Here is a 143,647-nt window from a genome sequence, read left to right as displayed (position 1 = left end):
AAAGGAACAAGAGAGATAGGGAGAGAGACATAAAAGGCAAAGAGACAGGGAGAGACGAGCATGAGTAGGGGGTCAGGTCACTGTTGATCTCAGTTCCCAGTGATAACTGTAGCTCGCCGTCACCTCACTGCGCATGCAATGAAGTCTTCTGCCTGCTGCTTATAGCCCGAGAACCCCTTCTCCGGGAGAATAAAATCTTTGACCCTTGCCCTTTCTCACTGGAGTTTGCTTGTGTCTTCTGATGAACTGTGATGTCTCACCTATCGCCTTCCTGGGCTCAAGGATCCAGGAAAAGCTGACACCTCTTTTAGGGAGGCTGTGCAGCGCCTTCATCTCACGAGGCTCCCCAGGAAGCTTGCGAACTTGGCTTGAGCCCTAAGCAGCCGAGTATGTGCCGGGCCTCTGCTTCTGTCTTTCAGTAAGAGGGAGAACCAAGAAAGACACCGAAGCATGGTCTGCAGAGAAGGCACTTGTGCAAACACCAGGAGAATGAGGGGCCTGAGTTGTCTTCATTTCTCCTAAAAACACGCATTCCCTCCCTGGCCACCCTAGTGAGGGCATGAAGCACAGCGTGTGTGTGTGTGTGTGTGTGTGTGTGTGTGTGTGTGTGTGTGTGTGTGCATGCAGGTATATGCATGTGTATGTATGTATGTTCGTGTGTGTGTGTGCAGGTATGTACATGTGAATATACTTATGTCTGTGCACCTGTGTGTGTGCGTGCATGTGTGTGCCTGTGTGTGCGTGTGTGTGTGCAGGTATGTATATGTGAATGTACTTATGTATGTACATCTGTGTGTGTGCGTGTGTGTGTGCAGGTACGTACATTTGAATGTATTTATGTATGTGCATCTGTGTGCATATGTGTGGGGGGCACGTGTGTGTGTGTTGCAGGGCTTTACAGTGGACAGGATGTGGGAGGACAGCTGCAGCTCCAAGCAGCAAGTCTTTCTGATAGAATGGTTAAGATTCCCTGGACCACAGAAAGAGTGTTTTCATTTGCACCCATTTTTATTAGTATTTAAACGTGTATTTTTTGTAGCATGTAAAGCTTAAGTTGCTTAACTATTCTTAGAAACATTTACACCAGTGGTCCCGAAACTTTTTGGCACCAGAGACCAGTTATCTTGAAGACAACTCTTCCACGGACCTGGGAGAAGGGGAAGGGATAATGCGGAGGTGATTCAAGCCCATTATATTTATTGTGTGCTTTATTTCTATTATTATTTCACTGTAATATATAATGAAATAATTACACGACTCGCCATAATATAGAATCAGTGGGAGCCCTGAGCTTGTTTTCCTTTAACTGCATGGTCCCATCTGGGGGTGATGGGAGACAGTCACAGATCATCAGGCATTAGGTTCTCATAAGGAGCACGCAGTCTAGATCCCTGGCATGCGCAGTTCACAGTAGGGTTCATGCTCCTATGAGAATATAACGGCACTGATCATCTCACGCGAGGCAGAGCTCGTGGGGTAATGTGAGGGATGGGAAGCAGCTGTTTCTACAGATGAAGCTTTGCTCACTGGCTGACTGCTCACCTCCTGCTATGTAGCCTGGTTCCTAACAGGTCAGGACCCCTGATTTACCCAGCAAGACACACACATTTTTATGTCAATTGAAATTATTCATCCTGCACCACCCAAAATTATCTTGCATACCTACACCCACCTGAGGGTCCCATAGTGCACTTTGGAAGCTGTAGACAGTAAGCCTGGAGCTCCGTTGCACGTTCCATCCCTTCACCGTCTGTGGGCTAACAGGCTGTGTTAGTTTCCTAGGGCTGTTTTACAGGACCACAGACTAGGCACTCTCAACAACAGAATCTTATCGTCTCACAGTCCTGGAGGCCATGAGTCTGAGATCAGCAGGATGGGTCCCTCTGAGGCTGTGCAGGAAGGCTCTGTTCCAGGCCTGTCTCTTGGCATGTGGGTGGCCGTCTTCTCCCTGTGACTCTTGGTTAAGGGTGACTCTGGCCAGGGCTCAGAAGAGAAGAGCTGGAGAGAATGTCGGTAGCATATGGAGGGGTTCGTGCGTAATGTCTCATGCCTGGAATCTTAGCACTTTGGGAGGCCAAGATGGGAGGATCGCTTGAGGATGAGGCTTCACGACCAACCTGGCCAACATAGGGAGACTCAGTCTCTTAAAAAAATAAAAATATGAAAGGGAAAAGTCATTCAGATGAAGTCTCAGATGGCAATGAAGAACATGTTATTGGAAACTGGAGGAAAGGTGATGCTTGTCATAAAGTGACAACTTGGCTGCATTGTGCTCCTAGTGTTTTCTGGAAGGCAGAGCTTGCGAACAGTGAACCTGAAATTTGGCAGAAGAAATATCTAAGCAAAGTATTGAAGGAGTACCTTCATTCTCTTGAATGTTTCTAGGAAAATGAAAGAAAAGAGGAATGATTTAGAGACAGAACTTATAATCAAAAGGGAAGCAGAACTTAAACATTTGGGAAATTTTTAGCCTTCTCAGCTTGTCCATATTGAACAGATAAGAAAGTGTGTTTGGGAGAGAACACGAGGGTGTGGGTCAGGAGGCCTGCATGGATCAGAGCTGTGCTCTTCACCAGGACAATGGAAGAGAGACCCTGAAGCCAGTTTGTAGATCGCTCAGGCTGCACTCTCATCACAGGCCCGTGGTGCCAGGGCACTGACGGCAGTACGGTTTCCAAGGAAGGACCTGGGGCGCCCTGAGGACCTTGGGACTTGCTGCCCAGCACTCCCTGATGTCACTGGTCCCCACATTCTGGTGTGGCACTCCTTGACTGCTCCAAGTGTTGCTTAATGGGCTCCTGTCCAGGGGAGACATGATGTCACCCCTGCAGAGGACACAGGCAGAAAACCCTTTGGCAGCATCCATGTGGTGCTAATTCTGCAGGTGTACAGATTTTGCTTCTCCCTTATAGAAATGGTGGAGTCAATGAAGAAAGTAGCAGGGATGGATGTGGAGCTGACAGCTGAAGAAAGAAACCTCCTCTCTGTTACATGTAAGAATGTGATTGGAGCTAGAAGAGCCTCCTGGAGAAGAATCAGCAGCCTTGAACAGAAAGAGGGAAACAAGGGAAGAGAAGACAAGCTAAAAATTATTCGGAAATACCGGCAAATGGTAAGACTGTTGTACAATAGTCCCCCCTCATCCTCAGTTTTAGTTACCAGTGGTACAGCACAATAAGATATTTTGAGAGAAAAAGAGACTACGTTCATATAACTTCTATTAGAGTATGTTATAATTGTTCTGGTATTCATCTTTCACTGTGCCTAATTCATAAATTAAACTTTACCATGAGTATGTATGTATAGAACAGAATATAGTATATATAAGGTTTGCTATTATCCATGGTTTCAGCATATTTACTCGGGGTCTCAGAATGGATCCCTCTCAGGTAAAAGGGAACTATTGTATTTTCAAGAAAAATGATGAGTGTTTTTGGTTAAATTTGTCTCGTTCTTTTTTGATTGAAAGACTCAAGTTTCTTTAATCCAATGTCATAGTTTTTAATCTTTGGGTTTTATGCAACAGAAATTATCTGGGGGAAGGAGGTTGTTGATTCCTGAATATGTCCTAATTTTTGCCTTTTATTTTTATGGTTCTAGCAAATGTCTCTGAAAAGGGAGGCTTGTTGAGTGTCTGGCTTAGTTCTCAGGCTTATGTCTGTTAGTAATTTGGCCATAGTCGTTGGCTTTTGAGGTCACAGTCTAGTGCTCAGATGACTGTATATATAGTACACATTTTACATCTTGGTAGATTTTTGTCTTTTGCTCACGTGGATTAGGCTATAGAATATTTCAGGGCAGAGATGAGTAACTTTTTCTCCTGGAAGCTGCAGTAGTGGGCAAAAAAGTGAGACCCTGTCTCTAAAAGTAAAGTTGTAAGCTGGGATTGATGTTACCACTACCATGAAATATGTTGGGTCAAAGAATTTCGATGACCAATAGACAAGTTTTGTGTCCCAGTGGAATGAGGAAGTGAGAAAGTTGAAAAAGCTGAAGAAAGAAGTCCATGAGTTACACTGTGGGACTTGGGCTAGCTAGGAAAGGGAAGCAGGAAGCAAAGACAGCAACTGATACATTGGGAGAAGATGTGAAAAGTTCGAGTCTGGATGTGTTACATGAGATACATGCATAAAGAAGGAAGGAAGGAAGGAAGGAAGCAAGGAAAAGGAAAAGATAAAGAAAAAGGAAGGGAGAGAGAAAGAAAAAGAAAGAGAGAAAGAAAGAAAAAAGCAAAAAAGAAAGAAAGAGTGTAGATGTCTTGATCAGTTCCTAAATAGAAACAACAAGAGAAAAGGAACTAAAAGAGGAAGCCATGGCCAAGAGTGGAGCATTACAATGTAAGACTTCTAGTATGGAGCAGCACAGTTAGGGATACGGACAAGTGCAAGTCTTGGAGTAGAAAGCAAAGAACTCTGTTGACGGGAACGTGGCCACACCATACTTTGGTGTGATCTCAGGTATAGGATAGTTTGCCTGTAGATAGTCAATGAATGTGGGAGAAGGGCCTAGAGATCTATTGATGACAGAAACGGAGAAGTGGAATGTAGAATATCGGCTTTTGAGGAAGAAGGGTTTGGAGAAACAGGAGAGCAGTCATTGAGTATGTGAGGAGCTAGGAGAACATGGAAACCTTTCGTCTCCTACAGCAGTCTCTATTTGAAAAGCTATCAGGGAGATAGTTGATTCAGAAAACAGTTTTGCTTAGCTAAGGATGCAATTACGGAAAAAAGACTGAGAGAATGTTTTACAGTGGAAAGGAGGTGCCAGGGACATGAGAGGAACCTAGAAAGGTTCAACAGTGGTGCCATGAGTTCATAGAAAATAGAAAGCAAGTGGCCGGGGCATGGTGGCTCATGCCTGTAATCCCAGGACTTTGGGAGGCTGAGGCGGGCAGATCACAGGGACAGGAGATCGAGACAATCCTGGCTAACATGGTGAAACCCTGTCTCTGCTAAAAATACAAAAAAAAAAAAAAAAAAAAAAAAAAAGGGGGGGGGGAAAAGCCGGGCATGCTGGTGGGCGCCTGTAGTCCTGGGTCCAGAATTGGTGGGTTCTTGGTCTCGCTGACTTCAAGAACGAAGCCGCAGACCCTCGCAGTGAGTGTTACAGTTCTTAAAGATGGTGTGTCCAGAGTTTGTGCCTTCCGATGTTTGGACGTGTTCAGAGTTTCTTCCTTCCGGTGGGTTCGTGGTCTCGCTGGCTTCAGGAGTGAAGCTAAGCTGCAGACCTTCCTGGTGACTGTTACAGCTCTTAAGGTGGCACATCTGGAGTTGTTCATTCCTTCTGGTGGGTTTGTAGTCTCGCTAGCCTCAGGAGTGAAGCTGCAGACCTTCAAGGTGAGTGTTACAGCTCATAGTGGACCCAGAATGAGCAGCAGCAACATTTATTATAAAGAGCTAAATACAAAACTCGCACACTGCGAAAGAGCACCCAAGAGGATTGCCACTGCTGGCGCTGGCAGCCTGCGTTTATTCCTGTATCTGGCCCCACCCGCATTCTGCTGATTGGTCTATTTTACAGAGAGCGGATGGACCATTTTGAGAGTGCTGATTGGTGCGTTCACAATCCTTTAGCTAGACACACAGTGCTAGACAGAAGTGTTCTCCAGTACCTATTGGTGTATTTACAAACCTTGAGCTAGACAGAGTACTGAACAGTGTATTTACAAACCCTGAGCTAGACACAGAGTACTGATTGGTGCATTTACAATCCCTCAGTTAGACATAAAAGTTCCATGTCCCCACTAGACTCAGGAGCCCAGCTGGTTTCACCTAGTGCATCCCTCACTGGGGCTGCAAGCAGAGCGGCCTGCCAGTCCCGCGGTGCACCTGCACTCCTCAGTCCTTGGGCGGTCCATGGGACCAAGCGGCGCGGCGCAGCGGGCAGCGCTCCTCTGGGAGGCTCGGGTCGCGCAGAAGCCCACGGAGGGATGCAGGGAGGCTCCCGCATGGCAGGCTGCAGGTCCTGAGCCCCTGCCCCATGGGGAGGCAGCTGAGGCCCAGAGAGAATTCAAGGGCAGCGCCGGCAGTCCCGCACTGCGGGGACCTGGCGCACCCTCTGCAGCTGTTGGCCCAGGTTACTAAGCCCCTCACTGCCCGGTGCCGAGTGTGGGCACCGCCGAACCCACGCCCACAGGGAACTCGCGCTGGCCCGCGAGTGCCGGGCACAGCCCCGGTTCCCGCCCGCGCGTGTCCCTCCACACCTCCCGGGAAGCAGAGGGAGCCGGCTCTGGCCTCGACCAGCCCAGAGTGGCTCCCACAGTGCAGTGGCAGGCTGAAGGGCTTCTCAAGCGCCACCAGAGTGGACGCCGAGGCCGAGGAGGCGCAGAGAGCGAGGGCTGCTAGCAGGTTGTCACCTCTCAGTCCTAGCTACTCGGGAGGCTGAGGCAGGAGAATGGCGTGAACCCTGGAGGTGGAGGTTGCAGTGAGCTGAGATTGCGCCATTGCACTCCAGCCTGAGGGACAAAGTGAGGCTCTGTCTCAAAAAAAAAAAAAAAAAAAAAAAAGAAAGAAAAAGAAAAAAATAGGAAGCACGCTGAGAATGTGCGTTTAGAGGCGGTGTACATTTTCAGCATTATAAATGAATTGAGATGAGTAGCAATAGTTTTTTTGGTCCATAGATTTTTGGTATCTTAACTAGTTTTGGATCTCTTCCACTAAAGAGATTGCCTGTTGAACGTTGTTAGGAATGTAAGTACTGAAGGCAAATTGCTTGGGTTTGAATTTTGTTCTGTCCCTTGCACCCTGCCTGGATTCAAATCCTAGCTCTGCTTAGTAAGTTCTTTTAAGGAGGTGATCTTCCAGCAAATGTCTTAGCTCCTGTTTTCCCAAGTAAATGGACACAGTAGTTGCTACCTTGTGAAAGATTCACGTAATTGACCAGCATTTACCAAGTAGCATCAGTGTTTAGTTTTAGTCATTGGTGATTCTGGATTTGGAGTGTGAGGCGGTGCTGGGGTGGGGGGTGGTGTGTGTGTGTGTAGCACTTAATTGCATGCGGAAAGGAAAAGATACTTTTGATGACCGAGAGGCAGCTTTTCTCTGCTTTTGTATCAAAAGGGAGGGAGTTTGGAGAGGGAAAGGAATTCTGTTCAATACTAAGCTCTCTTCCTCAAAATCAGAGGTACATAGAATGTGTAATAATTTACAGAATTTCTAGACTTCAGCAATCTGAGTTTTTAAAATTTGTTTTTATTTTTTCAGGTCGGGACTGAGCTGAAGTTAATCTGTGGCGACGTGCTGGACGTACGAGACAAACACCTCATTCCAGCAGCTACCACTGGCAAGTCCAAGGTTTTCTATTATGAAATATAGGTTCTATACTAGAAAGGAAAATGTAAGATTAAAAGTTGGCCTTTTTAGAATCATGACTTTCTTTTATGTAGGTTTCCAATTTTTATTTAAAAATAATTGTTTAATGTTAGAAGGATAGTTGATGTTGGAATAAAAAGATGGTCAGGCTATTATCAAAATGCATTAGCTTTTGCTTTAGTTATTTATATTCTTTTGCTTTCATGGGACCTATCTCATTTCCCTCCCCCAAACGGCCACACATTGCACAGTCCTGGCTGAATGTTTCGTGTAGAAATTTTATGTTATGATTCATACACTTGTGGCATTTCTTGGAACCACTTGCTTGTTTAATTCTAGTCTATCGAGTGATAATTTTGTTGATACTTAGAGCTCCTCAGTTAATTTCTGTGGGAATTTTGGTTATATTTAATAAGAAAAATAATAGGAAATATCTAAGAAAAAAGAAACAAAGCCAATTATTCTTGAGAGTGTTTAAAATTATTGAAGTACACTTGCTAGTTTTTAGTATAGAACCTACATTTCATAATAGAAAACCTTGGACTTGCCAGTGGTAGCTGCTGGAATGAGGTGTTTGTCCAGTGCATCCAGAACGTCGCCACAGATTAACTGTAGCTCAGTCTAAACCTAAAAAAAAAAAATAAATTTAAAAAAATCAAATTGTTGAAGTCAAGAAATTCTGCAAATTATTACACATTGTATGTACCTCTGATTTTGAGGAAGAGAGCTTAGTATTGAACAGAATTCGTATGCCTTTCCAAAACTTCCTTCTTCCCTTTTGACACAAAAGCAGAGAAAAGTGGCCTCTCCCTTATCAAAAGTATCTTTTCCTTTCTGCATGCAATTAAGTGCTACACACACACACACCACCCCCCACCCCAACCCTCTCACAGTCCAAATACAGAATCACCAATGACTAAAACTGAACACTGATGCTACTTGGTAAACACTGGTCAATTACATGAATCCTTCCACAAGGTAGCAACTATTGTGTCCATTTCCTTGGGAAAACAGGAGCTAAGACATTTTCTCAAAGATCATCACCTTAAAAGAACTTACTAAGCAGAGCTAGGATGTGAACCCAGGTAGGGTGCAAGGGACAGAACAAAATTCAAACCCAGGCAGTTTGCCTTCAGTGCTTCCATTCCTAACAACGTTCAACAGGCAATCTCTTCAGTGGAAGAGATCTAAAACTAGTTAAGATACCAAAAATCTAGGGACCAAAGTAACTATTGCCACTCATTTCTATTCATTTATAATGCTGGAAATGTACACACCACTTCTAAAGGCATATACCCAGTTTGTTGCTTTTTTTTTTTTTTTTTTTTTTTTTGAGAGGGAGTCTCACTCTATTGCCCAGGCTGGAGTGCAGTGGCAGGACCTCGGCTCACTGCAAGCTCCACCTCCCGGGTTCACGCCATTCTCCTGCCTCAGCCTCCAGAATAGCTGGGACTACGGGCACCCGCCACCATGCCCTGCTCATTTTTTGTTTTTTTAGTAGAGATGGGGTTTCAACGTGTTAGCCAGAATCATCTCGATATCCTGACTTCATGATATCGGCCTCCCAAAGTGATGGGATTACAGGTGTGAACCACCGCGGCCTGCCTTTGTTTTGTTTTGTTTTTGTTTTGTTTCGTTTCCCCCATTTTTTTTTTTTTTTGTTTTTTTTTTTTGTTTTTTGAGACGGATTCTTGCACTGTCGCCCAGGCTGGAGTGCACCATCCCCGCTCACTGCAAGCTCCACCTCCCGGGTTGAGGCTACTATCTTGCCTCAGCCTCTATAGTAGTTGGGACTACAGGCACCTGCCACCAAGTCCGGCTAATTTTTTTTTTTTTTTTTTTTTTTTGTATTTTTAGTACAGACAGGGTTTCTCTTCACCTCGTGATCCGCCCGCCTCGACCGCCAAAAGTACTGGAATTACAGGCATGCGCCACCACACCTTGCCAATAGACTCTATTTTTTAAAAAAATTATTTTTTGTAGAGATGAGGTCTCACTTCGTTGCTTAGGCTGGTCTTGAACTCCTGACCTTAAGTGGTCCTTCCATTTTGGCCTCCCAAAGTGCTATGATTATATGTGTGAGGCACTGCACCTGGCCTCAGTAGGCTTTTATGGCTTATGCCTTCTGTCCTTTTAAAACTATTTCAACTTAATTTTCTACTCTAATTGTTTGTTGTAGTTTTTATATATATATGTAAGTGTATATATATTTGTAGGGTGTGTAAATATAGTGTGTGCATATATATAGTATCTGTGTGTGTATGTGTGTGTGTATATAATGTGTGTGTCTGTGTGTGTGTGTATATATATATAGGTATATATATATACACACACACACATTTTTTGTTTTTTCGAGATAGGGTTCATTCTGTCACCCAGGCTGGAGTGCAGTGGTGCAGTCATGGCTCACTGCAGCCTTGACCTTCTGGGCTCAATTGATCTGCCCGACTCAGCCTGCTGAACAGCTGGGACAACAGGTGTACCACCACCACATCCAACTAAATTTTTTTTTTTTTTTTGTAGAGGTGGGATTTTGCCGTGTTTCCCAGGCTAGTCTTGAACCCCTGGGCTCAAGCGATCTGCCTACCTCAGCCTCCCAAAGTGTTGGGATTACAGGTGTGATCTGCTGTGCCCGGCCTATATTACTATGTCGTATGCTGCAGAACCTCTTTTGGAAACAAACCGGGATGTAAATAATACTCAAATGCGACTTTCAGGAACTTATTCTTCACAGTAAGACAATGCCATTGAAACTTACTGTGTTTCATAAGAAGGGGTAGTACTGGCTCTACATTCATTTTTGCTTTTCCGTTCTGAGGATGGGAGGAGAGGGATCCACAATAAATTTTGAGTACCATTGTGTTTGAACAATAATAGCTGATTAGCCTAATTCCTTTCAAAAGGGAAGTCAGCATGCGTGACATCATTTCTTGCCACTTAAATTAAAATTCTAAATTCGTGAGTTTGGCTCTTTAAGAGAAACCAGACCTACTTGACTGCAGTCATCCTATCTGGCCATAAGACAGGAAGTAAAGGGCCAGGCGCAGTGGCTCACGCCTCTAATCCCAGCACTCTGGGAGGCTGAGGTGGGCGGATCACCAGGTCAGGAGAACGAGACCATCCTGGCTAACACGGTGAAACCCCGTCTCTACTAAAAATCCAAAAGACTTAGCCGGGCGTGATGGCGGGCACCTGTAATCCCAGCTACTCAGGAGAGTGAGGCAGGAGAATGAACCCAGGAGGCGGAGCTTGCAGTGAGCCGAGATCGCCCCACTGTGCTCCAGCCTGGGCAACAAAGCGAGACTCCATCTCAAAAAAAAAAAAAAAAAAAGGACAGGAAGTAAACAGGTAACAGGCAGATGTTAAAAGCTTTGCTTCATTCTTGTGTTGAGAGGACCTTTTTGATTTTTTCTCCCTCTCCCCAGGTAAATAATCCCAGCATCCTTGTGTTTTCATTCATGTAAGATTTAAAAAATTGTGGCAGGAGTTTTTTGTTTTGTTTTGTTTTGTTTCTTTTAGGTGGAGTTTCGTTCTTGTTGCCCAGACTGGAGTGCAATGGCACGATCTTGGTTCACCGCAACCTCTGCCTCCCGGGTTCAAGCAATTCTCCTGCCTCAGCCTCCCCAGTAGCTGGGATTACAGGCATGCACCGCCACTCCTGGCTAATTTTTTATTTTTAGTAGAGACGGGGTTTCCCCATGTTGGTCAGGCTGGTCTCAAACTCCTGACCTAAAGTAATCCACCCGCCTTGGCCTCCCAGAGTTCTGGGATTACAGGCATGAGCCACCACGCCTGGCCCGTGGCAGGAGTTTAAAAGTTAAAATGTACTTTATTTATTTGTTTATTTTATTTTATTTTTTTTGAGATGGAGTCTGGCTCTGTTGCCCAATCTCAACTCACTGCAAGCTCCGCCTCCCGGGTTGTCACCGTTCTCCCGCCTCAGCCTCCCGAGGAGCTGGGACTACAGTTGCCCGCCACCATGCTCGGCTAATTTTTTGTATTATTTTAGTAGAGACGGGGTTTCACCATATTAGCCGGGAGGGTCTTGATCTCCTGACCTCGTTATCCGCCTGCTTTGGCCTCCCAAAGTGCTGGGATTACAGGTGTGAGCCACTGTGCCCGGCCACAAGTATCTATTTCTACCAAACACAGTTCAGTTCTCTGAGAAAGATTTCACAGTAACATGTAACATGGAACAGAAAGGTGCAGAACGTAGCCACTTTTTTGTGACTATTGCCATTGGAAAAACTTTTTTTTTTGAAGATGGAGTTTCGCTCTTCTCGCCCAGGCTGGAGTACAGAGGTGTAATCTCAGCTCACCGCAACCTCTGCCTCCCAGGTTCAAGCGATTCTCCTGCCTTAGCCTCCCATTTAGCTGGGACTACAGGTATGCACCACCACACCGGGGTATTGTTTTGTATTTTTAGTAGAGCTGGGCTTTCAACGTGTTGGCCAGGCTGGTCTTGAACTCCTGACCTCAGGTGATCTGCCCGCCTTGGCCTTCTAAAGTGCTGGTATTACAGTTGTGAGCCACTGTGCCTGCCCGGAAAAACTTTATTTTGATATAATTTCATACTTAAACAGTTTCAAGAGTAGTATAAAGAATTCCTATGCCAGGCTCAGTGACTCATGCCTATAATCTCAGCACTTTGGGAGACCTATGTGGGTGGATCATGAGGTCAGGAGTTTGAGACCAGTCTGGCCAACATAGTGAAACCCCGTCTCTACTAAAAATAGAAAAATTAGCCAAGCATGGTGGTGTGCTCCTGTAATCCCAGCTACTTGGGAGTCCTTATTTTATAAATGGAGAAACTGAAGCATAAAATCACATAGCTCACTTATTATCACACAACAAGTTAATGGTGGAAACACAGGCTTCCTTCCAGGACACTGCTACTTCCTCTGTCCTGTTGCTTAAAAACTGCACTTCTGCCGGGCACAGTGGTGCGTGCCTGTAGCCCAAACTACTCAGGAGGCTGAGGCAGGAGGATCACTGGAGCCAAGGATTATTAATAGAATCTAGCCTTGACAACATAGCGAGACCCTGTCTCTAAAACAAAATAAAGGTCTTTAGCAGTTAGCCCATTTCACAGCATACATTTGTGATCTCCATGCATAACTAATTCAGGAAATGGATAATATTGTTATTTAAAATTTGTTTCTTACATGCTAATATTTTTCACTCCCTGCTAATATTTTTCACTTGTCTTCTACTCTTAGCCCCCATTCACTGGGGAGAATAGAAAGAAAACAACTGACAACATCCTCAAATGTAAACTCAATTTGCCTCCCTACCTCACACAAGAAGCCAGAGATCTGCTTAAAAAGGTGAAGTTCTTAAATGGTCACAAATACTATAAGATTCAATGACTAGGATTTAACTAGATATAATTTAATGTATATTTTGAATAATACATATTGAACAAAAAAAGTCTTCAGTTTTTGAAGGCGAAGTACAGATTTATCTAACGACTTTCTTTTCATATTGGTTTTTATAATTCTTTTTTTTTTTTTTTTTTTTGAGACAGAGTCTCGCTCTGTAACCCAGACTGGAGTGCAGTGGCGCGATCTTGGCTCACTGCAACCTCAGCCCCCCAGGTTCAAGTGATTCTCCTGCCTCAGCCTCTCGAGTAGCCGGGATTACAGGCGCCTGCCAGCACGCCTGGCTAATTTTTGTATTTTTAATAGAGACAGGGTTCCACCATGTTGGTCAGGCTGGTCTGGAATTCCTGACCACAGGTGATCCACCTGCCTTGGCCTCCCAAAGTGCTGGGATTACAGACCCTTAAACAATTATTCAGTAGTAATTAGTAAACTCTATTTTCTTTTCTTTCTGAGATGGAGTCTTGCCCTGTCATCCAGGCTGGAGTACAATGGCATGATCTTGGCTCACTGCAACCTCCGCCTCCCAGGTTCCAGTGATTGTCCTGCCTCAGTCTCCCTAGTAACTGGGATTACAGGTGTGCAGCACCATGCCGGGCTAATTTTTGTATTTTTAGTAGAGAAGGGGTTTCACCATGTTGGCCAGGCTGGTCTCGAACTCCCAACCTCAGGTGAACCACCTGCCTCAGCCTCCCAAAGTGCTGGGATTACAGGCATGAGCCACCGTGCCCGGCCAGTAAACTATATTTTGTCAAGGCAAAGTAGACAAGCAAAGTCTAAAAAGGAAAAAAATCAGTTTGACTAAGATTCTTTATCCAGGCTTTTTTTCCTCTTTCAAGCTGCTTCTCGTCTGGGAGCTGGTCCTGGGGACGCTGGAGAAGTTCAAGTAGGGATTGGCATGTTTGGTGTTTTGTGGGGAAGATAGTGCTAGTTTTATGTATTTTTCAGGGTTATATGTAGTTGCTTCTAAGTTTAGCTTATTTTGTGACTTGTAACTTCAAAAAGGTGATTAATTTCTCAATCCAGCAAAGTCTATTCCCCTCAACTTTTCTTTCTGCTTTTTTTTCCCCTAGGCTCATCCATTCTTTAGACACATTAACTGGGAAGAACTTCTGGCTGGAAAGGTGGAGCCCCCCCTTTAAACCTCTGTTGGTAAGTACACATGAAAGCATATAATTGGGTGCCCGGACTCATACCTGTAATCCCAAAACTTTAAAGGGCCGAGGTGGGAGAATTGTTTGAAGCCAGGCGTTCAAGACCAGCATGGGCAACATAACAAGACTCCATCTCTACAAAACATTTAAAAGTTAGCTGGGCCGGGCGCGGTGGCTCTCGCCTGTAATCCCAGCACTTTGGGAGGCCAAGGCGGGTAGATCACGAGGTCAGGAGATCAAGACCATCCTGGCAAACACTGTGAAACCCAGTCTCTATTAAAAATACAAAAAATTAGCCAGGCGTGGTGGCAGGCGCCTGTAATCCCAGCTACTCGGGAGACTGAGGCAGGAGAATGGCGCGAACCCACGAGGCGGAGCTTGTAGTGAGTGGAGATCGGGCCACTGCACTCCAGCCTGGGCGACAGAGCGAGACTCTGTCTCAAAAAAAAAAAAAGTTAGCTGGGTGTGGTGGCATGTGCCTGTGAGTCCCAGCTACTTGAGAGGCTGAGGCAGGAGGATCGCTTGAGACTTTTCTGGAATAAGAAAAATCGTGGCCGGGCGCGGTGGCTCACGCCTGTAATTCCGGCACTTTGGGAGGCCGAGGCAGGCGGATCACGAGGTGAGGAGATCGAGACCATCCTGGCTAACACGGTGAAACCCCGAATCTACTAAAAATACAAAAAATTAGCCGGGTGTGTTGGCGGGCACCTGTAGTCCCAGCTACTTGGGAGACTGAGGCAGGAGATTGGCATAAACCCAGGAGGCGGAGCTTGCAGTGAGGGGAGATCGGGCCACCGCACTCCAGCCTGGGCGACAGAGCGAGACTCTGTCTCAAAAAAAAAAAAAGAAAAAAAAAGGAAAAATCTCAGAGCAGACAGAAACATTATTTTCATTAGCAGTTCAGAGATCTCTGGTTTATCCTCTTTTCAGCATCTTTGTTTTTATTTTTTATTTATTTTATTTTATTTTGAGACGGGGTCTCACTCTGTCACCCAGGAACCCAGCTTGGAGTACAGTAGCACGATCACAGTTCAACGCAGCCTTGACCTCCCCAGAATCAGGGGATTCTCTCACCTTAGCTTCCGGAATAGCTGCGACTACAGACACGTGTCACCATGCCTGGCTAATTTTTTGCAGAAACAGGGTTTCACCATGTCACCCAGGCTGGTCTCGAACTCCTGGACTCAAGTGATCCACCCACCTCAGCCTCTCAAAGTGCTGGGATTACAGGTGTGAGCTTCTGCACCCAGCCAAGCATCTTTTATTTTTGTACTGTTTTTTTTAAAGAACTAAAGCCAGTGGCAGTTGACTGTATGAGCTATTTTTAAGTCAGTTTCCTAAGACAATTAAATATTTCAGGTAGTTGAGACTTTTCTTTTTTTTGGTTTATTTTATTTTGCTTAATTTAACCATTTTAAATATGATTTTCCGGGAATTTTTTCTTCAAACTATAGAATATATGTGCATTCGTTTGCTAGGCTTGCTGCAATGAAGTACCACAAACCGGGTGGCTGAGACAACAGAAATTCATTATCTCATAGATCTGGAGAGTAGAAGTTCTACATCATGTTGTTAGAGTTGGTTTCTTTGACGACTGTGAGGAACTGTATGTTCCCTGCCTCTCCCCTGGCTTCTGGTGGTTTGCTGGTAATCTCTGTCATTGTTTGACCTGTAGGTACATCTCCCGGATCTCTGTCTTCATGTTCACATGGTGTTCTACCTGTGTGCATATCTGTGGCCAAATTTCCCCTTTTTATAAGGATACCAGGTGTATTGCATTAGGGTTCCTCTCTACTCCAGTAGGACCTCATCATACTAATTCCATCTGCAATAACCCTTTCCAAATAAGGTCACATTCTGAGGAACTAGAGGTTAGAATTTCAACATATGAATTTTTTGGGGGAGTGGGTAAGGCACACGCTTCACCCCATAGCAATATGTTTATGAGTAAATGAGTTAGTATGTTATTGTCTTTCTCCCACCTCAGAATCTGAGAAAATACAGTTTCTTTTTCCATTCCTTGGGATGTAGGTGGAGAAGGAGGAGGAGAATGATGGTGATTATTTTTTGGTCATGGAGCTAATGTGACCCACTTTAAAAAGCAACAGACAATTGTAAGGAGGAGAACTGTCATACACCTACCGCCCAGCTTAAAACATGATGAGGTCATCTTGTTTAAACATAACTGCCGTCCCAGCATCGCACCTCAGGAGTTGACAGTTTGCCCGGTTTTTTTTTTTTTTCTTTTTCTTTTTTTGAGATAGGATATTTCTCTGTTGCCCAGGCTGGAGTGCAGTGGCATGATCATGGCTCATGGCCGCCTCAACCTCCCAGGCTCAAGGGATCCTCCCGTATAGCTGGGACCACCGGGGTGTATCACCACACCCAGCTAGTGTTTTGAATTTTTCTAGAGATGAGGTTTCCCTGTGTTGCCCCACCTAATTTTGTTGTTGTTGTTCCATTCTTTTTTTCCCTCGTCCTGTTTGTAAGGATTTAATCAAGGTCTGTATATAACTTGGTTACTATGTCTCTTAGGTCTCTTGTCATTTACAGATTCCCCTTGTGATTTACTGACGAAATCGGGTCATTTGTCCTGTAGAATTCTCAAATTTTGATTTTGCTGATATTATCCCCATAGTTTCACTGACCATGTTCATCTGTTCCCTGAACTTCCAAAAACTGGTAGTTACATTTAGGTGGTTGATCTGATTCAGATTAAACTCTCAGTATTGCATGCTTTGATCAGGAGGCATAATGTGTAGTTGTGTGTGTGTGTGTCTGTGTGTGTGTGATGTTAGTGGTCACTGATCATTGCCTGTGTCAGCATTTCACTACCAGGGTAATTTGGCATTGTCTGGAGACACACTGATTGTCACAGTGTGGGGGAGTGAACGCCATAGGTACCTTCAGGGGTAAGAGTTGGCACAGCACAGCCCCCTACAGCAAAGTATTAATAGGCCTGAAATGTCAGTAGCACTGAGGTTGAGAAACTCTAGCCTACTTTTATAATTTCATCAGGTGTTCGTGAAATGGTCTTATTCTAACTGTTATTTCTTCTTTCTTTGTTAGCTGGAATTCTTTCATAAAGAGAAAGTCTTTGATCAGTTAGTTACTCAAGGTATGGTTCATACAGGAAAGACAGGATGTATGTTTGATTCTTTCCTAGTTTTCAAAATAATGAATTAGTTCCCTAGCATCTCCCAAAATTGACCAATGAACTTTGTGTGTGTGATTTTTTCTTTTTTAGTACATTATAAACTTACACGTTTTAACATATTTGTGTTTCATTTCATTGCAGTTGTTTTTATTTTATTTTTATTTATTCATTTATTGTTTTGAGGCAGGGTCTTACTCTGTCACCCAAGCCGTAGTGCAGTGGTATAATCTCTGCTCACTGCAGCCTTGATTCCTGGCCTCCAGCAATCCTCCCACCTCAGCCTCTTAGTAGCGGGGACCACAGGTACACCACCATGCCCAGCTAATTTTTGTGTTTCTGGGAGAGACTGGGTTTTGCCATGTTCACCAGGCTGGTCTTCAACTCCTGGGCTCAAAAGCAGTCCGCCTGCCTCTGCCTCCCAAAGTGCTGGGATGATGGGCGTGAGCCCCCACGCCTGGCAGTTGTCTTTATTGATGCTCAATTTTCCCCTTCGTTGAATGCTGGCTGCAGTGAACGCTGGGTGCGTCTTCATGTTGGTTTCTGAGTCCTTTTGACATGAGCACATGGGCCGGTGTTGTACCAGAGAGCAGAATAAGGAAACTGGTGTTCTACGCTTATCTTGTGCATTTCCCCACACCTGGAATCAGCTGCTCCTCCAGGGAGTGAGGTTCACAGTCTGGGCTCTGGGAGAATTATAAGGTCAGTGTGGTCACCTTTTAGTATGAAGTCAGATATTCCAAATTATTATTCACTTCCTACATTTGGCTCAAGAGTCTAACCAGATATTTTGGGAAAGAGAGAAGGAATTAAATAAATCAATCTCATGGTTAGCACTGAAGTGATAACTACACTTTCACAGAGAAATATAACTTATAACCCATGCAGAATAGAGAATTATTTTTGCTCCTTTAGATTTCTAAAGGAATGAGATAATCTGTGGGAAGAAACTTTAACTGGAGCATCTTACCAGTTAAACACATGAATTTAAAAAATTGTGTTTTAACTCTGCTTCAGTAGTTTTTCAGGTTTATTACAAACCTGCAGTAGCCAACTGAACTCATTATCTCTACCCAGGGATTTAGCCAGTGGACTAGGCACACTGAAGCTTTGTGAGAGGGGAAATTGGTATTCACATTTTTTCCAGCTTGTTTTGAGTTCCATATATTCACTTTTTTTTTTAATTGAGACAGACTCTCACACTGTCGCCTGGGCTGGTGTGCAGTGGCACAATCTGTGCTTGCTGCAACCTCTGCCTCTCAGGTTCAGGCAATTCTCCTGCCTCAGCCTGCCGAGTAGCTAGAATTACAGGCGCCCACCACCACACCTGGCTAATATTTTGTATTTTTAGTAGAGATGGGGTTTCGCTATATAGGCCAGGCTGGTCTCGAACTCCTGACCTTGTGATCTGCCTGCCTCAGCCTCCCAGAGTGCTGGGATTACAGGCATGAGCACCATGTCCAGTCGATATATTCACATTTTTAATAGGAATAACTGTATACTAAAATCTATTCGAGTGCATGTTTAAGATTTGAAGATGTAATTTGACTCAGTACTTTCCACCTGCATTGTTTTCTTCATTCTGTGCCTGCTAAGACTATTCTAATACTTCATTGTAGTTAACCCCTGCAAAAAGAGCTCCCAGAGCTTACGGTGCATTTGATTGATGTCATATGGACTATTTATTATTTTCTAAATTATTTTGTTTGTATAAAGCAATCTGAAGAGGATGTAAGTCAGTTTGATTCCGAGTCTACACATCAGACACCTGTCGACAGCCCAGATGACTCAACTCTCAGTGAAAGTGCCAATCAGGTCTTTCTGGTAAGTGAAAAAATTTCCACGTAGTCATGGGAAATTTTAAGGATGAGGATGGGCTCTTGGATAAGAAAATTCAGTTTGCTTGCTTTGCACTTCATGTAGGTAACCTGGCCCACTATTTTTTTTTTTTTTAAATAAGCCGTGCTTTTGTAACACATTGATACCTACAGAATTGATTTTCATAAGGCAACATTTTATTTTAGCAATTAGAGTGGAAGGTACAATTTTTGGAGAGTATGATTCCCTTTTTAGGTTGGGCCACAGACTTAAAATGGTGTGTGGCTTAGCATCTCAACCAAAAATTAGTCATAGCAGTGGGGGAGAAAAACCTCACTAACTGCATGTATTTTATTCCTGAAACAGCTGTAGATTTTTGGTACTTCTTTTTTTTTTTGAGACAGGGTCTCACCTTGTAGCCCAGGCTGTGTGTAAGGTGTAGTGGTGTGATCACAGTTCTCTGCAGCCTTGACCTCCCAGGCTCAAGTGACCCACCCATTTCAGCCTCGTGAGTACCTGGACTACAGGTGTGTGCCACATCCAGCTAAGTTTTTATTATTTTGTAGAGACAGAGTCTCACTATTTTACTCCTGGACTCAAGCTATCTTCCCGCCTCGGCTTCCCAAAGTGCCAAAATTATAGGGATGAGCCATCATTCCTGGCCCTAGTTTTGGTACTCTTAACATAAGTGGGGGATTTTTTTTTTTTTTTGATACGGAGTCTCGCTCTGTCACCAGGCTGGAGTGCAGTGGCATGATCTCAGCCCACTGCAACCTCCGCCTCCTGGATTCAAGTGATTCTCCTGCCTCAGCCTCCTGAGTAGCTGGGACTACAGGCACGCGCCACCACGCCTAGTTAATTTTTGTATTTTTCGTAGAGGCGGGGTTTTACTGTGTTGGCCAGGATGGTCTCCATATCTTGACCTCGTGATCCTCCCACCTTGGCCTCCCAAAGTGCTGGGATTACAGGCATAAGCCACCACACCCAGCCTATAGATTATTGTCTTTTAAGACTCTAGGTTTGGGGCAATTGGTTTCATAACAAGATTAACTGATAGCCTAACTGACCAAGTATATGGGGCAGGTAAGAGGAATAGTCTAAGACAAACCTTCATTTTTCAGCATGGATAGATGGATAAATCAACATTGGGAAGCTATATTAGAATAAGTAAATTGATGGCATTACCAGAGGAATAGAGAATTTTTTTGAAAGACCAAGTTTAGACAGATATCAATAATTTGGGCTTGGAAATACTGAGTCTTAGGAGTTCCTGGGAAACATACAGGTGAAGATATCCAGTTGGCAATTTGATATAAGGATCTGGAGATAGAAGATTTGATGTAAAAGCTGTGGCTTTGAATAACATTGCTCATTTATGCATTTTCAGAACCTTTTTTTGTAGATTCTTTGTAGACAGTGTTGTCTACAAATAGAAACAGCTTCTTCCTTTCTGCTGCCTATGCCTTTTATTTCTTGCTTGATTGTATTAACTGTAACCGCCAATATGATGTTATTAATAAATTAAATGGGAATGGTGACAGTAGACATCTGTGCCGTGCTCCTGATTTTAAGGGGAATACATTCAACCGTTTACCATTAAGTATGTCAGCTCATTTGTTTGTTTCCTTTTTTTTTTTTTTTTTTTTTTGGTGAGATGGAGTCTGACTCTTGTCGTCCAGGCTGGAGTGCAGTGGTACCATCTCAGCTCAATGCAACCTTTGCAGCCTTCGTCCCCAGGGTTCTAGCAATTCTCCTGCCTCAGCCTCCCGAGTAGCTGGGATTACAGGCAGCTGCCACCATGCCCTGCTAATTTTTTTGTATTTTTAGTAGAGACGGGTTTCTGCATGTTGGCCAGGCTGGTCTCGAACTCCTGAGCTCAGGTGATCCACCCGCCTTGGCCTCCCAAAGTGCTGGGGTTACAGGCGTGAGCCATTGTACCTGGGCTGTTTGTTTCTTTTTTTTTTTTTTTTTTTTTTTTTTTTGAGATGGAATCTCACTCTGTCATCCAGGCTAGAGTGCATTGGTGTGATCTTGGCTCACTGCAATTTCCACATCCCAGTTTCAAGCGATTCTCCTGCCTCAGCCTCCCCAGTAGCTGGGATTACAGGTGTCTGCAAGCACACCTGGCTAATTTTGTATTTTTAGTAGAGATGGGGTTTCGCCCTGTTGGCCAGGCTGGCTGGTCTCGAACTCCTGAACTTGTGATCTGCCTGCTTTGGCCTACCAAAGTGCTGGAATTACAGGCATGAGCCCCGCGCCCAGCCACGCCTGAGTTTTTAAAAAGACCCGGGTGTTTATCTGGGATGTGAGCCCCTGTTTCCTTTTACTGTTTTTAACGTGACTGCTAAAAATTTTAAACTACACATATGGCTCACGTTATATTTCCACTGGACCTCGCTGCTCTGAACTAACAGATGAGGACCATAACACTGGCTTTAAAAATTATGCAATATGGCCTGGCACAAGCCTATAAACCCAGGAATTTAGGGGAACTTGGCTGGGCACTGTGGCTCATGCCTGTAATCCCAGTACTTTGGAAGGCCGAGGCAGGCGGATCACTTGAGGTCAAGACTTTGAAACCAGCCTGGCTAACATAGTGAAACCCCGTCTCTACTAAAAATGCAAAACAATTAGCCAGAGCTGGTGGTGGACGCCTGTAATCCCAGCTACTTGGGAGGCCGAGGCAGGAGAATCGCCTGAACGTGGGAGGTGGAGATTGCAGGGATCCGAGATCGCGCCACTGCACTCCAGCCTAGGCAACAGAGCAAGACACTCCATCTCAAAATATAGATAGATAGGTAGATAGATAGATAGATAGATAGATAGATAGATAGATAGATAGATAAAAAGGGGAACTTGGAATGGGAGCCATACGGGAGTAGTGCTGGGTATGAGGCCTGTGTATCTTGTTCCAGGGCTGTCTTGAGTCATGGTCCACCCACATGGGCTGCTGTCATCTCATCAATGGCCAGGTTGTAGATTAACACTCTTGAGGTAATCTCTGGACCTTAGCAGTTGGGTCTTCATGCCTCATGTGTTCCAAAATTAGCCCCATGAATTTCTAAATAAGTGCATAATTATCTAAGCGAGCACTGTGCACAAGAATGTCTATCTGGTGGGAAGGGAAACAAAGAGCTTTATTTATTTATTTATTTATTTATTTATTTATTTATTTATTTATTTTCGAGACAGAGTCTCACTCTGTTGCCCAGGCTGGATTGCAGCAGCGTGATCTCTGCTAATTTTTGTATATTTAGTAGAGATGGGGTTTCACCATGTTGGCCAGGCTGGTCTCGAACTCCTGGCCTCAAGTGATCCACCTGCCTCGGTCTCCCAAAGTGCTGGGATCACAGGCATGAGCCACCAGGCCCAGCCAACAAATAATTTTAAAGTTTGCTTCAAGGCTAAATGTAAGAAAGGAAAAAAGTTTCAAAATGCATTTTGAAGCTGAGCTACTTGGTTACAAATTGATGCTTTTATTTCTGTAGGATAGATTTCCCAAACAGACTGCTAGCTCAAATGCTATTTTCCAAATTGGCTTTAGCAATTTATATTCCCACCAGCATGTATGAGTGTCCTTTATTCATGCTTTCAGTATGAGGTATGATTACTCTTTTTATTTGTTTGTTTGAGACAGGGTTTCTTTCACTCTGTTACCCAGGCTGGAATGCAGTGGCGTGATCTCAGCTGACTGCAACCTCCACTTCCTGGCTCAAGTGATCCTCCAGCCTCAGCCTCCCAAGTAGCAGGGACCACAGGCATGAGCCACCATGGCCAGCCAATTTTTGTATTTCTTGTAGAGACAGGTTTTCACCATGTTGTCCAGGCTGGTCTCGAGCTCCTGAGCTCAAAGTTCTCTGCCTCCCTTGGCCTCCCAAAGTGCTGAGATTACAGGCATGAGCCACCGTGCCTGGCGCAGATATGGTTACTCTTTATAACTTTTGCCAGTCATTGAAAAGTGGCATCTCTTTCTTGTTTTAATGTGCTTTTTGCTGAATAGTGAGACTGAGCAGTGTCTTTTTATATTTTTATTGTCTATTTGAATTTCCTCTTCTGCAATTTGCCTATTTGCAGCCTTTGTCCATTTTTCTATTAGTCATTAGTTTCTTTCTAATTAATTTGTAGAAACTGTTTATATGTTACAGACTTTCATTCTTATGTATTACAAATATTTTCCCAATCTATTGTTTTTTTCTTAATTTTGTTTATGCTTTCACCATGGAAAAAACTTAACTTTCATATAGTCACTTTGCTTTATGATTCGTCTTAATCAAGTTGTCTTCACACACACTTCTTCACTTCTGTTTTTATTATTTTATACTTAGATATCTAATGCATTTCAAGTTATATTATCTTACGTTATATGACATAGTGGCTGATTGACCCAAATTTGCAATCAACTCTGTAAAATAGAATCTCTACTACAATGCCTTAATCAAATAGGGGTCGGGTGTGGTGGCTTACGCCTGTAATCCCAGCACTTTGGGAAGCTGAGGTGGGCGGATTACCTGAGGTCAGGGGTTAAAGCCCAGCCTGACCAACATGGAGAAACCCCATCTCTACTAAAAATACAAAATTGGCCGGGCATGGTGGCTCACGCCTGTAATCCCAGCATTTTGGGAGGCCGAGGCGAATGGATCACGAGGTCAGGAGATGGAAACCATCCTGGCTAACACGGTGAAACCCCATCTCTACTAAAAAATAGAAAAAATTAGCCAGGCGTGGTGGTGGGCGCCTGTGGTCCCAGCTACTTGGGAGGCTGAGGCAGGAGAATCACTTGAACCCAGGAGGCAGAGGTTGCAGTGAGCTGAGGTCACACCATTGCACTCCAGCCTGGACAATAACAGCGAAAGTCTGTCTCAAAAAAACAAACATGCAACCAAACAAATAATAGCCATTCTGACAGGTGTGAGATGGTATCTCATCACGGTTTTGCTTTGCATTTCTCTAATGACCAGTGATGTTGAGCTCTTTCTCATGTTTGTTGGCCGCATGTATGCCTTCTTGTGAAGTGTCTCTTCATGTCTTTTGCCCACTTTTTAATGGGGCTGTTTGTTTTTTTCTTGTAAATTTGTGTAAGTACCTTATAGATGCTTGATGTTAGACCTTTGTCAGAAGAATAGATTGCAAAAATCTTCTCCCATTCTGTAGGTTGTCTGTTCACTCTGATGATAGTTTCTTTTGCTGTGCGGAAGCTCTTTAATTAGATCCCATCTGTCAATGTTTGCTTTTGTTGCAATTGCCTTTGGTGTCTTCGTCATGAAATCTTTGCTTGTGCCTATGTCCTGAGCAGTATTGCCTAGATTTTCTTCTAGGGATTTTTTGTTTGTTTTTGAGAGGGAGTTTCACTCTTGTCACCCAGCTTTGAGTGCAGTGGCGCCATCTTGGCTTACTGCAACCTCCACCTCCTGGTTTCAAGCAATTCTCCTGCCTCAGCCTCCTGAGTAGCTGAGATTACAGGCACACGCCACTATGCCCAGCTAATTTTGTATTTTTAGTAGAGACAGGGTTTCACCATGTTGGCCAGGCTGGTCTAGAACTCCCAACCTCAGGTGATCTGCCCTCTTTAACATTCTAAAGTGCTGAGATTATAGGCGTGAGCCATCGCGCCTGGCCCTTTTCTAGGGTATTTGTAGTTTGGGGTTTAACATTTAAGTCTTTAATCTATAATTTTTTTTGTTTTGTTTTTATGGGTTCTTTTGTTTTGTTTTGTTTTGAGTCAGGATCTTACTCTGTTACCCAGATTGGAGTGCAGTGGCACAATCTCAGTTTACTGCAACCTCTACTTCACAGGCTCAGGTGATTCTCCTGCCTTAGCCTCCTGAGTAGCTGGGATTACAGGTACCTGCCACCACACCAAGCTAATTTCTATATTCTTAGAAGACACAGGGTTTTACCATGTTGGCCAGGCTGGTCTCGAACTCCTGACCTCAAATGATCCACCTGTCTCAGCCTCCCAAAGTTCTGGGATTACAGCCACCATGCCCCACCTAATATATCTTGAGTTGATTTTTGTATATGGTATGAGGAAGGGTTCCAGTTTCAGTTTTCTTTACATGGCTAGCCAGTTCTCCCAGCACCACTTATTAAATAGAGAATACTCTCCTCATTGCTTGTTTTGGTCAGGTTTGTCAAAAATCAGATAGTTGGCTGGGCATGGTGGTTTATGCCTGTAATCCCAGCACTTTGGGAGGCCGAAGGGGGTGGATCACGAGTTCAGGAGATCAAGACCATCCTGGCTAACACGGTGAAACCCCATCTCCTGGGTTCAAATGATTCTCCTGCCTCAGCCTCCTGAGTAGCTGGAACTACAGGCGCCCACCACCATGCCCAGCTAATTTTTGTATTTGTAGTAGAGACGGGGTTTCGCCATGTTGGCCAGGCTGGTCTTGGACTTCTGACATCAGGTGGTCTGTCACCTCGGCCTCCCAATGTGCTGGGATTGCATATGTGAACCACCGTGCCTGGCCCAGGGCAGCTCTGAAGGACTCTCCAACCTATAGACGGTGCCATAGACTCAGTGGAAGCCTCTCCTCCAACTGCTTATAAACGTCTCCCTTCACGAGCTTGCCTTCCTCGCTTCTCATAGGTGTTGTTCTTTAGACAGAAGTTGCCAGATCTGACAAATATAAACACCAAACGCCCAGTGAAATTTGAATTTCAGATAAGTAAGAATAACTTTTAATATAAACATGTCCCATATATTGCACTCTTCGTTTATCTGAAGTGCAAACTTAACTGGGCATGCTATATTTTGTCTGGCAACCCTGTTCCTAAAGCACTCCCAAAGACATTTCCTACATGACTCAGAGTAAATCTCAGTCTCAGAGTCTGTTTCCCAGGGAACCTAATTTATGACAGTTGGTATCAGGAGTTCTCATGAGAAGCAGATGATGGGATTGTGGAGCTGTTTCACCCAACAGCAGGCTTACAATAAACACCTGATCAAACCCGTGGCAAGAGGTTGTGGTGTGATTATTAAAACCTCCAGCCAGGTGCAGTAGCCCATGCCTGTAATCCCAGCACTTTAGGCGGCCAAGGCGGGTGGATTGCTTGTGCTCAGGAGTTCAAGACCAGCCTGGGCAACATAGCAAAAACCCATGTCTACCAAAAAAAAAAAAAAATTGCCAGGCACAGTGGCTCATGCCCAGCATGATTATTAAAACCTCCAGCCGGGTGCAGTAGCCCATGCCTGTAATCCCAGCACTTTGGAAGGTCGAGGAGGGTGGATCACAAGGTCGGGAGTTCGAGAGCAGACTGACCAACATAGTGAAACCCCGTCTCTACTAAAACTATAAAAATTAGCCAGGTATGGTGGCACATACCTATAATGTCAGCTACTCGGGAGGCTGAGGCAGGAGAATCACTTGAATCCGGCGGGTGGAGGTTGCAGTGAGCCAAGATCACACCCCTTCACTCCAGCCTGGGCAAAAGAACAAGATTTCATCTCAAAAAAAAAAAAAAAAAAAAAGAAAGAAAGAAAAGAAAAGAAAAAAAAAAGAAATGCGTTGGCCAGATTAATGGCTAATAATAGCTACACAGCTAAAGCCATGTTAATCTGCTCTAACAAAAATACCATCGGATGAAACCGGAAGGTGGAGGTTGCAGTGAGCCAAGATCGCGCCACTGCACTCCAATCTGGGCAACAAGAGCAAAACTCTGTCTCAAAAAAAAAAAAAAAAAAAAAAAAATTAGCCAGACATGGTGGCACACACCTGTAGTCCCAGCTACTCGGGAGGCTGAGGTGGGTCACTTGAGCTTGGGAAGCAGAGGTTGCAGTGAGCCGAGATGGTGCCACTGTACTCCAGCCTGGACAACAGAGCGAGACTGTCTCAGAGAAACAAGAAAACCAAACCAAACCAAAACAACAACAAACCTCCCAGCAGCAGGGAACTGCAATGGGAAACTGATGAGAGAGAATAGACTGGAGAGGAATTTGAGAGTTTCAAGGGCAAGAGTAATTATATTAATATAAAGACTTGAGAATTGGATGACTGTTTCTTCTGGCTCTTGCTGCATTGGAGGAAGACATGAAAGGCTGAGGGTGATTAATCGCCTGTAAGCTGAAGTGTGAAAACCAGAGGCCATCGTTGGCAGCATATAAAGAGACTCATCGCCTGCAACGGGAGAGCAGAAAAGGCTGAGGAACAGGACCAGGCCTTCATTATAAGAGCAGCAAAGTTCCAAAGAAGGCTGTGTTCTCTATCATGTTGAGGTCCAGTATATGCCAAAGGAGCTGCAGAACCCAGATCACAGATTCCAGCAGAAGCCAGGAAAGTACATCTGGCACTGTATCTTGAGGGTGGTGGATCAAGGAGCACTGAATAAATTTGGATAACAGAGTTTATCAATGTGGGACCAATAGCCCGTGATACAAAATGTAACAACTATTGAAGATCCCAGGAGATGGTACTATTAAGCTGCTCGGTTGCCTCTCAAAGTTTGGGAAAAGCAACGGTCTATTGTAAGTGAGGTAGAAATGCTAGAACTATCATGGACCATGGTGGAGGAAGGGATAAAAGACTGAGTGCGGTGGGCACATTAAAGTGGATATTCTGCATAATGCCAGCCTACCATGGCATGGGAGGGTCTAGAGGGCACTCTGTTTACAAAGCAATAAGGAATGCACTGACTGAGGGGCACTGGCATTGTTGGGAAACTCACTGAGGCTGTTACATATGGGTCAGTGTTCATGGTAGCAAATGCTGCCACAGAACGGGCAGGATCCTGTCAGGGACTAGCATTTAACCCTCAGATGCAAGCTGGGCACACTTAGCACAATGAGTGACACCAGGGAGGATCAGATTCAAGGAGAGCTATGGAGAAAATTAATAAGAATATGAATTTTTGGCTGGGCATGGTGGCTCACGCCTGTAATCCCAGCACTCTGGGAGACCAAAGTGGGCAGATCATGAGGTCAGGAGATCGAGAGCATCCAGGCCAACATGGTGAAACCCTGTGTCTACTAAAAATACAGAAATTAGCTGGGTGTGGTGGCGCATGCCTGTAATCCAGCTACTCAAGGGGCTACGGTAGGAGAATCACTTGAACCCGGGAGGCAGAGGCTGCAGTGAGTTGAGATTGCGTCACTGCACTCCATCCTGGCAACAGAGTGAGAATCCATCTCAAAAAAAAATAAATTAATTAATTTTTAGCATTTAACAAAAATGCCATCTCAAATCAGTGGGGAAAAGATGTACTATTCAATAAAAGAATAAATCCAGCGATGGAATCAGGTGGTGGTGGAGCAATTGGAATGCCATCAGGATGTAAACTGGAGCCATGGTTCATATCACACTCCCAAATCACTCCAATGAATCAAACAGAAAAAGTGAAACAATAAAAGTGCCAGATGGAAACAAAAAAGAACATTACGTTCCCAGGGTAAGATCGATGGAGCAGCCAAAAAGCCAATTGTTCAATCTGCACAACCAGAAGAAATCAAAGATGGGTGATTAGAAGTTTGAGGGTAGTCATCCCAATAACCCAGAACCCAGAACCTGACTGAAGGAGAGAGTAGGTTTCCAGGAAGAAGTGCCACAGCAAATGTATATGATCGTGATTCCCCCAATCCTTCTCCAAAGAAACCAATGGCCATCTCCTCAGGAAAGGGTAATTCCCAGTCTTTTTGAGGGCTATTGGATATAAGGCCTGAGTTCACACTGATGCCTGGAGACTCAAAGCTTCATTGTGGTCTCCCTGTTAAAGTGGGAGTATATTGGGGCTAGGTAATAAATGGAGCTTTTGACCCAGGTCTAGTTCACAGGGAGTCCAAAGACCCACCTCATTTTCTGTCTCCAGATGTATAATGCCAATGTAATATGACATGGAAATACTTGGGCGTTGGGAGAACCACCTCTGCTCCCCATCATTGCTGTCAGGGACTAGGATTTTGCCCTCCTTAAAAGCCATTAGTCTGTTATTGTTTCATGTTTGCTGGTTGAATACAAGACTCTTGCGTCAGAGAGAAAGGACTTTATCAGACCACAGCAAGCAGTATCAGGGTCATGTCTGTATCTGTTCACCTTGCCCCCAGTTCCCACAGAGGCGATGCAGAGGATCCAGATTGATGTCTATACATAAAGTGGGTTGTGTTACAGGGGAAAAATCACTGAGTTTAGGGAATCCACTTTTTTTTTTTCTTCAACTTTTGTTTTAAGTTCCAGGGTACATGTGCAGGATGTGCAGGTTTGTTACAAGGGGAAACGCGTGCCATGGTGGTTTGCTGCCCAGATCAACCTATCACCTGGGTATGAAACCCACCATCCATTAGTTGTTTTTCCTGATACTCTCCCTCCCCAAAACCTCTCCAACAGGCCCCAGTGTGTGTTGTTCCCCACCATGTTTCCTGTGTTCTCATTCTTCAACTCCCACTTAGAAATGAGAGCATGCTATGTTTGGTTTTCTGTTCCCGTGTTAGTTTTCTGAGGACAGCGGTTTCCAGCTCCATCCATGTCCCTGCAAAGGACATGATTGCATTCCTTTTTATGGGAATCCACTGTTTCTTTTTCTTTCCCCTCCCTCCCTCCCTTCCTTCTCTCTCTCTCTCTCTCTCTCTCTCTCTCTCTCTCTCTCTCTCTCTTTCTTTTCTTTCTTTCTTTTGAGACAGAGTCTCACTCTGTCACCCAGGTTGGAGTGCAGTGGCTCAATCTCAGCTCGCTGCAACCTCTGCCTCCCTGGTTCAAGCGATTCTCCTGCCTCAGCCTCCTGAGTAGCTGGGATTACAGACACCCACCACCACACCCAGCTAATTTTTGTATTTTCAGTAGAGACGGGGTTTCACCATGTTGGTCAGGCTGGTCTCAAATTGCTAACCTCATGATCCGCCTGCCTCGGCCTCCCAAAGTGCTGAGATTACAGGCATGAGCCACCGTGCCTGGCCGGAAATCTACTATTTTTATAAGCAGTATGCAAGTCTACTCTTTGTCCTGGAAGGAGATGTTAGCTCATCTCTCAAGGTTCATTGCTGTGTGTACAACCCTGAGAAATCTCCTAAGTAGAGAGAAACAAGGTCTTGTCTTCCCAGCATATTAGTAAGAATGTGCAGGGATACTCAGAATCCAGGGTAGATGGCTTCTCCCAATAATTTCTTCTTTAGACTGTAAAATTAGGGCCATCATAGTGGAGAAGGCCAAGTAGAAACCTCTGAAACTACTCCCTCCTCCTCTATCCAAGACAGTAAATAAAAGACAGTATTACACTCCAGGGAACACAGCAGAGACTAAAGCCACCTTTGAAGACTTCACGAATGCAGGAGTAATGTTTTCCCCACTTAATTCTGACCTTAACCAGAAGCAATGGTCCGTTGTAAGTTAAGTAGAAATGGTAGAAATGCAGGAACTTCAGTTCCTGAAGGATGTGGCAAACTCATCCAAGGAATAGCCCCAGTTGTGCTTGCTGGATTACAAATGGTATTTTTGTTACAGCAGATTAACATGGCTTTAGGTGTGTGCTATTGTTAGCTATTAATCTGGCCAATGCTTTTTTTTTTTTTTTTTTTAGATGGAGTCTTTCTCTTTTGCCCAGACTGGAGTGAAGGGATGTGATCTTGGCTCACTGCAACCTCTACCCCCCAGGTTCAAGTGATTCTCCTGCCTCAGCCTCCTGAGTAGGTGGGATTATAGGTGCCTGCTACCATGCCGGGTCAATTTCTGTATTTTTACTAGAGACAGGGTGTTGCAGGAAGTCAGAGACCCCGAACAGAGGGACCTGCTGAAGCCGTGACAGTAGGACATAAATTGTGATGATTTCATGGACATTTATCACTTTCCCAATCAATACTCTTATAATGTCCTATGCCTGTCTTTAATCTCTTAATCCCATCATCTTCATAAGCTGAGGATGTACGCCACTTCAGGACCCTGTGATGATTGTGTTAACTGCACAAATTGTTCATAAAGCATGTGTGTTTGAACAATATGAAATCTGGGCCCCTTGCAAAAAGAACAGGGAACAAGGGAGATAACCATTAGGTCTGACTGCCTGGGAGCCGGACAGAACAGAGCCATGTTTCTGTTATTACCAATAACAGGTAAGAGAAATATTGCTGAATTCTTTTCCCAGTAAGGAATATTAATAATTAGCAGACCTGGGAAAAGAATGCATTCCCAGGGCGGGTCTCTAAAATGGCCACCGTAGGAGTGTCTGCCTTATGCAGATGTAGATAGGGATGAAACATGCCCTAGTCTCCTGCAGCGCCTCCAGGCTTGCTAGGATTAGGAAATTCCAGCCTGGCGAATTCTATTCAGACCGGTTCTTTGCTCTTGAACCCTGTTAAGATGTTTATCAATGACAGTGCGTGCACAGCGGGATATGGAAGTTCATTAGTGATTCTAGTTTCGCCTTGAACTTGTGATCTCGCCCTGACCTTCTGCCTTGTGATCTTTTGTTGCCCTTGAAGCGTATGATCTCTGTGACCCACACCCTATTCGTACACTTCCTCCCCTTTGAAAATTGCTAATAAAAACTTGCTGGTTTTACAGTTCAGGGGGCATCACGGAACCTGCCGACATGTGATGTCTCCCCCGGACAGCCAGCTTTAAAATTTCTCTCTTTTGTACTCTTTTCCTTTATTTCTCAGACCAGGTGGCACTTAGGGAAAATAGAAAGGAACTTACGTTGAAATATTGGAGGCTGGTTTCCCCTGATAATGGGGTTTTGTCATGTTGGCCAGGTTGGTCTTGAACTCCTGACCTCAGGCGATCGACCCACCTCAGCCTCCCAAAATGCTAGGATTACAGGCATGAGCCACCGCACCTGGCTGCATTCTTATCCATTCCTAACTGGAAGAAGTTTACATTCATGTGGGATGCACAACAGTACAGATTTACAGTCCTGCCCTGGGGTTGTGTTAACTCTCTTGCATTCTGTAGAAATACATTCTGAAAGGACCTTGACCATCTGAACACCCTGGAATATGACACTGGCCCACTATATCAATGACATGATGTTATTTGGACCAGATGAGCAAGAAACACAAATACTTGTTGGAGGCCTGGGTAAGACATGTGTTCCAGAGGGTTCTACAAAGATTCCCGGGCCTGCCACACTAGTGAAGTTTTAGTGGCTTCAGGCATAGTGGGGATATCTCCTTCCAAAGGAAAGGTCAAATTATTCCATCTTGCACTTCCCACCACAAAGAAGCAAGCATAATGCCTACCAGGCCTCTTTGGGCTCTGGTGGCAGCATATTCCCCACTTAGGAACACTGCTTTAAACCTTACCAAGTGACAAGGAAATCTACCAGCATTGTGTGAGGCCTAGGACAGGAAAGGGCTACATAGTGGTTTCAGGTTACAGTAGAAGCAGTCCTGCTTCTTGGGCCGTGCGACCCATTCTATCATATGGTTTTAGAGGCGAGATCAGCGTGGCCAACATAGCGAAACCTCGTCTGTACTGAAAATACAAATTAGCTGGGTTTAGTGGCACACACCTGTAATCTCAGCTACTTGGGAGGCTGAGACAGAACGGTTTGAACCCTGGAGGCGGAGGTTGCAGTGAGCTGAGATGGTGCCCTGCACTCCAGCCTGGGTGACAGAGCAAGACTGTCTCAAAAAAAAAAAAAAGAAAAAAAAAAAGAAAATGCATTGACCAGGCACAGTGGCTCACACCTGTAATCCCAGCACTTTGGGAGGCTGAGGCAGGTGGATCACAAGGTCAGGAGGTCGAGACCATCCTTGCTAACACTGTGAAACCCCGTCTCTACTAAATATGCAAAAAAATAAGCCAGATTTGGTGGTGGGCGCCTGTAGTCCCAGCTGCTTGGGAAGCTGAGGCAGGAGAATGCTGTGAACCCAGGAGGCGGAGCTTGCAGTGAGCCAAGATCACGCCACTGCACTCCAGCCTGGGCAGCAGAGCAAGACTCCATCTCAAAACAAAACAAAAAAAGGAAGCAAACTGGGTATGTGCCTTTAGAGGTGGTGTGTACGTTTTCAGCATTATAAATGAATAGAGATGAATGGCAAGAGTTTCTTTGGTCCATGGATTTGTGGTATCTTACCTAGTTTTGGATCTCTTCCACTAAAGGGATTGCCTGTTAAACGTTGTTAGGAATCTAAGCACTGAAAGCAAACTGCATGGGTTTGAATTTTGTTCTGTCCCTTGCACCCTGCCTGGGTTCAAATCCCAGCTCCTAGTAAGTGCTTTTAAGGGGATGATCTTTGAGAAAATGTCTTAGCTCCTGTTTTCCCAAGTAAATGGACACAATAGTTGCTACCTTGCGAAGGATTCATGTAATTGACCAGCGTTTACCAAGTAGCATCAGTGTTCAGTTTTAGTCATTGGTGATTCTGGATTTGGACTGTGAGGGGGTGTTGGGGTGGGGGGTGGTGTGTGTGTGTTTAGCACATAATTGCATGCGGAAAGGAAAAATACTTTTGAAAACCAAGAGGCAGCTTTTCTCTGCTTTTGTGTCAAAAGGGAAGAAGGGAGTTGGGAGAGGGAAAGGAATTCTGTTCAATACTAAGCTCCCTTCCTCAAAATCAGAGGTAGATAGAATGTGTAATAATTTACAGAATTTCTAGACTTCAATAATCTGATTTTTTAAGTTTATTTTTTATGTTTTCAGGTTGAGACTGAGGTAAAGTTAATCTGAGGCGACGTTCTGGATGTACTGAACAGACACCTCACTCCAGCAGCTACCACTGGCAAGTCCAAGTTTTCTATTATGAAATGTAGGTTCTACACTAACAATTAACAAATGTACTTCAATAATTTTAGAAACTCTCAGGAATAATTGACTTTGTTTCTTTTTTATTTCTGAGACATTTCATATTATTTTCCTTATTAAATATGACCAAAAATCCCACTGAAATTGTGAGGAGCCTCTAAATATCGACAAAATTATCACTTGATAGACTAGAATTAAACAAGCAGGTGGTTCCAAGAAATGCCACAAGTGCATTAATCGTAAAATAAACTTTCTACATGAAACATTCAGCCAGCACTGTGCAATGTGTGGCCATTTGGGGGAGGGAAATGAGATAGGTCCCATGAAAGCAAAAGAATATAAGTAAAGTAAAAGCTAATGCATTTTTATAATAGCCTGACCATCTTTTTATTCCAACATCAATTATCCTTCAAACATTAAACAATTATTTTTAAATAAAAGTTGGAAACTTACATAGAAGAAAGTCATGATTCTAAAAAGGCCAACTTTTAATCTTACATTTTCCTTTCTAGTATAGAACCTACATTTTGCAATAGAAAACCTTGCTGCTGGAATGAGGTGTCTGGCCAGTGCATCCAAAACGTCGCCACAGATTTACTTTAGCTGTCTCAACCTGAAAAAACAAAAAATAAATTGTAAAAAATCAGAGTGTTTCAGTCTAGAAATTCTGTGAATTATTACATATTCTATGTACCTCTGGTTTTGTGGAAGAGAGCTTAGAATTCAAGAGAATTCCTATCCCTCTCCAAACTCCCTTTTGCTCTTTTGACACAAAAGCAGAGAAAAGCTGCCTCTGGGTTATCAAAAGTATCTTTTCTTTTCTGCCTGCAATTAAGTGCTACAGGCACACACCACCTCCCACCCCAGCACCGCCTCACAGTCCAACCACAGAATCACCAACGACTAAAACTGAACACTGCTGCTACTTGGTAAATGCTGGTCAATTACATGAATCCTTCACAAGGTAGCAACTATTGTGTCCATTGACTTGGGAAAACAGGAGCTCAACATTTGCTCAAAGATCATCCCCTTAAAAGAACTTAATAAGCAGAGCTAGGATTAGAACTCAGGTAGGCTGAGAAGGCTAAAAATTTCCCAAAGTTTTAAAGTTCTGCTTCCCTTTTAATTATAAGTTCTGTCTCTAAATCATTCCTCTTTTCTTTCATTTTCCTAGAAACATTCAAGAGAATGAAGGTACTCCTTCAATACTTTGCTTAGATATTTCTTCTGCTAAATTTCAGGTTCATCGCTCGCAAGCTCTGCCTTCCAGAAAACACTAGGAGCACAATGCAGTCAAGTTCTTTATCACTTTATGGCAAGCATCACCTTTCCTCCAGTTTTCAATAGCATGTTGTTCATTGCCATCTGAGACTTCATCTGAATGATTTTTCCCTTCCATATTTTTATTTTTTTAAGAGACTGAGTCTCCCTATGTTGGCCAGGTTGGTCGTGAAGTCTCATCCTTAAGCGATCTTCCTGTCTTGGCCTCCCAAAGTGCTAAGATTCCAGGCATGAGACACCAAGCCCGACCCCCTCCATACGCTACCGACATTCTGTCCGGCTCTCCTGAGCCCTCACCAGAGTCACCCTTAACCCAGAGTCACAGGGAGAAGACAGCCACCCACATGCCAAGAGACAGGCCTGGAACAGAGCCTTCCTGCACCGCCTCAGAGGGACCCACCCTGCTGACACCTTGATGGTGGACTCATGGCCTCCAGGATTGTGAGACAGTAAGATTCTGTTGTTGAGGGTGCCCAGTCTGTGGTCCTGTAAAACAGCCCTGGGAAACTAGCGCAGCCTGTTAGCCCACAGATAGTGGAGAGATGGAATGAAATAATAATAGAAATATATGTGAAATAATAATAGAAATAAAGCACACAATAAATGTAACGGGCTTGAATCATCTCTGCATCATCGCTTCCCCTTCTCCTGGTCCATGGAGGAGTTGTCTTCAAGAAACCTGGTCTCTGGTGCCAAAAAGTTTGGGGACCGCTGGTGTAAATGTTTCTAAAAATAGTTAAGCAACATAAGGTTTATCTGCTACAAATAATGCAGATTTAAATGCTAACAAAAATGGGTGCAAATGAAAACACTCTTTCTGTGGTCCAGGGAATCTTAACCATTCTATCAGAAGGACTTGCAGCTTGGAACTGCAGCTGCCTTCCCACATCCTGTCCACTGTAAAGCCCTGCAACACACACACGCACACATGCGCACACACATGTACACACACACACATGCACACACACGCACACAGATACACATAAATACATTCACATGCACAAACCTGCGCACACACATGCACATACATACATATGCATGCATATACCTACACACACCCACACACAGACACACAGACACACACACACCCTGTGCTTCATGCCCTCACCAGGGTGTCCTGGGAGAGAATGCATGTTTTTAGGAGAAATGAAGACAACTCAGGCCCCTTATTCTCCTTGTGATTGCACAAGTGCCTTCTCTGCAGACCATGCTTCAGTGCCTTTCTTGGTTCTCCCTCTTACTGAAACAGAGAAGCAGAGACCCCTACCCCTGTCACCCACCACCTCCACCCCTAGGCTGCCCCAGAACCAGGTTCCAGAAGTCTCCCAGGATCCAGGAACTAGGACAACCAATGGGTTCCACAGCCGCTAGTCCATGGGTCAGGCGCCTCTCTGCGAGCTGACAAACCTTGGCTCTCATGCCCCACACCAAGCCAGCCACACCGCCGTCCCCCCACCAGCATTATTACTGCCTCCTGATGTTAGCCCTGACAACCCTACTTGCTGATAATCTTGCCCCTCACACGCTGGTCCAGGCAAGCCCAAAGGCCAGCACCCTCCACCCACCCTTCCTGGGGGCCACTCTACTTTTTACTTGCCCAGATGTCTTCACCTGGCTTTCCCAAGCTAGAAGAAATAACAGGAATGAGCCCCCCGGCCTCTACCGGGAAGATTTGCCAAAATGCTCTCCATTTAGAAGGAGGAGCAGTGATGGAGCGTACGAATGACCCCAGGATGGTCACCCAAGCAACAAGAAGGGCAAGGAGCCCAGTTTCCTGCCCTTACCCTGGGAGGATGTGGCCAGGGCACCACAAGGCCCTGGAGAGGGGTGGGTAGGAGAGCAGATCCAACCTCTTCTTGAGGAAGCAGCCACCACCCCAGGAAGCAGCAGATGGAGGCGCACAGGCAGAGCCCCCGGTGCTGTAGAGCAAGGCCAGCAGATCTGTACTCAGCCTCAGTCCCGGGGAGCTGCAAGACAGGCTGAGACCCTGATAGGTTTGGATCTGTGTCCCCACCCAAAACTCATCCCTCCTGTGTCAAGAGAGGAACCTGGTGGGAGGGGATTGGATCTGGGGACAGTTTCCCCCGTGCTGCTCCCCTGAGAGTGAGGGAGTCCTCAGGAGAGCTGATGGTTTCAAAATGTGGCACTTCCTCATTCTCCACTCACTCCCTCATGCCGTCTTGTGAAGAAGGTGCCTGTTTCCCCTTCGCCTTCTGCCATAATTGTAAGTTCCCTGAACTGCGAGTCAATTAAACCTCTTTCCTTTATAAACTACTCAGTCTCAAGTATTTCTTTTTTCTTTCTTTTTTTTTTTTTTTTAACAGAGTTTCAATCTTGTCACCGAGGCTGGAGTGCAATGGCACCATCTAGGCTCACTGCAACCTCTGCCTCCCAGGTTCAAGGGATTCTCCTGCCTCAGCCTCCCGAAGTAGGTGGGATTACAGGCGCCCGCCACCATGCCCAGCTAACTTTTTTTGTATTTTTAGTTAGACAGGGTTTCACCATGTTGGCCAGGCTGGTCTTGAACTCCTGACCTCAGGTGATCCACCCGCCTCGGCCTCCCAAAGTACTGAGATTACAGGTCTGAACCACCACGCCCGGCCTCAAGCATTTCTTTACAGCAGTGTGAAAACAAACTAAAACCCCTTCCCTGAGGTGCCTTCTGCTTAGGCAACCAGCTGCCCCATGTTCCTCCTCTGCCCCCTGGTCTTTCTGTTCCCCTGATGAGGGCCAAGTGATAAACAGGGCCTGCCCCAGCCCCATCCTACTGCAGCCCGTGTGGACGCTGGAGAGGCCGCGCTCCTTTCCTCACCCCGAGGGGCCCTGATATGCTCTTTGGGTCCTGGAGGAAACTGACCCCTTATTCTCACACTGGTGCAACTTCTTCCAAGACCTCAAACCTGGACAACGTGAGCCGGTCTTTTTAAATGTCTCCACTTGCTAGGGCTGTCACTCGGACAGCACTAGAGGGTGGTGCCAATGGATGAATGGATGGATGGATGGATGGACAGTAGTCCAGGTATGATGTCCCTATCTGTACTGAACTGGGCCCTTCCTCCAATGAGCAGCCTTCCTGAGTGACTTTATACAATTGTTCCTTGGTATCCATGGAGGATTAGTTCTAGGGTCCCGGGGATGCCAAAATCCATGGATGCTCAAGTCCCTGATATAACATGGCCTAGTATTTACATAAAAGCTATGCACATCCTCCCATAGACTTAGACCATTACTAGATTATTTATGATATGTAATACAATGCAGATACTACATAAATGGTTGTGATACTGTATTCTTTAGGGAATGATGACAAGAACAAAGTCTGCACATGTTCAGTAGAGACATAATCATCCAATTTATTTTCTGAATATTTTCCATCTGCTGTTGCTGAACCCACAGATGCAGAGCTCCCGGATATGAGGGCCAAGTGTGCTTTGAGAGTAGGGTGGGTGAGGTTGCTAATGAGTACAGGGGAGCAGGTGTCGATCAGAGGTCCCTGCACTGAGGAATCTGGACACCCTATCTTGGGACTTGAGACTCCGTTTGAGTGGCACAGGCAGACTCAGCCCCGGTCAAAGTTCACCCCTTGAAGCTTCATTTTATCCCAAACTCTTTCTGGACCCTGGAATTTGGCATCCCCTAGGCCCTGGCAGGAAGGACAGATTAACCAGATTTTAGATAACATGTCTGGAAGAGAGTGAGGCCCTACTGTGTGCCTGGCACTTTCCCCACAGGATCCTTTAGCTAGAACATTCAAGGGTCATGGAGAGAAATACCCAGTTAAAATATCAGAAATTTAAAAAAAGATACCATTAGAGACACGAAAAAGACCGTTAGGTAACAGTATTAGCATTTGTATTCTGAGATTCAACAGTAGTGGTCACTTCCCCCCACCCTTATGTGTGTCCCAGACAACCCTGGGCGAGGAGGGCTGAGGTTAGGCAACACCCCTGGATGCTCTGATACTGGTCCTGGGCCTCGGGGGTGACAGTGATGAGGAACTGGGTGCACACATGAATGGGGCAGCCAGGCCTGGCCAGAGTAGGCACACACACGTGCACAGATGTGTTTACCCATGTACAGGTGTGCACGCATGCACACAAACATGCAGGCAGGCATGTGGCCGCCTCAGGCAGCGGAGGACCCCATCTCTGGGCCCTGCTGACCCGGGCAAGGCCCCACTGTGATGCGTGCCATGACCTCAGAATGTCACTGGTGCTTAGCACCAATCCGCTCTCAGGCCTGCCTCTGTGTTCTACGGCAGTTACCCACGCACAGTGGTATCAGCTACACACGCACAGTGGTATCTGGGAACAGTTTTGTGGACTTGAAGGTTTTCTACCTGAGAGGCATAACGCAGGCCAGCTGATTCATCAGAATCAGGTGAGTGCGACCTGCTCTCTTCCCTCCAGGCTGACTTGGGGACAGTGGCTATGCTGTGGGTGGTGTTGGCCTCTGGGCAGCTACCGAGGAGGGTCATCCCTGAGCACTCATCGGTCGTCCGTTCTACACTGCCCGTGTAGATGATTGGCTCTTTCGTCCTCATGGTGGCTTCATAGAGTGAATGCCATTCCCTAGTGTACCCATTCGACAGGTGAAACATCTGGGGTCAGAGAGGCGGTAACTGGCCTGGGAATCCAGACAGGACCGTGGGTTTTGCTGTCAGCCCTGCCGTGCGCTGTGCTGGAATTCAGGCCTGAACCCTGTGACCTCCCTGCCCTAGATCCCAAGTCTTCCCAGTTTTCCCATCCCAATGGGGCAGAGCCTGGCCCTGGCAGAGCAACTGGGATAGATCCACTGTGGGTGGGGGGGATAGGAGGGTCCTCAGAACACCTCTGTGCCCTAAACTGGGTCCTGATGGTGGCTGTGGGCCGCACTGAACACATATGGTCCCTTATCCTGGGAAACCTTCTGCCTTTGGGTAGTTGTGGAAAATGAAGGAGTCCTGGAGGGCTGGCTGGGGGGAGACCATCTTCCCTTCTGTTCAAAGGGGTCCAGGCACTGGGGTTCTCTCCACGTATTTCTTGCTCTGTCTGGTCCTCTCGAGGCCTCGCCCTCCTTTTGCCCCAAGTGTTCCCAGGAGGGACGGTTCATCCAGGTGTTCTCCGGGACCAAGGACCCACTGTCCTTCCTCAGTGACCCAGGAAAATGAAGCCCCCTCCTGTAGGGACAGCTCAGAATGGTGGAGTCCACAGTCCCTCCCCGAGTGAGGGTTACCACTAGCACAATAGATCATTTTCACCCCCAAACCGAACACCCTCCTGCTCAACTGGCATTATTCCTAAAGTGGCTTCTCTGTTCAGACTGAAGGGCCACGGGAGCCAAAGTGATGAGCGGAGTAGAACAGAGCAGTCAGGAGAGATCTTGTTCCCTGTAGAAAACTGGACATCTCTGTGGTCCCCGAGCATCCCAGGAGGCTGATTGTACAGAGACCTCTGGTCGCTGACCTCAGTCTCCCTCCACATCCCTGGAATAGCCTATCATGGGCCCTTCACCCTTGACAGGTGGACACTATTCAACCTGCTGGGGCAGGTGTGTCCCCATTTCATGGTATTTGGGGACGACGGGATTCTCTGTCCAGGTCCCACTGTCCTCAAGTCCTTGGGATGATGCCCACCCCTGCTTGGGACTGGAGACTCCAGACACTCATACAGGTGTGGGACACTAGGTCTGGCGCCTTTTTACCCGGGGGCGGTGGCGGAATGGGGGTTACACAGCCAGCCAGCATCTGGGAGCCTGGCGGGAATGGTTCAGGTGTTCTCCGAAACTCTCAAGTAAAAGGTAACTTTTAGATGATTTTGTCTCACAGGATGGTAATCGTAGAGGATGCAGATAGTTTGTGGACACAGGAGCGAGAGAATATCATCATGAACTATGAGAAGGTACAGGTCGATCTGCTCCTTGGAGGGAGGCCTCTTCCAGTGCGCCCTGGTCAAAGGGTCCTGGGCTCCCTAGGAGCACAGGGTGGGCACGGGTGGCCACTACCCCCAGGCCCTTGCACCCTTTACCTTGGACCCCTCACCAAGCCTCCCTCTGGGTTACAGGGACACCTAGCTGGGCTGCTAGAGGACATGGGGCCTGAGCCTGTTGGAATCTACAACAACATTGATCGCTTTGAGATTCTGCAGTGAGTCCTCTGTGCTCCCCTCACCCCTGAAGCACCTGTCTCAGCTCAGGGATGGGTTTGCTTTCACAAAGGCCTTTCTGAGGCAGGACTGTCTCGCCGGATCAGGCCAACCACCTTTCCAGGGTCAGAACTCCTCCCTGGCTCCCCTGCAGGTCCAGCCCCAGGTTGCTGTTAGGCCAGAGGTGCGGGGCCCATCTAGGGAGCGGGTGGGAATGGAGACTGGGCTAGGTCAGGCCCCTGGAATCTCAGCAGTTCTGTCCCCAAGTCAGCACAAGAGGAGCGGGGCAGCCTGAGGGTCTGGCCATGTCTACTTGGAAACAACCCCAGTGAAATCCAAGGGTTCTGGCTACAGGGTGAGGGGACGCCTGGCCCAGCCTCAGGGCTGTTGTCCAGCGGGTCTCTGAGGGTCCACCTGCCCCTGTCCTCCCTCATTTCCCTAGAGCTACAGCCCTCACTGTCCCCATGGGAAAGGGGGGAAAGCCATGGGAACAATGGGAGCGGTGGCCCTAGGAGAATGGGGGAGAAGACGGGCAGGGCCCCGTTATGGGCATCTCACCGTGAGGCCAGGGAGGCTGCAGGGGTTGTGCCTAAAGACCCTGGGTCTGGTGCTGGGAAAGGAGCTGGGGCCATGTAAAAGGAGCCCAGCCAGGAGTCCATCCCTTAGGGTTCATAGGATGGAGAGACAGAGGATCCCGGGGGAGGGAGGGTGGGAGGGAGCTGATGAGCGGCGCCACTTCTGAAACGCAGGGTGTGTGGGTCACGTGCAGGGAGAGGCAGGTGGAAACTGGGAGTCAGAACCTGCAAGGGCCTTGGGGCTGTCAAGTGGGATGGGCCCCTGGTGCACCAGCAGTACACCGGGCAGGTCTCAGGGCAGGCTCCCCTGACCCCGGTGGGGTGATGCAGTCACTCCCTGAGGGACTCCTGTGAGGGCCCTGTCACCCACCCTGGGCGGCCCCCGTCCCATCTCAGGCCTGACCTTTCTCAGCTCCAGCAGAAAGCACCACCTCAAGTCCAGGACAGGCAGCCCCATTGTGCAGCCTGACCGCCCCCCAAGTCGGGGGCCCCAGTAATCCTGGCCAGGCTGGCCCCACACTCCTTCTCCTCCCAGCTCCTGCCCCTCCTGGGAGTCAGCCCCACAGGAAGGCCCTTGTCCTCCCTTCCCTGTGTCTTTTCCTGGACTGAGCCCTGAGCCGGATAGGGACAGAGCCTGTCCTTTCTGGGGGTTGGCTCCGAGTCTTGGGCAGCTCCAGGCCCTGTGCAGGTCCTCAGTTCTGCCTGCGTTGCCTTACAGTGAGACAGAGCTGCCTCCTGCCACTGCTCGGGAGGTGAAGGTAAGAGCCTGATGCATGGGGAGGGGGCTGAACCAGGGATGTGGGGACTGGGCAGGTGGTCGGTGAGGCAGAGGCGGCAGCTGGCCTGGGCGGTGGCGGGTGAGGGCAACACGCTATCACTGGGAGGGGCAGCACCCCCTGCTGGACCCCAGGTTGCTGTAACTTTGGCAGCTTGATAAGATTCCAAAATGAGAACCATAGTTGTGGCTTGGGGGTGGCTCCCCGCCTGTGTCAGGACCCCACCTAGAGGCTGGGACCTGACCTAAGACTGGTGTGTCTGTGGCCTGAGGATGGCACGTCCCAGGGTCCCAAAGCCAGCCCACTGGTGCTCATTTGCTCAAAGGCTCTCGGCCCTTAGGGTCTGCCCTTCCCTGGCTCCCTCTAGCTGGGTCCACCAGGGCTCCAGAGCCCAAGACCCAGCATCCACAGGTGGCTCTGGGAAGCCTGGCAGCTCCCCTAACGCCAACATTCCTCATTTGACAGCAAATGCGGCGGGAGATAACACGAAAGAGCAAGTGGATGGAAATGCTGGGAGAATGGGAGACATATAAGAACAGTAAAAAGGTAATGTGTGGAGGGAGAGGCCCCGGAACCACTTTCTGCAGAGACAGGGGACAGGCACCCATGGCTGTGGCCTGGCACCATCAGCCTCTCAGAGGGCGGGTGGCGCACTGTCCTCACCCAGAGGACTGCAGGCCTGGTCGGTGGTTTGCCTGCCTATTTGTGCTAGTGTCACCTTGCTGGGAGGGAATCTGAATCTAGGGCTGGGACCACCCGGAGCTCAAAGCTAGGGATGCCCTGGTGACACAAAGGAAGGAAAATGTTCAGACCAGAGTCCCGACTCTGAGCGTCCATCTGCTCTTTCAATCCTGGGAAGGGAGACTGTGTCCCAGCTTAATGTCACCTCTAACGAGGGGTCACGGGGCCGAAACCAACCATTTCCAGAATCCTCGGACTCTGGTCCTCACTGGGATCGCCCCGTAGCCTGTGACACCAGGTTGTTTTCTGCCCACAGCTGATAGATCGAGTATATAAGGGCATTCCCATGAACATCCGGGGCCAAGTGTGGTCAGTCCTGCTGAACATACAGGAAGTCAAGTGGAAAAACCCCAGAACATACAAGGTACGCTCAGCCAGAGCACAAGAAACAGGACAGGCTGTGTCAGGGGCCCAGGTCTGCAGCTGAAGCGAGCATCAAGCCCAGGCTGGGGGGTGAGTGGGATGGTCAGATGCACATCCTGGGCACGGACGGTGACATAGTCACCACAGACAAACTCGGCTCCGGTGACCCTCCCCGGCTTCAGTAACAAGCCAAAAAGCAGCTTTGTGCACAAGGAAACCTTCCTGCTTTCCTTGCTTCCCGGAGTGCTGACTGTGGGCCGACTGCCACTTGGGGCAGGGAGTCTTCCATCTGTTCTGAGGCTGCTTCCTCCTCTTGGCCCTGCCCTACAGGTCATGAAGGAGAAGGGCAAGAGGTCATCTCAACACATCCACCAGATCGACCTGGACGTGAGGAGGACTCTAAGGACTCACATCTTCTTCAGGGATCGATACGGAGCCAAGTAAGCCTATGGGAGCCACAGGGTCTCAGTGGAGATAGAGTGAACGAAAGGGATGGGGGCTTCCCCGGAGAAGAGGCCAGGGTCACCCAGGAGGGATGACAGAGCTGCCAAGACCTCCCCTGACCCAGGGAGCAGCCGGCACCATGAACTGAGCACCTGGTGCCAAGCCCTGGGCCAGACTGGAATATGTGGGGCCAGAAGTGAGGAGGACCCTGAGGAGACAGAAGTCAGCAAACAAAATCATGCACAATGGTGAAAGGTGCTCTCCCTGACCCACGGGGACCCACGGTAGGACCCATGGGAGGGTGGCAGGATAGAAGAACCACGTGTCCCCAAAGTATCACAAATATTGAACCCACTGATTTGAAAACTGATGTGCACATGAAACCTGCATGCCACGTCCACTGCTTGATTCCTCGTCACTCACACAAGGAGCCTTCGGGGACAGTCTTCAACATGGGAACGGGGAGAGCAAGGCTAGTCCTCCCTCCAAACGGAAGACACAGTGAGAAAAGGGAATAAGCCAGTGATGGCTGGACGAACGTGGGTGGATCCTACATGCATTTTGCTGAGGGAAAAAAGCCAGACCCAATAAGCTACCACGTAGGATTCCCATTCCTGGGTCATTCTGGAAAAGGCCAAACCATAGGGACTGAGAAGCAGTCTGGGTGGCCGGGGGCTGATGGATCGGGGAGAGGCCGGGTGCATAGGGGCCACCCTGGGGACTTGGAAGATGAAGGAGTCGTTTCAGGAAGGGCTGGAGCGGTGGCCAGGAGACTCTGCCCATTGGTTTAGAACCGTGGAGGAACTGTACATCCAAAGACTGAGCTGGCGTGTGTGCAAACTGAAAAAAAAAATCATTCAGAGTGGAAAGGAGCAGGCAAGTCACTGTACAACTGGGCTATCTGCATGTCACAGATGTGGATTTTACTGAAACATTTCCTCAAAGTCCAAGGCCCTGAAGAGCTCACTGCTTATCTGGTGAATCACCTGAACCTGAAATGGGATTTGTTGTTAGGCTTTGTAGACAAACTGAAACTAACGGCATCTGCACAAAACAAACAAAAGCCTCATTTCTGTCTCCTAGGCAGCGGGAACTATTCTACATCCTCCTGGCATATTCGGAGTATAACCCGGTGAGTATTCCCAGCAGTGATGTTCCCAGGCAGTATTTCCCTGTTCACAGGAGTGGGTGTCTGGTGGGGTGCCGTCGCTTCTTTTAAAGTTAGTATTTGTGACCCACCAGGATATAGGAGGTAGGACTCCAGCTCACTGCTGGCATAAAGCTCCAAGCAAGGGGGTGGTCTCAAGCAGTCAAGTTGAGACACAAAGGAGACGGGGCCTGCACTCCTGGTGTCACCTGGGACTGACCACCACTACTCAGAACAAGAAATGACGCCCTCCTCCTGGGGCTGCCCCAAAGCCCAGGAGCTTGGCAGGGTCACAGGCAGGACGGTGCCATCAGGAGACATTTTGGACAAGGTGCTGAAGTGCCTCATTGACTTGGCTCTTGTCATGAAATGAATTTGCACCCTGAGGAAGCCTCTTCTTCAGAGGAAGCCTCCCCAGTCACCTCTCCTCTCTCCAATGACATGAGTCCTCCCAGGTGACCTCAGTCCTCCCAGGTGATGTCCTTTCACGGTGACTCTGGCTCTTGCAGGAGGCGGGCTACTGCAGGGACCTGAGCCCCATCGCGGCCTTGTTCCTCCTGTATCTGCCTGAGGAGGATGCATTCTGGGCACTGGTGCAGCTGCTGGCCAGTGAGAGGCACTCCCTGCAGGGTAAGTGGACAGCTGCCCATGGGACCTCATACAGCCAGACCCAGGGATGGCCACCCTGGCCAGGTGATCTCGGCTTTCAGCCAAGGCACCTTCCTTGTGTAGGCAGCTCCTTGGGAGTCTTCAGGGTGTCTCTGCTGAGGGTCCCACAGGAGTCCGCGGCTGACCCCCAAAGCCCAAGTCAGACACCTTTCATCCCCATCAGCGGAGGGCATCTCATCCTCCCCGTGGCCACCCTCTGTGTCCTGCTGCCACGCCCTCCGGATCTGATTCTGTGCAGCTGACTCTCCCCTCCCTGAGAGTCCTCCTGCCCTCCAGCTGCCGGGGGTCCTGCTGCCCTTGGTGCCCACGAATGGGCCGACCAAGCCCAGGTGGTCGCATCTCCCCATCCCGTGTCCCCTGCCCTGACCCCACTTCCAGGAGACGACCAGGAAGCCCAGCATCCACCCTGTTCTGGCCGCCATGTGGTGGCCTCAAGTCAGGCTTGCCCTTTTTGCACCCTGGTCCAGGAGGCATCCAGGGAAACCTGCAGCCAGGCTCTAGGGGATGTTCCTGCCTCACATCCCCAGGGTAAAGGCTGCATGGTGAGGTCACCAGATGGGAGGGTGAAAGGCCTTGCAGTTTGGGGGCCTCTCCAGCTGCCCAGCTCTTCCAGCTGATGGCTCCACATCTTGGGGAAAGGCTCTGATTTCTTGACGGGCTGGGGGCTTCTCAGGATTCCACAGCCCAAATGACGGGACAGTCCATGGCCTCCAAGACCATCAGGAGCATGTGGTCCCCACGTCACAGCCCAAGACGATGTGGCGTCTGGTGAGTTTATGGCGTCTGGTGAGCAAGCTTGGGCTCTTCTCCAGAGGCCCTGCATCCCGTGGGGCTGGTGACTGGCTGAGTCCCAGCCACTGCCTGACCTGGGATGTGGGGTTCTCCATGGGCTGGGAGTTGGTCTATAGGACAGAGGCACAGGGATGGGGGCCCAGCTCCCGCAGAGCAGGGCAAAGGGCAGTGTGTCCACCGGGAGTGTGGGAAGGGGACGGTGTTGTGGGGAGCCCTGGACACCGCCCAGTGTTCTGCACTAGGGGAAGGGTCTTCAGAGGCCCTGGAAGAGGGAGGTTTTTAGGGCAGCCCAGGGGGCCCTGAGCACCTCTGTTCCTCCCATCAGGACAAGGAAGAGCTTTGCACGCAGAGTTCCTCATTAGGCTGGCTTCTCCAGATGTTGAATGGCGGGGTAAGAAGGCACAGGGAGACCCTGGCTCAGGGACCCTCCTTGCCCTGCAGTGCCCTGCTTCCCCAGCCCGGGGGTCTGGCTCACCCACAGCCCACAGGAGGCTCCGCCCACAGGGGGGTCCCCACAGGACACCCAAACAAAACCCTCTGCCCAAGAGGGGTCATCCCAGGGCAATGACTGGGACTCAGGCCCCGCCTTACAGGCAGACTGGGCCAGGACCCAATGTGGGAGGGATCAGGGAAGCCTCAAGCCCTGGGCAAGTCCCTCTCTCCAAGAGCCACACCTCCACTCCAATGAGTGCCCCCCATGAGGAGCTGCAAGACCTTATCTGACTCAGCGTCCTGGAGGGCTCAGGAAACCCTCATGGAGAAGATCACTGACTCTGGGGACTGAAGCCCCAGTGGGCTCAGCTGGAGCCACCAGTCCCAGCCTGGAAGGGCTACAGTCTCCCACACCTGCTATCCCCACAGATCTCTCTTGGGCTCACCCTGCGCCTGTGGGACGTGTATTTGCTGGAAGGAGAGCAGGTGTTGATGCCGATGACAAGCATTGTCTTTAAAGTTCAGAGGAGTAAGTCTCCGTGTGTCCAGTGGGGCCTGGGGAGCCCTGGGATCAGACCCCGACTTACCCGAGGGCAACTTCCTCACACTGTCCTCGTGATCCTCTGTTCTGGCCTAGAGGGAGGTCTGGTCAGGTGGGCTGGGCAAGGCACAGTGACAACGAGCCCGTCCCCCACATGGCCCAGATGAAGTTAAGGAGTGTCCTGATCACTTCCCTGCCCAGGTCGTCCCCCAGTCACAGTCTCCTGTGCACATCTGTACCCCTGGGGTGGCCACAGAAGGTTCTGGCACCGCCCAGTGGGAGACTGAAGTGGTCACGGGGTATCAGCTGTGCCCCCTCCCAGGGAACTCTCCTGGCCTGATGTCCACCCTGTCCCTAGAGCGCCTCATGAAGACATCCAGCTCTGGCCTGTGGGCACGTTTTCGGAACCAGTTCTTCCATACTTGGGAGTTGGATGATGACTCTGTGCTCAAGCATCTTAGGGCCTCTATGAAGAAACTAACAAGGAAGCAAGGGGACCTGCCACCCCCAGGTGGGCTCCAGTGCCATGTCCCCTCCCATGTCACCCTCTGGGGCAGTCAATAGTTGGGGAGTGCCCGAGACCCAGGCCCTACTACCTGGGCCTTCCTCTTCGAAGACCTTTTCTTCCTCCTCTTCCTCCTGGACTCTAAGAAAGCACAGGAGGCCCACTGGTCCTCACGGCAGGCGCTCAGTGCGTGTGTACTGGATGTGATGTGCCCGCAGGAGGAGGATGTGGGCATGACCGTCCAACAAGCCCCCTCCCACTTTCTGGAGTGTCTCTGTCTCCCCCTCACAGGACCCTCTAGGGCACTAGATGAGCCAGACCCATTTGTGGGAGACCCCGCCCCTCCCTGCAAGCACCCACAGCCTCAGAGAGCAGCAGAGGCCCCTCACTGCTGCACGCTCCTCCAAGGTTGCCAGGACAACCAGCCTTGAGCCAGGGCGACAAGGGAATCGGGTGTCCCTGACCCCACAGCATTCAGGGAGAGGACACAGGCAGGACCCCGGGTGAGAGCCAGAGCCAAGAATTCAGCCAGATGTGGGAACGGTCAGTCCTGGCATGGACTGGACAGCCCAGGAGGGCAGAGGGTGACCCATGTCCGGGTCCTAACACCCACTGTGGAGATGGGTCCCCGTGTGAGGTGGCAAAGTGCTGGGTGATATCCAAGTCCCCTCCCACCTGAGTTCTCACTGGGGGCTGTATCTCTGGCCCAACAGCCCTGGGACGAGGGTATGTGATAGGAATCCCCCAGCCAGTCCAAACCCTGGGGGCAGTCCCAGGAGCCACCTGCCATCCCCCAACAGCTTCCCCATGCCAGGTGGCACACACCTCTCCCCTGGGATCAGCAGACTACAGGCGTGTCCTCAGTGTCAGACCACGGGGGCCACACAGAGACCCCGAGGACTCCAGAGACCCAGGCAGGTGGGGCCCAGCCGGGAAAGGCCTGCATGGGCTCATTAGAGACGCTGACCATAACTGTTTTCCTTTCAGCCAAACCCGAGCAAGGGTTCTCGGCACCTAGCGCTGTGCTGGCTTCAACTGGCAGGATGACCCTCTACAAGGGGGACAGGCAGTCCCCTCCAGGCCCACCAGCCTGGTTCCAGCGGCCCATTTGGCTAGTTTCCCCACCATGGGCACCTCTTTCTTCCACATCCTGTCCTGGTGGGGCTGTCCGGGAAGACATCTACCCTGTGGGCACTCAGGGTGTGCCCAACCCAGCCCTGGCTCAGGGAAGACCTCAGGGTTCCTGGAGATTCCTGGAGTGGAACTCGATGCCCCGGCTCCCGACGGACCTGGATGTAGGGGGCCCTTGGTTCCCCCATTATGATTTCGAACAGAGCTGCTGGGTCCGTGTCCCTTCTGAATGTGTCCTGGACAGCCCCGGGACTGTGGGACAGGGCCAGCTCTGGAAGCCCATGGGAACCCTGACACCAGACCCTGCCCAGGCCCATCAGGACTGAGGGAGGTCGGGAGACATCCCACTACAACAGGGCACCCCATCTGCGGACAAGAGACTTGCACCCAATTTCTACAATGGCACCGTATCCCAGGAAGACCAGCTGGCCACCTGCTGGCAGGCGGAACACCCTGCGGAGGGGGTGAGATTGGCTTTCACTGCTCTGAGCCACAATGTGGACATGGACTTCCAGCCCTGCACTGCACCCAGCACTGATTCCATAGGACACCCCCTTCGCAGCTAGGGACAAGCAGCAGTGCATTCCCACCACAGGGCCTTGCCCCTGCTCCTCTACTTGGAAAGTTCTCAGTTCCCTCCAGGCTTCTAGAAGCATCTGGGGCAGGGCTCATGACTGGATAATTTCCCGAGACTTAACAACCCAAGCCAGCTTCACATCCTCATTTTATTTTTTGTTAAACTTATGAAAATTGATTAAGAAAGTGTGCAGCTCGAAAGACATTCACAGATGGAACACACCAACCCCTAGATCACAAAGCCAACCATGCCCAGCCCCTCCCAGCACCCCCAGCCGTGTGACCAGCTTTCTGAATTCTGACGACACCGTGTGCCTGCCTTTGTATTTTTAACTCATAGATGGTTAACCCCCTACATGTTTTAAAATAAATGTTTTCTGTTGAAATTAGTTTAGATATAAAAGATTGAAAAGGCACTACAGTGGCCTGCTACACCTTCCATCCAGCTGCCTAATTATGACGTTTTGTAGTACCATGGCACATAGCAAATTTAGACCGGGTGTGATGGCTCACACCTGTAATCCCAGCAATTTGAGAGGTGGAGGCAGGACATTCAGGTTCACTTGAGTCTAGAAGTCTGGGACCAGCCTGGGAAACACAGGTGGACCCTGTCTCTAGAGAAAAGTGAAAGAAATTAGCCAGGCATGGTGGCGTGTGTCTATGGTCCCACCTAGTCAGGAGGCTGAGGCAGGACTGCTGGAGCCCATGAGTTCCAGGAAGCATGAGCCATGACTGCACCACTGCACTCCAGCCTGGGTGACCGAGTGCGACTACCTCTTAAAAAAAAATAACTTTAACGTGGGTACAACCCTATTAACTAAATAATAATGTGAACTATTATCTAAGGTTATTAAGGCTGGAATCATCCCATTTTTGCCTAACTTCTCATACCTGTCCCTAGATCCCACCTCGGACTCACCCTCTGCCTTCAGCTCATGTCTCCTCAGCTTCCTCCAGATGGTCCAGCAAACACACACCTGGGCTGAATGGTAGAGCTGATTGCTCGTACGCAAAGGGAGACCTGTGGGCAGGGGTTTTCAAACTTATACAGCAGATGAGTTTTCCATGGTGTTCCGGAGAACGCCCTTTGAGAAACACTTTGACAGTGAATCCAGGCCCCAGTATCCATCAGCTGCTCTAGTGAATTTTGTGGAAGCTCAGTGAACACGTGCTCTGCAGGGTGCATGTGAAAGGGGTGAGGATGAGTAAGCTGCAGATAAAGAAGACAGGACACAGGGGGTCTGTCGAAGCTCCATCCCCTGCCTTCAGCACTGACGGATCAAATCCAACTCTTAGGGAATGGTGGCCACCTGCTGGGCCAGTTCCAGTCTCTGAGGATCTGAGAGTGAGTGACACAGAGCCAGGCCTTGCCCTCGGAGAACTCTCCAGCATACACCTCCCTCTACCCTCCCAGCGCCCTGCAAAGCAGGCATCAATGTCGTTGTTAATGCACAGAGGAGGAACCTGACTGTTAGGTTCTTGGGTTTTCCAGGGTTGCACGACTTCGGAGAGACAGATGTGACCCTGAGGACAGGGCACAGGCCAGTGTAATGCCAGGTTGGAATGAGCTGTGATCTGTGCCATGTAGAGGTCTAGGCCAAGGTGGGAGTGACTGATGACCAGGTCAGCCAGGTCGCTGAAAACACTCTTGGGTCCTCCCCTGCTGGCTCCCAGGAGTCCGGAACTGCCAGGAGAGTGGTGGCAGGTCCCCCATCCTCAGCTGGGTGGGCCTGGATAGAATAACAAGGCGAGGGCACATTTCCCCGGCCATTCCCTCCAGGCGCGGCTATGACCTGCTCATTCCAATTTTGTGGAAATATTTCCACACACACAGAATTGCAAGTAGCAGTGGACGTGGTGAGAGGCGTTTGGACATGGGATAGGCAGTATTTTGGAGGCAGAGCCTCCAGGACTAGCCAATGGGTTAGCTGCAGGGCTTGAGCGGAGAAGGAGAATAGAGGATGATGTGTTCAAGTCGGTCCATTCACTTCCTCTGTGCCACGCCTGTGCTGGGCACTGGGACAGACAGATGACCACAGGATCCCTTGTGGGGGGAGGTGTGGGAGGAAGCCCAGAGTGTCTACTGGGAGCTGAGGACTTTTCTCCACCTGGGTGCCGTCCAGGTTCTCTGCATGGACAAGCATAGGCTGAGCTGCCTGGAGGAGGAGCAGCTGCTGTTGGTGGTGACCAGCACGTTCGGGAATGGAGACTGCTCTGGCAATGGAGAAGGGGATGGCCTGAGGTCTGGATGGTCTAGGGGGTGATAGGGCCCAGGAGGACCCAGGAAAGGGTCTGGGGGATGCAGGACGTCCTACGGAGGGTGTTTGGGAGTCAGTGCTCAGGTCACACCGGTCACTCAAGTCATTTGCCGGCCTCTGTCATAATTATTGCCATATGAGAGTGCCACCTTTCCTATGACATATTTTATATATTTCTGTGAATGGCCTACTTGTTTATATTTACAAATTCATGTTTAAATGAAACTTGTATCACTCTCACAAATGGAAAGCCAGCAAAACATAAATTCAATGAAAACAAAATGAAGTTAATGAATTTTTGCTAGTTTTAGCTAGTTAGCTAGTTTATGAAGTTAATGAATTTTAGCTAGACACTATTCCCTAACCAAGTCCTGCGCTATCTTCGTTTTTTAAAAAGAGAAATAGGCAATGAGAGAGGTATTACAGGTCTATTAGCACCAATTCGAGACTGTCTCTCCAGTGCTCACAAGAATGAAGATGTAATTGAATGGGAATAATGAAACAATAAATTATTTTAAAAAGGGTAAATACTCACGATGGGATTTGAGGTTAGTTCTGCTGGGTCACACACCTCCTGGAATTATCTGGGGTTCCAGGAAAGGCAGGCTTGGGAGAGGCATCCCCACGGGCAGGGGTGCTCGAGAGGGCCCCAGGAGCTTCCCTCTGGGGAGAGAGGGGCCCACCCCTTCCCAGCAGCCCTCTGAATCCCCCAAGCACTTGGACACTGCCTCTCCCTGGAGAAAGCATCCCCCTTGGAGATACATGGACATCAGAAGAAACCTTTCCCTGTCACCAGGACAAACGCTGTTCTTATTTGAACCAAGGCCAGTTTTCCTAACGAATGCGGGAAGGACCGCACAGATGAATGAAACCAGCAGATAAACCACAAGGCTCTTTCCCCGAGCTGGGAAATGTCCTTCCCTGCCAAAACTTTTTCTGAAAGTTCTTAAGAATGAGTCAAACAGTTTAAGTCTGTCTCGCACTCTCCTTTAAGTGAAAGAGTTCAATGAGGAAGGAGAGGAAGTGGAGCAGATGCTTAGTTTCCAAGCTGGGAAAGTGGCCCGTGGTTAACCAAGACTAGACGTAAAAGCCCAGGTGGCCACAGGTCCAGGTGAGCCGGTCCTACGATGGCATGGCTGCTGATGCCAGCAGATGCTCCTGGCCTCTACTTTCAAAGACTGACCTCTTCTGGTCTTTCATTCATTAAAATAAAATCGACAGAGCATCATCTGAGAAGCTCTACACTTTCCCTTACCTGGATTTCAGACTCTAGATTCTGCTGAGATTTGAGCTCCATGGTGAACACATTCTTGGCATGCATGCTGCTGAGGGGTGTGGAGGACAGAGAGATGGTGAAATGGCAAAGTGGCTCTTGAGCATTGGTGGGGGAAGCCCCCACTTGTCTGAGTCAGTGACACCTGGACACTAAACTTGGAGCATCCTGCTGAGGTGGCCATTGGGGTTTTCTTTCCTTTCCTTTTATTCCACTGTTTCTGAATCATGAATAAAGATCCAAGGCAAACAGCACATTCAGATCCCCAAGCTCTACACCTCCAGTGTGACCAGGGACCCGCACCACTACAGGCTCGTGCAGGACTCACAGCCTTTGGACGTCAGCTAAGGGACCTGCTTCTCTCAGCACACGGGCTTGTTTGTGTTGGGGTCTGAGCCCTGAGCCCATGGTCAAGGAGACCCCCAGGTCTTTCTGAACAGAGACAGCTGGCCTGGGGGACTCCCTCTCACTGCATGCAAGAGTCTGTTAGGGCGGCTGTGTTGCTTCTAGGTGTTGGGAAATTCCATTTAGGTACCTAAAAATGAAAAGCCCCAGGACATCTCCATGGCTTGGGATCCACAAGAGAGCAACGTTCATGTTGGGGATATCTTCAACATGTAGAAATCTGCAGGACTACCTTAGACAAGGCACAGGGCACAGCACCTGGGGGTGCAGAGTGGAAAGTTCATCACTACAGCCTGGAATTGCCTCTGCGATGCCTTCTTTACAACACTTGGCTGCCTTCATGGCTGGAAGGCTGGGGCCCACATCCCAACATGGCCATAGGCTAGCAGTTTGCTTCACCTTCCTGAACTGCAACTTCTCCATCTGTGCCTTTCTCCTAGGAGGAGTGTTCCCTAGGAGGAGTCGTGTGCCCTAACAGGCAGGTCAGCCTAAGAATCTGAGCTCAGGACCCAGATCACCTGGACTCAGATCCTGACTCCAACTTAGTAGCTGCATGACCGAGGACAAGTTGTCTAACCAACATCATGTTGCTGGGGGCAGTTTCCTCTGATGACAACACAGATGGGCAGAGATGAGCTGAGATTTACGTCTTCCCTCCCAGCATGTGCGTCCTGGCTCATGACACAGGTATTTGGAAGCTTAAGTCCCAACAGGAAGCTGACCTTTCTGGATTCTACAGACCTGTGTTTAGCATTAAGTATTTTCAAACAAGCTCTCTAAGCCAAGGGAAACAGCTTCTTCTGCCTAATAATTAAGACTACTAAAGAATGGTGGCCACTTTGAATGACAGAGAAATGGGACAGGAAGAAAGGAACTGGCATATACTGGACACTTCTATGTGCCAGATTTTATCCCCTCCCCCACATCTCCTATCTCCACCCCCTTTAAAGATCAAAAACATTATCAGAGGTTGTCTTCATTTCACACATGAAGAGACAGTAGCTTGCCCAGGTTTATACAACTTAATTCCCCAAGTCTTTCTGATTTTAAATCCCAAGCTCTCTCCTTCACATGACACTGTTTATGACTTTTCCTTACACACTCCCGTTTACCTGATTTTAGATCCAAATACTAATATTACAGGGCTCAGGTCTTGGCCTAGGAATAAAGAGTGGCATCCTCTTTTCTTCTTCCCCCAATCTTCACAGAACTATCTAGAATTCCTCATTCAATCACACTATCTCAAATGTTAACAAGTAGAGGTTTTCTAGAGTAAAAATCCTCCTGGCATGTTCAGATGTAGAGAAAACCCCATATTTGATTATAACAACATTTTACTTCCTCTTTCCAAATTGAAAAAAACTTAAGTCTTCTTGTATTACAGGTTCTCAGAAATGTGGATCCGTCTTTTGTATCTAAGTTTTTTTTTCTCCTTTTGTAAAAGCTGCTCCAAATACCAGCTGTGCTGCTCCGCAGGCTCTGTTACGAAGATGACTCTGTGGAATGCTTGACCACTAAGTTTGGTAAATACCTGCTCAGTCTTTTTCACTTTAGCCACAGTTGGGGAGGCAAGCCTCTATATGAGTGGCAGAGGCTGGCTGGCTGTTTAGCAGACTCATTTCTTCTTTCTGAGGACACAGTAACTTATATTTCCTAGCTTTCTTTGCTGTTGGTTTGCTACGGCCATGCAATTGAGTTCTAGCTAATGGAATATAAGCAGAAGTGATGCACCCCACTTCCAGGGTGAGACGCCTAACTCCCCTGCTGCCCATGCACAGCCTTCCACTCTCTCCTTCCTATTGCTGGCATGAAGCACATAAGCAAGCTGTCTTGGAAGCCACGTGTTGAAGCTGGTGAAGACTACAAGATGGAAGGAGCCTAGTCCCGGAATCACCACTTGGAGGAAAGCTGCTTGCTGTTCAAGCACACCAGTTTTGGATTTCACACAGGGAGGGATAATCAGTAAAGAATAATCAGTTAAACCAGTAAGTACAAATTTAGCTTTTGGCTAAAGTCAGCTTTTGGCCACAGCTGTTGATCAGCAGGGTAACAGAAGTAAAAGAGGATTTTCACACTTAGCAAGTAACTCATGTGTGCCAGTTGCACACAAGCAGGGTTATAGTGAGATATCCAATTCCCATTAGAGAAACAAGGGAGCTGGAACTCAGAGAAGAAAGTGATTTGCTGACAGTCAAGGTTTGTGACTGGCGGTGCTGGGATTGGAGCCAGGCTCACTTGGCCCTAAAGTCCATGTTGAACAGAAACCTTCTCTATGATTCACCAACAGACATACAAACCCATGCTGTTTCAGGTCCACTCTCAGTTTGCTTCTGCTGGGGCCTTATGTGCCTGAGGGCAGAAACTCATAATCATTAATGGTGGCCTCTGGGTTTTACTTTCTTCTGTGCACAAAGAAAACCACTGGTGGCACCTGTACGTAGTGAATTCCAGAGGCAGGAAACTCTCCCTACTTTTGGACAGTGCACAGCAAAGAGAATGCAGCTGGAAGTTCAGCCAACCTGGGTTGCAAGCCACCTGTAGCAACATGGCCTTAGACAAGTCACATGACTGCTGGGAGCAAGTCTCCAAAAGAGAGTGGTGAAGATACCTACGTCATCAGAAGGTTAAACAGAATAACACGTGTGACTGGGCAGAGCACACAGAAGGCACCACATATGTGTTTTTTAGATTCTTTCCCAAATCTAGGAGATGCAACTTAGCAATGAAATGCCTTGAAACCTAAAAAAAACAAAAAAAAAGGTTATAAAAATACATTCATGGTCATAGGAAAATATACATTAGGTTAAAAAAAAAGGGAGATTATAAATATATGTAAAATGTAATATAGTAACTAGTTTGCATACACCCTTACAAAATAAAAGTTCTGTAAGGATATGCACCAACCAATTTCCTATGGGTAACTCTTCTAGGTTCTAGGAACCCTGACAGGTTTCTGTTGCATTTCCCAGCAACCATGACCCCTAATCCCCTAAGTCCCTAAACCTCCCTCTTTTCTGCTCACAGAGAACTGATGAGAGGAGAGACTCAGCTCAAAAGTGTTAAGTGAATAAAATCATTTCTTAAAATATTGGGCTTATAGTTTGCTTTTTAAAAAATGTAACAAACGATATAGTTTATAAGTTTTTTGCTGGAAAAATAATAAAATCTTATTTTAAAACATATAATGTTAACATTGATGAGATATTTTCCCACTTAAAATCTCATTTGCTTCTCCCATCCAATAAGATTTGTTCTTCAGGATTGGAGCGATTCTGGGAATAAAGCCTTAATCAATCAGGAAGGACAACGTAGTCAGCAAGTGCCTGGGCGCTGCAGACCCTGGTTTCCAAACCAGCTACTTTCTGTCTAACTCCTGCCAAGTTACTTGTCTCTCTGAGCCACAGTCTTCTCATGTATAAAACAGAGTCATTAAAGTTCTCACGTCAGGATATTGTCAAGCTTTAGGAACAGTACCTAGCACAGCACAAGCATGATGTAAGTATTTGCTAAGTGAATGAATAACAATTCGATGATCTTTTATTATGCTGCCCAATTTGGTAATATGTGTTAGTAAATGTTTATAACTAATTTTATCATCTCACTCTTAGGAATTTTAAAAAATCACTTCCAGAGGTGTACAAAAATACTTGCGTATGATCCTGTTCATTTCAGCATTATATGCAAGAGTAAAAAATTGCAAACAATTAAAATGTTCACTAAAGGAATGCTGGTTAAATAGATTATAGTAAATTCATTTAATGGAGTATGACATAGTCCTTTAAAAGCATGAAGTAGGTAGATTTATAGGATGATAGAAGTATCTATTCACAATTATTGTTAAATGAAAAAATATGTTATAAAATGTTAGGTATAATATACTTTATATAGCATTAACATAGTGAATATTTTCAAATATAGTCCACAGTGGATATTTCTCTCATGCTACACAGACAGATCAGGGTCAGAATCTTGGCTCTGCCTCTTATTATCTGTAGAACTCTGGGAAAATCATTGAGCCTCTCGGAGCCTGTTTCCACGTGTATAAAGTGGTGACAATATCAATTATTCTGCAGAGTTGTTTTAGGTTTTCTTTTCTTTTTTTTTTTTTTTTTTTTTGAGATGGAGTCTCACTCTTTTGCCCAGGCTGGAGTGCAGTGGTGCGATCTCGGCTCACTGCAACCTCTGCCTCCTGAGTTGAAGCAATTATCATTCCTCAGCCTCCCAGGTAGCTGGGATTACAGACAAACACCACCACACCCAGCTAATGTTTGTATTTTTGGAAGAGATGGAGTTTCATCGTGTTGGCCAGACTGGTCTTGAACTCCTGGCCTCAAGTGATCCTCCCACCTTAGCCTCCCTTTTGGGAGCTGGGATTACAGGCATGAGCCACCGCGCCCGGCCCTGTTGTAGGTTTAAATGGCATCATCTCCATGAAAATCCCTAGCAAGCAGCAGGTCCTCAGGGTGGTGTTTGTTCCCACAGTGACTATAGGTATTTGGGGGACAACACGGGTAACGCATGAGATTCACAAGTCCATGTGTAACCCACACTTGTCTGTAAAATTAATAAGTGATGTTACTCTTTTCAAATATAAGTAGAGACTGCTGTAAATGACACAAACTCCTATTTAGTGGCATCACTGAATCCATTAGGCAGGTAGACAGATACTTTAATACTACACATTTAGCTATCCTATGAGTAATTTAATGTTTCTGATGTTTTAAAAGGGCCCTCATAAGGCAATTTGAAAATATGTATCTAAAGCCTTAACATTAGGCAGGGCCCTGGGCTTTGAATAGAGACTTGTTTTGAGGTCCACAGAGAGGAGACACAAGGTCACAAAGATGGTCCCAAGGCTAGCAAGTGGCAGAGTCCAGATCCAAAGGATGTCTGTCTGACTCCAGACCTCAGGATCTCAACCCCACACAATGCGCATGCTCCTTACTGACCCAGGGAGGCTCAGAGAAGGTCCATACCTCGTGCCAGCTTCACACGACCATTTATTGAGCACTTGCTGTGTACTCACTAAATAAGCACTAAGAGCTGGGTGATCGCACAATCTCATTCAAATCTCAGAACAAACCTACAAGTAGAAACTATTATCTCCATTTTAGGATGAAAGAGGCTCTGGGACTTTGATTCACTTGCACAAAGCCATAGAACTAGGAAAAGGAGGGTGCAGGGTTTGAATCGAGTCTATGTGACTTCAGCTCCCCTCACAATGCTGCTGCCCGTCTCGGTGGGCCTGGGACTGTGATGGCGGCCCCAGGAATGGCTGGCCCAGTCGGAAGCCCCCATGATCTCATGTCTCACCCAGCTGCTGCTTCGAAGGCCAGAGAGTGGTTGTGGAGGATTCCAGCCAGCCAGCCAGAGATGGGAAATCCCACTGGGACAGAATTTGTTTGCTCCAGTTTGGACTTGGCAGAGAGCAGGAACGCATGGGTCTGAGCTGGAAGAAAGGGTCCTGTGCCTGAGTCAGCAGCTGCCACAGCAGAAAGTATTTGTGGCCGCTCTGTGCAAAGGTGCTGGGTGCTTCTTTTGCTGTTATAGTTTGAGTGGTTTGGAGGAAAATGCAGAAGGATGTGGACAGCAGCTCCTCATGATTACTTCATTCGCGGAGGCAGCACGCTGTGCTGAAGTGTTCTGGCTTTGGCGGCAAAGATCAGCTTTGCCATTTACCAACTGCTTGATGTGGGACACATTTCATCTCTCAGAGACCCAGTTTCCATGCATTTGAAATAAGGATAATAGGCCGGGTGCGGTGGCTCAAGCCTGTAATCCCAGCACTTTGGGAGGCCGAGACGGGCGGATCACGAGGTCAGGAGATCGAGACCATCCTGGCTAACCCAGTGAAACCCTGTCTGTACTAAAAATACAAAAAACTAGCCGGGCGAAGTGGCGGGTGCCTGTAGTCCCAGCTACTCGGGAGGCTGAGGCAGGAGAATGGCGTAAACCCAGCAGGCGGAGCTTGCAGTGAGCTGAGATCCGGCCACTGTACTCCAGCCTGGGCAACAGAGCGAGACTCCGTCCAAAAAAAAAAAAAAAAAAAAAACAGAAAAGAAATAAGGATAATAATATGTACTCCAGAAAGGTGTTATGAGGAGTAAATGCAGATGTGAAATTTACAGATATTTCCACCTCATCTGCTCTAGCCAGCACTGCAGGATGGGAAGGTCTGCACAGTGATTGTCAGTAGATGGCGCAAGGGGCCTGCCCGCATCCCAGGCTTTGTTTCTGAACCCAGCAGGAGAGGGAGATGACTCAAATCTTTATTACAAACTGGGGGACACCATTAGCTATAGTGGCCTCCTGGGGTCACCATTTGCAATATAATCCCAGTGACTTAAAGGAGAGAGTAGAGAGGTAAGGTGAGCAAAAGAAAAAGACATTTTGCTCTTCCTTCGTTTCCTCTTCTGTAAAATGTGGGTGCTATAAATCCACACATCATAAAAAGCTCTCAAGATTAAAAAAATAATGCACTTGAAAAGACCTGACACAAAAAGGGTACCAACTACGTGTTTCATACATCCTTTTCCCACTCTGGCGGATTCCAACTTACTACAAAAGATTGTTGAAACATTCCTCCAAACAAGTAAATATTTCACAAACATAACTGAGGTTTGTTTTCTTAAAAAATGTTTGTGACTTAAAATTGTAAACTCATATGAAATTATGCCTACTGTCAAATAGGAAAAATTAAACGATAGCCAGTATTTGGAGGTTGATCAAAACTTTTTGGCATAAAAATATGTATCCTCGTAACAGCAATTTGGCAATGTATTTTTGGAGTTTAAAAAGCATGCATGCTGGCCAGCCACAGTGGCACATGTCTGCAATTCTAACTACTTAGGAGGTTGAGGTGGGAGGATAGCTTGAGCCCAGGAGTTTGAGACCAGCCTAGGCTGGGATCTCTGAAAAATTAAATAAAATTAAAATGTAAAAAATGTATGCTTTTTTCAACCAGAAACACTTCAAGTAATATTTTTCCTGAGGAAACAATCAACTGTGAATGGAAAGATTTCATTCTAAGGGAATCTTTTGAAGCCTAAATATCCATTGGTCAAGAATTAGTAAATAAAATGTGGTATATCCACATGGTGAGAATGATGTGAAACCTTGGGGGAAAATGAAATTGTAGAAATACATCCACTGACAGGGAAAGCTGTTTACTGTATATAGTTGAGCAAAAAAAAAAAAAAAAGAAGAGGTTCAAAATTATGTAGAGTGTGATGCCTCGATTATTTTGCACACACACCCCTTGGATCAAAGTAGGAAAGGACATGACAAAACATGTAAGTATGTTTATCTGCTGGTAATGAGATTACGAACAAGTTTTACCATCTCTTTGTTTTATATATCTGACTTCACTATAATAAGTATCTATTCCTTGGGAAACATGAAATGATTTTTTCTTTTCAGGGTTCTCATACTTGAAAATGTGGGGGTAACGGGTCTTAGGATCAGCCCTTCCCTCAGGAAGGGTGAGAGCAGAAGGAGCCCTCAGGCCTTTGGGGGTATTTCTGTCTCATTTCTGGGTGACCACATTACTGTGAAAATCCAGATAACACCAAACCTTTCATCAGTATTGGACAGGCCAGGTGGGGAAAGTCGGGACTTACCTACTTGGGGACGAGGTCTGGGGGAGGGGGGACATAGATGTGGCAGCAGCCCTTCCTGATGCAGCATTTTCCTTCCTTGTAGTCCTCGTCTTTTCTGCACTGGTGCACACAGATGCCTGCCCAGAGGAGAGACTCAATTAACAGCTTTTAAGTCTTACATATAGAAAATAACATTTTCAAATGTCTTTTAAGATATCATCAAAACCATCAATTACCTAGAGATAAATCTAACAAATCTTGTGCAGAAAACTACATGATATTACAAACAAAAATTTGTAGGTACCTTAATAAGTGGAGGGATGTGCCATGTTTGTGGATTACAAGATCCATTATTATAAAGCTGTCAGTTTTCCCCAAATTCAACAATAAATTTAATAAAATCTCAGTCAAACTCTTACAAGGATTTTTCATGAAAATTGGTAAACTGATTCTAAAACTTATGTGAAAATTCCAAAAGGCAAGAATAATCAAGACAGTCTTAAACAAAGCCGAGGGACTTAAGCTACCACTTATCAGGATTTATTATAATGTGGCAGTAAATGGAACAGCAGTGCAAGACACCAAATAGACCAGCGTAACAAAAACACACCATCTCGAAATTTATGACAAAGGAGACACTGTAGTTCAAAGAGGGAAAGAATGCTTTTTCAGTAAAGGTAGCTGGCTTAATTGGCTTATTCATAGAAACAAAAAGGAACCGTGACTCCTACCTCACACCACACCTAGAAATCTCTTTCAAATGGATCATGGACCCAAATGTGCAAGAAGAAACAATAAAGTTTTTAGAAGATATTATAGAAATAGTTTCATGATCTTGAGATAGGCAAAGATTTCTTTTTTTTTTTTTTTTTTTTTTTTTTTTGAGACACAGTTTTGCCCTTGTCACCTAGGCTGGAGAAAATGTGCTGGGTTGGTCTTATTCTCCTTTTGTCATATGAATGTATGGGGTACAAGTGGAATTTAGTTACATGCATAGACACCACATGTGTAGTGGTGAAGTCAGAGTACCTGGATAACGTACATTGTACCCATTAAGTAATTTCTCATCATCTACCCTCTCCTACCCTCCACCACTGTTCCAAGTCTCTGCTGTCTATCATTCCACATGCTATGTCCATTGAATGTTTGTGTCCCCCCAAATTCATATGTTGAAACCAAATCACCAATATGATTGTATCAGGAGATGGGAGAGGGGTTGTGGAGGTGAATAGATCACAATAGTGCAGCCCTTATGAGTGGAATTAATGTTCTTATAAAATAGGCCCAAGGGAGCTAGTTCACTCATTCCACCATGTGAGGACGCAGCAACAAGTCGTCATTCTGCAACCCAGAGGAGGCCCTCACCAGAACCTGGCCACGCTGACACCCTGATCTTGTACTTTCCAGTCTCCAGAATGGTGAGAAATAAATTCCTGTTATGTATAAGCTATGGTATTATTTTATAAAAGCCGGAGTGAACTAAGACAGAAAGAGATGAGTTGGAGAAAGATGGCTCCATTTTCCAGCAGAAATTAGATTATAGAAAAGCTAGGGATTTCTAAGTGGGAAAACAAAATTATTTCTCACCTGCAGTCCCTCAAGTCATTAAAGAAAACTCAAAGTAATATATAGTCTCAGTGGTAAAAGTCTAATAAAAGGCATGGCTGTAGGACTCTGTTAAGAGCTCTGTAAGATTTCAGTTGGTGCTTAGTAGATACTTTGAGCTAGACAAAATAGCTCCTAAAAAGTTTAGAGTTCAGGCCGGGTGCGGTGGCTCAAGTCTGTAATCCCAGCACTTTGGGAGGCTGAGGCGGGTGGATCATGAGGTCAGGAGATCGAGACCATCCTGGTTAACATGGTGAAACCCCGTCTCTACCAAAAATACAAAAAAATTAGCCGGGCGTGGTGGTGGGCACCTGTAGTCCCAGCTACTCAGGAGGCTGAGGCAGGATAATGGTGTGAACCTGGGAGGTGGAGCTTGCAGTGAGCCGAGATCGTGCCACTGCACTCCAGCCTGGGTGACAGAGCGATACTTCATCTCAAAAAAAAAAAAATTTAGGGTTCTTGTCCAACAGTTGCCTGCAATTCTCAAAGAAGAGAGAGACCTGTTCACAAAAGAATTGTGGTAGAGATTTTTGGGTCATGGAGATCTGAACCAGTTTCATAGGAAACCTTTCAGGTTTTTAAAATAATCGTACTATTAAAAGCACTACCACTCAGACAACAAGGGACTAAGACAAAATCATTAGAAAACTGTTGGCTCTCAAATTTCTGCAGACAGGCAGCAGGATGAAATACCTACTGTGTTAAAGGTTGCCAAGACATTTTTAGGTTCAAAGTTTTGCTAAGAGGACTCACAGGACTCAGCATCTAGTCATACTCATGGTTCTGATTTATAACAGTGAAAGACACAAAACAAAATTAACACAGGAAAAAGGTGTATGGGCAAAATCTGCAGGAAACTAGGTGTAAGTTTCCAAAAGTCCTCTCCCAGTACAGTTGTACAGGAATAACTTAATTTCTTCTGCATCGAGTTGTGACAGCCCATGTGAAATGTTGTTCACCAGGAAAGTTTGCCTGAGCCTAGGAGTTGAAGATTTTTACTGGAGGCCTGTCATATAGGCACTCCTTCTACCTAGCATGTGCCAAAATTCCAGACTTCCAGAAATAAAACATGTATTCAGCATAAAGCATACTATTTGCACAAAAAGTTCAGGCACAGTGAGGCACTCTTGTCATTTAGGGAAAATTTTTTATCGGTGTAGGGAACTGTTTAACATTCCAGTTCCCAGATGTCAGCCAAGGGCCAACTTTGCAACCATGCCTTTCTAAGGACTGCATTCTCAAGCCAGCTATATTATCTCTTCTGCACAGCTAAACAGATGCAAGCACGAACTTGATGGTAACAGAAATCTCTGTGATTCCCCAGGACTGAAGTTACTGTGAGCTGAATGTTTGTGTCTTTCCCAAATCCATAAGAAGAAATCCTAACCCCCAGGATATTGGTGTTGGGAACTGGGCCCTTTGGGAGGTGATTAGGAATTAGGGGCAGAGACCTCATGAACAAGATTAGTGCCTTTACAAAAGAAACCCTAGGGAGTTTGTTTGTTCCTTTCACCACATGAAGACACAGCAAGAAAGTGCCATCTATGAATCAGGAATCAGGCCATCACCAGATACTGAATCTGCTGCCACCTTGATCTTGGATTTCCCAGCCTCCAGAACTGTGAGAAATAAATTTCTGTTGTTTATAAATGGCCCGGTTTATGGTATTTTGTTACAGCAGCCCAAATGGATTAAGACAGCAGCATTACCTTTAAATTACTATTTAAATTGCTATTAAATACTATTAAATTACTTTTAAATTACTTTTTTGGTCATAGTGGTGGGATAGTTCCAGGGGGTTCCTCTTGACATATTCTATCATAATAGCCCCCGCCCCATCCATCAGGGAGTAAATGTGAAATTTTTCCCAGTGTTTCAGATAACAATTACAACTAAGCACTCAAGACCTGAGAAAGTGACCACAGGAAGAGTTTATGGAACCACTGGGCTCACTGTGAAATGGGAAGAAGCCAAAACCCCATTCAACACCTGACTTCGAAAAGCCTGCACTCTGATCACTGCAGGGATATTTTAGTTCCCAAATATCAGTGTCAGATCAGAGCACTGTCCAATCATTGCCTCAGAGCCAGGGTAGTTCCCTCTCTCCAGTGCTAGATCACTAGTGAATGATTGCAAGTCCCATTAGATAAGCACAGAAGGAAACTTCACAGCACTTATTTGTGGCAGTGTCCCATGGTCCTCTCTTAGTAGGAGCTGACTTCCTCCTAACTCAAGGGGTTCTGGTCTGTAAACTGGCTAGTTTTGGTTTTGGGATGAGAAGTCATTACTTTCCAGTATGGTGGTTCATAACATATATCTGTTCCCTAGACCGAGAAGTTGTGTGCACTCTCTTGCTCTCTCACTTTCTCTCTTTCTGTCTTTCTCTCTCTCCCCTCTCTCCGTTCATCTCCTTCTTCTCTCTGTCTTTCCTTCTCTCCTTTAGATCCACAAAGGCCTCAGTAGGTTGCCCATATCTTCCATCCTAAGAACACCATGCCTAGTTAACCATTGCCAAAAACATACACATATTCCCTAGATTAGTGCTGATATAAATTGGCAAAAATAGTTCAGTATTTTCACATGTATTTTATCTCCTCCCAGGTCAAATTTTGGACTTGACCTTTGGAATGCAGCTGGGATATGACTCTTGGACTCCCAGTATTCTGGAGACAATGAGAGGCAATGGATTATAGCTCTCCAAGACATTCAGTAGAAATTATTATAGAAACTTCAGGCAAGGGGGTGGCAACTTCCTCAGGGGAGCTGGGGCTGTGACTGCTGGTCGGGAGAGTCAGTGGAGCTCTGGGAAGTCAAGGCACTCATATTTGTCAGAATCATTGCAATCTATAAGACCCTACTTTCCTCTCTTCATGTCTTAGTTTAAATATGAGAAACCTGACAAAGCTGAGATTCAACTTGCTTTGTAATTCATAGTCATCCTGTCAAATCTGGTTCTGATCTCAGTTAAAATGGAAACAAATTTCCTTAGGGCAGAAAAGATGTCAGCTGTTTCTCTGACCTTGTCTTCAACTAAGAATTGAAAGCCCTGAGCTTGTTTGTTTTCTGTAAACTCTCCAGTGCAGATAGAAGGTGGCATCCCATGTAACTACCATAATCTTCTATTTTAAGAGCTCCTTGGGTTCCTAAAGACTTCCCTTTAAAAGGCATTTCATCCAAATAAACCATAGATGATAATTTCAGGACCTATCTTGCCAACCTGTGCCCTGGACTCCTGGGATCCTACTTTCCACTGGCAATGTGGTTGTTACTGCCTTTAAATACAACCAGCAGAGACAACCTCTCCCAGATTTCCATCTTTAAGGTGTGGTTTCTTGGAATCTTATTTTCTCTCTACAGCACCTGCACTAGTCCAGAGCCAGGTGTCTGTGGTGTCTGTATTGTCAATGAGTGGGTGCTGGTTGGGAGGATGCTGATGTTTAAGAATTGCAGCTCACACATTTAATAGTAAGAAGGACCCAGACTGTGTAAAGATGCATCAAGAGTTCATTCAGGAAAAGTATTCTGGAAATCAGCCACTCTAGCATTCCCCTTGAAATCTTCAGAAATCAGACTTTAGCCTAGACCCATTGTGGATCTTTCCCTTCTAGTGTTGTTTCCTTCTAGTTGTAGTTCCAAGGTGCAGAGAACAGCAGGAAAGACCGTGGAAAGCCTGGCCTTCTCAGGATGCTAGAGGCCTGTCCTTGGACTTGGCACTGGACAAAAGAAATAACATTACACTCCTTATGACAATACCACAGTATCTTGAGTAGTGTAGCTTTACAGTAGATCTTGAAATTAGATAATGTGAATCCTCTAACTTTGTTCTTCCTTTTTAAGACTGTTTTAGCTAGTCTAGATCATTTTCATTTCCATATACATTTTAGAATAAGTCTCAGTCTTTAAAAGCAGATTACTGTAATTTTGATAGGGATAAGTTGAATCTATAGATTAATTTAGGGAAAATGAATATTTAATACTGTTGAATCTGTCTGTCATTGTGGTATAAATCTCCATTTATTTAGGTTTTATCTATGTGCTCACAAACAAGCCCACTCAAGTCCTTCTCATACGGCCTCTCTGCAAAGCCACTTGAGCCCGGAGACCCATCACTGCCCCCACTTCACCGTTGCCAGTGTCCTCATGGGAATGCTTCCCTGTGCAGCAGGACAGTCTCTCCAGGTAGCCCCAAAGCTGAGAACCACAATTATAATTTTTTGGGTTCTCTTCTAGAGATATTGTATATCTATCTATCTATCTATCTATCTATCTATCAATCAATCATCTGATCAATAGTTATATGCATTTTTGTATATGTTTGTTTGTCCTGAGAATATTCTGAACACATTTTAATTTAATGCTTGGGTTAAGGTCAAGATCATTTGGAATGTATATTTGGGCTGATACATATTTGGATTAAAACCAGGATACATATTTGGTCTGTTTTCTGACCTGTGACTGACTTTCTGTTTGTTTTATTTTCAGAGTGACTTTTTATATTTTTTAATTATAAGTCTTTTTTGTGGGAAGAAGGGAAGGATTAAAAAATGTTACTGGGGAGATAGAAAACCCATTTATCCATTTGTGTTATATCATACAATGTAGTTTTCTGAAATTATATCTTTTTTTCATTTGCTGGATCTAGACTAGGGGTCAACAAACTTTTTCTGTGAAGGGAAGGAAGTAGATATGGCTTCGCAGGCCATTCAGTCTTTGTTGTGACTCCTTCATTCTGACATTGTGACTCGAAAGCAGACATGGAAGATATGGAAAGTAATGAATGTAGTTATGTTCAAATGAAACTTTATGAGCACTAAAATTTGAATTTCATATTATCTTACATATCACCAAATATTATTAGTATATGTGTCTGTTTGTATTTTAAACATTTTAAAATGCAGAGATGAGTTTAGCTCGTGGGATGTGCAGAACCAGGAGGTGGCTTGGATTTGACCTGTGGGCTGTGGTTTGCTGATTCCCGGACTACCTGAAAACTAATAAAAATCAGTATTCAGGCTGCGTGTGGTGGCAGCCTGTTACCCAGGCTGGAGTGCAGTGGTGCGATCTTGGCTCATTGTGGCCTACTCCCAGGTTCAAGCAATTCTCTTGCCTCAACCTCCTGAGTAGCTGGGACTACAGGCACGCGTTATCATGCCCAGCTAATTTTTGTATTTTTAGTAGAGATGTGGTTTCACCATGTTGGCTAGGCTGGTCTCAAACTCCTGACCTCGTGATCTGCTTGCCTCAGCCTCCCAAAGTGCTGGGATTACAGGTGTGAGCCACTGCAGGTAGCCAACTTCTTCCTTCCTTCTCTATGACCCAGCTCTGACTCCCACCTTTTGGTGCTCCCTCAGTCTACCCTACATCTTTGATATTGTTTGGGTGTGTCCCCACCCAAATCTCATCTTGAATTGTAGCTCCCATAATTCCCACGAGTTCTAGGAGGGACCCAGTGGGAGATAATTGAGTAATGGTGGGGGTTTCCCCCATACTGTTAGTGAATACATCTCATGAGATCTGATGGGTTTATAAGGGGAAACCCCTTTCACCCAACTCTCATTCTCTCTTGCCTCCCACCATGTAAGTAAGACGTGCCTTTGCTCCTCCTTCACTTTCCATCATAATTGTGAGGCCTCCTCAGCCATGTGGAACTGAGTCCATTAATCCTTTTTAAAATAATTTACCCAGTTTCAGGTATGTCTTTATTAGCAGCATATTAATGAAAACACTAATACGATCTTCCTCCTCCCATGGAGGCTAAGCAGAGGGCAAGCCCCACTCACCCTTATACAGATGGCAGTAATATTCAAAGGCCACTAAGGACTTGAGGGACTTTGTCTTCTTAGAATCCCCAGAATTGCTTCTACATGCATGGGCCTTATTATTTTATGCGACTTTTATGCTACTTATGATGTCACTAGTCCAGAAAGGGCCCCTTAGAGACCTTACATAGTGTAAAGACTCAGATTGGGTAATGCCAGAACAGTTTATTCTGGATAAGCATTGTTAGGATTAAGATTTTCTGGATAGAAGTTTATCTGTGGAAATTTCATCTGAGGATGAAGAACTACCAGGGCTTGGGGATGGGTGAAGAATCTTCTGAAGAAGTGACCTGGCAGCTCTTATAAAGGTCTGTGCCTCCACCTGCATGGTCATCACTGCTGTTGACATAAAATACAGAGTTTATCATGAGCCATTACCTGCTTAAACACCTACCATGGTGCCCCATTTGAATCCAAGTAGGGTATTGAAGGTGCTGTTTTGATCCTCCTCTTCCAGATTTCTCCCTGCCACTACCCTAGGGGGAGTGTCTTGCCACATCCTCCCCTGCTCTAAATCTCTACGGCTTTGGCTCATCCAGGGCAATGTGACTGCTGCTTCCTCTGCTTGGCTTGTCCTCTTCTCTCTGTTAATTCCTGCTCTTTGTCAAGATCTAGCTCAGATTATTATTTCCTCTCTGAAGACTCTTCTTGGTAAAGTTGCTGGGTCTGCACTGCTTCCTCAGATCTCTGTTCCCTTGTTACATGCTTTTTAATTTGTTTTATGGCTCTATCTCCCTAACTAGACTGAAAGCACTTGAGGATGGTGACTTTTTCATATTCTTGTTATTTAGGCACGTAACACATAGCAGCTGCCCCATGATTGCTGGTCCCTTTTCTTTCTCTCCTGCCCAACCACCCACTCTGTTGTCAGGCTGAAATAAGCCCAAAAGTCCACGGAAGTTGAACAGCTGTATTGACAACTGGGCTATGTCCAGGATAAAGCTATCTCTTCTTAAGTGCTTAGCATGCTTCTAAGCATGGTTCAGGGAAGCCAGGAAAACAGAAGAGCTCAGATAAGGTAGGCAGGAATCCTGGAACAGTCAAAACAATTCCTGCTTCTCTGTGGTTATCCTAAGGAAGACCAATGTGTCGTTTTCCCCTGGGAGCATCTCAGGGGCTGGCTTTGACTTGTTTCAGGAACAACTTTGCACACATGGCCACAACCATTGCTTTGGCATCTCTTTCCCCTGGACAGGATTTCTCTCCTAGGCACATGTTAACACAAATACCATAGGCTCCTTTTGGCAGGTCCAGGAAGGCACCTATTTCAAAAGGGTATTTTAGGAATGAAATTGGATACTGTTCAAGTTCCATCCACATTGTGACTTCATCCACTACTACCCATCTACCAGGTCCTCACATGTGAACTCTCCCTGCACTCATGAATGCCCTGCCACACGAGCGTTGGTTGGAGTATTGTTTAGAAGCAAATCAGCCTTCAATGTGTACCATGGGCAGATATAGGCATGAAAATCTGCTGGTTGCCCTATGATTTCTATGAACCAAGGGATCCCTACAACGAGAGAAAGATGACTCCCACAGACAGAGGCTGGGCAAAGGCATTTGGTCCATTTGCATGTAAGGCCTAAAATTTCAAGAACTGCCTTGAAGTGCTTTCAAGTGCTCACAGGGTCCAAAGATCTGACCCTGAGTTCTGCTTTTGAAGGTGCCCCCCACCCAGTAGGAGAGGCTCCCCACCTGGCTAGTTCCTCTATTATCAGATCAGCTGCACCACCCAGTTCTTAACCTATGAGTCTCAAGTCCCTACCAGCCCACACAAAAAAGCTAATCTCATCTTCCTGTGGGAGTCAGGGGACATCTCACCCTCTTGTTACTATTAGCTTGGTGCAAAAGTAATTGCGATTTTTGACAGTACTTTTAATGGCAAAAACCACAATTACTCTTGCACCATCCTAATACAAAGCCTGCCTTCCACAGCCTCTGCTGGTTCACCCTGCTCCCAAGTGGAATCCCTGTGGGTCACCGCATAGCATGCAGTATCCTCCTCCCTGAGGCTGTGAGTATAGGTGACACTAATTCTATGTGCTATTCATCTCATCTGTTCAGTGTCAGGTGTCATGTGATCAGCCATCTCATACTATTTAGAGTGGGGGACCCGTCCTTCACCGATGGAGTGGACAGGTGATCAGAGAACCATCCCACCAAGAGAAAGGCCCTCTTGAGGCCCTCCATCTCTGCATACCAGGTTCTCACTAGGTCTTAACGATGCCAGACCTGAGTCCTTATGCCAGTCTTCTCTTCTTCTTCTCCTATCATCTTTGCACCCTTCTCCCACCCACACACCTACATACACTGGGCCCCTGACTTCCCTCCTCCCAACTTCTCTTTCTGCTATTAACTGGCAGTTGCTGCCTAAACTTGCCAATCTCCCTGAGAATTGTGAGAGGATAGCCTGGCAGCCTGTAGCTCTGTGCTGGGGGTGGGGAGGGCGGAAAGGAAGAGGATGCCAACCTCCCAATATCAAGTTGCTGAGTGAAGTCCCCTTTGATGACAATGCAGGACGGCTAAAGTGGACTAAAATTTGTCTTCTCTCTCTCAGGCTGTGAGACAGAGCATAGAACTGGTGTCAGGTCACAGGAGAATGATCCCACAACACTCTGGGCCATGTTCCAACCCCGCCTGCCCCAATTCCCATTGTGTAAAATCCACCTGCAACCTATTCCAGGTGGGTGGAGGATCTTCCCTCCAGGTTAATTCAGCTTCCTGGGATATAGAGGCTGTGAGGTTAAATAGGAGCCCCTAGTGAATGGGGACTGAATTGTACTCACCTTTTCCTCGGGCAGGCAGTTGGGGCTGCAGACACAACCCTCACACAGCAATACACTGGGAAGGAGATCTTCTGGAGACACAGATTCGAGACAAATATGTATCTCTCTGACCATGAAGGGGGATGTTAGAACCCCAGAACAGAGATAACATGTTTTGCAGGGACACAAATACTATGGGGCCGGGTGTGGAGGCATAATCATTCAAACATTCTTTTTCCCCTGTGACAGGGCTCCATTCAGGCTATAAGATATGGGGCTACCGTATGTTCCCTGGTGGAGGCGGATGTGGTTAGGATGTGACCCAAGAATGAGGTTGGGAAATGTCTAGCTCCCAAAAATTCAAAAAAAAAAAAATTTTTTTTGAGACGGAATCTCGCTCTGTCACCCAGACTGGAGTGCAGTGCTGTGATCCCAGCTCACTGCAACCTCTGCCTTCCAGGTTCAAGCGATTCTCCTGCCTTAGCCTCCCAGATAGCTGGGATTACAGGCATGTACCACCATTCCCGGCTAATCTTTTCGTATTTTTAGTAGAGACGGAGTTTCAGTCTGTTGGCCAGGCGGGTCTTGAACTCCTGACCTCAGCTCTTCCACCCACCTTGGCCTCCCAAAGTGCTGGGATTACAGTCATGAGCCACCTCGCCCGGACTAAAAATCCAAATTTAAGACACAAATATTTTGGAAGAAGATGCAATCGGGAGCAAGACAGTGAGAAGTAATTGAAAGAGTGCTGTCTTCTGACTCTTCACCCACTGGCCAGAGTCCTGGGATGGGGTATAACTAGACCCTACCTTCACGTTTGGGGGTCTTTGAGTAGAAGATTCCAGGTTTTTTATCTAGGCAGGGCCCTCAATGATAGAGTCTGACAGAAAAGTTCCACAGTGTAACCATGGTGAGGAGGCATCCCTATATCAAAACTGGAGGTGCAGTGTGCCTAAACATGAGCAGGGCAGAGGCAGCTCTCTGATTCTCCATGAGCACCGAGTATCACGGGAGGATCATCTTAATTATCTGATTCCCCCAAGAGGAAGACCGAAGTTAACTGAAAAATAGCTAATGGACTTGCAAAAGGTAGCCATGACCAGGACAAAAGAGCACTTCTTGCTTATGATTTCACCAGAGCATGACTGAAGCCTGGAAAATTGCCAGCAGTCTAAAAAGTGGTTGTTCTGTTGACTTAGCAACTATTCCTGACTATAAAAGGAAATAGCACTGCTGCTGTATAATGTAGACAATGTGGAAAAACAGTATGAATGGAACTCAGATTATTCCTGGGGTCTCTCCTTGCTTTACTGTGTCAGTGTGTATAAACTGGCACAGTACAGAGTTACATATCTATAACTCTGTACAGGTTGGGTCATCAAGGGCTCAGATCCCACCCAGAATAAAAATCTGAGTCACTCCACCAGAAAAAATAGCACCAATCAACTGAGAGCGTGGTTAAAGGCAAAGGGAACATGGATTGGATAAGTGGAGGCAGGAATTTGTTATAATAAACTACAGCCTCACAACCGGTTTCAGAAATAAAGACTCTCAATTTACCCACATTGCATTTTTATTTTGGGTATACGTTTCTGTAGTTAATCTTCTTTTCTCTTTCTTCTCTCATTTTCTCATTATTATAACCAGGTGGGTTAGCGGTGGTGGTTTTAGTGTATTTCATGGGGTATACAATACCAGCACAGGATCACAGAAGAACAAGAGATGAAGTGGGCACTATCAGGAGATCCTGAACTTGGAGCTGAATGAAAACAGCAAGTGTTGGGCTGTCTCCCTCTGGGGACAAGATGAGTGGATTTTCAGTAGTACAGGGGCATATGCAGCAGTACCTGCATTATATTAGGTAGGGTTTGAATCCAAGGGAATGTACAAATATGCAGGGAGACTTCGGGAATATTCCCAGCCATGCTGATGCAGCCAAGAGTCCAGCAGTGGCGGCGAGTATGCAGGGTATTCATGTAGCATTGGGACATGTCAGAGTCTTCTTGCTCTATGGGCACAGCTATATTCTCTACTGCCAGATGCCTTTGTTTGCTGCCTATCAAACCTTCCTATCAATTTTCCAAACTACTCTTAATATTCCAATAAGTAGGGCCAGTTTTGGTTATTTGCATGAAAACCTTTAGCCTGGTTAGCTCCCAGAGCTGTGAACTCCTCCAGATGATCAAAGGGTGCCAGTTCTCCCTGCCCCAGAATCAACTAATACTGGGAGTAACTGGAGAGTGTTCTCCTGTCACCATGGAACTTAGTATGGGTTGAGGAAGAGATAACATTGAGACAGGAGTAAATACACAGAGACTGTGAACAACCTATTCATGCAGATCATTTCTGCCTTGGGGTCTGCTCAGGCCCAGTCACACTTTTAGCTTTTCCATTTGACAGGGTGTTGCTGGACATGCCCTACTTTATGGCTAAGTGAATCAGATAACACCCAGCTCACAAGGGTGGTAATGTCACACAGGAATGGTTGGGTATTCAGTCTTTTCAGAGTTTAGTAGCTAGTTCTATGAAAGAGAGTAGGTATTTTCCACAGAGAACAGGAATTTGCTCCAAAACCCTAGGGGCTTTCACTATGATTCTCCTATCAGGGTTTTCCAGCTCTATACAGTGTTCCTGAGCAACTCCAGACATTTTGTGTATCAAAGACGTATTGGTTTATGAAGGTCAAGAGTCAGAGCTACACAAATTTCAGTCTGAGTCAACCAGAGAGACATTGATTTTTCTTGACATAAATCAAAGCTATTATTTTGTTAAGTTTTAGACCACAGGGATCCTTCATCTCCCATGGAGAACCTCCATGAGGTGGCAATTACCTGAATTTTTATAAAATTTATGTTTCATCCCAAGAAATTAATATGTCTTACTAAAACATCTAGGGTATCTGCCTCATCTGTCTCCAGGCCCTGCCAGCACAATGCCATAAATGTACTAGGTCAGAGGATATTCAATGGGACGGGGAAGTGGTTAACATCACTGTAATGTGGATTCTGTCATTGAGCCACGGAGGGAACTGACCATGAAACCACACAGCAAAAGCATACTGATAGCCCTGCAAGGTGAAAACTTAACTTTTTGCTTCTGATGTTTAGGCTTAGAATTGCAAATATCCAGATGTATAGCTGGCAACATTCCAGATACCAGGAGATCTATTTATTGGCTCTAGTAAAGAGAACACACCTTAAAGGACAGCCGTCATTAAAATTACCAACCAATTAAAATCACTGTTTCAGTTTTTGAGAGGGTCCAATAATAACACCGTTTTATCACTGCCTGAGTTTTGAACCAAGTGAGAAGCCAGACAAAGGACTCAGCAGAGGAGAGACAAAATACTACCTTTATCATTGATAAAAGTCTAACTTGGAGGATACAGCTAATGCCTTCAGAAAATGTATATTACAAATATTAAGACTCAGAATTAAATAGACAATCTCATTCAGCAGAGTTAGACTAAGGCAGGATCCTGTTCCTTGAGAAAGAGAGGAGAACAGAACCTGTTCTTTGAGAAAGAGAAGGGAATAATGTGTGCTCTTGTGGTCAGCCAACCGCCAGGTGGAAGGGGAAGGAAAGGGGCTTATGTAATTTACAATTATGTAAGTTATAGGAAGAGTACATAGGGAGGGAAGTTATCCAGCTACAGGCATACCTTGGAAACATTGCAGGTTCAGTTCCAGACCACTGCAACAAAGCAAATATCACAATAAAATGAGTCACACGATTTTTTGTTTGTTTGTTACCCAGTGCATATAAAAGTTATGTTGACACTATATTATAGTCTATTAAGTGTGCAATAGTATTATATCTAAAAAATACTTCAGTGCTGAAACTGCTAACAATTATATGAGCCTTCAGCAATTCTTTTTTTTTTTTTTTTTTTTGCTGGTGTAGGGTCTTGCCTCCATGTTGATGGTTGCTGATTGATCAGGGTGGTGGTTGCTAAAGGTTGGGGTGGCTGTGGTGATTTCTTTTTTCTTTTTCTTTCTTTCTTTCTTTTTTACATGAAGTCTCGTTTTGTCACCCAGGCTACAGGGCAGTGGTTCGATCTTGGTTCACTGCAACCTCCCCATCCCAGATTCAAGCAATACTCCTGCCTCAGCCTCCCAAGTAGCTGGGATTAGAGGCACGTGCCACCACGCCTGGCTAATTTTTGCATTTTTGGTAGAGACAGGGTTTCACCATGTTGGCCAGACTGGTCTTGAATTCCTGACCTCAAGTGATCGGCCCACTTTGGCCTCCCAAAGTGCTGGGATTCCAGGAGTGAGGCACCGGGCTTGGCCGGTGATTTCTTAAAGTGAGACAACAATGAAGTTTGCCACATTGATAGACCCTTCCTTTAACGAAAGATTTATCTGTAGCATACACTGCTGCTTGATGGCAATTTGCCTACAGCAGAACTTTCAAAACTGCAGTCAATCCTCTCACAGACTCTGCTGCTGCTTTATCAACTAAGCTTACGTAATATTCTCAATATTTTCTTGTCATTCCAATAATGTCTCAACATCTTTAACAGGAGTAGATTCCATCTCAAAAAAAAAAACCAAAAAACTTTCTTTCCTCATCCATAAGAAGCAACTTCTCATTCATTCAAGTTTTATGAGATTGCAACAATTCAGTCACATCTCCAGGCTCCACTTCTAATTCTAGTTCTCTTTCTATTTTTACCACATATGCAGTGACTTCCTCCACTGAAGTCATCCACTAGGACTGGAATAAACTTCCAAACTCCTCTTAATTTTGATATTTTGACCTCATCCCATGAGTCACAAATGTTCTTAATGGCACCTAGAATGGTGAATCCTTTCCAGAAGGTTTCAATTTGCTTTGCCCAGACCCATCAGAGGAATCACTATCTATGGCAGCTGTAGCCTTACAAAGTGGATTTCTTAAATAGTAAATCTAGGAAGTCAAAATCACTCCTTGATCCATGGACTACAGAATGGATGTTGTGTTAGCAGGCATGAAAAGAGCATTCATCTCCTTGTACATCTCTATCAGAGCTCTTGGGTGACCAGGTGCATTGTCAGTGAGCAGTAATGTTTTGAAAGGAATCTGAGTAGTGGGTTTCAATAGTGGGCTTAAAGTATTCAGTGAATCATGGTGTCAACAGATGTGAAGCTGTTTAGGCTTTATTTTTCCATTTTTAGAGCATGGGCAGAGTAGATTTAGGATAACTCTTAAGGCCCCTAGGATTTGTGAAATGGTAAATGGGCATTGGCTTTAACTTAAAGTCACCAGCTGCATTAGCTCTTAGCAAGAGTCAGCCTATTCTTTGAAGTTTTGAGGCCAGGCATTGAGTTCCTTCTAGCAATAAAATATTCCTAGATTGAATCTTCTTCCAGTAGAAGGCTGTTTTGTCTCCATTGAAAATCTGTTCTTTAGTGTAGCCACCTTCATCAATGAGCTTAGCTAAATCTTCTGAATAACTTGCTGCAGCTCCTCCATCAGCACTTACTGTTTCACCTTGCACTTTTATCTTATGGAGATGATTTGTACATCTCTATCTTCTTTCCTTAAACCTAATAAGTCAATCTCTGCTATCTTCAAACTTATCTTCTGCAGCCTCCTTACTTCTGTCAGCCTTGACAGAGTTGAAGACAGTAAGGACTTTGATTAGGTTTTGGCTTAAGGGAATGTTGTGGCTGGTTTGATCTTCTATCCAGGACACTCGAACTTTCTCCATATCAGCAGTTAAGGCTGCTTTGCTTTTGTGTCATTCGTATGTTCACTGGAGTAGCACTTTTAATTTCCTTCAAGAATTTTTCCTTTGCATTCACAACTTGACTTTCAGGTGAAAGAGGCTTAGCTTTCAGCCTGTCTCAGCTTTCAGCATGCCTTCCTCACTAAGCTTATGCATTTCTAACTTTTGATTTAAAGTAAGAGATATGAGACTCTTCCTTTCACTTGAACACTTAGAGGTCACTGTAGGGTTATTCATTGGCCTCATTTCAATATTTTTGTGTTTAAGGGAATAAGGAGGTCTGAGGAGAAGGAGAGAGGTGGGAAAACAGCTGGTGTGTGGAGCAGTCAGAACACACACACATTTATGGGTTAAGTACACTGTCTTACATGAGCATGGCTTGTGATACCCCAAAACAATTACAATAATAGCATCAAAGATCACTAACCCTAGATCACCATAATGCATAATAGTAATGAAAAATTTGAAATATTGAGAGAATTACCAGAGACACAGAGTAAACACATGCTGTTGGGAAAAAATGGTACTGATGGACTTGCTCAATGCAAGGTTGCCACAAACCTTCAGTTTGTAAAAAAGTGCAGTATCTGTGAAGTGCAACAAAGTGAGGTACCAGTAAAATGAGGTGTGTCTGTGTTTATTCTTGCAGCCATTGAACCTAGAGTCAACCACAGGTGTTACCATTCCTCGTGGGGAAGAAGGTCAGCAGTTAGCAAGGCCAGTTTAATTCCATCTTCATGAGGTTACTCATAGCTTCTTTGGATATTCCCTGGAACCCCGAACAGTGGCTATAAAGCTTGTGAGCAATCCTGGGGAGAAATCCTGGCGTGTTTGTTTTAGCACAGGAAGGGGCACTAAAGCCTGGAGCAGAAAAGCCTTGGGGTACCACAGACAGAGGCTGGGCTGTTCTGTGGTATGCCCCATCCCCCATCAAAATTGCCAGGAAGGGCACCAGTAAGGATTTCACTTGTTTTTGCCTTTCCCCTAAATTACACGTGAGTAGCCACAGAAGCTGCTATCTCCAGGGGAGTATGAGCTCCTGGGGGCTTCCAAGACGTCTGAGGATCATTACTGATGTCAAAGAAAGATACAAATCTAACAAGATAGTCTGGATGAATCAGATTTAATAAATCAAATAGAGCAAGACATAGGCCACTGGGTTATAAGACGGAAGGCTTTTTGGTTGTGCTCTGTTCTTTCCTCACTTAGTTCCAGGAAGACTGTGGCTGTAAGGAAGACAGCAGCTGTGCCTGTCCTGCAGGGTGGGAATGATGTGATAACATCACGGTGGGCCGGAGAGACCAGCAATACCAGCGTGCGGATCTGCTGGCCAGTGAGGAGCCCTCATTGTCGGCAGGACTCCCATTTCTTCCTTCATGCTTCTGGGTTCTTCCCTCAGCTTCTTCAGTTCCACTCTCACTCTAAGTCCCCCATTTTCACAGTCTGGCCCTTGGGAGAATGTTCTCTCTGCTCTGAAGTCTGGAGAGTCTTGGCAGGAATGAAATCTGCCTTGTCATAACCCCCATCTTTCCATCTCATAAGAAGATATTATAAAATCTCTGTTCACAGCCAGCCATCTCCCCAACCCGCACATACCTTGTGTTCATCCCGGAGCTGCTCCCACTTGGAGTCCCACATGAAGGGCACATCTCCCACCTAGAGGAGTGACCCTCTTCACCACATCCAACTTCCATCAGACCCAACCCAATCTGATGAGAAGGATAGAAAATGCAGGGTGATCACTCATGTAGGTCAAAGGAAGTGGGTCTGATGAATGCAGTGGGCACGCTGCCTGCCTCTGTGCCAGACCATTCCCAGGCCTACAGGTGGGCCCAGACACTTCTCTGCTCCCCTTGATCCTCAAAGGAGGACTGTGAGCACAGGCCACCTCATCCTCACAGTGAAAAAAGCCACCAAAATGAAGACTGTGCCTTCTTCCAGTTAGCCTTTGCTGTGCTGCACACACATGGGACAATTTGTACCCTCAATGTCACCAGAGAGGCGGAGCAGAGACAGTAGGGCAGGAAGTATATACAAATACAACGTCTCTAGGGAATGCCCCCAGGTGAGCCAGTTCCTGTTCTATCTTACAGCTGGTTTCTCTCTAATTACAGTAGTGGTTTCTTGGAGATGTAATCGCCAAACATGAGACATTTAAGAACACCTTTTAGCACTTTGCTAATCCCAACAAGACATGGATTTTCCTGGTACCTTTAGGAAAAGTGGCCAAAGAAATGAATTGTCTCTGTGTCATTTAGAAACTCAGAGTGAACGTGTAAGCTATGAAGCCAGGTGTAGTGTGCTGGGGCCCATCTGGGGCCTCCTGGAGGTTCAGTGACAAGAGGATTTGAAGAGCTTCTGGGAGAGATGGTGAATGTGTGCTTGGGAGCTGCTGACCAGCCCCTCAGCTGAGTTCTCTATGCAGGTATGAAATTTGGGCCGCCCCTTAACTGCAGAGGCTGTAACAGGTGGGTAGTGAAGTCACTCCCTGAGAAGATGGATGTTCAAGGGTTGCAGGCTGGCTGAGGGCCTAGAAGGTTGAGAGACAGGGTCCACTCTGATGCCTGGTGGTCTCTGACCTCTGCTCTGTACTCAGAGGTTCCTAGAGAAAACGCTGCTTGGGTGAGTTAAAGAGTGAACAAAATAACAAGAGAAGAACACTAAATGATCCATACAAGCCTGAGTAGGATGCCTGCCCTCTCTCCTACCCAAATTACAGAATCTCAGTGAAAGAGATGTGGAGGTAAAACCCCAATGACAGTCAAAGAAGGAGATGAGGCCAGGCACAGTGGCTCATGCCTGTAATACCAGCACTTTGGGAGGCCATGGCAGGTGAATCATGAGGTCAGGAGTTCAAGACCAGCCTGGCCAACATAGTGAAACCTTGTCTCTACTAAAAATACAAAAATTAACTGGGAGTAGTGGCACACACCTGTAGTCCCAGCTACTTGGGAGACTGAGGCAGGAGAATCTCTTGAACCTGGGAGGCAGAGGTTGCTGTGAGCCAAGATCACGCCACTGGACTCCAGCCTAGGCAACAGAGCAAGACTCTGTCTCAGAAAAAAAAAGGAAGAAGGAGGAGGAGGAGGTGAATACAAAGCCTGCTTTGTCATTGGTGGTTGGAGCTGGGACAAGCACTTATGACCACCTATGGGGGACCTGGACAAGACAAGATACCCTAACAGCACAGAAATACTAGGGAAACAAAAAGAAGGGCTCAGACTGAACACCCCTGGTAGTTAGCTCACATTGGCATCTCAGAATCTTTGGAGGTGCTAAAGTTGCAAGTATCCACGAAGGATGACTCAGTCTGAAGAAGGGACCAGGGCACCTGGAGGAGATGGAGCAGTGATAGCTGCAGAAGGCAGACAAATCCCTAGGCAGACAGGGTTGGGTCCCCAGTGAAACCCCATCTTCAAACCAAAGACAGTTGAAAGCCTGAACGCCAAGCTACAAGTCTTCATAAATCCATGGACCAGACTGGGAACCTCTCTTCCCGTTTGGTACACTTTTCTCTAATTGATCTCCACCCTTCACCTATTTTACATATACCTACACTTCCCTAATTGATTTTTTACACTGCAGTGCCCACCTTTGAGTGGTGCCTTTCTTTTAGCCTTTATTGCATACTCACAAACCAATCAGCACACACGACCCCATTCTGAGCCCATAAAAGCCTTGGACGCAGCCACACTGTGGGACTGCCCACCTTCAGTCAGGAAGAGACCATCCAACTTTGGAGTGGGGGCTGCCCTCTTAGGTCCTGTCTTTGCTAAGAGCTGTCACTCAATAAGACTCTCCTCATCCTTTGGTTGTCAGCATAACCTCATTCTTCTTGGATGTGGGACAAGAACTTGGGACCTGTCAAATGCAGGTAAAACAAAGGCTACAGCACTGTGGTTCTCTGCCGTCTGCTGGTGGAGGGCAGCCACCCCATGTGACAGGAAGCAGTGGTGGAGCCAGGTCAGCCCTGGAGCCACGGACTGGAGTGGGACAATGGGACTAAAAGAGCTGTTAGCATGCTGTAACACCCCCTCAGGGGCTTTGGGGTTGCTGGCATCCCTGTTCATGCACTGCTGCATTCCTCTTAGCCAGACGTTGGTGCCCAAGGTGGAAGCAGGTTGTGCCATGCCCAACCCACCTGCAGGCTAAGTGTGGATCCTGCGGTAAGCACAAGATCCAAGCAGGAGCACAAGCCAAGCACAGCCCGCTGGTCTGAGTGGGTGAGGTAGCTCCTGTGGTGAGCCCAGGGCCGAGTGAGGCCCAGGCAGGGGTATCACTAGCCATGGAGGTCTCCAGCTGGCAACACAGCTCTGAGAAAAATCCTGTGCCAGCAGCACAGTACAGGACAGAGGGCAATGTCCCCAGGCAGCACAGAGGACAGCAAAGGGCAAGCCCAAATCCAATCGCAAAGTGGCTGCCTACATTCTAGGCTGATGAGTAGCCTGGTCTTGGTGAGGGAGTCGGACCAGGCAGGACAGCCCCAAAGAGCCTGCAGGAGGACCCTCTGGAGCACTGTCAGCAAGGGGAGAGCTCCCATGCCCCTCTCTAGAAGTGACCTAAATATGACCATGTTAACTTGGGTAACATAATCTTTAAAAGTTAATTTTTATACAAGAAACACATGAATGAACTCGTGTGATGAACAATTCAAACAATATAGACATACAGAATGACCTCCTGGGAGATCATCAATATTATCAATATTAGTAGTTCGCTGTGTGTTTTTCTAAGACTTTTTCCTATGCATTTACATACACACATGTGTATATACAGATATTTACTTTTTTTGCATAAATGAGGTTATATGTATTATTTTGCTTTATTTACTTAATATTTTATCTTGGAGAACTTTCCAGGTAGTGTCTTTTTTTTTCCTTTTTAAAAAAGTAAGTGCCAACTGGGTGTGGTGACTCATACCTATCATCCCAGCATTTTGGGAAGCTGAGGCAGGAGGACCGCCTGAGCCCTGGAGTTCAAGACCAGCCATGGGCAACATAGTGAGACCCGGTCTCAAACAATTTAAAAATTATCTGGGCATGGTGGCACATCTGTCCCAATTTCTTGAAAGGCTGAAGTGGGAGGATCATTTGAGCCTGGGAGGTCGAGGCTATGGTGAGCCATGATCATGCCACTGCACTCCAGTCTGAGCAACAACTGAGCAAAAAAACCTTGTTATGTAAAATTCCATCATATGAATGGCTCATATTTTATTTATCCAAGCTCTAATTCTTGAACATTTGGGTGACTTCTGGTCTTTTTCTATCACAAACAATACTACACTGATGATTTTGTACATGTTTCTTTGCCTATATACATCAGTATTTCCCCAAAATGCCTATAAGTGGAAATACAAAGGATATACATACTGTATAGTGGGAAGATATTGCCAGGTTGTTCTCCAGAAAGACTGTATCAACATGCACTTCCACCCACAGTGAAGGAGACACCAATTTCTCACACATTTGCCCAATACATTTGTTACCTCGCTTTCCCAAGTTAAATTTGTAGTGGAATATTTCTTGCTGTGTATTCTTGTAGCTACTTCCCTGTTCCCCTGGAAAAGGGGGTAGGCTTGAGACCTACCCCAGTTGAGAATATCGAGCAAAGAACTCTCCCAACAATTAGATAAAGAAATTAATTAGCAGAAACAGTGTAAGACAAAAGCACCTGATGTTTGCTTCTCCAGCATTTGCAGTTTCCAGTACACAGCACAGGGTATTCACCAGCTGTAGTAGTTTTGCTGATGCGCGCATTTCAATCCCTCAGCTGCAGGATTGCTGAGGAGGGAATGATAAGGACAGTAGTTGACCTTTGTTAAGCATGTGCTTGTAGGTCAGGTCCCCGGCTTGCCCTTTATACCCATCATCTCCCTGAAGCCCCGCCAGCCTGTGGGGTCCTTTCCGTTGCAATCCCCATGTCACAAATGAGGAAAGTGAAGCTCAAAGGAAGTCCACAGCTTGCAAATGCCTCAAGCCCACGTCAGATCCACTGATGTGGAATCTCCAAGGGTGGGGTTCGGGTAAATCTCCCAGATGCTGTTCATGCATACGGAATGAGCAGACGCTCTATCGACTTCATAAAAGCTCTATTTCTTTGTGAAAAATTAAACAATGTTCCCATTAAAAGGTTTCTAGAGCTCTGGTGACAGTCACAAGTTTGGGCATTTGGCAAGGTCTCGTAACAGATTATCATTTGAAAGGGCTAGGTATCCACAGCAGCCATCTCGCATGTATAAAAAATTAACAGAAGACTGAGCAGACGTTGGGAATCCCTGGATGTCCTCAGTCCACACACCTCATCCTTCGTATCTGGAGCCATCAAAGTTTTATTCCTTTTTTTTCAGGCTGGCTTGTGAGACCTTAGGCATGAAATGTCTTCTGTGTTTAGACTCCTGAATATGCTGGAATTCTATTTTTCCTGGAATTTTATGTTGCAGAGAATCACTTCCTATTCCTGTCAAATCCTTCCAATGCCTAACCGCGCACCAGCCCCAGACCTTGATCAGATTACATCTTTGTCCTGTTTCATGAGAAACTGAGGATGAGCACCAAGATGTAGTGTCACCCAGCATGAGACTTAGATAGGTCAGAGACAGTGACATTTAAAAAGTCAGATGGCAAAGATCTGTCCAAGGAAGTCTCCTCAACACAGGAGGGGCTGTTTCCCTTTCTGTGTTACTTAAAGCATGTGCCAGGTAATATTTTGAGGCTTCTACAAGGTACCTTCTCTCTCTCTCCTACTTTCTTTTTTTTTTTTATATATAGTTTAACTAACAGTGTATTTTACTTCTCAGTAACTCCATGCACACTAATTAAACATAAGTTTAATTAGTGTTTAATTAATTGAATGAATAGAAACATTATTAGTTGGAAAGCAAGACAGAATTCATATCATCCCCACGACTGGGACACAAAAGGAGGCTGGAAAAGGATTTAGAGAAAACTTTATAGAGCTGCATTCATACTCTATGTGATGGTTAATACTGAGTGTCAACTTGATTGGATTGAAGGATACAAAGTATTGATCCTGGGTGTGTCTGGGAGGGTGTTGCCAAAGGAGATTAACATTTGAGTCAGTGGGCTGGGAAAGGCAGACCCACCCTTAATCTGGGTGCAATCTAATCAGCTGCCAGCATGGCTAGAATATAAGCAGGCAGAAAATGTGAAAAAAGAGACCGGCCTAGCCTCCCAGCCTACATCTTATTCCCATGCTGGATGCTTCCTGCCCTCGAACATCGGACTCCAGGTTCTTTAGTTTCGGAACTCAGACTGGCTCTCCTTGCTCCTCAGCCTGCAGATGGCCTATTGTGGGACCACGTGATCATGTGAGTTAATATTTAATAAACTCCCCTTTATATATTTAGCTATTCCATTAGTTCTGTCTCTCTAGAGAACCCTGACTAATACATTCTTCTTCAGTTGCTTTTTCTGAGTGGAAACATTAAATCCTAGTGACTGGGTAAAAAGACATCACACACGGAGAACACTGAAATTGGAGATCGCCACATGCGTGCAAATAGGGCCTGCTCTCAGTGGTCACGGGGCACAGGGAGGTGGCACAGCCTGCAGTGAGTCCTGGTGCTACGGCTCACCAGCTGGATGCTCCATAACTTCTCTGGGCTCCATTTCCTCTTTGAAGCCCAGAGAGGCCCCTGCATCTCGAACTGTGTGGATCCTTCCACTTTTCCTGTAGAGAGCCTCACTGGAAGAACGTCATTACTGCACACTTGCCAGTCATTTACAAGTGGTAAGAGCCTATTTACTGTAAATCTTAAGAACCAACTCAAGTCAAACCTAATGTCATTGTTGTCATTGGGAACTATGATTAAATAGTCATTTTCTTTTTTATTATTATTATTTTACTTTAAGTTCTGGGATGCATGTGCAGAATGTCCAGGTTTGTTACATAGGTATAAATGTGCCTTGGTGGTTTGCTGCATCTATCAACCCGTCCACTAGGTTTTAAGCCCTGCATGCATTAGGTATTTGTCTTAATGCTCTCTCTCATCTTGCCCCCCACCTCCTGACAGGCCCTGGTGTGTGATGTTCCCCTCTGTGTGTCCATGTGTTCTCATTATTCAACTCCCACATATGAATGAGAACATGTGGTATTTGGTTTTCTGTTCCTGTGTAGCTTGCTGAGGATGATGGCTTCCAGCTTCATCCATGTCCCTGCAAAGGACATGAACTCATTTTTTATGGCTGCATAGTATTTCATGGTGTTTATGTGCCACATTTTCTTTATTCAGTCTATCACTGATGGCCATTTGGGTTGGTTCCAAGTTTTTGCTATTGTAAATAGTGCTGCAATAAACATATGTGTGCATGTGTCTTTATAGTAGAATGATTTATAATCCTTTGGGCATACACCCAGTAATGGGATGGCAGGGTCAAATGATATTTCTGGTTTTAGATCCTTGAGGAATCACCACACTGTATTCCACAATGGTTGAACTAATTTACAATCCCACCAACAGTGTAAAAGCGTTCCTATTTCTCCACAACCTTGCCAGCATCTATTGTTTCTTGACTTTTTAATGATTGCCATTCTAACGGTGTGAAATGGTATCTCATCATGGTTTTGATTTGCATTTCTCTCATGATGAGTGATGATGAGCTTTTTTTCATATGTTTGTTTGTCACATAAATGTCTTCTTTTGAGAAGTGTCTGTTCATATCCTTCACCCACTTTTTGAAGGGATTCTTTGTTGTTGTTTTTTTTCTTGTAAATTTGTTTAAGTTCTTTGTAGATTCTGAATATTAGAACTTGGTCAGATAGATAGATTGCAAAAATGTTCTTCTATTCTGTAGGTTGCCTTTTCACTCTAATGTAATGATAGTTTATTTTGCTGTGCAGAAGCTCTTTAGTTTAATTAGATTCCATTTGTCAATTTTGGTGTTTGTTGCAATTGCTTTTGGTGTTTCAGTCATGAAGTCTTTGCCCATGTCTTAAATAGTCATTTTCAAAATTGACATCAACCTTTGATTTTTAAATCAGTTTTGTGAGTCATTTATCACAGGCTAAATGTGTAAACCATGGCAGGAACAATCATCATATTCCTTTTGCCTTTCTAAACATTCCCGATTTGTAACACTGTATAAATCCATCAACATAAATTAACTTTCTTTCTTTTACTCTATTAGAAAAATAGGCACAGATCTCTCCACAACAAATCCATCTCACAATGCTGTGCCTCCCTCACTGTGCTCTGTGGCAGGCATGCCCATTTTTTGGCCCATTTTTGTCAAAAGCCTGATATACTCATGGCTTTTCTTGGCAGTATGTACTTAAGAGCATATTTTGCTTTGCCCACACATAGGAAGCAAAGTATGTATAGACCAGAAATGTTCGAATTACAAATAAGTTAATAGTGCACTATTATACTAAATAACTTAAGAGTACACTAAAAATGACAAAGGTTATTATACAAGTAGCGTTTTTAAAAAATCTTGCACAAACAGCTTTGTATTTAGACTTGTTTAAAACTATTGCTAATAACATCTGTGTTAACAGTGCTCTGTAATTCACAATTGCTAACATGCAGAACCAACCTAAGTGCCCATCGACTAATGAGTGGATAAAGAAAATGTGGTATATATACACCATGGAATATTACTCAGCCATAAAAAAATGGTTTTTTGCAGCAACCTGGATGTAGCTAAAGGCCATTATTTTAAATGAAGTAACACACAAGCAGAAAACCAAAAACCGTATGTTCTCACTTATAAGTGGGAGCTAAGCTATGAGTATGCAAAGGCAAACAGAGTGATATAATGCACTTTAGAGACTCAGAAGAGGAAGGGTGAGAGGGGGGAACGAGGGATAAAAAACTACATATTAGGTACAAGATACACTACTCAGGTGACGGGTGCATTAAAATCTCAGATTTTGCCACTCTATAACTCATCCATTTAACAAAAAACCACTGGTATCCCAAAAGCTATTGAAATAAAAGTAAAAAAAACAGTCAGTGCTCTGGGCCAGTGGTTCCGACCTTTTTGGCACTAGGGACTGAGTTCATGGAAGACAATTAGTCCACAGACTAAGGGGTGGAGGATTGTATCAGGATGATTCAAGTGCATTAAATTTACTGTACACTTTATTTCTATTATTGTTACATTGTAATATATAATGAAATAATTACACAACTCACCATAATGTAGAATCAGTGGGAGCCCTGAGCTTGTTTTCCTGCAACTAGGTGGTCCCATCTGTGGGTGATGGGAGACAGTCACAGATCATCAGGCATTAGATTCTCATAAGGAGCACGAAATCTAGATCCCTCACATGCCCAGTTCACAATAGGGTTTGCACTTGTATGAGAATCTAATGCTGCGGCTGACCTGACAGGAGGCGGAGCTCAGGCAGTAATGTCAGCGATGGGGAGAGGCTGTAAACACAGATGAAGCTTCTCGCTGGCCCGCCATTCACCTCCTGCTGTGTGGCTCTGTTCCTAACCGGTCACGGACCAGTACCAGTCTGTGGCCGGGGGCTGGGGACTGCTGCTCTAGGCCATTGGTTGTCAGAGTCGGGAGTGCACAGTGCATATGCCAGTCATTCAGTGGGTACCAGTGAAACAGGAATAACAGGCTAGAAACAGCGCTCTGCCCCATGTGTGGAGAAGAGGAGAACTCCAGAGGGAACCCAGAGTTCTCTACCTGCAACCAGCCTCTCCTTCACAGTGGAAGAGGGACTCTTCCTACAGGCTGCGTTTTTCCACACAAAATTATACTCCAGGATAAACAAGCACCACCTTACTTGAAAGAGAGCTTGGGTTCTATTTTTGGCGTTGATCTTCTCACAAAATACCTATTGGCCAAAAGACTTTCACCAATTTTGACTTCTTATTAGACATTTCAAAAGCACCCCCCACAAAGTGTCCTCAACACAGTTCCATTTTTTCTAATAAAGTACAGACTACAACTCCACTGTACATACATGTTACCTAGTACCATCGCTGGTTTTGCATATTCAGTCCCTCATGAATATTTGGTAGTGATCTCTGTTCAGTCCTGATGTGAAATACGTGACTCTATTTAGATTCAGAGTGTGTGATTCCGTATGAAAGGCTGATCATGAAAAGTTGGTCATGATTTTCGGTGTCTCTGCTGATCTCTGGCATTAACAACTGCAAGTTTTCATCATCCTCTGTAAGGGTTGCCTGATCCTCTGCTTCCGATTCTGCCTCATTTCCATCCATGCTGTAGGCAGCATCTCCTCCCAGTGGTTGCAGTTTTCTCCCTTCCCCAGCAGCTTCCTCCTCCTGCCTTTTGGGGAGGACAGGCTGGTCCTGCTCAGCGCCTCCAGTCTCCTGAGCTTCCTGGCTTACCAACAGGGCAGCCGGCACCTGTGGGGTGTGGCCCAGTGTGGCAGCTTCCCCGAAGCCTCTCCCACCACAGGTGTGTTTTCCACCACCTGCTCCTGGCCAGGCTGCCCCTCCAAGACTCTTCCTCAGTGACCACCTGAATCTCACTGGTTTCCTCTTTCTCACTTTGTCCCTTCAAATCTAAAGCCACCTTGGAACTGGGGATGGGTATCTAGGACTCACTATTGCTGGGCCTGTTTCCCTTCCCCGGTAGCACCTCAGGTGGCATCCTGCCATCCAGGCTGAGGCTCTCTGAGGGCTTGGAGCTGCTGACTCTGGTCTTTTTTTCTACTCAGGTGTCTGGAAGCTACAGCTTTATTTCCCTTTTTGGTAACCTCTTCTGTAGGCTCCTCACATGGCCCCTTTGCCTCCTTCATTCGATCAACGCACTGGGTCAAACGCATCACTCTCTAAGTTGGTCCAGCCCTTCTGAAACTGGAGGCCATCCTGCTGCGGCTTGCTGTGATTCCTACGTGGCCGTTAGCTGGTCTTGCAAGATTCCTATGAGCCTCTCACCCAAGTGATGTTCTTCACTAAAACCCCCTTTTCATCGTAGGACAGCTTGTCAATGCTCCCCAGCTAAAACCTGTGGCTGGACTGGATTTTGCTGAACTGATCTCATTGCTTTTCCAGCCCTCCCTCATTCTTTTTCAGCTGCACAGAGCCCCTCTCCACGGCCACCCTGTGGACCCTGCTTTCCCGCTCCTGATCCACACCTGGGGTGGGGTTCGCAATCTAGTAGTTGAAGCCCACGACAATGACACAGGCCACCAGGGAGGCCTGCACAAGGGATAACAACTTCATGCAGTGATGCCTATTTCCCAATGCCATCATCTCAAAATCAGGGCTGAGAAACTCCCTGACATAGATTGAGAATTAGTCATTTCTGTAAAAGCAATAGCAAATATTCAGGACTTTCATATCACATTAGAAAGAACACAGCTCTTACTATTCCCCAGAGATGGTTTCTTGATTTGATTTCTAACAAGGGAAGGTTCCCCCACCTCCCCGCCACCTTTGACGTTATTACTAATGACACCCAATAAAAGCCTTTCCCAGAAACCCATTCTGGAGGTGAATGTGAATTTAACACAAGCAACATCATTGCTCAGAGAACCTCCCGGCAGCACAAGTGTCCCCCGTCCCTGGCTTTCTAGCCTTCACTCCCACTCCCCTGTTTTGCCGGCAATCAACATCCACGCTCACTGCCTGCAGGGGGGGTGGATAGAGTTTAAATAAACAACCCAGTTGAGTTCCTCAGTACCTTTTTTTTTGTTTTTTTCTGTTTTTTACTCATAACAGACACAATCGTTCAAAAGTGCATTTCAGGATCTGGACTTTTTGAGAGAAAAGGATCTGAGTGTGGGAGGGAGAAGGTGCTCCTAAGGTTAAACCCCCAAAGAAACTGGAGATAGGGATAATACTGTTAGTAATATAAGCATTTTTTTAAATTAATGATAATTTGTAAGAGCCAGCTTCCCACATACTGAGAGAAAATCAGATAGACATTCATGGGAGAATAAAGTGAAAGATGTGAGCCAGAAAGCTGGACATCTGAGAATGACCCCAATAGGACGCCATCCTGCCTGGGAAGAAGCAGGACTGTAGGTACAAGGGGGCAGGAGGGAGGTGTGCCCAGGAACACCACCAATTTTTCCAAGAAGCCCCTGGCCTGGTAGGCTCAGAGTAGCTTAGGGTGGGACACGGGACAGAGTCACAGCCCTGACCCAGGAGGACATGGCAGGACAAGTGACCCGGCAGGGACCAGAAAGGTTGAAATGCACCTCATCAGTGGCTATTAGGGGTCAAGGTCCATCATGAGTGAGAATCCTGCATCCCCTGACAGCTCAATCACACTCCAGCCCTCCAGAATGCAGAGGGGCCCTGGGAAGGACTGGAGGAGAGAAGAGGAAGAAGAATGGGGGATGGAAGATTCTCAATTGGAAAAAACAAAAAAAAACAGCAAGAAACTTTGTTTACCTTGTTGGTCAGATTAAATTTCTGCCACCAAGAGAAATTGAGATTGAAAAGCTAAGTTTAATTATGAAGAAAATAAAGTTACTTTTTTTGCGCAGCAAAGTCATTGACTATGAATTTTATAAGCATCACATGAAACAGACAGTCTTATGAAACTTACCAAGGATGTTTCCAGCAACCTCTTGTTTAGGGAACAGAGTAAAGGGGAGAGAAGGTAGCATTTTCAAATCTCAATAAAGTGTTTTATGTCAGAATTCAATTTGTCCCAGAGCATAACTGTCAAGAGCTTTATAAATCTAGGCCTGTAGGAGGAGAGGACTAAAGTACTTTCAGGATAAAGGCTAGAAACCTAAGGCCCTGATCATTTGGGCAGTCCCTATTATCGCATTTGCTGTTCCCTTCTCTGACACTTCTAAAAGGCTGGGGAATCTCCAGATGCATTCATAAAAGAGTAGTAGCAATTATTCATTGCTTCTAGGAAAGGAAACTGGATATGATACAACAAAGTTGGTCCCCATACAAATGGAGTCTTTCCCTGTTCAGTGCTGTGAAGCCAATATACAAAACCAAAAGCGAGTGTCAAGTAGTGCAGACATTATTCCATGGCCACTGTATTAGTCAGGGTTCTCTTAGAGGGACAGAACCAATAGGATAGATGGATGATTGACAGATAGATAAAGAGATAGATAGATAGATAGATAGATAGATAGATAGATAGATAGATATAAAGGGAATTTGTTAAGTATTAACTTACACGATCACAAGGTCCCACAATTGGCTGTCTGCAAGCTGAGGAGCAAGGAGGGCCAGTCCGAGTCCCCAAACTGAAGAACTTGGAGTCCGATGTTTGAAGGCCGGAAACATCCAGCATGGGAGAAAGATGTAGTCTGGGAGGCTAGGTCTATCTCTCGTTTTCACATTATTCTGCCTGCTTTATATTCACTGGAAGCTGATTAGATTGTACCCACCAGATTAAGGGTGGATCTGCCTTCCCCAGCCCACTGACTCAAATATTAGTTTATTTTGGCAACACCCACAGACACACCCGGGATCAATACTTTGTGCCCCTCAATCCAATCAATTTGACAGTATTAACCATCACAAGTCCACCCCTTGTCAACTTGAATCTATACACATCTCCTGAGATCATACATAATCTTCAAATAAAGAGAGTAGTGAGGTCATAATTACATGTTACATAATACAACTATCCTTTGTACAACTGGAAAGGCACCAATCCCCAACCCAAATACTATTACATAAAGTGAACAATACTTAAATGCTGATATGAAGCCAACAAATCTTACATCACATAATAAAGGAAATAAAATGAAGTTTTTTCTTAGTAGAAGTCTAGACATGCACAAACATGTTTTTAACAAAAGGAGGAGGAAATGCTCATGACAGTTACAGTCCTCCTTTCTGCAGCTGGTCATGTGGTCGTAGCTGGTATTGATGACTACCTTCTTCTACTCCCCATTCTGTATTCCCTTTGATTTCAGCAAGCACCTCAGTAGGTCTTGTTTTTGTTTTTGTTTTTCCAGTGGAGTGACTCAAACCTTCATTTCTGAAGGGTCTGAGTCATTTGTTGTCTTGCCTGGATTGGGCTGTTGTAGTTCCCCATTGACGTTAATCACAGGGCATGGTAATACTAACAGACGCCCAATGGATCTCCTGTATTCCATGCATGCTCCTTCTTACCTCTGTTGTGGAGTAGTAGTCTGATTTCATCTTGTTAGTCTGGGTCAATCACCTCAGCCAACACTGTAACTCCCTTCTTAGCCTGTTGACTGAAAGGTAGGAGGAGCCCAAAGTGTCCCGGTGGCAATCTTAACTTCCAATTTAATGGAATCATCATATCTCCTGGTGGCAGTGTTCCTCCCTCTGGAACTAAGACCTCTAGGCCGGCAGAATGGAATGTTGTGGGAACAGGAAGCAAAAATTTTGCTAGTGGATCAGTAGGGTTGATGGTGAGTGGTGCCACTTCCACTTCCACCCCTTGATTCCTGGACCCGTGAATCCTGGCTGCAGGAGAAACAGTACCATATATTGGAGGCTGATTCAGAGCATACACGGCCTTCTGGAGAACTTTGCCCCAACCCTGCAAAGTGTTGTGAACTAGTTGGCATTGTCATTGTGACTCCAAAAGGCCATTCCACCATTCTATCAGTCCAGCTGCTTCAGGATGATGGGGAACATGGTAAGACCAGTGAATTCCATGAGCATGAGCCCACTGCCACACTTTGTTAACTGCAAAGTGAGTGCCCTGGTCAGAGGCAATGCTGTGTGAAATGCCATGACGGTGGATAAGGCATTTTGTGAGTCCATTGATGGTAGTCTTGGCAGAAGCATTGCATACAGGATAGGAAAACCCATATCAGGAGGAAGTGCCTATTCCAGTGAGGACAAACCTCTGCCCTTTCCATGATGGAAGAGGTCCAATATAATCAACCTGCCACCAGGTGGCTGGCTGATCACCCCGAGGAATGGTGCCATATCGAGGGCTCAGTGTTGGTCTCTGTTGCTGGCAAATTGGGCACTCAGCAGTGGCCATAGCCAGGTCAGTCTTGGTGAGTGGAAGTCCATCTTGCTGAGCCTATGTGTAACCTCCATCCCTGCCACCATGGCCACTTTGTTCATGGGCCCATTGGGTGGTGACAGGGATGGCTGGGGAAAGAGGCTGGGGGTGTCCACATTACAGCTCATCCTATCCACTTGATTATTAAACTCCCTCTTCCGCTGACATCACCCGTTGGTGAGCACTCACATGGGATACAAATATCTTCACAGTTTTTGACCACTCAGAGAGGTCTATCTACATACTTCTTCCCCAAATTTATTTGTCACCAATTTTCCAATCATGCTTCTTCCAAGTCTCTGACCACCCAGCCGAGCCACTGGTTACAGCCCATGAATCAGTATATAATCACACACCTGACCATTTATCCTTTCACCCAAAGTGCACTGTTCGAAGTTCTGCCCACTGAGAACATTTCCCTTCACCGCTGTCCTTCAGGGATATCCTAGAAAGAGGCTGTAGTGCTGCAGCTGTCCACTTTCTGGTGGTGCCTGCGTATTGTGCAGAAACATCTGTGAACCTGGCCCTAGTCTTCTCTTCCTCTGCAACTGATCATAGGCCCATCAGTGCAGGCTAGGGGAGAGAAGGCAGGTGGCATGAGTGGAGACCATGGGCATTTGAGCCATGTCCTTGTGTAACTTACTTGGCCTTCAGGACCTGCTCGAGCCTGATCACATATATACCACTTCCATTTGATGATGGAATGCTGCTGTGCATGGCCCACTTTATGTTCAGATGGGTCAGAAAACACCCAGTTCATGATAGGCAGTTCAGGTCACATGGTGACTTGATGACCCATAGTCAAATGTTCAGTTTCCATCAAAATCCAGTAACAGGCCAAGAGCTGCCTCTCAAAATGAGAGTAGTTATGTGAAGAAGATGGCAGGGCCTTGCTCCAAAATCCTAGAGGCCTCTGCAGTGATTCGCCTATGGGAGCCTGCCAAAGGCTCCAAACATCCTCTTTATCTGCCACTGACATCTCAAGTATCATTAGATTTATTGTGTCATATGGCCCAAGTGGCAGAGCAGCTTGCACAGCAGCCTGGACCTATTGCAGAGCCTTCTCCTGTTCTGGACCCCATTCAGAACTGGCTGCCTTTTGGGTCACTCAATAAATGGCCCAGAGTAACACACCCAAATGCAGAATGTGTTGCCTCCAAAATCCAAGTAGGCCCACCAGGCATTGTACCTTTTTCTTGGCTGTAGGAGGGGCCAAATGCAACAACTTATCCTTGACCTTAGAAGGAATATCTCAACAGGCCCCACACCACTGAACCCCCAGAAATTTTACTGAGACAGAGTTCCCTGAATTTTAGTCCGATTTATTTCCCATCCTCTGGCATGCAAATGTCTTACCAATAAGTCCAGTGTGTTTGTTACTTCTTGCTCACTGGATCCAATCATCATAACGTCATCATTGTAATGAACCAGTGTGATATCTTTTGGAAGCCAAAAGTGATCAAGGTCTCTCTGAATAAGTTTATGACACAAAGCCAGAGAATTGATATACTCCTGAGGTAGGACAGTAAAGGTATATTGTTGGCCTTGCCAGCTGAAGACAAATTGCTTCTGGTGGGCCTTATGGACGGGAAGGGAGAAAAAGGCATTTGCCAATCAGTTGGTGCATACCAGGCACCAGGAGGTATGTTAATTTGCTCAAGCAATGAAACCACATCTGTCTTCCACACAGGCCAAATGGGAGGCTTAAATGGAGATGTTGTGGGAATCACTACCCCTGCATTCTTCTAGTCCTTGATGGTGGCACTGATTGCAGTTCCTCCAGGGATGTGGTATTGTTGTTGATTTACTATTTTTCTAGGTAGAGTCAGCTCTAATGACTTCCATTTGGCCTTTCCCACCATAATAGCCCTCACCCTACCAGTCAGGGAGCCAGTGTAGGGGTTCTGCCAGCTGCTAAGTATGTTTATGCAAATTATGCATTCTGGCACAGGGAAAACAGGATGAGTCCAGAGACCGACTGGACCCACTGTAAGTTGAACCTGAGCTAAAACTCCATTAATTACTTGACCTCCATAAGCCCTTACTTTAACTGGAGACCACAGTCACATTTTGGGTCCCCTGGAATCAACACCAAATCAGAGCCAGTGTCCAGAAGTCCCCAAAATGTATGATCATTTCTCCTTCCCCAAAGCACAGTTACCCTGGTGAAAGGCCAGAGGTCTCCTTGGGGAAGGGTGGGAGAAAGATTCACTGCATAAATTGTCGGTAATGTAGTGGAGTCTTTCCTCAAGGGGACTCAGCCTCCGCTTCAACCTCTAAACTGGCTCAATTCTGGAAATTGATTAAGGGGCCGTGATTCTCTGTTTTTATTATTCAAATTAGTCTTTTGTCCATTCTACCTGGAAGTTCTTTGTTTGTATAATTTAAGTAGGAATGCAGTAGGCTTCCTGTCAATTTCACTTCTAGGAACACCATGATTAATTAGCCAATGCCAGAGCTCTACACGAGTCAGACTATTCTGATTGCCACTTTGCCTCTGCTATCCATTACAGTATCTATGCTCACCTTGCCTTTGACAGTCAAGTGCTGTCACTGGCCCCTGCCACCTTGGGATCCAATTATTCCCATTGTATTTAAATTTTGTAGTTGAGTGACTGCAGTTCCCACTGTTATCTCTGACATACAGAGAAGAACAATCACAGGGCCCTTCAAATATACTGGTGCTGCGCTCACAAATCTATTTCTCAAGGCATTGGTCAAAGGTGTATCTTCTGGACCCTTCCCACTGGGATGAGTAGGTCTAAAGTGACTAATCCACTCCACCATTCCCATCTCCCTAAGCCTTTGGATCCCTTCCTCTACGTTAAACCAAGAGAGATCAGGAATTTCCAGCTCACTCCTGGTGGGCCATCTTTTAATCCATATTTCAGCTAACTGAGCAAATAAACTATTAGAATCTTTTTTTAACTCCCCAAGCTGCAACATTAAATGCAGAGTCCCTACTTAGTGGGCCCAAATCAATAAATTCAGCCTGATTCAACTCTATGTTCCTTCCACCATTATCCCATACCCTTAATATCCATTCCCATGCCTGTTCTGCAGATTACTGTTTTTATAAGTTAGAGAACTGAAACAGTTCTTTTGAAGTGACATACACCTCCTCATGGGTCACACTCTCAACCTCACCTCCAGGGGCCCACTGGGACTTTTGTTACATGTCTAGACTGTCATCAGTGTAATGGACCAGACTTTAGTCTAGTTACAGGTCTAGACTGTCATCAATGTAGTGGACCAGCAAATAGGTGTGTTAGGTGTGGCTCCTGATGGGAATCAACCTTATTTTGCCTGGCAACTGTGTCAGGGGAGGCCATCCCTGTTGCCTCAGGCAGCACAGGGTTTATCTCCTCAGACAAAGGAGAAAAGGCTGATGGAAACATGGGTCGAGGAGGGGATGTTGCCACTACTGGGGATGGGGAAGCTGTTCCTTCTGGCAAAAGAGGTTCATCAGAGTTCACAAACTCCGTGTCCCCAGCTTCATCAGGGTCCTCCCACATGTCCCCATTCCAAGTTGCAGGGTCCCATTCTTTTCCAATCAATGCCCTCACTTTAACAGTAGACACCTGGTGAGGCTGTATGTGCACCTTTTGTTGCAGGTCAGCCACTTGCATGATAAAAGCTTCTGTGTTTTTCTACAATTTCAGCTCTTTCTGTACAGGAGATAAGACTCTCACTCATGGCAATCTTAGCAGATTTGAGGCTTAGTATCTGCTTCTGAAGCTGGGAGACAGAATCTCTGAGTTCATTTTCTTTCATCACTTTGTCTACTGAACTTAGGAGCAACTAACTAGCTTCATTATATTCCTTCGTTCTCCACATAGGGTCAAAAGTATTATGTATAGAGTCACTAAACTCCTTGCCTCTCACAAGCGGTGAATCAGGAGTGTCAAATGCATTTATTTTGCTTAACTCTCTAAACAGTTCACACCAAGGACTATCAGTGTTCTCCATACTATTAGAAGTAGTGTCCTTAGCATTTTGGGATCTAACCATATTAAGCAGCCAATTCCAGAAACCACAAAACCAACGAAAGAACTCCATCCTTAATATTCTGTTTCTCTAGAACCACTCCTGGTAACAAAATCTGTATTAATCAGGGTTCTCTTAGAGGGACAGAACTCATAGGAGATATTTATTAAATGTTAACTTACACAATCACAAGGAAGCATTCAGCACCAGAGAAAGATGTAGGCTGGGAAGCTAGGCCCACCTCTCCTTTTCATGTTTTTCTGGCTGCTTTATATTCACTGGAAGCTGATTAGATTGTGTCCACCAGATTAAGTGTGGATCTGCCTTCCCCAGCCCACTGACTCAAATGTTAATCTCCTTTGGCAACACCCACAGACACACCCAGGATTAATACTTTATATCCCTCAATCCAGTCTAGTTGACATTGATTAACATCACAGCCACGGAACTGAGAAGCAGGAGCATGGCTCACAAATCAACTTCTTAGCTCAGAGAGCCGGAAAATCACAGATAATAGGACATATTTAATGAAGGGTTTGGGCATTAAAAGCAGGGGAGGAATATTCATGTATTTTCTGAGAATGGGTGAAGAGCTTCTTGGAATTGGAGTTCCTGGCTTTCTTTTGGTCCTTTTATGGTTTCTTCCAGTTGTTGTCGTGGAGATTGTCAATTGTCATGGTGGTGGTGGGAGTGTCATTTAGCATGGAAATCAGATTATAATGAAGTTACAGGCTCATCAGAAGTCAAGCAAGCTGCCATCTTAGACCCCAGCAGTCTTAGTCTGTTGGTCCCGAGGGGGAACTTTTGACCTCAGGCATCCTGTTTTCTGAAGGTAAGCAGAGTTAAAGTGGTGTGGAAATTTACCTAGGTCACACAGATATTACCCTGGGTAACAGATATTTGGGTGACAGAGCTAGGAGGGAGATTTACTTTCTGGTTGGCTGTCTTTTTATGCCATTTGAATTGTATATAATGTCTACTGTTATCTATTCAAAAATTATTAATTTTAAAACCATTAAGTGCATGATATCAAACTCCTTGGTGGATGCTCATCTGTCAGAAGTTCTAATGGGTGGTTACGGCCTTGAATCTGCAGGCTTCATCTGGAGTCATAGATGTAATAACTTCCTCTACAGTCAACTTGAAAGATTCAGGGATTCACTCTTTTCAGGAAATGAAGGGGGAGAACAAGACAAGCTCTACCAACCTCCCAAAATCAAGGAGATCTAGAAAGGCAGGATGGAAGCGAAAGAGGCTTGCTATTCCAAGGTAGACCTGTTTAGGCAGGTTATAGAAAAGAAGAGCTAATAAATCAAATATGTCTGCAGGGATTATGAATTAGGATAAAACAAAACCAGTGTCCTCACACTGTGGATCTACCTCTTGACCTCTCAGAGCCTTGATTTTCTCATCTTTAAAATGGGAATAATAATATCTACCTTAGATTTTTGTTTTTGTTTTTGTTTTTGTTTCCAGAGACAGGGTCTCACTATGTTTCCCAGGTGGGAATGCAGTGCCTATTCACAGGCACGATCCCACTACTAATCAGCATGGGAGTTTTGACCTGCTCAAGCAATCTTCCTGCCTCAGTCTCCCATGTAACTGGAACTACAGACACATGCCACTGTACCTGAGATTTTGCAAGGATTAAAAAAGGTTATATATGAAGCTCAAAGCAGTATAGCTCCTGGTGCTTTAAGGAGCTTGGTAAATGCTGGCTCTTTTCCCTTTCAAGTCCCTAGCAGAAGGAAGAGAGGACCCCCTAAGGAAATAAGTCAGGAGTCACTGGAAATAACAAACATCTGCTTGAGGAGCCCAGGGACGTAGGGTCCTGAGATTTAGAAGCAGCTAACACAGCATGAAGAAATGATTTCCCTGCAGCTGTGCTGGTCTCCCAGTGGGGAATGTTTCCATAGAAGGGGAGAGTCTCCCAGACCATCCTCCATCAAGTCTCATCAAGCCCATCTTCCCTGAAAAACATTAATTTTGATTTTCTGATTCCTTCTGAACATATATATTTTACACACTTATCATATAGAGCCATCTCTTGATATCCACAGGGAATTGGTTCTAGGAATTCTCATGGCTTCCAAAATCTACAGATGCTCAAGGCTCTGATATAAAATAGCATATTATTTGCCCATAACCTATGCACATCCTCCCATATACTTTAATCTCCAGATTACTTAGAATACATAAACAATGTAAATGCTATTAATAAATGTAAATGTAGATCGTTGTTATACTGCATTGTTTTTTATTTGTATTTTTTTGATTATTATTTTTTAGTTTTTGAGACAGGATTTTGCTCTAGCGCCCAGGCTGGAGTGCAGTCACATCATCTCAGCTGTCTGTAACTTCTGCCTCCGGAGCTCAAGCGATCCTCCAGCCTCAACCCCCCAAGTAGCTGGGACTACAGACATGTGCCACCTCACCCAGCTTATGTTGACATTTTTCATAGGGTCAGGGTCTTGTTATGTTTGCCCAGACTGGTCTCGAACTGGTCCCTGCCTCGGCTTGCTCGGCTCCTGGCCTCCTTGGAGGAAAATGCCTGTGTCAATGGGAGCACGATGGAGGGTTCCAGGTTGAGGTGGGATGGGGGATAAGGACATGTTTGCATGAACATGTCCTAAAGGAACATGTACATAAGGAAATGGACTCCCATCTGGAGAGTGAGCTGGGGGAGGCGGGCACTGCAAGGAGCAGGAAGACAGGTCAGATGTCTAGAGATTGCTCCATAATCCATAGTTCCTATTGAGTGTCCTGCTTTGTCTGTTCTGGCTTTTGCCCCCACCCAGAAACCTGGAGAAACCTCAACTGGAACGTCAAATGAGCAGATTCCAGATCTCTGGGCCCAGGGTGAGAAAAGGAAGTTTTATGAAAAGAGGAGACAGGGAAAAACAGTCTCATATTGTGCAACAGGTGAAGTCCCACATTGCCCCACTTCGAGGATTCCGTGCTGCCGTTTGTAATTCCTGGTGAAGCATTTCTTCATGAGGCTGCCCAGGCTCCTGCAGCCTTCCCTGGTGGTCCTGCCTCTGTGGAGCTGAGCTCCTCCCTTCCCATTTGCTGAGTGGGAAAGGGACTCCATCGTGAGGGAGGAGACCTTGATTCTGGCCCTAGCCCTGCCTGCTCACTAACGACGAACCAGAGACAGGTCATGGCTCTGCTCTGGGCTGCATCTGACAGATGAGAGGATGGACTCTCCCAGATAGGAATCCAGGACCCCTCAGAGCACCCTAGGTGTCTCAAGAAGAGGCATGCTTCCTAAAGGTCTTGGATCCTGGGTCACGCCTCAGTCCCAGAACTCAGTTGCTGAAGCAGATCTCCCCTTGGGACGCCTCTCCTCATTATAGTTCATCTTGAGGTGTGTCCCTTTCACCCTGGGTCCCTCCTGCAGGGAAGTTTGGCTCACCCTCTAGAATGTTCCCTTTCCTGCCACACTGAGCTATTGGGGCTCACTATTGGTGATGCGTCAGTTGGTGGTTGTATTTGTTTCCTACTGCTGCAAAAAAAAATTACCACACAGTTAGCATCTTATAACCACGTATTTATTCTCTTAAAGTTCTGGAGGTGAGAAGTCTGAAACTAGTTTCCCTGGGCCGCACTCCCTCTGGAGGCTCTAGTGGGGGAACCACTTCCTTGCCTTTTCCAGCTTCTAGAGCTGCATCCTAACACCTCTTGGCTCCTGGCCTCTTCCTCCATCTTCCAAGCCAGCAGCATAGCATCTTGCTTCTGTTGTCACATTGCTACCTTCTCCGCTATTGCCACATTTTTCTCTTCCTCCCTCTTATAAGGACACTTACAACTACATTTAGGGCCTGATCAGGTAATTCAAGGCAACCACTCATCTCAAGATTCTTAACTTGATCATATCTCCAAAGTCCATCTTGCTATAAAAGGGACATTGACAGGTTCTGGGGAATAGGATGTGGATGTCTTGGGGACCATTATTCAGCTACCACAGTGATCTATACCTTGTCTCTGGCCTGGGTCATCCATTCTCTCTCCCATCCCGTCCCCTTGTAATAGAATTGTGTATTTTTCTCCAAATCCACACCCTAATCTTACAGGTCATCCCAACTCCTCCTCCCTTCACTTTCTTTAGGTTCTGAGAACATTCTGGGAGTGTGCTCTCCAGCAGAACTTTCTGTGATGATGGATAGAAACTCCATAATCCATGTTGTCCAACATGGGAACTAGCCACGTGGGGCTACTGACCGCTTGAAATGTGACTAATGCGACTCAGAAACTGAATTTTAAATTTTATTTCATTTTAATTAAATGTAATGCAAATGTAAGTAGCCACTTTGCCAGTGGCTAACATATTAGACAGCTCAGATCTAGGCAAATGAAAGCAGAAACTACGGCCAGGCACATTCTTTGCTGTTAGCCTCTTCTCACACCTGTTTTGGATGAGCTCTGCCCCCTAACCTCCTTCTCTCAGTCCCAGCAGAATCTGAAGGAGGATTCCACTGGGGCTCTGGAATGACAGGGGTGACTAAGGGCAGGACACAAAGGGAATTGTGTCTGTTTTCCCCAGAGAAGTACAGGGCCCCACTTCTGCTTTTGCATAGGACTAAGAACACTCAAAGGATTTTCGAGGTAGTCTCTGCTATGTCCTTACTCAACCGGTCTCCCTTTTGAGGACCACAGAGGGTGTCACTAGGGAAGGTGTGCAGGAAAGGGCCCGAGCCTGGGAGCTGGCACTGGCCAGGGTCCTGCTCTGCTATGTACTCGCTGAGTGGCATGTGGCATGTTACTTCCAGGTCTTGGCCCTCAGTTTCCATAAAATGAGAGGCTTAGACCAGATGGTCTAAAGTTTCCTTTTAGCTTTAGTAGACCACGAGTCTATGTCCTGAGGATCAGGCTTTATTGTGCATGTAATTCTGTTTCGGAGCCGTGTTGTCTCTGACCCATGGAATAGGCAGTTCTGATTGAAGGATAATTAAGTAGAAGTGGCTTTAGGTTACTCCTGCAATACTTCCAAACAAAACCAGACCTCCATCCTTCTGTCCTCATGACAATACTTCACAGTAGCTTGGGCTTTAGAGTGCTGATCTGTCAACTAACTAATCTAATCCTCATCATGATCCTGATAATTGCTGGGTCCATTTTAAGTGAAAAGGCTGAAGCTCAGAGAGGGAAGGAGAGAAACTTCCAGGTGCCTAGTCCTATGATGGGTGCTTTACACATCACCTTATAACAGCCCTTCGAAGTGTTTAATATTATCCTCATTTTACAGGTGTGAACACTGAGATCTAATAAGGCAAGATGACTTTCCCAATGTTATGCTGATAATAAGAGGATGAAGTCACTTTTCTCACTCTTCTTCCCTCTTTGCTGTGCTGCTTCCCCTGTTTACAACTTCCCCTCAAGATGTTGAAATGATAAGCTCCTTTTTTGGGGCATTCTTTCATGACACTCTCCAAGCAGACCTATGAGCCTCAACAAGTCACTTCACCTCTCTGTGCCTCTGTTTCCTTAACTGTGAAACTGGGGACAACAGTCCCTACTTCATAAGGATGTGAAAAGCCTCATTGAAAGTACGCAGTGAGAGCATGTATGAAGAGTGCTCAGCCCAGAGCTCATATTAAGGACTCAGCAATTGCTCATTCTTACTGTTTTGGGAAACTGTAGTTTGTCCCTCCCAATGGTACCAGGCAATTCCTTTTACCCCCAAATCAAATTAAAATCACAAAGTAACTGTCTGTGTTTTATTTTAAAGTTTTATTATGAAAACACATGGAATTAACGGTGTTATCCATGTATTTGCAACAGCAGAGAAACAGTGACAGTGGACCATCCCCACAGGGGACACTTATCCTTTGGCTAAACAAATATAAATAATGGAAATAACACCTAATACAATAACACAGCACATAGATTAAATTAAGAGAAGGGACAGGAACTGCGGAGAGGAGTCCTGAGTGTGGAGAAGATGCGTCTCATAGAGAAGCATCCAGGCTCAGGTGACCTTCCCTGAAGACTTCCTGTCTCTGAGCAGCTCAGTTCAGTTCCAGGTCATTAACATACTCCTGGACCCAGGTCTCACTGGGGTCAGCGCAGACTTGTTTCCCTCTTTTGGTCTGGAATCTGTAGAACAAGGAATGGACAGATGAGAATCCCATGAGACCTTTGAGGTCATCTGGCTTTATCCCTTGCCTGGGGTAGGCACCTTCCTCTGCCTGACCGTGGTCCATGTGGGCAGCTCTGGTGCATGGGATCCTTCCTGGGGCAGCGCTGGAACCAGACTCCCTATAACTTCCACTCACTGCATTTAGCTGTGGGCCCCAGGGATTGCCCAGATTAGGAACCAATGGGCATTGCAATCAATATGAACAGATGTCCCCATCCCCTACCAGCCTGGCAGTGACTTTTCCACAGGTCTTTCTAGCACGGTTTAAGAAATTGGTCCCTATCTCATGTGACCTGTCCAACTTCCCCTGCTTTCCTGTCCTCTGGATAACTTCCTCCCCAGGAACCCCCTTCTCTCTCGGCTCCCACTCAGCCGCCTTCAGCACTTGAAAAATGAGTTCATGACCTGTGTCCTCACTGCTCTCACGGAAGCCTTCAGCCCTGAGAACTGCCTCCCCACTGCTCAATCACCCCCTCCCCAAAACAGGCCCCCTTTTAAAATCCAGCCCTCCCTCTTGCCTCCCAGAGCAGCCCAGGGGTTGATACTCACACCACAGCTGGCTGGGAGCAGAGGCTGCTGGTCTCGTAGTAATCTACCACAAAGTTGCGAGGAAGCTTCCTCACGGTGTAAGAAAAGCAGCAGGAGGTGGGAGGGTCTGAGCCCACTGAAAGGAAAGGCCAGGGTGAGATCAACACTGCACATGGGAGTTGTTTATGTTGGCTTCTAACTTTGCGTCTTCATTGAGCATCCTTGTAGAGCTACCAGAACCCCAAAGAAGGTCCCTTGTATCCATTCCCACCTAACCTGAGCAGGAGTCTTATTCTGAATAATGGATCTTCAGAGAAGAACAAGAAAGACATCTAGAAGGGTGGAACTGGATTCAGTCTCAGAACACATCGCATCTCCTTCATGTGACAGATGGGGAGATGGGGAAACCAAGGCACAGAGAGGGACAGGGCTTGCTTGAACAAGTAATTAGAGGCAGAACCAGTTCAACAGTCTGACTTCCAGCCCATCCTTTTCCTCTGCTGGTTGCAAATTCTTCAGAAAATAGGAACTTCAATGTTATTGAATATCTACTAGACTCTACAGACTTCGTGGCCATCTTCCTAGCTGCCTTTTGTCCCATCCCCAGATCCCACTGTTTGAGCAGCCACAACTAGAATAAAAGATTCTGCCTACACCTTGACTCTGGAAATAGCAGCTGCGAAAGTAGACTTACTTGGTGCTGAGAGTGCTGGAGAGCAGAAGGCAGCTACTAGCGCAAGGAGAGACAGGACAGTCACGCACAGCTTCATGGTGTTGGTGGAAGAGAGGTTTTCTCAGAGGTGAGGCTACAGAACTCAGAAGCTTCAGAACCCAACTGTGTCCTGTGCTGATACTGAGTTGGGAATCTCTCTTTATAGAGACTCTGAGACCTGGGACAAATGTGGGGGCTCAGGAGGGTGAGCGGAATTTCCGTGGTACAGATGATGTCATGGCTCCTGAAGCTAGCTGAGTGAGGAGTTCCTCTCAGCTTCTCTTCCCCAGGGCGATGTCATCATAGAGCAAAGATGAGGGAGGTTCAGGCGAGAATAAAAGGGAAGTGGTACAACCAAAGACAATGACCGAGACTGGGGAGAGAGTTGCAACCCCCAGAGGAAAGATGAAATGTTCACACCTGCTACAAGTGGCTTGTAGACAAGAACTGTGCTGCTCTTGGTGGTTGGCACCCTCGGATGCTGGAGGGTTCATGTCCGTCTTTCCAGGCTGGCCACAAGCCTGGCCCCCAGGACAAAGGGGGAGCCAGGACCCCCCCATCCCCTTCCTGTGCCTCTTCTGCTGAGCTGAGTGCCACTGACTTTTGTGCCCCATATGTTTCCTTGGTCATGAAGAGTCCAGCATTGGATGTGCAGAGGAACCCAGAAGGGTGACTCAGGAACATTTGTAACTTCTTATTGGACAATTACCTTGTATCAGGCACTGGGAAGCTGTCTTACACATATTATATCTAATCCTACCATAACCCTGGGCAGGGGTGTGTAATCTCATTTTACAGATAAGACAATTGAGGATTAGAGAGTGGTCCACTGATGCACTCAATGCCACACAGCTGATGAATGGCACTACCAAGATTTGAATCAAGATTCATCTGACTCCCAAGTCCATTTTCTTTACATGCTATAGTCTCCAGAATAAACATAGAGTGTGACCACAAAGAGAAACCGTTGACTGATAGACAGCTAGGAGCTATTCCACACTCAAAGACCGATTGTATTCGGACTTAATTCAGGAAAGAGAGAGAGCTAGTCTGTCCTAGAACAAGGAGGGAACAGAGGAGAAATAAACAGTTCAGGATATTTTCCTGGACCAATAAAAGAACAGGACAAATAAACCAGTAAGAATCAAGTTTGGAAGACCCAGATAGAGAATGTTCTTCTAGTATAAAAACAGGATTGAGCTGGGTGCAGGGCCTCACACCTGTAATCCCAGCACTTTGGGAGGTCAAGGCAGGCAGAGTACTTCAGCCGAGAAGATCGAGACCAGCCTGGGCAACATGGTGAAACCCTGTCTCTACAAAAAATTACAAAAAAAAGAAAAAATTTGGCTGGGAGTGGTGATGCACACCCGTAGCCCCAGCTGCTCAGGAGGCTGAGGTGGGAGGATCACCTGAGCCCAGGAAAGTCCAGGCTGCAGTAAGTGGTGATTGTCCCACTGCACTCCAGCTTGGATGACAGAATGAGACCCTGACTCAAACAAAGCAAAGCAAAACAAAACAAAACAGAATTGTATACCTAGTAATGAGTTTATCCGTGTTACAGACAAAATGTGTAATCTGAGGATGTGGGTGTGTCCGAGTCAGTCCATAGGGAATGCCTGTGCTCATGTTAAGCCCTGGCTAGTTTGACAGTTGCTGGGCACCTGTACAGAAGGTGAAGCTTACAAAGGCCCTGCATATAGGAGTGTGCAAAGTTGGACAAATGAAGGAAATGAAGATAATTGGATCAAGATCTCTATCTGCCTTTAGCTCTACTACTCTAACCCGTCTGCTCAACCCTAACCCCACATTGTTACGTGCTCTTCTCTGAGAAAGAAAAAAGAAGAATAAAAAGAGGGAGCCATGACTTCAAACTATACTACAGTGCTACAGTAACCAAAACAGCATGGCATCGGTACAAAAACAGACACATAGACCAATAGAACAAAATAAAGAGCTCAGAAATAATGCTGCATACTTGCAACCATCCAATCTTTGACAAAGTTAACAAAAACAAGCAATAGGGAGAGGGCTTCCCATTCAATAAATGGTACTGGGATAACTTGCTAGCTGTACAAAAAGATTGAAACTAGACCCCTTCCTTACCCCATGTATAAAAATCAACTCATAATGGATTAAAGACTTAAATGTAAAACCTAAACTATAAAACTATAAAAATATGACAACCTGTAAGATAACCTAGACAATACCATTCTGTGCATAGGATCTGGCAGAGATTTCATGATGAAGATGCCAAAAATAAATCACAACAAAACCAAAAACTAACAAATGAGATCTAATTAAACTAAAGAGCTTCTGCACAGCAAAAGAAACTATCAGCAGAGTAAAGAGATAACCTACAGAATGGGAGAAAATATTTACAAACTATGCATCTGACAAATAATATCCAGAATCTATAGGGAATTTAAACAAATGTACAAGCAAAAACAAGCAACTCCATTAAAAAGTGGGCATTGAACATAAACAGACATATTTCAAAAGAAGACATACATATGTGGCCAAGAAACATACAAAAAACGCTCAACACCACTAAACATTAGAGAAATGCAAATCAAAACCACAAGAAGATACCATCTCAAACCAGTCAGGACGGCTATTTTAAAAAGTCAAAAAATAACAGATGTTGGTGAGGTTGTGGAGAAAAGGAACACTGCTGGTGGGAATGTAAATTAGTTTAGCCATTGTGGAAAGCAGTTTGGCAATTTCTCAAAGAACTTAAAACCGAACTACCATTCAACTCAGCAATCCCATTACTGGGTATATACCCAAAGGAATATAAATCATTCTACCGTAAAGACATGTGCACATGTATGTTAATTGCAACACTATTCACAATAGCAAAGACATGGAGTCAACCTAAATGCCCATTGATGGAAGACTGGATAAAGAAAATGTGGTGTATATATATGTGCCATGGAATACTTCTGTCATAAAAAAAAAAAAAAAAAGAACAAGATCATGCCGTTTGCAGCAACATGGATGGAGCTGGAGGCCATTATTCTAAGTGAACTAACACAGGAACAGAAAACCAAATACTGCATGTTCTCACTTATAAGTGGATGCTAAACATTGAGTACACATGGACACAAAGAAGGGAACAGCAGGTACCAGGGCCTACTTAAGGGTGAAGGGTGGGAGGAGGGTGAAGGTTAAAAAAAAAAAAAAAAAAACCTATTGAGTACTATGCTTATTACCTGGGTGATAAAATAATCTGTACACCAAACCCCCACAACACACAATTTACCTATATAACAAACCTACACATGCACCTCTGAACCTAAAATACAAATTAAGGAAAAAAAGGGACCTACAGCATCTGGGAGCCATAGGAGAGGTTGGAGCAGCATCCTGGGGTACTTCAGGGTCATTACATAAAGTACAAGGTCATCCTACCTCAGCATTCTCCCTCACTCCCCCACCCGCACACACAAGCTGCACTTCTCTCCTCTGTTCTCTCCCCCTTTTCTTTGAACAGCTCTTGCTTCAAATGTTCTGATCGTCTCCAAGACCCTTGCCCCCAGCTGCAATGTTCCGTGTTCCCTGGTAGCACATGTGTTGGTACCTCTCCTGGCCTTTCCTAGTTGGTGCAGTTTCATCTTCATGCATCAAGGACCTTACTTTAAGAGAAACAGAATGTGTCTCATGTTCTCTGGATTCACACAGACTTTGTTATCTATGACATTTTGATTCAACCCAATGTACTAACCATCTGCTGTTTTTCAGGGCAGACAGAGCTGAACGAAGCCCCATCCCTGCCTTCGAAGAGTTCCATGTCTAGAGATGGCATTGACAGTGACAGAAATAACTATGCCACGAGGTGGAATAAGCTAAGTGTCATGTCAGAGGAAGAAACAAAGTGTCAGGAAGCCTGAAGGATGTTGAAGGCTGTCTATCAGCTGTAGATGAGTAGCTCCAAGTTAAGTCTCAATCCCCACTAGAGCAGCTGTCTGAATGAGCAGGGTGGAGGGGTTAGGAGGATGCCTGTTCTGGGTTTCAGGAGAACAATGATTGATAAAATGGGTGATTAGTCACCATTGAGCCATACAATGAGTTTGTCTGTTGACTTTTGTTTCCTAGCCTTGATCTGATCTTTGGCTCATGGAGGTAAAAGGTTCTGAGGGGTCTTCGTGAAGATCCTAACAACAATACTGTGTCTGCACCCAGTGGAAGTCCACACTGAGAGTAAAAAGGACTTGTATCATTTTGTTTAGCCACCCCAAGATTAACTCCCCCCACCCCGAGATTTAGGCACTGGTGCCATTTGGAACACCTGGAGGACAAATGTGGAGACTGGAAAGCCAAGGGGAGCCAATAAACGATGATAACAAATAACTCTCGAATACACGACAAAAAAGATGCTCATGTTCTCTAGAGAAACTTCCCTGACCTCTTTCCCAAGTAAATCCTGTGTCCTTCCCTGTGCTGCTACATTCTCCTGAACTACTTCCTTCTTACTACCTATCACATATTGGTCTATTCTTGTGGTTGCTTCCCCAACTGGAAAGTGAGCTCCTTGATGCAGAAACTGTGTTATGCTTATCTCCATGGAGGGGATGCGATGAGTAATATGGACTCAAGATGTGAACCCTTATATAGCCAAATAAGTAAACCGAGTATGAGTGAACTGGGTGTTCTGACGTTCCACCCAAAAGGTGATTTCTTAGCCCTGATAGTCTGGTACTTCCCCTTCTCCCCCACGCTCAACCCACACATCCAGCAGTTTTATCATAACGGATACTATTCTTGGACTCAATTCTTTGTAGCTCAGGGTTGCAAGAAGTGACAGCAAGGGTCATCCATGGTTCCAGGGAGCTCCATTCAGGGGGCTACCCCCTCACCCCTGAGCAGGGAAGCCCTTCTTTCCCCCTCACTTGTGGTCATTTAGAGGTTTCCACCTCCACATGCTCGACCACCGCTATATTCATAACTCCATTCTGGGCATTTTTACATTTGTCTTGTCGTGTTATCCTCAACTTCCCAGTCTGCAGGCAGGCCCAGCAGCCATAGCAGTAACATGACCTTGAAAATGTCCTGGTATTTTTTCATTTTCCTCAGCATATCCATGGCCTGTAGTTTTACCTGATCCCAATCTGTTTTGCCACTGAATAGATTAGGAAAGGAAAACCTAGAGAAGTAGAAAGACCTGATCAAGATCACACAGGATGCATGTCAAGACCCAGGGTCTTCAACTCCCAGTTCAGAGATGACCAGAGTCGCTCTACAGGTGTGACCCTCTGAGATTACACGTAGAGGCAATCTCTGATCACAACAGACTCAGTCAATCTGGACATGCTGGCCTCTCCTAGAGTGCTGAGGAGACCACTGGGTGTTGGGGTCAAGAGGTAGCCTCTAAAAGGTGGGATGGGTAGACCTAGAGAAGCCCTGGAGGGCAAATGTGGAGACTGGAAAGCCAAGGGGAGCTGGAACATAGGGTCATTTGCCAAGATAATAAACCAAGAGGCAAATCCTGTGGTTTTGTCAATATGGTGTCCAAGTCACTTTGGAGGAAATGGGAGCAGAAGCTGAATTGTGAATTGAAGAAACAAGTACACAATTATCCCGAGTGCAGAATTCTTCAGGATGAAATTCGTAGGACAATGAGCTGGTTGGAGCAGCTCATCAGTGACTGTCACACTCTGACTACGGAGCTGGCCGGCCCCGCTCTTCTTACTGTGGAAATGGACCTTGGTCACCTGCCACAGCCTGCTCTTAGTTGTGAAAGGTAGAGGTCAGCAACTTCAGGAGATGTTAAATTCCTGAGAGAGGGGTAAAGCCTCACCAGCAGTCGTGAGATCAAGAAAACTTTCAGTATTCCTTGTGAAGCATCTTCCTTCCAATTGTTTCTGGCCTCTTTCCATGCAGGTCGCAGGGAATACTCCAGCAAGAGATGAACATAATCAGTAAAGCTTTATTGAGTAGCTACTGTGTGACAGGCATTGTGTCCGAGGGTGAGGGTATGCACTTTAGATGGTGGTAGTGAAGTGTTAAGGAAGGCTTCCAAAAAATGTGAGACCTGAATTTTTTTTCTGAAAAAAAAATTTATAGGCCAGGCATGGTGGCTCATGTCTATAACCCCAGCACTTTGGGAGGCCGAGGTGGGTGGATCATATGGGGTCAGGAGTTTGAAAACAGCCTGGCCAACAGAGTGAAACCCCGTCTTTACTAAAAACACAAAAACTTAGTTTGGTGTGGTGGCGTACGCCTGTAGTCCCAGCTGCTCAGGAGGCTGAGGCATGAGAATCTCTTGAATCTGGGAGGTGGAGATTGCAGGGAGTCGAGATCGTGCCACTGCACTCCGGCCTGGGTGACAGAGCGAGACACTGTCTCAAAAAAAAAAAAAAAATTATATTAGTTTGGTTTTCTTTTATAGAAAATATACATAGTCATTGTACAAAATTGAGAAAATATAGGGAGGCATAAATAAGAAAATTAAAATTGCCCTATCATTCTGTACCTAGTTTCATATTTTATTATTGGTACTTAATATTCTTTCATGAACTAGTATTCTTATTGTTACTTAATCTTCTTCTGTGTCTTTACAAACTTAAATATTACTCAAAAATGGCATGAATATATGCATATTTTATTGTATAGATATACCAAAAGTATTTAATCACTCTACTATTCACATCAGTCCATTTACATTGCTCTAACTTTTCTTTATTACAGGTTGAACTGAGATTAGCCAGGCAAAGACAGGGACAGGGGTATGCAGGCAAAGAACAAGAGACCTGCACTTGTTTTTGATGTAAAATGGACATATTGAAATATTTCAATAATAATAAAATGGTAATAGTAATAATAGTAGATAGCACTTAACACAGCACTTACTGTGAACCAGTAATGTTCTCTGCCTCTCATAGATATTAATGCATTTAATCCTCACAGTGGCCCTCTGAGGTCAGTGCTATAGCTATCCCCTTTCACACACGAGGAAACTGAAGCACAGAGAGGTATGTAACCTATGGAAAAACACACAGCTGACACACAACAGATTTGAAGCTGAAGCCAAGACGTCTGGCTCTAGAGCATGAATAAATCAGAAAAGGGAAGTGTGCTGTATTATAAATATATGTTAAAAGCATAACAGCCAAAGTTTCTGTTATTCTAATGTAAAATGTCTTTTCTGTTTTGCATTTTGCATGCCTTTGAACAGTAAGATCCATAGATTTCCTGTTTTCCTTAGAAAATTTGGGGAATTACAGGACAGCCTTGGTGGCGCATGCCTATAATCCCAGCACTTTGAGAGGCCGAGGCGGGTGGATCACTTGAGGTCAGGAGTTCAAGACCAGCCTGGACAACATGGTGAAACCCTGTCTCTACTAAAAATACAAAAATTAGCCAGGCATAGTGGTGCATGCCTGTAACCCCCGCTACTCAGGAGGCTGAGGTGGGAGAATCACTTGAACCCAGGGGGAGGCGTAGGTGGGACTGGAGGTTGCAGTGAACCAAGATCACGCCACTGCACTGCAGCCTGGGCGACGCAGTGAGACTCCGTTTAAAAAAAAAGGAAAAAGAAAAGAAATTTGGGGAATGACATAGTGTTTTTCCTTAATTGTTCTAAATATTAATCCCTGCAGCTGTCATGGGGTGTGCCCACTTTTGTAGTATTACACTCTGCCTTGTGGTTTATAAGAAGGAGAAATTATGCTTTACCAAGTCAACACCTCCTTCATTAAAATCAGGGAAGAGAACCGCACATTTAAGGAATCACAGGTAGTGCAAATAGGCAGAGTCTTGGTTTTCAGGAAGTCTCAGCGTGGCAAGCCACGAGGCCAAAGAGGTAGACAGGGATCAGGTTACAGAGAAGCTTCCATTTCATGCCAGAAGTGATGCAGAATGTTTGCAAGATGTTAAAAGGAGAGAAACTGAGACCGATTTGAGCTTTAGCAAAATTATATTGGATGCTGTATGGTGAGATAGATTAAAAAGAGACAAAACTAGGCCAGGTGTGGTGGCTCACACCTGTAATCAATCCCAACACTTTGGGAGGCCGAAGCAGACAGATCACTTGAGGCCAGGAGTTCAAGACCAGGCTGGCCAATATGGTGAAACCCCGTCTCCACGAAAAATACACAAAATTAGCAGGGCATGTCATGCCTGTAATCACAGCTAATAGGAAGGCTGAGGCACAAGAATTGCTTGAGCCTGGGAGGCCAAAGGTTGCAGTGAGCCAAGATTGGGCAATTCAAGGCCTGTCCTGGTTTGGTCCCAATTTAGCTTTATCGTCCATATTCGGCCACCACTCTGCAGCTCCACTGAAGCACCCCCTCTTTCCTCTGAGCCCACAATGTCACACCCAGAAGTCTGCCTCAGCTGGGCCTCCACTGCCCACTCATCTATAGATGCCTAAATCCCGGGCAGTTATCCAGACACAACTAAAGTTCCATCCCTTCCATGAAGCCTTCCCCAACCCTCTGGTGGAAGGTCACTTCTTCCCCTCATGGGGTTCTGAGCTTTCGTTTCTTTTTCTACTAAGAGTCTTAGCACTTTCTGCTAAGTGCTACAATTACCTGTTCACATACTCTACCTGCCCCCACGAGACCAGGGGCATCTCAAAAAAAAAGATTATTAAAACCAACTAAATCTATTTCTCATTATAAAATGAGGTATGCTGATTGATTGTGAAAGAATAAAATAACAAAGTACGGAAAAGAAAAAAAAAAAAGCATATAATCTGGCTGAGAAGGTAGAGACCCTTCCACACCACTGAAATTATGTATTGAAAAGAATAAGGAAAAACCTGCTTCAGTTTGGCATGATTTATGTAAGTACGGTATAGGATCCTTAAAATGGTTCAAAGAAATGGAAAATCAAGACTTCATTTTGGCAAAGACCATTGAACAGAAACTTTAGCGTATTTATCAATAATTTCTTTCAGATTAAACAACTGACCACAACCCACTTTTCAACCAGTGATGCTGGAAATGTTTTAAAACAAAATTAGTTCATGAATTTGTGGGCTGACCAAGAAGGTAATAAAGTCTTACTAAGTAAAATGAGAAAAATTCAGAAAAAGAAAAAAATAAGAAAATAAATCACCCAGGGACCTATCACACACATATAAGCACTATTCATTCTTCAAGGTTTGTATTTCCAAGCCTTTGTATTTTTTTCCACGCCTAGGGTTGGCAAGGAGTATATATATATTTTATATATATATATATTTATATAATTGTACAAATATATAAATATATTTGTACAATTCTTCAAAGTTTGTAGAATTTGCATAATGTCGTATCTTGATTTTTTTTAAACCACTGATGTTATAAGCATATTTATGCCACTTCATTCATTTTAGGGACTTAATAATAACCGATCTAGTGGATAATTTATCATCCCCTGATGGAGAGAAATTAGCTTTGCTGAATTTAGAGTTATAAATGATGCTGGGTCGGGTGTCTTTATGTTTGAAGATGGCTCCATATTTAGGCTGTTTCCACAGAACTCTTTCCTAGAAATGTTTTTTCTAGGTTAATGGCTATGAATATTTCTAGGCACCTGATATATTGACACCCACCTCTCAAGTATTTTTATGATCCACAACTAGCGCTTAACACAGCGCCCTAGTCACTCCAAGACTAATAAATAGACAAATGACTGAAACGTGACCTCATGCTTTCTATTCCTCAGCTTTCATTCAGTTCCTTGCCTCTGTGAGGAGGAAGGGTTGTGCAGCCCTCCACAGCATCACCCCATCAACCCTACCCCTGTGGTTATAGCAGCTGAGGAAGCAGAATTGCAGCTCTGTGGGAAGGAATGGGGCCGGAGAGTTCATGCATAGACCAGTTCTTATGAGAAAGGACCAGCTAAGAATAGCTTTAGGTTGACACACACTCCTCTTCACACTCACAGGAGAAACCATTTCCCCATGAAGCTAGAACCAGTCATGAGTTGAGAGTTGAGAGTTAGAGAATCGCTCAGAGATGCTATTCTTGGATATCCTGAGCCCCTGTGGTCACCGGGGACCCTGAATTGTGCAACACTCAGCATGACAGCATCACTATGCTTAAACATTTCCCTCCTCACCCCCACATTCCATTTCCCCATCTGCCAGGGCTGCCTATAAAGAGAAGGAGAGATGGCTTCAGACTTCAGAAGAACACAGGCAACAGAGAGGGGTCAGTCCCTTCTTGGTTCTGCTGACACTCGAGCCTACATTCCATCACCTGCTCAGAATCATGCAGGTCTCCACTGCTGCCCTTGCTGTCCTCCTCTGCACCGCGGTCCTCTGCAACCAGATCTCGGCAACATGTGAGTCCAAGTTTCATTGTGGGTATCACCACTCTCTGGCCATGGTTAGACCACATCAGTCTTTTCTTGTGGCCTTAGAGCCCCAAGAGAAAAGAGAATTTATTAAAGGGCTGCCAAACATCTAGGTCTTTGTCTTCAAGACTTTTATTTTTATCTATAGAAGGGATCTTAGCCCCCTAGTCTCCAGGTATGAGAATCTAGGCAGGGGCAGGGGAGTTACAGTCCCTTGTACAGATAGAAAAACAGGGTTCGAAACAAATCGGTTTACAAGAGGCAGAATCCAGGGCTGATTCCTTCCCACAGGGGCCTGTTGTTCACTCTCCAGCTCACCCTAGGTCTCTCAGGAGCCCTGTCCCTTGGATGTCTTATGAGAGATGTCCAAGGCTTCTCTTGGGCTAGGGTATGACTTCTTGAACTAAACAAAATTCCCTGAAGAGAGCTGAGATAAGAGAACAGTCTGTTCAGGTATCTGGATCACACAGAGAAACAGAGAACCCAGTATGAAGAGTCAAGGGGAAAGAAGGAAATAGACAGAAACAAAGAGACATTTCTCAGCAAAAACGCCCAAATGCCTTCTGGTCACTTGGTCTGAGCAAACCTGCCTTCCTCACCTGCTCGGGGATGAGAAGCTGCCTGGCCTTTTCTTCTGATCTCTCACTCGGGCTTATTGTCTTTTCTCCACAGTTGCTGCTGACACCCCGACCTCCTGCTGCTTCAGCTACATCTCCCGGCAGATTCCACAGAATTTCGTAGCTGACTACTTTGAGACCAGCAGCCAGTGCTCTAAGCCCGGTGTCATGTAAGTGCCAGTCTTCCTGCTCGCCTCTAGGGAGGTAGGGAGGGTCGGGTGGGGGCAGAGACAGGCCAGAAGGCCATCCTGGAAAGGCCCAGCCTTCTGGAGCCTATCGGGGGTACACGACGCAGGGCTCCGAGGTGTGACCTGACTTGGGGCTGGAGTGGGGCAGGTGTTACAGAGTCAGGAAGAGCTGCCCCAGCCCAGAGGAAAGGGACAGGAAGGAGGTAGCAGGACCCTCTGAGAGTCCCCCGCCCAGAGTCCCTGAGAGAAGCTCTAGACGGAGATAGGCAGGGGGTCGCTGAGAGAGGAGCAGGCCCTGAGCTGCGCAGGACAGAGAGCGGGATAGAGGGGCCACGGTGGGCCCAGGATTCCCCTGCTGGATTCCCCAGTGCTTAACCTTCCTCCCTTCTCCACAGCTTCCTAACCAAGAGAGGCCGGCAGGTCTGTGCTGACCCCAGTAAGGAGTGGGTCCAGAAATACGTCAGCGACCTGGAGCCGAGTGCCTGAGTGGTCCGGAAGCTTCGAGGCCCAGTGACCTCGGTGGACCCAGTGGGGAGCGGGAGCCTGAGCCTTGGGAGCATCCCTGTGACCTCCACAGCTACCTCTTCTATGGACTGGTTGTCGCCCAGCAGCCACTGTGGGACTCTTTTTAACTTAAATTTTCATTTATTTATACTATTGAGTTTGTGTAATTTATTTTCGATTTCACAGTGTGTTTGTGACTGTTTGCTCTGAGAGTTCTCCTGTGCCCTCCCCCTTCCCTCACACTGTGTGTGGTGACAATTGAGTGGCTGTCATTGGCCTGCTGTAGGCAGTCATGGTACCAAAGCCACCAGACTGACCAATGTGTATCGGATGCTTTTGTTCAGGGCTGTGATCGGCCTGGGGAAATAATAAAGATGTTCTTTTAAAAGGTAAACCAGTATTGAGTTTGGTTTTGTTTTTCTGGCAAATCAAAATGACTGGTTAAGAGGAATCATAGGCAAAGATTAGGAAGAGGTGAAATGGAGGGAAACTGGGAGAGATGGGGAGGGCTACCACAGAGTTATCCACTTTACAACGGAGGCACAGTTCTGGAACATTGAAACTACGAATATGTTATAACTCAAATCACAATATGCATGCTCTAGGAGAATTCGCTACTTGAATGGATACCATTAAGCAGAGTATTCTGTAGCGCACATTCATGATGAATCAAGCTTTTAATAGCAATTACTTACATTGTTGAGGCTTACTCCTACTGAGTGCTTTTTATGCATTGTTCATTTAATCTTACCAATGCAATAGTACAGCTTAGGTACTATTAATACCTCCAGTTGATAGAAAAGTAACCCAGGGCTCAGAAAGGTTAGGCAACTTGGTTGAGGTTATACAGCACGTAAAATGTCAATTGCATTTCAAAACTAGACTTTTATTGAACTACAGACTATGCTGTTAACCACTGACCAAGTTATTTCCCGAAACATGATCCACCTATACTCAAATCTTACCCTATTCTTCAGCGGATGATACTTTATCCATTGCAACCACTTTCTGGTGAGGATTCTGAGTTGACATAGAGTGTTTGAGCAGTGATTGTTGAAGCCACTTAAACAGGATCTTTAGGTGTAGACCTGGGAACTGATATTTTTATCAAGCTCGTGAGGTGTTCCATAGCCTGTTAAAGACTGAGAGCCACTGTCAATAGAATTCACCACTGTTTTCTAATGTGGTAAGTATCTGCATATGGCAACAGGTTTATAATACATTATTTCTCTAGAATCTACACTCTACAAAATAAACAGCTAATGTTAGAGAAGGAAAAGACGTCCAGCTTCTGTGTGGAGCAGGATGCTGTCTGTAGGTTTACTGTGAAAGGTTAAGTTATTTATTAGATGGATTGCTTGCATTATATGTACAAGAAGCGCATACTAAGTTAGGGTCTTTTTTGCAGAAGAAAGAGAAATTCAAAATATTTGTGTGAAAACCAAACGTGTTAATTTTTAAGAGCTATACTTATTTCATTTTATTTAAAATAATCTAATTTTTATGTCCAAACATGTTTAGAATTGTACGGTTCGAACTCTTTAAGGCGTGATTAAACACTACTACTTAGCAAATATTAAAATACACATACTATGTGACCCACATCCCATTTGACCTGATCCCATTTCTAGGAATCTGCTTTATAGAAACACTGCCAAAAGCTAAGAATATGTAGACATGAGGATATTCTTTGCAGTATGATTGGTAAAGAGCAAAGAAATGCAAACGGTCATAACTAGGGGATTAATCAGTAGAGGATTAAGACATCCATCAATGGAACATTCTGCAGTCAGTAAAAAAACAGTAGCACACATCTATATCTGTGGAAAGCATCCATAATATTATTTGTAAAAGGCGTATCTATTTACATCCAGTATATGAATATATATTCTCTACATATGCTACAGAACTATCTGTAAAGGATACTATTTTGTTTTATTTTTTAAAGCCATATACATATATATATTTACATAGGCAAATATTTTGAAAGATACACATCAAATAGCTAACCGTTGTTTCTTTGAGGAAATGAGGCTTTTTTCTTTTCTTTTCGTTTTTTTTGGAATGAGGGTTTTTCCTTTTTATATTCTGCACTTTTAAAACTTTGAGTTATTTTCTGATTAGCTTGCATAGCTTACCTCTCTGGTCTCACCGTACCCTATTCTTTGATGGGTGAGATTCCATCCATCACAACCACTTTCTTGTCGGGATTCTGAGTTGATGCAGAGAGGATCGAGCTCAGCCTGGCTTACAGCGTTTTGAGGCCATGATGACTTTCATATAATGAGGGTACAGCAACAAGCACGCCCTTTTGACAAGGTTGTTCTCTCTCTCTCTCTCTCTCTCTCTCTCTCTCTCTCTCTCTCTCTGTCTCTGTCTCTCTGTCTCTCACTCACACACACACACACACACACACACACACACACACGAGCAGCTTTTGTCCCCATAGATGCAGTGAAGGTGTCATCATTCTTTCTTCATGGGCTTTCAGGAGAATATAGGTGCGTACAACACTTGCCTTCACTGAATTGTTTCTCAAGGCCCAGAAACCCAAAGCTAAACAAAGTTTAATCATGCCCAACATTCCCTAAATACAAGTGTTATGAACAAACAGATTAAGTTGAGCAAAGACCCCTGTTAGGGAACGGGAGAATACGAATTGCATTTTTAAGCAGTGCAGGCAGTCTGACAGTCCTTAGCTCTCCTCCCTGAGGGAACGTCCTCCATGGACAATCTGAGATGTGCAATGTGGAGGATCTGCTTTCTGGAGGCTGCTGACTTCCCATCTGTGTGAGTTAGCCTGAGGTTGCCTTAGGTATTGTGTAATCAACGACTGTTTGGAATCAGTCTTGTGGTTTCTTTGGCAATGTGACTGCCTTTTAATGTCCCTAGGCTACTATTTGTTTCTGATCAATTCCATGGGCCAGGTAGCCAGAAGCAGAGAAGTTGTCAGTTACATAGTTTGCATTTGCATTTTAACTGGGGTCGGGGATGTGCACTTTCTTTTTTCTTTTTTTTTCTTTTCTTTTTTTTTTTTTTTTTGAGATGGAGTCTCCCACTATCACCTGGGCTGGAGTGCAGTGGCATGATCACAGCTCACTGTAACCTCTGCCTTCCGGGTTCAAGTGAGTCTCCTGCCTCAGCCTCCCAAGTAGCTGAGATTACAGGTGCCCGCCACCAAGCCCAGCTAGGTTTTTGTATTTTTAGTAGAGACAGGGTTTCACCATGTTGGGCAGGCTTGTCTCTAACTCTTGACCTCGTGATCTGCCCACATTGGCCTACCAAAGTGCTAGGCTTACAGGCATGAGCCACAGCACCCAGCTGGGGATGTGGACTTTCTAGCACAGACCTCACTACCATTGTCACCCCGACCTCCCAGTCCCTGGTAAGAGACCTCTGCCTGCATCTGGGCCCATGTGGAGGTGATGAATATTTGACCCTTGGCTTCATTAGGTCTCTCATCTTCCTATCTCTGCTCATACTAACTTTATCTTAGAGTAGAAAATTCTGCATTTACAGCCCTTCAAGTCTCCAGATTACTGGATTCTCAGTCAACAGGCTGGAAGGGCCTTTTTAGCAAGTTGCATTTCTTCTTTTTCAATTTCAGATGGGCCCATTTCAAAGTAGCCTAAACTTTTTCTTAAAGGACCTTACTGATGTAACACATAGCTACTAAATTCCAATATTCAGAATCTTTTCTATCAAATTCCTTAATGCTGCAGCCTTGGTATTTAGCACAGGCTTTCAGCACCAAAATAAGACAGACCATAGTTCAACCAGCACGTGCAATACCCTGTAATGGGGATTGCAAAAGGTAGTGCCCAGACAGGACAGCACGGTGAATATCACCTGGGAACATGGTAGCAATGCACATTCTCAGCCCCACTTCCTTTCTTAATGGACCAGGGCCCAGCAACCTCTGTTTTAACAAGGCTCCAGGTAATTCTGATGCATGTAAGGTTTAAAACTGACTTTCATTTCACAAGGTCCTCACCAAGTCACCTCCTACTTTCTCGTTTCAGCCAGTTCCACACTTCAGTCAGGGCCTGTGACTTTTAACAGACCTGTGTCTCTGCACAGATACAGATCTCTGTATCTCTCAGGATGCTGGCAGTTTCCAGGCAGAAAGCAAACAAGCAAACCCAACTCTAAGAGGCTTTGAGTAAACGCACCTTGTGGCTCCAAGACTCCAGGGTATCGAGGTGGCCCTAGCTCCAGGCAAGGCTGGACGCAGAAGCCCTGTGGTGTCTCATGAGTCCTCTTTGCTTCTCTTTCTGATCTCCCTTTCCTGTGAGAGGCCCTGGGTGGCGGCCAGTACCTGCCAGTGTTACATGAATCCTTGTTCATTTTCTGCCGTGAAGAGTGAGTCTGTGTTCCCATTGGAAAAAGCATCACTAGGCCCTTTCAGATTTGACTGACTTCAGAACCCAATTCCTAACCAATCGCTGTGGCTATGGGGATGGGTTTCATTGATTTGCTTAAGTTAATCAAGGCACATAACTTGAATCTTTGGGTTTAAAGAATTTTACATAAACTTAAAGCCTGAGAATTGTGGGGAAGGGGGATTTCCCCTGAGGAAATGCGAGTTTCTGGCATCAGGAAACATGCAGAATAGATGCTGGTCAGGAAACACATGTTTTCACCAGAATGTGTTTGTCTTTTTCCTGTTAGTTTTGTCTTGGTGATATAACAGGCACTAATACTTTGTGTGTGATAAACATTTCTTCTCCTGTGCTGTCTAGATTAGAAACTATTAGTCGTCCACTTTCCTGAATGACTTTATTTTTTATTTATTTGTTTATTTTTTTTTTTGACACAGAGTCTCCCTCTGTTGCTCAGGCTGGAGTGCAGTGGGGTGATCTCCGCTCACTGCAAGCTCCGCCTCCCAGGTACACGCCATTCTCCTGCCTCAGCCTCCCAAGTAGCTGGGACTACAGGCATCCGCCACTACGCAAGGCTAATTTTTTGTATTTTTAGTAGAGACGGGGTTTCGCCGTGTTAACCAGGATGGTTTCGATCTCCTGACCTCGTGTTTCACCCGCCTTGGCCTCCCAAAGTGCTAGGATTACAGGCGTGAGCCACCGTGACCAGCCAAATGACTTTATTTTTAACAAGATGCTGACTTGTGTTATTTCCTGTTGCCCAATGAATGACTATCGCCCAAGTCTAAGACAAAAGAAACATAAGCTCTTCATGATGTCATGGTAACCACTAGAAAATGGGGCTACATACCCACTCCAGAAAATACTGAGGAAGACAGAACTGGCCCTGCCACAAGCACTACCCGCCTTCTTTCATACAAGCCAAACATCGGGCACTGAGGATGCAGGAGGAGATGAGAGAATTCTTAGAACAATGAGTCCTCAGTAGAAATTGCCCATGTTAAGGAAGACAAGGGAGTCTTTTCACAGGAGATAGACAAGGGGACTGCAAGCGAAGGAGACACTTCATACTTGCAGTTTTTATTCCTCCTCTTTCCTGGGAACTGCACCCACAAAAATACATTATGTGGGACTGACCACATCCGAAATGTTAATCCCAAAAATTAAAATAAGCTGATTTGCATCTTGAGTTTTTTAAACTTACCACAACATAAGCATTTCTCATGTCATTGCATTGTTTGTAAAGGCTGCTTAATAGCCAATCGAGGGAAGATCCCATAATTTTCTTAGCCATTTCCATTTCATAGGCAATTTAAATTGGGTCCAATTTTAAGTTGCTATAAATATGCTGGGGACCAAATACACTTATGCATTGTTCTTTTTTCCCATATTTGAATTTATTTCTACAGAGGATAGATTCCTAGGCATGGACCCTCTTGGCCAAAGGCTAAGAACATTTATTTCAAGGTTCCTTATGCATATTAGTACCCATATTAAACACATCTTTAGGTCCTTTGCTTAGTGCATATCTCTCGTGAATGAACAGAGGTCTGAAAGCCTGGAATGAACAGATGTTGGAAGCCTGGAATGAACAGATGTTGGAAGCCTGGAATGAACAGATGTCTGGAAGCCTGGAATGAACAGATGTCTGGAAGCCTGGAACTAACAGATGTCTGAAAGCCTGGAACGAACAGAGGTCTGGAAGCCTGGAATGAACAGATGTTGGAAGCCTGGAATGAACAGATGTCTGGAAGCCTGGCTATACTCTCATTACTCAGTAGCTCAGGCTTCGCTAACACAGCTCTGTCCATCTGTGTGTGGTTTAAGTTGGGCTCTGCTGCTCAGGACTCCTGGCATCACTGCATAAGTCAAGTCTACACCGTTAGAACAGCTGTGGGATAACGCAGAAGTTTCTGCTCTGCCAGGGGAAACTATGACTACAGAGCTTTAGTGAGGAGGAACTAGCTAAGTGGTCCTGGGTGACACCAATATCTCACCTCCTCTCGCTGTGGAAACCACTTCCCCATCAACAGCCCTGAGACAACTGAGCACTTGAACTATTCTTGCAAATACCCTGAGCCCCGTGGCTACCAAGAACCCCTCGCATGTGCGAGTCAACAAGACACCACGGTGCTTAAAAACATCCTCTCTCATCAGCCCCGGTTTCCATCTTCCCATGACTCAGGGCTCACCTCTTAAGATAAGGGGACACAGCTCGGACCCCGCAGCTGGCGACTGAGCGCCCAAGCCCTGTCGTCCTCTGCTCACACTCTTGGGCCCCCGCGTCCTCCTCATTCACAACGGCCCCCTGCTCCTGGGCCTCCTCTCACGAGTCTTTGTCCTGCCTTCTGCTGTTGTTGACCTCTGACTGGGGTCAAACCACATCACCAAAGTGCAAGCACAGAGGTACCCAAGTGAAACACAGAACTTCCTAAGGGATTTTCAAAATGCCCTGGGCTATCTGTTCAGGAAGATTTTCTTCCCCAAAGAGTTTTCACTTTCTATTCTGTAAACCTTAAAGGCAGGGTATGGTCCTATCCTACTTAGGTAAGGAGAACATTGAGTAGGTTTCAATAAGGGACAGAACCCAGCTACAATCGCTTCCCGGTGGCCAGCCTGGCCAACACGGTGAAACCTCATCGCTACTAAAATACAAAAATCAGCCAGGCATGGTCGGAGGCACCTGTAATCTCAGCTACTCGGGAGGCTGAGGCAGAAGAATCGCTTGAACCCAGGAGGCAGAGGTTGCAGTGAGCCGAGATGGCACCACCGTACTCCAGCCTGGGTGGCAGAGTGAGCCTCTGTCTCAAAAAAAAAAGAAAAAGACACAAAGTGTTGGCTCATCACTGTTGTTTGCAGCTCTGTTTGTAAAACAATCAATATAAATAAATTCTATAAAAGATGAATAGTGTAAACCATTATGGTATAGCCACATAATAAACACAAAATTACTGAAAAGAATGAAGTAGATATACATACTAAAATGAAAGGTATCTAAGATATTAATGTAAGACTATGTATATACAATATACATTCCATATGTGTATCTCTATACCAATCTATATATTACCACATATTTATTATATAACTGTATATATAATAATATTTTGCTTTGGTAAAAGTTATATATATTTACATAAACACAAGAAGGACATTTGATGTGATCTATCTCAACCTATTAAATGTGATTTCCCTGGCAACCATGATTTTTAAGAAATGAGGATCTCTGCTTTTCATTTTCCATTCTTTGTGTTTGATTTTCATAAGTATGAGTATGTGATTTTTAATTCAAAAACCAAGATTTGAGAAGCTAGGGCCTTGCCCTAAAAACTGGTTCTCTCTTAGTTCTCTTAAACCACTTGCTCTGGGTCTCTCATTGAGGTGACAAGCTTTGCAAATTTCAGTGTAGTTCAGAGAACTTCAGGAATGTTCGCTGCTGTTATGTTACCCATTGTATCAAGAGATCAAGGCAACAAACATGTCCTGTCTAGATCCAAAGAGTACATTTTGACTCTCTCTCTCTCTCTCTCTCTACACACACACACACACACAAACACACCCCTGCATAAATAGCTTCTCTCATGCAACATTTTATAATCCCTTCCAATTTTGAGATACTCCTCTTCTAGCCCATCATAGCAAACCAGCTAGGGCAAGTGTGGGGGCATTATCTGGAATCATGACAGTAGCAACCTCTGCCTTGATGAAGCCGTGGAGTCTCATCCTTTCTTCCCCTAAGGGCTCTCAACATCTGATGACTGACACCACTGGCCCATGAACTTTCAAATATTTCAAATAGATCTAGGATTTAGTTCACATCTCAACAACATGAATATTGCATAAATCCTTCATATATTAGATGAATACTAAACTGACAGCCTATTATAATCAAGGGGAAAGGAAAAGCAAAAGATTCTAATAGGCTGCAAGTTCACATTGGCTGGGCCTCTTTCCCTGGTTAACCTCTTTTTTAAGGGGAAGTGGCAGACAAAGTAGGGTTCACTAAATAGTCCACGTGATCCCCTTCATGGCATTTGCACTGGGCTCTTGTGGCTAATTCTGGCCAATGAATTGTAAGATTAAGTGAAGCATGTCACTTCTGGACCAAGACAGTTAAAAGCAGTATGCCTTTTCTGTCTTCTTTCTCATTCCAGAATATATAGCTACAGGATGGAAGCGCCTGAATTCCTGAGTCACCACCTGGAGGAAAGCTGCTCTAGGATCAGTACTGCTCAGAGTGTAGTTCATGGGTCAGCAGCATCAGCATCACCTGAAACCTCATTAGAAAGGCAGAATCTTGAGCCTTACCTGAGATCTTAGAAACAGAGTCTCAGGTGGAACCCAGGAATCTGTGTTTAAACAAGCCCACCAGGGGATTCTGATGCAACCAAATTTTGAGAACCAGTGATCTAGCCCACATTAGATTTTGTGTGAATGGAAAACTTTTACCTTGTTATTCCACTGGGGGTTTGTTTGTTATCTAGGTACAACCTATTCTATCCTTACTGTCATAGAGTAAAAACATAAAATGTTTAACTGTTCTTCAATCGTCAGCTCCACCTTAACATCTTGGGCAGATTCCATCATGTTTTGGTCACATCCAGTTATTAAAATTCCTTCAGTTTAGAACTCTAATCTTAAATTTGACTTAAATAACATTTCTACTTCTTCCTTTCTCCTTGCCCTCCACCAGAGCAACACAGGCTCTGGTAGTTGGAGTGTGATGAAGCGTTAGTTTGGTTCTGAGATACCCTCTCTCCTTCTCCTTTTAACTCCTCTGGCATATTGGGAAGACGTGTAGTCTGTGTGGGGTAATATAAAGAGAAAATGTTGCCGGATGTGGTGGTTTGTACCTATAAGCCCAGTGCTTTGGGAGGCCAGGGCCAGAGGAACACTTGAGGCCAGGAGTTGGAGACCAGCCTGGGCAACACAGTGAGATCCTGTCTCTACAAAAAAAAAAAAAAAATTAAATTAGCAGGCATGGTAGTGTGCAGCTATAGTCCTAGCTACTCAGGAGGCTGAGGCAGGAGGATGGCTTGAGCCTAGGAGTTCTAGTCTGCAGTGAGCTGTGATCACACCACTGTACTCCAGCCTGGATGACAGAGCAAGACCCTGTCTCTAAAAGAAATTTTTTTAGTTTTTAAAAGAGAAAAAAAATTATTTTAATGTCTTTTAGATGTAGTCCCTGTCCGCACTGCTAGGTTATCCCTGCATCTTTTTTAAAAATATTGAAATTATGGGCAATGCATGTATATTTTCCTCAGATGGATGGGCATTCCTGAGGGTCCTCTCTCTGCATAGCTTCTTAGGTGAGAGATCCCACCCTGGCCCAACATCTTTCACCTCTCTTCTGCTCACACCACTGGCAGCATACCCTGGGCCTTTGCTGGCCTGGAAGACACCGTTGAGCATGTTACACAAAAGCACCGTGGAGCACACCTAGCCCCGTGCAAGTGCAAGACCTTACAGGTGATGGGCAGACTGCCTTTCAGCACCTTCTTGCCCGCACATCCAGGGGCCTTTGTAGACAGCAGCCCTGAGACCACCCCACCAGCTACTGCTGTTAAGATCCTTGTCAGCTAAGCAGTGGATCTCCTATTGGTAGGATGAGCACTTTAAGACTCAAAGGGGATACTGTTAATAATTATGTTGGCACAACTGGCATAAACTGGGTCATTTCCCAGACAAAATGGCACATGTGATTCCCCCGACCTCTGTAGAGTGTCATGGGAGGATGGCTCGAGCCCAGCTCCCTCCTGCAAGATCACTCGGCCAATGGAAAGCTCATTCCATGTGGTGGGAGAGCAGCCTCCAACAATCCTTTTCCCTGCTTTGGTTCCTGTCTCCTGTTTTCTTCTCCCCTGCTCATTTTGGCTCAGGCAAATCATGAGGTTCACTGTGTAAGCTGACATCCAACTGGAAAATGAGTTGCCTTGTTTGCAGGCACGTCCAGTTTGTACAAGTTACCCTCTGGAGACCCCTTCACCGGGCTTCAAGAGCAGTTAGAAGTAATGACCTCTCCTTCACAAAGGTGGAACCCCCTAGGCTGGCCACTTTCTTTCCTCTTCTTATGTCTACAATGCCCTGGAAGGATTGTCTGGCCCCAGTTGTTAGTGACTTAGTTTAGAATATAAAGTCTATAATGAAAACTTAGTCTCGGATTTGGGAACTAGCCACCATTTGCGGGGCAACAGGGTATATCTCAATCTAAATCCTTTTACAAAAGCAGTAAAATAATTCAGGAAAGACCAGGCACAGGGACTCAAGCCTGTAATCCCAGCACTTTGGGAGGCCAAGGTGGGCAGATCACCTGAGGTCAGGAGTTCAAGACCAGCCTGGCAAACATGGTGAAACTCTGTCTCTACTAAAAAATGCAAAAATCAGCTGGGCGTGGTGGTGCGTGCCTGTAATCCCAGCTACTCAGGAGGCTGAGGCACGAGAATCACTTGAATCCAGGAAGCAAAGGTGGCAGTGAGCTGAGATCATGCCATTACACTCCAGCCTGGGCGACAAGAGCAAAAACTCTGTCTCAAAAAATAATAATAATGACAATAATGATTATTATTGTACAGGAAAATACAGAATGGCAAAGGGGTATATTATTACTGCATTATTAATGTAAAAATTGAGTATAATATTAAATAAAGTAAGAAAATCCCTAAGACAACTGGTATATTACAGGAGAGTCTGGACTGAACTCCCAGTTTGGGAAGGACATGTCTGGTATGATGTAATCACAGGCAGGGGATTGGTCACCTGCACATATCAAGACAGAATTAATATGAGAAAGTTACATACATTTGGTAGATACCAGTTGGGTCCCAACATCTTTCTCTCTTTCTTTCTCTTTTATCCTTAAACGATTATTTGGAAAAGCAACCCCTCTGGTAGTCTGTGTGGTTTTGAGTCCATCAACATTGCTTATTATAGACACTGGTCAGCTCAAACAAATCAGCAAATCCACTTCCCTGGCCACAAAGACGAATTAAGATATAGGTTGGCAAACTTGCTCTGTAAAGGACCAAATAGTAACTATTTCAGGTTTTGTGGGTTATACAGTCTGTTTCACAACTACTCAGCTCTGCTTTGTCGTATCAAAATACGATTCCTTCCAGGTAAGGAGTCCTTGCTAGACTGTGGGCTATAAGCAATACACAAACAAATGAGCCCAACTGCATTCCAATGAAACTGTTTTATGGACACTAAAACTCAAATTTCATACAATTTTCATATTTCTCAAAATATTCTTCTTTTGGGTGTTTTCAATCACTTAAAATATAAGAACTTCTTAGCTTGCAGGCCATACAAAAACAGGTAGTAGGCCTAATTGGGCCCAATGGCCATAGTTTGCTGACCCCTGGGTTAAGAGATGGGCTCTTAATCCAAGCCAGCCAGACCAATAAAAGTTGAACTCAGACTCTTGGCTCAAAATATGAAGACACAGACATTGTCTTCCCAATTTGCTCTGGAAGTTTCTGGAAGCTATTTTGCCAATAGAGTAACTAGGATGAATGTAGTAACTTCGTTCTAGGATGGAGCTCTCAAATGTAGGCAGATCAGAAATTCAGAAAGACATGTATAGTCTATGGCGAAACAAGGACCACTGAATCAAGTTTTGCCCGCAACTAATTCTATTTCTTGAAGCTTCAGTTATGTGAACTAACAAATGCCCTTTATCATTTAAGCCAGGTTGAGTTATTTTTCTAACACTGTGACTTAAACCATCCCTAACTAACATAGACTGCAGTGTTGTAAGTATAGGTCCCCAAACGTGGAACTGGCTGAGGGCAGTAGCTAAGGTCAAAGTCAGTGGGGACACCTCTAGTTAGCAAAACAACCGATTACCCCCATAGCCTGTTATATATTCTAAGGCCATCTTCGAGCCAAAGTTTTATCAAAACGGAAAATTCAGGGTATTGGAGACTATTTCTTGCATCAGTCTTCGTAAGGCCCATTAAGAAAGAAATTAACTTATTTCGAAACTGATTCATCTGATCGCAGAGAAGGGGGGAAAAAGTAGTTTTTTAAAGAAATGTACTTTCTGCTTGCTGCCCGAAAACCAAGCTATTTAAGAATCCAGTGATCTAGAGCTTCCAGACTAGAAGAGCAGAGTTCTCCACTCCAAGCTAATGTTAATATCAGCAAAAATGAGGAGGTGAGAGGTTAGGCAGGACAGGAAAGCAGGTCCTGAAGCAGCCCAATCCACCTCCTTCTCAGATCCCACCTTGTAAATATTTATCTTGATGATAAAATGAATGTATTGGTCAGTTATCCAGAAAAACAGAAACAATAGACTATTTCTCTCTATAGATATAGATTGGATACCAATGTTGAGATACATATATATATATATATACACATACACTGAGATATTTATTAGGGGAATTGGGCTCCCACAATTATGGAAGCCAAGAAGTCCTGCCATCTACAAGCTGGGGAACCAGGAAAGCCAGTGGTGTGATTTGGTCCAAAGGTCTGAGAACCAGGGCAGCCGAAGTTGTCAGTCCTGGTCCAAGTTCACAGACCTGAGAAAAGGTCAGGAAGGGGAGGTGATGGTACAAGTCCCTGTCTGAGTCTGAAGACTCAAGAATCGGGAGCGTGGATGTCAGAAGGCAGGAGAAGATGAATGTCCCAGTTCAAACACAGACAGCAAAGTCACCCTTCCTCGGCCTTTTTGTTCTATTCGGGACCTCAGTGAATTGGATGATGCCTGCCTGCATTGGTGAGGGCAGATCTTCTTTAGTGTTCTGATGCTAATCTCTTCTGCAACACCATACAGACACACTCAGAAATGATGTTTATCAGCTATTTGGGTATCCCTTAGCTTAGTCCAGTTGTCGCATAACATTAACCATCACAATGAACAGCTGTGCTCTTCGTGAAGGTGCAGCTGTATTCATCAGTGGCAGGGAGCTAGAGGGCGGCCTTCACGCCTGTGGCATTGTTTCACCAGCAGGGGGCAATGTGGAGTTAATACAACGGGGAGCTGGTGGGCGGTGGAAGGGATGACCACAGAGCTCCCAGTGCTGTGCTGGAAGAGACGTGTTAAAAACCCAGTTCTGGCCGGGCGCGGTGGCTCAAACCTGTAATCCCAGCACTTTGGGAGGCCGAGACGGGCGGATCACGAGGTCAGGAGATCGAGACCATCCTGGCTAACAAGGTGAAACCCCGTCTCTACTAAAAATACAAAAAACTAGCTGGGCGAGGTGGCGGGCGCCTGTAGTCCCAGCTACTCCGGAGGCTGAGGCAGGAGAATGGCGTAAACCCGGGAGGCGGAGCTTGCAGTGAGCTGAGATCTGGCCACTGCACTCCAGCCCGGGCTACAGAGCAAGACTCCGTCTCAAAAAAAAAAAACCCAGTTCTAGAAATAACTGTATCTGATAGATTTGCTGCTTATGATTAACCATCCAATGGAATGAACCAAAAATAACTAGCCTAGCTGCCTTCAAAAATTGGAACAAAGTTGCATTGCCTCTGAAACCCTAATGCTGGCTAAAAACAGCCTGTGACCGCTCACCAACAGTGGTTCTCAAACTCGACTGTGCATTAACATCTCCTGGGGAGTTTTTAAATTACTGATGCCAGGCGCCACATCAGTCCAATTAAATTCATAACTTTGGAGGTGAGGCCCTGGCACTGGACTTTTTTAAAGCTCTCCTAAGTGATTCTAATGTGAATTCAAGGTTGAGAAGCCCTGTTCTACACTTAAGCCAATCAATAGACATCTCCAACAGGAAACAGACACCTCCATAAGCGGTATTCCTTCTTCAGAGGGTTGCCAGATACAATTTAGGATACCCTGTTAAATTCGAGTTTCAGGTAAAGAACAAATCATTTTTTTGTACGAGTAGTTCCCAAATATTGCATAGGATATACTTACACTAAAAAAGTATCCATTCTGTATTTTTATTTCCTAACTCCGGCCACCCAGCCCCAAGCCTCATCTCAGATAGTCATGGAAAACATCCTCCCCAAAAGCAGAGTGAAGAACAAAGATAACATGACCAAGGCTTTCAGCCAACTTCCAGGTAAGGAGTCCTTGCTAGACTGCAGGCGATGTTTCCCAGACTTTCACTAATATGAGTACTTACCCCAAAACCCAGCACTTGGTAAGTCCTCAACAGATGTTCGCCATCATTCTGAGGAAAGCTTCGTTTATGAAAATGAGCTTGTGTGCATAAATATGCATTGCAGTGTCATCTTGATATTCATTTAAGTAGAAATTTTTTTCTATCGCATCTCAGTTACAATACGGTTCATAAAATAATGGTGTCTGTTTCAACTTTTCAGGAAAGTATCTCCACGGAAACATCTGGTATGACCGTAGAAGTACTCGGTCCCTATCTTGTGGTTTCTGCCCCTTTTAATATTTTCCCTACTCCTCCCCCAGAATTCCTGTCAATCTGTGATTCCGATTAGTGAAACAAAATCAATAGAGTCGTCACAATGAGAATGCTGGTTTACCTTTTATATAAATACTGCCAATATATGAAAAGGTGATGCTGAGCAAAACCATTCAATAAGCACTTGTCATTTAATACATATGGCACAATGTCTGCTGAGAAAGCTAATCACACTGATTAATCCACACATTGAACGTGCAAAGAGTTGAAGGGAAAGGGTGATAAAGACAATGTCACGAGATGTCAGAGAAAATACTCATTTTCATAATGCAGTTCAATAATAGAAATCAATTTCACAATGAAATATGATGCATAAACTAAGATTAACGTTAGTTAATGTGGCTGGGCATAGCAGATGGGACTCTTAGAAGAGGTGGCCTCCAGGGTGGCAGGGTCATTGCCCTGGCTCAGGCTCCTGCTCCCTCCTGGGCCCACCAAGGTCACTGGGTCCTCGCAACTTCCGGGCCCCTCAGGCAATCAGCTTCAGGTCACTGATGTATTTCTGGACCCACTTTTTATTGGGGTCAGCACAGATCTGCCGTCTTCTCTTGGTGAGGAGGCTGTGGAGAAGGGAGGAAGAGTTAAGAACTGACGAATTCATCAGGGGAATCCTGTGGCCTCTGCATCCTTCTATGTCCCAGGCATCTCAGGGCCTGTCCTCACGCCAGTAAAATTTCCCCGTAACTTCGGGGCTCACAGGCCTTCCCCAAGTGTCTCGGATGGGGTTCCTCAGGAAGCAAACTTCCTGTTGTCATGTCTGCTCTCTTCCCTCTGCCCAGGGGCAGGCTCTTCAGGACTCTGCAGGCCCCAGGCCAGGTCAGAAAACACTGCAGGGGCCTCCCCTGGAGTCCTTCTCCTTGATGGGCCTTAGAGAGCTGAGTACTCTGAGGGGACCTCACCCCAGACCTCCCAGCCTCCCTCCCGAGGGGTGGGCAGGAGCACTGGCACTTACATGACACCTGGTTTGGTGCACTGGGGGCTGGTTTCAGAATAGTCAACTATAAACTTTTGTGGAATCTGTCGGGAGGTATAGACGAGGCAGCAGAACTCTTTGTTGGTACCCACTGCAGGAGATAGGACAGAAAGATCCCAAGTCATTGTTCACAAGGCAAGCCAGCTGCTCCTGGTCCCTTTCCTTGAGAGTCAGGAAGAACTGGGAGACATCACTGCTTGGGGTGGGGATGTGGGGACAAAGAGATCCAGAAGGAAGCTGGCATTTCTTCTTTCCCCTGAGATTTTAATTTCTGCATCTTTCTCTTGGTATTTCTCGTTCTCTGTCTGTCTTGGTTCTGGATCTCTATGTCTCTTTACTGGAAATTTAGTTTTCTGAACAAACTATTTTCCATCCCATCTCTCCTTGGGGAGTTCCATCTGAGTTCATAAGGAGAACCAAGGCCCCACCACTGAGAACCAACTGAACCCAGATCTTGTCAAAATCCCCGTGGGCCTCCATTTTCTCATCCATAGAATGGGACTCACTCACTCTCCCTCTGTCTCCCAGAGCAGGAGAATAGAGTTGCTGAAATCTCTTAGGAAGAAAAATCCTCCTCAGGAAATGGTCCCTGAAATCCCTCTGAAGTTCTCTACTTGGAGGTCTCAGGGATAGACTTGGGCAGTGGGGTCCAAGCCATAGCCAGACAGTGGGGGCACAAGAGCAAAAGACAAATGGCGCAGAGCAGGTCTGAGGGCAGAGGGCCTTAGTGAAGAAAAGGACAGCAAGGGCAGCTGCGGGGGTCCCCAGGATGCTGGGCAGAGTGTGAGATCACGTGGTGGCTGGGAAGAGCTGAACTCAGGACTTGTAGCTGCTGCCTCCTTCTGGGGTCTCAGCCATCTCTTCTCTGTACAGGCAACCTTGGGGTATTAGAAGATATAAACTTGGGGAGACTGAGGAGGAATTTTGTTTTCTTTTTTCATTTTTTAAACTTTTAAGTTTGGGGTACAAGTGCAGGCTTGTTACATAGGTAAACTCATGTCATGGGAGTTTGTTATACAGACTATTTCGTCACCCAGATATTAAGCCTAGTACCCATTAGTTTTTTTCCTTATCCTCTTTGAAGGGGAAAATTTTTTCATCATGATATTGGTGTCATGCTGTGCATTGCACAAACCAGGAGAGCCTCACCACAAAGGTTCAGGTTATTTGCAAAAATGGTTCAGTCGCTCCCTTGGTGAGGAAATGGTTTCCACAGTGAGAGGAGGTGAGATGCTGGCGTCACCCTGAGACTGGGTTAGCTGGTGCCTTCTCCCAAGGGCAGATCTGTAGATAAAGTCTTTTTCCCATGGAGCAGAACCTTCCGATAGTCTCCCCAGCTGTTCCGACAGCATAGATGTGCCATGGACGATAATGCCAGAAAATCGTGAGAAGCACAACCCCAGAGAAAAGCATGCCCTGGATGGAGACAGCAGAACTGGGGAAGTGCTACAGGAGGGGCAAGGTTGAGGTTGGCCTATCAGACATTGGCTCGTTGAACCTCTATAATATGCCAGTCCCTGAGTTAGCTGGGTTAACTGGCGGCTAATAGGAATGATGAGCCTTAAAGAGTTGTTACTCTTTGATCAGCAAGGTGCTCTGCCAGGGATCTGTCCTGTGGATATAAACATAAAGATGAACAAAGTGTTTGTCACAGCTTATTTGTAACAATTAAAAGATGATGTACAATTAAATAAAGTATGGCATATTCACCTCTTGTAATAATAATTAGTCCTTAAAACTGAAAAAGTAAATAAATCAGAGCCAGGCATGGTGGCTCATGCCTGTAATCCCAGCACTTGGAGAGGCCAAAGTGGGAGGACTGCTTGAACCCAAGAATGTGAGACCAACCTAGGCAACATAGTGAGAACCTGTCTCTATAATCTTTTTTAAGTAGCTGAGCATGCCTGTAGTTTCAGCTACTTCGGAGGCTGAAGCAGGAGGGTTGCTTCAGTCCGGGAAGTCAAGCCTACAGTGAGCTCTGATCATGCCGCTGCACTCCAGCCTGGGCAATAGAGTAAGACCTTGTCTCAAGTAAATAAATAGACAAAGAAATAAATTTAAACAGGTAGTCCTCCCCAAGTTTGTTCAACAGCTCAATTGTGTCATCAAGAATTCAGGCTTCTTAAAACATCTCCCCTTCCCTCATCATTTCGTTGGCTTTTCTTATTTGAGCTTGTCACCTCGTGGTCACAAAATGGCTGCTGCTTTCTTAGTCATCACATCTTCACAATGTCTCATCCACAGGCATACGAGGGGGTCTCATAGGAGTACAGGAAGAGCAATGTTACTAGTGTTTTTAGTTCAAATAGCTTTTTATATGATTTGTCATGTGAACTATAGATTACACCAAAAAGTAGTAAAGCTAATTTTGAAAACATATAAAATACAGAAAAGAATAAAAACTCATTTAGGATCTCAAAGCTGGGTAGGCAGCAGGCAAATGGAGGCAAGAACATGAGAGTTTTTTTCTACATTCCCTATTGTGGCATATATGCATTCTGATGCAAAATCTGAAAAAATAAATTTCACTGAAGTAGGAAAAATTCTAGTACCCAAACCCAGCCACTTAAACACACACACACACACACACACACACACACAGTTTGGTGTATTTCTTTCCAGTGCAGTTTTTTCCTTGGCTTATGATAGTACTGTTTGCTCATTTGCTTTTTTCCTTCTTTTTGCTGTGTCTGGTGGGGGAAGACATTACTGTTGTCATGATACAGGTTTTAATTTTGTATTTTTTTATTTATACAGCCATGTATCACTTAATGACAAGAATACATCTGAGGAACTTGTCATTAGTCTGTGTTGTTATTGTGGGAATATCATAGACTTACACAAACCTAGATGGTGTAGTCTGCCATACACCTATGCTACATGGTACAGCCTGTTGCTCCTAGTCTACACAGTTGCACAGCATGCCACTGTACTGAATACTGTAGGCAACTGTAATGCAATGTTAAGTATTTGCATATCTAAACATATCTAAACATAGAAAAGGTATAGTACAAAGACAGAATTATAATCTTATGGGACCACCGCTGTATAATATATGCAGTTTGTCATGGACCAAAGCATTGCTATGCCGTACATGACTGTACTTAACATTAAAAGACTTTTCCACATCATTCCAGTATTTTTAAGAACTGCCTAATTTACTCAAGCCTAGTACATTAATATTATCATGCACTACTGTAACATATGTGGGTTGTTTTTAATTTTTCTTTTTTTTTTTTCAGATGGAGTCTCACTCTGTTGCCCAGGATGGAGTACAACGGTGTGATCCCAGCTCAGTGCAACCTCCACCTCCCAGGTTCAAGCGATTCTCCTACCTCAGCCTCCTGAGTAGCTGGAACTACAGGCATGCACCACCACACCCCGCTAATTTTTGTATTTTTAGTAAAGATGGGGTTTCACCATGTTGGCCAGGCTGGTCTCGAACTCCTGACCTCAGGTGATCCGCTTGCCTTGGCCTCCCAAAGTGCTAGGATTACAGCTGTGAGCCACTGCAACTGGCCAATTTTTCATTGTTATAAATCATGCCAAACATCTGTATGCAAAAAACTTTCTCCATAAGTGAGGTTATTTCTATAGGATATTTTCCTAGCTGTAGGTTTCCTGGGTGAAAAAATAAGGGTATCTAAGGCTCCTGATCTATATAGACACCCCATATGTAATGCATATTCATGTCTATTACCCAGTGTTAAACCCAATGATGGCATATTGTAGGGACCTATGAATGTTCGATAAATCAAACAGTGGTTAAAAGCCTGGCCCCATCATTCTTGTTATTCCCATAGTCCAGACTTTCCCTATTCCATTTTGTCCATTTGGGTCTGGATCAAACACAACTCGAACTACTTAAGATTCTGGGGTGTCATTTTACATGTCACTTCTGTGCAATGGAAACACAACACTAGAAATATCTGTTCCATAGGAGGAAATGACCATGGTGCCATTCACAAATAGATGTGTTCTCGATAGAAGGTACCTGCTAAGCTTGGCCTCTTAGTGACACCAATTCTTGACTTCCTCCTCATGAGTTTACCATTTCTTAGAAGCACTCCGATTAACACGACGTAATGGTCCTTTTCACCAAGGTGTGGTTTAAGTGTGACTTGTGCTGCCCGGAACGCTGTGGCATCACCATTTATGTCACACCATGTGGTCAGAGGAGCTCTGTGGAGGAAGTGTTAATCTGAAGATCTCTCCATGTATGTATGACTTCAACACTAACATCTCACCTTTAAAACACTCACTGTTAAAAACATTTCTGCACATTCAGTCCCAACAAGTGAGCAGCTGAGTTGCTCTTGTATGTCCTAAACCCCTGGGGGACCCAAAGTACCCCAACACGTACAACTCAGAGCATAACACCATGCACTTAACATCTTCCCCTCTGGTCATCCCAGGCTCCAGCACCTCATGGTTTAGAGTCGCCTGTAAAAGGTTGGAGACATGGCTTGGACCCCAGAAGGATGTAGGCGGCAGCAAGTGCCCAGTCCTGTCTTGGCATTACCTATACTTCTCTGCCTGTAGAGGTCTTCTTTGGTGCCCTCCATCACGTCTCCATGGCCAGCAGCTCACAAGTCTCATCTGTCCCGTGAGACTCTCTTGACCCTTGTCCTTTCTTCATTTTAGAGTTGTTTCCCTATGCTCTGGGCAGACTTTTAAGCCATAATCACTTAATTCTTGTGGATTAAGATCCTCTAAGTAAAATCAAAGAACTTCACAAAAAGTTTCAAAATGTTCTGGGCTATTTTCCGAGGACTTAGATATCTAACTTAGATCTGAAAGGCAGGAGAGGGCTAGGACCCATTTTTAGTTGGGAAAACTGAGGCCTAACTCAGTCATTCACAAAATGCAAACTCTGGGTCTAGTTGGTTCCTAGGGTGCGGAAGTGGCAGAGTTCCCTCAGTTCTACCGAGAAGCTCTACTCCTAGAGCAATTTACAGAAGAGGGTCTCTTGCTGGGAAAAGTCTCTGTAGACTGAAAGAAGTTCCTACCCAAAAGAGATGGAACAAAGGCCAGCGTTTTAAGAGCTATACTCCCTGAGGAGGGAGCGAGGGAGTGAGAGTAAGACAGAGGCAGAGATTTAAAAGAAACATTCAAAGTCAAGGATAAATGACTTCCTTAGTTCCTTTTGTGCCCTACTCCACAGCCCTGAGCAGTGAGGTCTCATCAACTTCTTGCTGGTCCCTTTTCAAGGGTGGAAGAAATTTACTTGGTTTTTCTCAGGCTCTGGATGCCGATTCCCTCACAGTTAAGGCACCCCATTGTCTCCTGCCTCTCTTATGTTTCTCCAGATCCACTGCAAATTTGCTGACTCCAGCAGCCAGTGCTCTTGCCCTGGCATAATGCGAGCACCAGTCCTTCTGTCTGCAGATAGGGCAGATGGAGGAGACAACCCACGGGACAAGGGACAAGGAGCACGTAAGCACAAGTAGGAGGTGGGAGCTAATATGGACTTTAATATCCAGTGTGAAGGTAAAATGAAGGTAAAATGAAGACATTTCCAAGCAAGCTAAAAATGGAGACTTCACTATCAGAAGGCCCACAGTTACCAAAATACTAAGAGGATTCCTTTAGGCAGAAGAAAAGTGACTGCAGATGGAGCTCAGAGATGCAGAAGAATTTAAGAGAACAGGAAGAGCAAATATGTGATGAAAATTAAATGAATATTGACAGTATAAAGTAATTAAAATATAGGATTTTAATTTTAAGACCACTCACCACTGGTTTTATAATAGGCAACCAAAAATTTGCAGTGCATCTACTGGGAGGTGTAGGAGAAGCAGCAGATGCATGGGGTATGAATCTAATCTGAGGGAACAAGGGCAATGGGAGTTGCTCAGGAGAAGAAGCCCAATGGGTCACAAAGGAGCAAAGGGAGATAGCACAGCTCAGAGTTGAGGCCTGCAGGAAAAGAAAGCTGGAAATACTCTGGCTTCTTGTTTGTTTCTCCTTAATTTCCCTAGTCTTATCTCCATTTTAGTCTTTATTTTACCCTACAGGGAATCAAGCTCTCTGAATAGTCTATTCCCTTCTCCTAACTCTCCTTGGGGAATTTTTTTTCTAATCGATTAAATCATAAGATAGCTGAGAAGAGTATAGACATCTTTTATGTTACCCAAGGGGTTGAACTCTAGGAGACTGCTGAGGTCATTGTAAAACTTACCAGCACCAGAGAACTAAATAGACCTAGATTCTACCTCATGCTAATAACCCAGTGAATTAGACTTCAACCATCTCATTTATCTCAGTAGGATAAAACTTCTCTGACTCCCATCCTGCCACCCAGATCGATAGACTGCTTTTCAACCTTCTTGAAGAAAACAATGATGTCACTTTGAAACCCCATTGGAGGATCCCTAATTTCACACGGGGGTTTTCAGGCCACAGCACCTGGAAGATGTGGCCTGACTTCTGCCCAGGGAGCCATCAAAGCACGTGGATGACAGACTCACCTTGTGCACAGGAGCAGAGGGCCATGGTGCAGAGGACAAGGAGGGCAGCTGCAAGGCCCTTCATGATGCTGGACAGGCAAAGAAGTGGTCAGAGCGAGCTGGGGCTTGGAAATTCACAACTCCTGGCCTCCTTCTGGGGTATGAGCTGTCATCTCTCCTTTTTATAGGCAGCCCTGGACCATGGGAACATTGGAGGTGCTGATGCAAGACATTTTAACTATGGTGGTGTCATGTGAGTTCTCAGCCCAGGGTTGCCTATGGTTACTTGAAAAGTTTAGGGTACACAAACCAGTGGTTCACTTGTTGGTTGAGGTGCTTATGGGGAAGTTGTATCTCCATATGGGTGACTAGGAGTTGGAATCACCCAGGGATTATGCTTAGGATTATGCATAATCATGTGATTATGTTTTCACATGACAGATATTTCTCAGAAATGAGTGGTCACAGCCTCCTTTGGTAGAGCAGAATGCTTTAATGGATTTTCACAATTGTTCTTCCTTTTAATAGAGTCACATGCTTCAATCTTTTATATACAGTTAGGCCTTTTGTGATCTAATGAGAAATCTTCCCCATCCTAAGGCAATAAAGATATCCTCCTTTGTTAACTTGTAGAAGCTTTATTGTTTTAGCATTAATATTTAAATTACAATCCATCTGGAGTTGATTTTTATGTTTGATGTGAAGAAGGGTTCAAGATTTATTTTTTGCCACATGAATACCCAATGCACCTTGGCAACTCATTGGTAAATCCATTGTATGTCAGGATTCCCCAGAGACACAGAACCAATGGTGTGTGTATACAAAATAAGAAATTAGAGAATTGGCTCATTTAATTATGAAGGCTGACAAGTTCCAAGATCTGCAGGGTGAGCTGGCAAGCTGGAGACCCAGGAGAGCTGCTAGTGTAGTTTGAGTTCAAAGCCTGAGAATGGGCAGGCTTAAGGCCCAGGAAGAGATGATGTTTCAGTTTAAGTTCAAAGGCAGGAGAAAAACCCATGTCCCAGTGTGAAAGCAATCAGGCAAGAGGAATTCCCTCTTACAGGCAGGAGGGTCAGCCTTTTTGTTCTATTCAGACCTTCAACTAATTGAATGAAGCCCACCACATTAGAGAAGGCAATCTGCTTTACTCAGTTTATTGATTTCAGTGTAAATCTCATCCAAAAATGCCCTCACAGAAACACCCAGGGTAATGATTGATCAAATATCTGGGTACCTCATGGCCCAGTCAAGTTGACATGTAAAATTAAACATCACAATTATCATTTTCCCTTTGTTTTGCGGTGCCATGTTGGATCCATACACGTGTGGTGTGCTTTTGGAATTTCTTTTCTGTTCCAATGGTTTATTTTCTTATCCTTGTGCTAACATATTACGTTAATTTGTTTTTCACTTTAAAGGAGATATCCCTGTATGCCCCTGACAACTGAACCCATAAAACCTTTGCTGAAATGACAAGTCCATAAATATTTATAAGATTTATCTCCCACCTCATGGAATGCATATGTTTTTTTCTTTTTCTTTTTCTTTTTCTTTCTTCCTCCTTTTTTTTTTTTTTTTTTTTTTTTTTTTTTTTTTTTTTGAGATGGAGTTTTGCTCTTGTTGCCCAGGCTGGAGTGCAATGGCACAATCTTGGCTTGCTGCAACCTCCACCTCCCAGGTTCAAGTGGTTCTCCTGCCTCAGTCTCCCCAGTAGCCGGGATTACAGGCATGCACCGCCATGCCCGGCTAATTTTGTATTTTTAGTAGAGATGGGGTTTCTACATGTTGGCCAGGCTGGTCTTGAACTCCCAACCTCAGGTGATCCACCCGCCTTGGCCTCCCAAAGTGCTGGGATTACAGGCAGGAGCCACCACACCCAGCCAGAATACATATGTCTTACATGGTGTCCAACATATGGCCACTTCTTGTCTATCATGCCCTATCAGCAGGATGTCACCCATGTAACGGATCACTGTGTTGTTTTGAGAGATACACGAAAATTCAGATCTCTTCAGACTATAGTATGCAGAACATGAGAGTTAACAGTCCAAGGGAAAACTGTAAATGAATATTTTCCATTCACGTGAATGGGAACTTTTTCTTACCCTCTTTCCTACTTGTTATGGGACAGAATGCATTTGCCAAATCAATCAAAGTACATAACAAATCAATCAATCAAATCAAAGTACATAACATGTACTTAATACCTGGCATGAGTCAGCACCTGGTTATAGAAGCTGCAATCAGGCTACTACCTGGTTGAGCTCACAGTGTTCCACAGTCATTCTCTAATATCCATCCAGTTTCTGCAGAAGCCAGACTTGCAAATTAAATAGATATGATAACAACCATTTTCCTTGCATTTTTTATATCCTTAATGGTGGCATTAGTTTCCACCATCCCCTCTACTAGATTGCAATATTGTTTCTAATCTACTCTCTTTTCCTGGGAGAAGGGGACAGTTTCAGAGATTTTCACTTCATCTTCCCTCTAGGGATGCTTGTTCTATTAACCATTGCCACAACTCTCCATGGGTCAAGACCCCTTGATTGTCACTCCAACCTTGCTGGCTATAATGATATTTAGAACCCCTTGGCTTCTGTTTATTAAATGCTGCTACCTAGCCTCTACTGCTTCAAGGTGAGAGAGCTTCACTGCTTCAAGGAGAGAGGGCCCCACTGCTTCAAGAAGAGAGAGCTATCAATGGGCCAAGTTTTGTGACAGTCACTTTTACCATCAGCCCTAGTCTATAAAGAAGGCTGGACCACTAACTTCTTAGAGATGCTGGTGCTCCTCTTACCAGGGAGTCCTGGTGGCTTTGGTGAAGAGTGCATTCCCATGGAACATAATCTGGTGAGTCTTCTGGCCTCCCGTAATGTATCCACTCCAGCATGACCACTTCCATGACTCTTTTAATCCCTTCCTTCTCCATCTGTCATGGCAATTCGGGTATTTTAACTTCACTCAGCATGAGCCATTGCTTTCTCAGGCTTCTGGAGCCTTTCTGGCAACAAATCTGTACCAACCCCTGGGTCCTTGTCAAGAGGTTACAGCCTATACCCAGAAAGAATACTCCCAAGTCAGTAAGTTGTCTCTTATAGAGGTCTACATTCCAACTCCTTTTATCAAGCACCCTCAAAATCCAAACCCAAGTCTACTTCCCCTGCTCAGGCTGATGCATGCTTGCTAAATTTTGCTAGTGCTTTAGAGTGTAGTCCCTTTTCTTCCTTATTAAGAATATAATTTATTGACACAAGAATGTGTTACCAGAAGATACGGAAAATATGAATGGTTTTATTTCTACCAAGGAATTAGATCAATAATTAAAAATCTTTATTAGAAAACATCTTCATACCTAGCTGGCTTCATAAGCAAGTTCTACCAAACATTTATGAAAAAAAAAAAAGGAAAGATAGCCTTTTTAACAAATAGTAACTGAGCAATTGGACATCAAAGACCAAAAAACAAATCTCAACATAAACTTCACACTTTGTGCAAAAGTTAACTCAAAATGGATCATAGACTTCATGACCAGGGTGATTCAAACTCCCATTAAAGTTGGAGAAGTAAAATAAACTGGGACATGTGTGTTATGTAAGACAAGACATTTAGAAAAAAATAAGAATTGAGCCCAAGAGGTGGAAGTTGCAGTGAGCTAAGATTGCGCCAGTGCACTCCAGCCTGGGTGACAGAACTAGACTCTGTCTTTAAAAATAATAATAAAATAAAAATAAAATAAATAGGAAAAATAATTTTAGGACCTAGGACTGGGTTAAAAAAAAAATTCAGATTTGATACCAAAAGCATGCATAATCCATAACAGAAAAAAGCAACAAATTAGATTTCATCAAAATTTTAAAATCTTGCTCTTCAAAAAGACCTTGTCAAGAGGATGAAAAGACAAATTACAGACTGGGAAAAAGTAATTGCAAACCACTTAATTGACAAAAGACTTGTATTCAGAATATATAAATAATTCTCAAAACTCGAAAGTAAGCAAATGTACCATCCAGTTAGAAAATGAGCAAAAAACATGAACAGACTGAGGAGAATACACAGATGGCAAATAAGTAACGGTATTTTGATTGTGTGGGGTTTTAAAGTCCTTATTTTAAAGATACATACTGAAATATTGTGGTAGTCAGAATAACATTTCCCCCAAAAGAATGTCCGCATCCTAATCCCTGAGACCTATACACAGCAAGAAGGAATTAAGGTTGCTAATCACTGACTTTGAGATCGGGAGAATATCCTGGAGTATCTGAGTAGGCCCAGCATAATCACAAGGATCCTTATAAGGGAAGAAGGAGTGTCAGTATCAGATTGACACAATGTGAGAAGAACTGGACTATCCATTGCCCACTATAGCCAACCTATGTGGGCAGCCTCTAAGAGCCAATAAAAGCAAGAAATTGGATTCTTCCCTACAGCCTTCAAAAACAATTGCCACCCCACTAACAGCTTGGTTTTAGCCCAGTGAGGCCCATTTCAGACTTTTGACCTCCAGAACTGTAAGAGAATAATTCATGTGGTTTTAAGCCTCTACATTTGTGGTAATTTGTTACAGAAGCAATAGAAACTAATATAAATATTTAGAGATAAAATAATGCTGTAGTGGTTTGTAAAGATGGCCATATTTCTTTGATACTTCTCTCATTGATAGGTGAGATCTAGGTTCTCTCTCCTTGAATCTGGACAGGCTTGTGACTGTTTTCACCAACAGACTGTAGTGGAAGAGATAATCTGTGACTTCTGTGGCTAGGTCATAAAAGGCCATGAGTATGACCCTAGTTTACTAGGAACACTCAACTTTGAGTCTCATGGCTGCCATTTTGAAAGGGCATGTTGACAGCTCCAGTTGACAGTCCCAGAGGAGCCTGTCCTTCAAACATCCCAGTCCAGGCACCAGATGTGTGAATGAAGAAATCATCTTAGAAGAGGATCTTCCAACCCAGATAGTGAAGGTTACTTATAATAGACTATTGTGATATCATCAGTTAAATCACATCTGTATAGTCCGAGCAGTTGTGAAAGAGCATCAGCACCTTCCACTCTACAGGAAAGAAATAGTCAGCCCGTGGTTCATAGATACATCCATCTCGTGAGAGAGCCTGTGGCCATACCAAGTCCCAATCACCCACTCACTAAGCAAATTATTTCTTCAGAACAACTTGAACAGATTGAGCAAACAATTTTCTCATTCGATGGAGAAATTGAGCTTTTTTTTTTTTTAAGATTGTGTCTCACTCTGTCACCAGGCTGGAGTACAGTGGCGCAATCTCAGCTCACTGCAACCTTCACCTCCCGGGTTCAAGAGATTCTCCTGCCTCAGCCTCCTGAGTAGCTGGAATTACAGGCATGCACCACCATGCCCGGTTAATTTTTGTATTTTTAATAGAGACGGGGTTTCACCATGTTGGCCAGGCTGGTCTCAATCTCCTGACGTTGTGATCTGCCTGCCTCGGCCTCCCAAAGTGCTGGGATTACAAACGTGAGCCACCACGCCCAGCCTAAGTTAAGCTATTCTTGCATATACTTGG

General features: G+C 45.3%; 3 protein-coding genes, 2 long non-coding RNA genes and 1 pseudogene across 5 annotated transcripts; 3 read left to right on the top strand and 3 right to left on the bottom strand.

Annotated features, from left to right (window-relative positions):
- The first annotated feature begins 40,572 nt into the window (after positions 1-40,572).
- LOC140708765 (TBC1 domain family member 3G-like) lies at positions 40,573-49,846 on the top strand (annotated as a pseudogene).
- Positions 49,847-68,771: 18,925 nt separating this feature from the next.
- Positions 68,772-110,606, top strand: LOC140708764 (uncharacterized). Its single transcript, XR_012088972.1, has 2 exons — positions 68,772-68,845; positions 108,049-110,606. It is a non-coding gene; the product is annotated as an uncharacterized lncRNA (long non-coding RNA).
- On the bottom strand, positions 102,648-104,458 carry LOC103242764 (C-C motif chemokine 4). Its single transcript, XM_073005553.1, has 3 exons — positions 104,290-104,458; positions 103,617-103,731; positions 102,648-103,024 (listed from the first exon to the last, which is right to left on the bottom strand). Exons 1-3 carry the CDS (start codon positions 104,363-104,365, stop codon positions 102,937-102,939), a joined length of 279 nt encoding a protein of 92 aa, XP_072861654.1. The 5' UTR covers positions 104,366-104,458; the 3' UTR covers positions 102,648-102,936.
- A 3,450-nt stretch (positions 110,607-114,056) lies between the features above and the next one.
- Positions 114,057-127,316, bottom strand: LOC140708763 (uncharacterized). Its single transcript, XR_012088971.1, has 3 exons — positions 127,081-127,316; positions 125,136-125,228; positions 114,057-115,018 (listed from the first exon to the last, which is right to left on the bottom strand). It is a non-coding gene; the product is annotated as an uncharacterized lncRNA (long non-coding RNA).
- LOC103242767 (C-C motif chemokine 3) lies at positions 114,437-116,485 on the top strand. The gene is made up of 3 exons (XM_008011111.3): positions 114,437-114,579; positions 115,264-115,378; positions 115,792-116,485. Exons 1-3 carry the CDS (start codon positions 114,507-114,509, stop codon positions 115,880-115,882), a joined length of 279 nt encoding a protein of 92 aa, XP_008009302.3. The 5' UTR covers positions 114,437-114,506; the 3' UTR covers positions 115,883-116,485.
- Positions 127,317-130,065: 2,749 nt separating the features above from the next.
- Positions 130,066-138,274, bottom strand: CCL18 (C-C motif chemokine ligand 18). The gene is made up of 3 exons (XM_008011103.3): positions 138,129-138,274; positions 131,638-131,749; positions 130,066-131,245 (listed from the first exon to the last, which is right to left on the bottom strand). Exons 1-3 carry the CDS (start codon positions 138,190-138,192, stop codon positions 131,155-131,157), a joined length of 267 nt encoding a protein of 88 aa, XP_008009294.1. The 5' UTR covers positions 138,193-138,274; the 3' UTR covers positions 130,066-131,154.
- Positions 138,275-143,647: the final 5,373 nt, after the last annotated feature.

This window comes from Chlorocebus sabaeus, chromosome 16 (assembly GCF_047675955.1).
Source record: "Chlorocebus sabaeus isolate Y175 chromosome 16, mChlSab1.0.hap1, whole genome shotgun sequence".
NCBI classification, from domain to species: domain Eukaryota; kingdom Metazoa; phylum Chordata; class Mammalia; order Primates; family Cercopithecidae; genus Chlorocebus; species Chlorocebus sabaeus.
Note: the sequence above shows the minus strand (reverse complement) of the source record. Positions and strands in the feature narration are given on the sequence as shown.

What these genes read in the sequence shown, in the direction of transcription:
- LOC103242764 (XM_073005553.1), bottom strand. Translation starts at nt 104,365, where the DNA reads ATGAAGCTGTGCGTGACTGTCCTGTCTCTCCTTGCGCTAGTAGCTGCC. An exon ending in TCCAGCACTCTCAGCACCAA is followed by an intron (nt 103,732 to 104,289) that starts GTAAGTCTACTT and finishes CTTTCCTTTCAG; the next exon opens with TGGGCTCAGACCCTCCCACC. An exon ending in TGCTCCCAGCCAGCTGTGGT is followed by an intron (nt 103,025 to 103,616) that starts GTGAGTATCAAC and finishes CTTGTTCTACAG; the next exon opens with ATTCCAGACCAAAAGAGGGA.
- CCL18 (XM_008011103.3), bottom strand. Translation starts at nt 138,192, where the DNA reads ATGAAGGGCCTTGCAGCTGCCCTCCTTGTCCTCTGCACCATGGCCCTC. An exon ending in CCTCTGCTCCTGTGCACAAG is followed by an intron (nt 131,750 to 138,128) that starts GTGAGTCTGTCA and finishes TATCTCCTGCAG; the next exon opens with TGGGTACCAACAAAGAGTTC. An exon ending in TGCACCAAACCAGGTGTCAT is followed by an intron (nt 131,246 to 131,637) that starts GTAAGTGCCAGT and finishes CCTTCTCCACAG; the next exon opens with CCTCCTCACCAAGAGAAGAC.
- LOC103242767 (XM_008011111.3), top strand. Translation starts at nt 114,507, where the DNA reads ATGCAGGTCTCCACTGCTGCCCTTGCTGTCCTCCTCTGCACCGCGGTC. An exon ending in CAACCAGATCTCGGCAACAT is followed by an intron (nt 114,580 to 115,263) that starts GTGAGTCCAAGT and finishes TTTTCTCCACAG; the next exon opens with TTGCTGCTGACACCCCGACC. An exon ending in TGCTCTAAGCCCGGTGTCAT is followed by an intron (nt 115,379 to 115,791) that starts GTAAGTGCCAGT and finishes CCTTCTCCACAG; the next exon opens with CTTCCTAACCAAGAGAGGCC.